Source organism: Colletes gigas, unplaced genomic scaffold, assembly GCF_013123115.1.
Source record: "Colletes gigas isolate AHSC1104 unplaced genomic scaffold, ASM1312311v1 Colletes_gigas_Sc00002, whole genome shotgun sequence".
Taxonomy (NCBI): domain Eukaryota; kingdom Metazoa; phylum Arthropoda; class Insecta; order Hymenoptera; family Colletidae; genus Colletes; species Colletes gigas.
The window spans coordinates 4567116-4706704 of record NW_025106631.1 but is presented as its reverse complement, the minus strand read 5'-3'; the positions used below and the strand labels follow the sequence as shown (position 1 = coordinate 4706704).

At 40.0% G+C, this 139589-nt stretch overlaps 17 protein-coding genes and 1 non-coding gene across 33 annotated transcripts; 10 read left to right on the top strand and 8 right to left on the bottom strand.

Moving 5' to 3' along the window:
* Nucleotides 1–18560: 18560 nt before the first annotated feature.
* On the bottom strand, nt 18561–46469 carry LOC122403989 (transcriptional coactivator YAP1-like). 2 transcript variants are annotated; one of them, XM_043407848.1, is made up of 7 exons: nt 46381–46469; nt 43669–45036; nt 22733–22956; nt 22118–22302; nt 21814–22017; nt 21599–21684; nt 18561–21512 (listed from the first exon to the last, which is right to left on the bottom strand). In XM_043407848.1, the coding sequence occupies exons 2-6, from the start codon at nt 44301–44303 to the stop codon at nt 21643–21645; spliced, it is 1290 nt and encodes a 429-aa protein (XP_043263783.1). In that variant the 5' UTR covers nt 44304–45036; nt 46381–46469; the 3' UTR covers nt 18561–21512; nt 21599–21642. The 2 variants fall into 2 exon arrangements, with proteins under 2 accessions (XP_043263783.1, XP_043263778.1); XM_043407843.1 differs by having other exon boundaries at nt 21831–22017; nt 46381–46466.
* Nucleotides 46470–47021: 552 nt separating this feature from the next.
* LOC122403953 (serine/threonine-protein kinase 3) lies at nt 47022–52383 on the top strand. 2 transcript variants are annotated; one of them, XM_043407783.1, is made up of 10 exons: nt 47022–47228; nt 47735–47815; nt 47940–48120; nt 48204–48431; nt 48510–48828; nt 48925–49058; nt 49150–49312; nt 49385–49476; nt 49553–49747; nt 49921–52383. In XM_043407783.1, exons 1-10 carry the CDS (start codon nt 47215–47217, stop codon nt 50077–50079), a joined length of 1566 nt encoding a protein of 521 aa, XP_043263718.1. In that variant the 5' UTR covers nt 47022–47214; the 3' UTR covers nt 50080–52383. The 2 variants fall into 2 exon arrangements, with proteins under 2 accessions (XP_043263718.1, XP_043263715.1); XM_043407780.1 differs by having other exon boundaries at nt 49900–52383.
* On the bottom strand, nt 49167–56153 carry LOC122403962 (sorting nexin-17). Of its 6 annotated transcripts, none has more exons than XR_006259669.1 (10): nt 55459–56153; nt 54948–55214; nt 54504–54869; nt 54337–54427; nt 54008–54258; nt 53578–53784; nt 53322–53504; nt 53158–53243; nt 49335–49462; nt 49167–49259 (listed from the first exon to the last, which is right to left on the bottom strand). XR_006259669.1 is itself a non-coding variant. In XM_043407822.1 (10 exons), exons 4-10 carry the CDS (start codon nt 54645–54647, stop codon nt 52891–52893), a joined length of 1170 nt encoding a protein of 389 aa, XP_043263757.1. In that variant the 5' UTR covers nt 54648–54869; nt 54962–54988; nt 55193–55214; nt 55459–56152; the 3' UTR covers nt 52704–52890. The 6 variants fall into 6 exon arrangements, 5 of the variants coding, with proteins under 5 accessions (XP_043263757.1, XP_043263728.1, XP_043263737.1 ...); XM_043407822.1 differs by lacking the exons at nt 49167–49259; nt 49335–49462 and adding an exon at nt 52704–53085 and having other exon boundaries at nt 53158–53256; nt 54962–54988; nt 55193–55214; nt 55459–56152; XM_043407793.1 differs by lacking the exons at nt 49167–49259; nt 49335–49462 and adding an exon at nt 52704–53085 and having other exon boundaries at nt 53158–53256; nt 55459–56152.
* Nucleotides 56154–56346: 193 nt separating this feature from the next.
* Nucleotides 56347–57552, top strand: LOC122404039 (40S ribosomal protein S10-like). The gene is made up of 3 exons (XM_043407902.1): nt 56347–56447; nt 56941–57085; nt 57171–57552. The coding sequence occupies exons 2-3, from the start codon at nt 56942–56944 to the stop codon at nt 57513–57515; spliced, it is 489 nt and encodes a 162-aa protein (XP_043263837.1). The 5' UTR covers nt 56347–56447; nt 56941; the 3' UTR covers nt 57516–57552.
* Nucleotides 57553–57792: 240 nt separating this feature from the next.
* Nucleotides 57793–59766, bottom strand: LOC122404034 (bladder cancer-associated protein). The gene is made up of 2 exons (XM_043407889.1): nt 59434–59766; nt 57793–59354 (listed from the first exon to the last, which is right to left on the bottom strand). The coding sequence occupies exon 2, from the start codon at nt 59336–59338 to the stop codon at nt 59036–59038; it is 303 nt and encodes a 100-aa protein (XP_043263824.1). The 5' UTR covers nt 59339–59354; nt 59434–59766; the 3' UTR covers nt 57793–59035.
* A 156-nt stretch (nt 59767–59922) lies between these two features.
* LOC122404026 (DNA repair and recombination protein RAD54B-like) lies at nt 59923–63112 on the top strand (the record flags this gene model as incomplete). Its single annotated transcript, XM_043407879.1, has 9 exons — nt 59923–60392; nt 60453–60545; nt 60613–60745; nt 60835–61403; nt 61483–62239; nt 62324–62483; nt 62555–62681; nt 62758–62985; nt 63053–63112. Coding segments are annotated over exons 1-9 (2508 nt in total), but the record flags the coding sequence as incomplete, so codon positions are not given.
* A 143-nt stretch (nt 63113–63255) lies between these two features.
* LOC122404230 (enoyl-CoA delta isomerase 2) lies at nt 63256–64593 on the bottom strand. Its single transcript, XM_043408162.1, has 6 exons — nt 64439–64593; nt 64096–64259; nt 63891–64011; nt 63711–63800; nt 63504–63644; nt 63256–63427 (listed from the first exon to the last, which is right to left on the bottom strand). The coding sequence occupies exons 1-6, from the start codon at nt 64538–64540 to the stop codon at nt 63272–63274; spliced, it is 774 nt and encodes a 257-aa protein (XP_043264097.1). The 5' UTR covers nt 64541–64593; the 3' UTR covers nt 63256–63271.
* A 933-nt stretch (nt 64594–65526) lies between these two features.
* On the bottom strand, nt 65527–68262 carry LOC122404241 (acyl-protein thioesterase 2). Its single transcript, XM_043408173.1, has 8 exons — nt 68149–68262; nt 67883–67959; nt 67480–67511; nt 67345–67410; nt 67223–67270; nt 66867–67113; nt 66634–66798; nt 65527–66344 (listed from the first exon to the last, which is right to left on the bottom strand). The coding sequence occupies exons 1-8, from the start codon at nt 68162–68164 to the stop codon at nt 66297–66299; spliced, it is 699 nt and encodes a 232-aa protein (XP_043264108.1). The 5' UTR covers nt 68165–68262; the 3' UTR covers nt 65527–66296.
* A 510-nt stretch (nt 68263–68772) lies between these two features.
* On the top strand, nt 68773–72753 carry LOC122399542 (akirin-2). Its single transcript, XM_043400295.1, has 5 exons — nt 68773–69292; nt 70098–70297; nt 70381–70543; nt 70614–70670; nt 70784–72753. Exons 1-4 carry the CDS (start codon nt 69115–69117, stop codon nt 70622–70624), a joined length of 552 nt encoding a protein of 183 aa, XP_043256230.1. The 5' UTR covers nt 68773–69114; the 3' UTR covers nt 70625–70670; nt 70784–72753.
* A 677-nt stretch (nt 72754–73430) lies between these two features.
* LOC122399528 (arrestin homolog) lies at nt 73431–75880 on the top strand. 2 transcript variants are annotated; one of them, XM_043400281.1, is made up of 8 exons: nt 73431–73581; nt 73682–73803; nt 73885–74184; nt 74264–74491; nt 74562–74750; nt 74836–75004; nt 75127–75287; nt 75425–75880. In XM_043400281.1, the coding sequence occupies exons 1-7, from the start codon at nt 73515–73517 to the stop codon at nt 75270–75272; spliced, it is 1221 nt and encodes a 406-aa protein (XP_043256216.1). In that variant the 5' UTR covers nt 73431–73514; the 3' UTR covers nt 75273–75287; nt 75425–75880. The 2 variants fall into 2 exon arrangements, with proteins under 2 accessions (XP_043256216.1, XP_043256210.1); XM_043400275.1 differs by having other exon boundaries at nt 75127–75880.
* A 346-nt stretch (nt 75881–76226) lies between these two features.
* LOC122403787 (general transcription factor IIE subunit 1) lies at nt 76227–85726 on the bottom strand. 4 transcript variants are annotated; one of them, XM_043407541.1, is made up of 8 exons: nt 85676–85726; nt 77861–78024; nt 77596–77762; nt 77385–77513; nt 77084–77310; nt 76810–77014; nt 76511–76739; nt 76227–76438 (listed from the first exon to the last, which is right to left on the bottom strand). In XM_043407541.1, exons 2-8 carry the CDS (start codon nt 77985–77987, stop codon nt 76263–76265), a joined length of 1260 nt encoding a protein of 419 aa, XP_043263476.1. In that variant the 5' UTR covers nt 77988–78024; nt 85676–85726; the 3' UTR covers nt 76227–76262. The 4 variants fall into 4 exon arrangements, with proteins under 4 accessions (XP_043263476.1, XP_043263470.1, XP_043263453.1 ...); XM_043407535.1 differs by lacking the exon at nt 85676–85726 and adding an exon at nt 83738–84001; XM_043407518.1 differs by lacking the exon at nt 85676–85726 and adding an exon at nt 83627–83753.
* On the top strand, nt 78459–79753 carry LOC122401036 (rab-like protein 3). The gene is made up of 5 exons (XM_043402909.1): nt 78459–78599; nt 78872–79081; nt 79166–79314; nt 79392–79505; nt 79577–79753. Exons 1-5 carry the CDS (start codon nt 78554–78556, stop codon nt 79751–79753), a joined length of 696 nt encoding a protein of 231 aa, XP_043258844.1. The 5' UTR covers nt 78459–78553.
* Nucleotides 80689–83119, top strand: LOC122403779 (putative ATPase N2B). Its single transcript, XM_043407511.1, has 8 exons — nt 80689–80822; nt 80934–81324; nt 81602–81787; nt 81864–82105; nt 82186–82357; nt 82447–82587; nt 82668–82787; nt 82856–83119. Coding segments are annotated over exons 1-8 (1377 nt in total). The 5' UTR covers nt 80689–80820; the 3' UTR covers nt 82979–83119.
* On the top strand, nt 83720–85220 carry LOC122401031 (deoxyribose-phosphate aldolase). Its single transcript, XM_043402895.1, has 5 exons — nt 83720–83879; nt 84027–84205; nt 84298–84439; nt 84520–84899; nt 84982–85220. The coding sequence occupies exons 1-5, from the start codon at nt 83855–83857 to the stop codon at nt 85144–85146; spliced, it is 891 nt and encodes a 296-aa protein (XP_043258830.1). The 5' UTR covers nt 83720–83854; the 3' UTR covers nt 85147–85220.
* A 340-nt stretch (nt 85727–86066) lies between the features above and the next one.
* Nucleotides 86067–88173, top strand: LOC122404287 (40S ribosomal protein S4). Its single transcript, XM_043408224.1, has 6 exons — nt 86067–86169; nt 86644–86902; nt 87152–87249; nt 87326–87497; nt 87582–87711; nt 87993–88173. The coding sequence occupies exons 1-6, from the start codon at nt 86167–86169 to the stop codon at nt 88117–88119; spliced, it is 789 nt and encodes a 262-aa protein (XP_043264159.1). The 5' UTR covers nt 86067–86166; the 3' UTR covers nt 88120–88173.
* Nucleotides 87795–87928, top strand: LOC122404446. The gene has a single exon (XR_006259711.1). It is a non-coding gene; the product is annotated as a small nucleolar RNA SNORA16B/SNORA16A family (small nucleolar RNA).
* Nucleotides 88174–88295: 122 nt separating the features above from the next.
* Nucleotides 88296–94481, bottom strand: LOC122404278 (probable tubulin polyglutamylase TTLL2). Its single transcript, XM_043408219.1, has 10 exons — nt 94046–94481; nt 93690–93885; nt 90599–90721; nt 90325–90428; nt 90131–90260; nt 89784–90060; nt 89502–89704; nt 89163–89426; nt 88747–89048; nt 88296–88662 (listed from the first exon to the last, which is right to left on the bottom strand). The coding sequence occupies exons 2-10, from the start codon at nt 93765–93767 to the stop codon at nt 88542–88544; spliced, it is 1602 nt and encodes a 533-aa protein (XP_043264154.1). The 5' UTR covers nt 93768–93885; nt 94046–94481; the 3' UTR covers nt 88296–88541.
* Nucleotides 94482–95434: 953 nt separating this feature from the next.
* On the bottom strand, nt 95435–137440 carry LOC122403110. 5 transcript variants are annotated; one of them, XM_043406447.1, is made up of 16 exons: nt 136959–137440; nt 116491–116642; nt 115694–115865; nt 115483–115619; nt 115310–115410; nt 113450–113672; nt 110993–111178; nt 110782–110881; nt 109114–109260; nt 107572–107625; nt 106244–106379; nt 99573–103287; nt 98803–98989; nt 98623–98743; nt 98424–98539; nt 95435–98164 (listed from the first exon to the last, which is right to left on the bottom strand). In XM_043406447.1, exons 1-16 carry the CDS (start codon nt 137061–137063, stop codon nt 98087–98089), a joined length of 5730 nt encoding a protein of 1909 aa, XP_043262382.1. In that variant the 5' UTR covers nt 137064–137440; the 3' UTR covers nt 95435–98086. The 5 variants fall into 5 exon arrangements, with proteins under 5 accessions (XP_043262382.1, XP_043262388.1, XP_043262403.1 ...); XM_043406453.1 differs by lacking the exon at nt 113450–113672 and adding an exon at nt 114128–114290 and having other exon boundaries at nt 136959–137439; XM_043406468.1 differs by lacking the exon at nt 136959–137440 and adding an exon at nt 125615–125666.
* Nucleotides 137441–139589: the final 2149 nt, after the last annotated feature.

The window sequence follows — 139589 nt, the reverse complement described above, 5'->3', positions numbered from 1 at the left end:
AAAGCCCCGGAAAATATGCATCCCCTTACCTGAGCGTGGGTGTGTCGAGGATCGTTTAAACAGCTGCTCTCTCCAACCCCTTTCGCAGCCCTCCCCCTCCCCCCGGGGCCACTCGAAATTTTGCCAGAAAAACATTTTTCCGTTCCGCACCGAACCGATAAACACGCATACAACTGCCTTCCGTAAAACTCTTTCCACCCGTTGCTCGCTCAAAATATCTGTTTGAGCATTTCGGAAACACTGTGTCGTCGGCGACATCGATTCTCGATTGACAATTTATTAAAATTGTTCGTACGTCAACGAATTTCGTTCGAAATCAACCCCTTGGCGTATTATTTAATATAATCTTTCAAACGTATAGTATTTAATTTCGTTCAAATTTGCTTCTACAATGGCCACGAGGAAGAATATATACTCCAAAAAGTCTATTTAATAATAAAGAAAACTCAATTTTTAAGTGGATATTATAAATTGATTATAGCAATATCTAGAAATGATATACAATGTAATTCTTATGAAATAGCCTGATAGATTTGTTTTACGAATATCTCGTGAATGGAAAAGTCTGTTGATTTTAATATATGACTTGACGAATTTCGTTCAAAATTAACCCCTTGGCGTATTATTTAATGTAATCTTTCAAACGTATACTATTTAATTTCGTTTAAATTTGCTTCTACAATGGCCACGAGAGAGAATAATAGATTTGTTTTACGAATATCTCGTGAATGGAAAAATCTGTTGATTTTAATATAATTGATGTCAAAAACTGTGACTAGTCAAGTGGTAACTTTAAATTTGAACAAGGAACGCGAGGAATGTTAACGCACAGAGGTTTTAACGAGCCCAAAAATGCATAACGAGCGCGTTTCGCGTTATCGCGATTCACAGAGTTTTCCAGGGTTTGAGTCACCGATCCCGACTAATGAGATTTGCTTTTTTTATCGCTGACGCTCGATTTGTCATCGTTAGGCCTGCTATTTATTTATCATCGATAGAAAACAGTTTCCCCATCGGGAATAATCTCTACGGATAAGAAAAGAAAGATAATACTTTTTAGTCGAGAATCAACTCGTAGAAAAATTCGTATTTGGCTTCCGGACTTCGATAAACACAGCTTTTTCGAGAATATCGCGTGCAGGATATCGTGGATGACTAATATAAAGACGCGAGGATGTGTCATACAGAAGAAGTTTAAACAAGCTAACTCTGAGTTTCCAATTAAAAATGGACGAAACGAGACATTGAGAAAATAAAAATTCAGAAGGGACGAGAGATATTTCTCAAGTTTTGCTCGAACAAACTGATAAATAAATCGAGCGACAAGAAGATGGCCAATTTGAATAAGATTTTTTTTAGTATACACGCATATTTTTCTCGAACTTAATGGAGCAGATCGATGCTTATCCCTTTGAGTTCCACGAATACGGACGATTTGTTTCGTTGAATCGAAACCTCGGAATCTCTTTCGAGTCGCCAAATACGAGAGTATCCCTCGGCTCCTTGTTGTTCGGGGAAGAAAACAGGCCGACTCACCGGGTCCCGATATTTTTAAGGATGCAAGGTGTTTTTTCCCCGACCTGGCAGACTGGCCCACGACGACCGACCGAGCTGCGGTATTATTTTTCCGCTACGGGATTAGCCGCAACCATAAAACGATAATCTATCGAGACAATGGCCGGTTGTTATCGCGTTTAGACACGGTTGTTTGCTCCGCCGACGCAGTGAAAACAACACGCGGAGTCACCAAACATCGTTTTTTTCACCAAAATCCCCATGAAAAATTGCTAATCGCGATTACGCGACTCCTGAACAAAACGATCTCCAGAACGGGGGGACTCCTAATCTTTCTCGAACTTAGTCACAGATTAGAAGACTCTCCGAGACTATTAAATTGTTTTTGTTATGTATTTTAAGTGAAATTTTCCTCACTTTCGAATCCAAAAATTATAAAAGATAGTTTTAGCTTCTATTTTATCAAGGGACTCCTGAGACTAATCTGTTATTTGTATTTTTAGTGTCACTTGTTTAAAGATTCCAAACGGTTGAATTTCAAAATAGATACAGATTTTTTAATTCTTTTTATTATAATTTTATTGTTAACGTTTCGCAAAAATGTTCGTCGTAAAGTTTCACGTAGACTCTATAAAAAGAATGGAAAGTTGCAACGATTTAGGGTAAAAGGGTGGGACACGTGGACGCTCCGAGTCGAGACGGAAGACTTTCCCGATTTTTTTAACGTTTTCCGAGATTTTCGAGGGAAACGAAGACTCGTGCCCCGAATCCTTGTCCTAGGCAACGGTCCAGGGGTCCGAGAACACGAATGAATAGAAAAGAGCAGAACGGAGGACGTCTAGGAGCCATCGGTGGCCGTTCGCGGCTGCGTTGCAGCCTGCGACGCACAAATGGCGCCCTTCCACGAGGACAAACAACTGACAGCTGACCCACGCTCGTGCTGGCTTGACCCATACTTATGGTTCATCTGCTGATACCACCCCTGCCACGGCCCTTCCCCATCATCGCGATTCTCCATCGCGATATCCTCGTTTTTTAAAACTTACAAAACGTATAGCAAAATTGACATTCGAACGTTGCACGATTCGTTCTTCGTAATCTTTTCGAGATATCTACATCGTATATTTTACGGTATACAGATTCAATTGTACCCCTAAAACATAATTTATTGAAGCCACTATACGCTAGAGACGATGCAAAAGAATTTCAATTTGAATTGACACAGTTTCAATGATACAACATCAACTAGTAAAATTAATATTCAGCGTTATACGATTTCTATTTCGTCGCGGTGTAATTGTTCTTCGTAATCCTCTCGAGATATTTGCATCGTATATTTACGTTACGTTAAATTCAATTGTACAACCCCTAAAATATAATTTGTAGAAGCCACTATACGCTAGAGACGATGCAAAAGATTTTCAACTTGAATTGACACAGTTTCAACGATACAACATCAATAACTAAAATTAATATTTAGCGTTGTACAATATTTCTATTTCGTCGCGGTGTAATTATTCTTCGTAATCCTCTCGAGATATTTGCATCATATATTTACGTTACACAGATTCAATTGTACAACCCCTAAAAAATAATTCGTAGAAGCCACTATACGCTAGAGACGATGCAAGAATTTCAACTTGAATTGACACAGATTCAACGATACAATTATTGTTCAATTAATAATTGTTCTTCGTAATCCTCTCGAGATATTTGCATCATATATTCACGTTATACAGACACAATTATACAGCTATAAAATAACCTACAGTTATAAAATAACTAAATAAGCTATAAAATAACTAAATAAGCTATAAAATAACTTTACCTAAAAAATAATTTATAGAAGCCACTATACTCGAGAGACAATTCCAACTTGAATCGATACAGTTTCAACCAACTATAGTCACCATACTTATAACTAGCAAAATTAATATCACGAACGTTGCTCAATTTGTAATATACTTTGCATCATATATTCGTGTTATACAGATACAATTATACAACCCCTAAAAAATAATTTATAAAATTTACTATACGCGAGAGACAATTCCAACTAGAATCAATACAGTTTCAACCAACTATAGTCACCATGCTTATAAGTAGCAAAATTAATATCACGAACGTTGCACAATTTGTACTTTGCATCATATGTATATTCATGTTATAGAGATTCAATTATACAACCCCTAAAAAATAATTTATAGAAGCTACTACACGCGAGAGACAATTCCAACTTGAATCGATACAGTTTCAACCAACTATAGTCCTCATACTTGTAACTAGCAAAATTAATATCACGAACGTTGCTCAATTTGTAATATACTTTGCATCATATATTCGTGTTATACAGATTTAATTATACAACCCCTAAAAAATAACAATTTATAGAAGCCATCATAGAGAATATCGAGTACGAGAGACAATACAAGAATTTCAAATTGAATCGATACAGTTTCGAACTGATTTTAGCTTATGAACGAAACGCGACCCGGAAGTTGATTTCTGCACGTATCTGAAATAATATATTCGTTGAAGAACCGCGTTGCGTTGACTCTTTCCTGGAACGGAGATTCGGCTGCAAAAACGGTTCGCCTCGGAGGACATTAATCTCACTTTGCCGGACATCCAGGCGTTTTGTTAAGGAACAGAAAGAATGAGGAGGAAAAAAAAAAAGGAAATGGCGCCGTTTGAAAGAGACTCCTAAGCGACGACTTGGCGGTCAGCGGCCCGGTGGCAGTCGCTTTTCGAAATGGATTTTTTTCTCTCTCCCCCCTGACGTTCTCCCCTCCGATCCCCACCCCGTGAAAACGGTCCCTGCGAACCCTCTGCGGATTGAAGGGCTCTCGATATTCAGTGGCCGAATCCACTCCGTGCGCCAGTTCTACCCACAACTCCGCGTGTTTCGTTTCTTTCTCGACCCCCTCGTCTTTCCCAGCCCTCGTTCCTTTCTTCCTTTCTCTCCCCTGGCTTTTTATGCTTCCCGTAAATCGGGGAAGAACGAAACTATCCCCCTCTCTCTCACCGTCGATCCCTCTTCCTCCTTGTTCCCCAATTTTTTTTCACTCCGCCCTTCGAGGTTCTTCCGTGCGCGTGGCGCGACTCGCGTCGCTGGTAATAAACACACGCTCGTATTCGTATTCGTATTTGGGGGATCGTTAGTCGGCTGTCAGCCCTACGGTGGATCGAGAGCGCGTGCACGGTGAGCAAAAAAAAAAAAAAAAATTGAAAAAGAGGCGAAACGGATCGCGAAAGAAACAGGTTTACAAAAAACTCCCCCTTCGAAGGTGACGAGACCAGGGGGTTCGATCGATTGGGAAACAATTTTTTTTTTCTGGCAAAAAACCGGGTGCAAGGTGGCGCTGAAAAGGGAATACCTTGCATGAGAATTCTATAGAGACACCAGACTAGATACAATTCTAAAATAATTAGCGTTGAAAAAATTCGAACGTTATTATCGTTATTAAATCGATAAAACACTGTTTCACGCGTGGGTTTAACCACCGATCTCCTCGAAGCATCTGGCTCGTGCTCGTCGTCAAGATCAGCGATCCCAGATCCCGATCATGGTCACCCATTCATGGTTTCTCCGATTTCCTTTTGGACAACGGTCAAGTCGTTTCCTCGCAACGGCCACCTTTTAAAATTCCTACTTGAAATTGCTCTTCAAATTTCTAATGGCTTTCAAAAATATAGCCTCTTACGGAGGACCTTGAAATTAGAAAAAATCGACCGACTCGCCTGGAAAATTTTCATTACATCTGGATTAATTGTTTAGAGTCGCTCGAGCGAATTATCAACGACTCACAATTTTCTTGGAAGCTCCAATACTTCACGATGCTTCAAATTATCTTTCACAAAGATAGAATCAACGTCAAAGCACACAGAATGTTATTAAATTATGAAATTAATTCCACAATCGTTACAAAATAATAAATTAATCCAAACTCTGGACGTTGGAACCAACTATGAGTCTACAGTGATTTTGGCGTTGCAAGTTCTCAAATCCAAGCAAAACTCCAAAGAATAAATAAACGATTTTCATAATTTAAAAATACCTGAACTCCGAGAAATAGAATCGTTTAAAAATTCGTTGACCATCGCGATGGATAATTGAAATGGAGGTTCTCTGCGTGGAAATTCGCGTGGTTCTCGGCTGGAAAGTCGCGGAAACGCACGGATCGAAATGGCTTCGCAAGGGATGTACTCGCGAAGGGGCGCGACTGGTCGCGAGAGAAGGGACGGGAACTGGACCAGAGGACCAGGACCGAGGAGGAGAGAGTCCTGTGGATCGGTTACGAGCGACGCGACTCGTAACCTGATAAATAAGAACACCCGAGGGTCACGGTACCAATGAGAGGGGTCAACTATTGAACAATGCTGGGTGCGCGGCCTTTTCACCCCTGGGTTAATATGCGGGCGACTAAACATCGACGCCGGACAATGCAAGATTTATAGATCGAAGCATACGTGACCATTGTCCGGCCAGATTCTGGCCCCAATGACCCCCGAGACGAACGGGAGATTTTTGGAAAACGGCCGCTGCAGCCGTCGTTCTCGAATCCGCGCGACGATTGTCGGGTGAGAAAGCCTCGGGGAATCGCATTTTCACCACCCCTCCCCCCCTCCGGAAAACCGGACACTACCCCCCTCGTACGGGGTGCGTGCGTCGAGCTTAATGACTGACCGGCCCTAATAACGAAACGGTCCAACGTATTTATGGGAACTGGAAAACGTCCTCAAACTGGAAAATGTCCTCAAACACCACGTTTTTTGGGCATCGATAGTTTCGATGACCTCCAAAGTGGGGTACATATGACAGAATCTACGAGAGAACAACGCATGAATGTTTTAAAAATTATTTGACGAGTATCTTTTTATTTGGGTCTCGTTTTCGAAGTTTGTAATAAGTAGAAGAGTACTATACAATAAAATATAATAAATATAATAAAAATTTCAAATCCTTCTGGAAAAATTATATTTAGTTACAGGGGTCAATTACAAGCATTTTTGATCATTAGACATGCCCTCGAAATCCTACCCCCTTTCTAGACAAAAATTCGAGAAGGTGTGAAATTTTTCGATGGAAAAAAAAATTGCAAATTGTTCTGGAAAAATTATTTTCGGTTGTGGGGGTCAATTACAATCATTTTTGGTGAATAGACATACCCTCGAAATCCTAGCCACTTTCTAGAACAAAATTCGAGAAGGTGTGAAATTTTCGACAAAATTAAAAAATTTCAAATCCTTCTGGAAAAATTATTTTCGGTTGCGGGGGTCAATTACAATCATTTTTTGTGAATAGACATACCCTCGAAATCCTACACCCTTTCTAAAAAAAAAATTGGGAAAGTGTGAAATTTCTCGACAAAAAAAAAATTTCAAAACGTTTTGGAAAAATTATTTTCGGTTGCGGGGGTCAATTACAATAATTTTTGGTGAATAGACATACCCCTGAATTCTTGCGCATTTTCGAGAAAAAAATTCAGTACGGGAGAAACTTTAAACGTTAATAACTTTTTAACAAAGCCTCCATGAATTAATTGGTATTCTTGATTTTCGTCTTATTTTGGCATCTAGAATCGCTCATGTAAATTTTTCCCAGGGGTTATCGAACACCCTGTATGTATAGAATTATTCAAATTGAGTGTCACATCTTCCAACAAATTCACACACGTCATTACTAAATATAAAGAAATCGTCATGGAACTACACTGTGCAACAACGTGTAAAAATTGTCGAAAATTATTAGAAACATTCAAGTTCCGTTCGAACTTGTTTTCGACGTCTGAATTCTCGAGAAGGAGACATCAACTATTTACACTTTTCCTATTGGGTTTTTTAAAAAGTAAAGTTTATGTCAATAAACGATCGACGAGCTAAAAAGTAATATTATAGCCGCCATTAATGAAATAGAACCCCAATTATGTAACAATGTAATAGAAAATTGACCAAGACGAGTCGAACTCGTGAAAAAAAAAGTCGAGGCGGTCATTTAAAGACATTGTGATCCACGATCAATGTTATGAACTTTGTATTAGAATAAAGAAACCTGAAATATCTGAAATATTTCATATAACCCTATACAATATCGCGTGGCTCGAAGACTATTCTAAAATTGTGTGGAATTCGTTTCTTTACAATTACTTGCACGGATAATGTTGTTGCCAGTCGTCGTTTCAAGACACGTGAACTACCCCTAATTATATGAAAGAGGTTGAAAACGCACAAAAGAATTCGCAGAATTCTCGAGAAACGTATCAATTAGCCATAAATTATTTTATGGTGACAAATTACTGGCTTTTGTGACCTTCCATCACTACTGTGGGGTGAACCCAACCCTCAAAGTTAATAAGACGAGGAACAATGGATCCTATTGTCGTCCGTACGAATATTATAGCATTATGTTGTATAAATTTTGATTTAACTTTTAACTCGCGTTATGACTACCTGCACGGATGATGTTTGCCGTCGTTCGCCCTTTCTCCGAACGTAAACTACCCCTAATCGCATCAGTACGCATGGCGAAGGCGCTAGAAACGCGGAAACGAAGTCAGTAAATTCTCACGGGGCCCAACGATCGCGAATTATTACGAATTACTGGTTCTACTACGAATCTCGAATTTAATTAGACTTAAAAAGTGTTATAAGATTTGAATTGCATCGAATCACCCCTAAACAGAGACGCTAGAAACGCGTGAAACTAAATAAATTCACAAAGTTTCCAAGAAACCCAAAAATTCGAACTATTTTACAACAAATTACACGTTTTACGACCTCCCATAAATTTAATAATTGCTATATTCGCTTCTTGGAAAAGAAGACTATTCGAAAGAACAAATTTTGCGTGGTTACAGATCGTTCAATTAAAAATCAAGCGACAATTAGAGCAAGTGACTCAAACATTCGAACGGAGAATTATCTTAAAATGAATTTCGTTTCGCCCTATGGCGCGTAAAAGTTAAAAGACAATATTTACAGGGCCGAGTTTCCATCGTTCCGGTTTCAAACGCAGCTAACAAGCGCGTGGACAGATAATCGCGTAATCCGTGGCTCGTTACAAGGGATTAACGGTCCTCGTTCGATCGTCCATCGTTCGTCGAGCATCATTTTCGCCCCGGTAATCGGATTTCGTTCTCGCAGAAACGAGAAAAACCGTCGTTCGTCGGCGGGGCTCCGATCATTTTCATTTATAGGCTATTTTTTTTTTTTTGTGCGTCGGTCGCCGAGGGGCGAGTCGGTCCTCCAAAGGGCGGAGCATGGGGCTGCTGCACCCTCGTGCACGAGGGGTGGACGACCAGGAGAACCAGGAGGTCGCAGGGTGGCCAAGGCGCACGCGTTAATTCCGACCACTTTTCAAACGTCTTGGCCCTTCTGCGTTCGTTTTTTTTTTTGCCTTTTTTCTCTCCCTCCCGCCCCTGTGCACCTCGACACCCCGAGGGTCGTCCAGAAACATGTGATTGCGCGTGCGAGTCTCGTGCGTCGTCGTGTCTCGAATTACGCGAAATCGGAACCTCTTGATCCCCGCAGAACTTTAAATAATAATGTTTAAAAAACACCATCTCGTTCGACGCTTTGACTGCAACGTCATCCATATAGGGGTGGAAAAGACTATTTGGAACTAAAACGATTCTCAAACTGATATGTTAAAGAAAATAAATTTGAATAGGATTATGGAATTTTAATGTGGTTACGAAAATAATTGCTAAAAGAAATTTTCAAATGCAATATTAAAGCAGGGGGTGAAACCAAAAATGGAAAATAAAATAATTAGCTCCTCCATCTGTTACATTATTTAATACGTCCTTCGAGGGAATTATTAATTTTGTTTCACCCTCTACAGCTCCTCCTGGATCACTCTAATCGATAAATAAATACATTTTGTAAAATTAAAATCGTTAGCTCGATTTTACTGAATTTACTGATATTACTATTAATTTTGTTCCACCATTTTGCCTAACTCTGATTCAAACTAGGTCCCTGGAGGGATTCGAATCGTCGTAGGACCGAGTTCCCCGAAAGCTTCCAAGAGGAATCGAATATGCCCCTACCCCCCCGGAACGTCCTCCGCGTTTCTTTCGTCTTTCTCCCTTCGTAATTTTTTTCTCCTTTTTGTTACCGCCGCGTCGACACACGATACGGACCCCAAAAGCTCGTGCTTTCCCCATGATTTCCGTTTTCCGCCTCAGCTGCGCCTCTCTTACCCTATTTATAGAGCCATTTTACGTATATATCCGAGGATCTTGAAAGGAATACGGAACTTGGCGCGCCGCTCGAAGGTGGCTGCCAGTAAATTTCCACGAGATTCCTGGATACGGAAGGCACACGCGTTCCACGGAGAAAGCACGCCATCCGCGGGCCTTCTTTTCGACCCTTTTACGAGTTATTACGGTTAATGACTCGTTCCAAGCTCCCCCCCCGATGTCAGCGAGGATTAGCGGTTCCTCTTACTCTACCCTCCATTTTCTCTCCTCCGTTTCTCCCAGAGTCTGACAGAGTCGCGGAAAATTCTATTAAAACGACGAGTTACGAGTAACGAGTTACAAACGAAAGGAAAATTCCTACTCCAAAAGATTCAATTTTTAAATTTAATTTTTGCTTGCACATAAAGTACTGGGTTTATTTAACTTCTCAGAATATTTTGAAATTTGTAAAATAATTTCAATTTCGAAAGGAGCCTGTCGACGTCTTTGGTGTACACGAATAGTGTTGAATAATGATGAGTTGAATATCTTTATCGTATTGAGTTTATTTAACTTCTCAGAATATTTTGAAATTTGAAAGATAATTTCAATTTCGAAAGGAGCCTGTCGACGTCTTTGGTGTACACGAATAGTGTTGAATAATGATGAGTTGAATATCTTTATCGTATTGAGTTTATTTAACTTCTCAGAATATTTTGAAATTTGAAAAATAATTTCAATTTTAAAAGGAGCTTGTCGACGTCTTTGGTGTACAGGAATAGTGTTGAATAATGATGTTCGAATACCGAGAACACGTTCGAAAGGTCCCAACCCCGGTCGAGGATTCGAAGGTCTGCGAAAAACGAGAATGTCTCCTCTATTTTTTCTCCTCCGTTCCCGACGGAGGTTTTTCGCCGATCATCGCGACTACGGGAATGGAGTTTAAATGGAAAGTATTCGACAAAGGGAACCGGGGACCGTGGCCGTCGGGAACGCGTTTTAATGCACTGCATCCGGGTCGGTTTTGAAAAGTGACGGAAATATGCCCCCCTAAAAAAAAGAGAGACGCGAGTCCCCACACCGGTGCAAATCAAATCCGCATCGGTCAGGACGATCGATCGATCTGCGACGTCATCCTACCACCGACCATATGGCCGCTAACGAGCCGCACGTTTTTCCAAAAAATCGTATCGCGTTCCGCTCGAACAGCGTCACGCAAGCTGCTCCTGAAAACTGTTATTAATGACTTGGTCGTTCGAACCGTGTAACGTCATCGAATCATCTTATTTTACCAACAAATATTGTCTTAAACGTTTCGAATTAAATCATAAATTAAAGCTTTGGATTGCTTTCGTCTTGCATGGCTCATATAATAGAGTCTGTTGCTCTAATACGTTCCCAATTTATTGTATTTATTGAAACAAATTTCAAGGTCGATACGAGCTCATACATTCAGGTACATAGAGTGTGTTATAATTAAGATATATAAGGTGTAAGATTCTTAAACTATACACGGCAATACGGTTTTTAAGTTTGCATGTTAACTAGGATTACACAATCTGTAAAAAGCGGTATAAATATACAGTGTGTTCGGCCATCCTGGGGAAAAATTATAATAGGAGATTCTAGGGGCTAAAGTAAGAGGAAAATCAAGAATACCAATTTGTTGATGGAGGCTTTGTTAAAAAGTTATTAACGTTTAAAGTTCCATCAGTACTGAATTTTTTTCTCGAAAATGCGCAAGATTTCGGGGGTATGTCTAATCACCAAAAATGATTGTAATTAACCCCCACAACGGAAAATAATTTTTCCAGAACGATTTGAAATTATTTTTTTCCGTCGAAAAATTTCACACCTTCATGAATTTTTTTCTCGAACGAGGGAAGGATTTTGAGGGTATGTCTAATGATCAAAAATGCTTATAATTGACCCTTCTAGTGAAATATAATTTTTTTAGTATGATTTGAAATTTTTTAATTTCGTCTAAAACTGTCACACCTTCATGAATTTTTTTCTCAAAAGTGGGTAGGATTTCGGGAATATGTCTAATGATCAAAAATGTTTGTAATTGACCTCTCTAACTAAATTTAATTTTTTTAATATGATCTAAAATTTTTTAAATTTGTCGAAAAATTTCACACCTTCATGAATTTTTTTCTCGAAGATGGGTAGGATTTCGAGGATATGTCTAATGATCAAAAATGCTTGTAATTGACTCCTGCAACTAAAAATAATTTTTCCAAAATAATTTGAAAATTTCAATTTCGCCGAAAAATTTGTCCACCTTCTTGAATTTTTTTCTAGAAAGTGGATAGGAATTCGGGGGTATGTCTATTGACCAAAAATGATTGTAATTGACCCCTGTGACCGAAAATAAGTTTTTTAGAACGATTTGAAATTTTCGAATTTAATTGTTAATAACTTTTTAAGGAAGCCTCCATCAACAAATTGGTATTCTTGATTTTCGTCTTATTTTGGCCTCCAGAATCTCCCATTAAAATTTTTCCCAAGCCTATATATGCATGCGTCGTGATGATCTTATAGTAAAATACCATTTTTTAAATTTCTGACTGTTAATGTAAGTGTCCAATATTATACATATCAAGGTAAGTGCATCAGCTTTGTATTAGCTCGATTATTTCTTCAAATATAAGTATAAATATAATATTCCATATTACGAGCACTATGAGCCCAATATGGAAAATAAGAACCTCAGTATTAAAAAGTAAACATTTCCTAAAATGTTACCAGTCAAACGCATGAAATTTCCAATAAATTCAGAATATTTAAGTTAAAAGTTTAATATCTTCCAACGGGGCAAAAATGCTCGAGTTGATTGAGATCGTCGTTTTGATAGAGGGGGGAAGCTAAAAGGGTGAAAGTGACTCGAACAGGGGCGATTATAAAGCCCCTCTACGCTGAAAGGATCACCTGTTGCCGGTGGGTAGGTTTTAATTTTTTTTTTCTTTTTTAGGTACGCTCGATCGATCTCGCGTTACGACCGGCTTGCACAATGGGCATCAACCTGTTGAGAGAAGGGGAGTTTTTTCGAGAGGCTCTATTAGACGCGGCGCACCGTAGGGGAAGGGTGCGTGGAGTTACTTTTTTTTTTACCCATCGACAAAAAACCACCCTGCATCGGATCGCTGCAACGCAAGTGCAGGGCTACCTGCATCGCGCCAGAGACGGGGAGATCCTTGATAAATGATTTTTTTTGCTCCAAGTGCTCTACAAACGATCCTATCATTCGCCCTTAGTTTCCTGGTTAACTCGTTGTATCGTTCGATCTTAATATTTTCTCTATCGCAATCTTGGTGCTTTTACATCTTCCAATCGTTCGTCGAAAAAGAAGACACCCATCGATTAAAAAAAATTCTTTAATCCCCCGTACTTTCGTTCAAATACTGTACAAAAGGGTTTAACCCCCGGAAGCAATAAGAAATTTCTCTACGACCAACCGTCCATTTTTTCCCCCCCAAAAACGCAAGAAAAGGATCCTATCTGGGAATTACAGTTTGCATTACGTTGCTTTCCCCGTCCGTTTTTGTGGGCTCCGATCGTCCGCCACGAGACGCTTAACGTTCCTTCGTGGGCTTAAAAAACATTCCTGAGGGAAGGAAACGTAATTTCTTTTCCTCCAAATGTTCTTTTACGCGCAAAAAAGTACGCGCGTTTTTACTAGGATTATCCGTGGTTGTTGCGCGCGCGCCTCTAAAGGGTACTTAAAAAACTGCGGGTACAGACAATCCAGGACCCTGAACGCTTTCTTTTGGTGAAAAGATGCGCGAAGAAAGGGTTGAAAAAGCTCAGGTACCCAGACACTAATCTCTGTCCTGCCCACGCGGCCGGTTTTTTACCAGTCCGGCTTAACCGGGGGACCGTTTCCTGTTTACGAGCCGATGGACACGGATTTAACGCAAACTGCATCGAAAAAGCATTCGCAGGAATTCTCGACGGGCACTAAACACCGACACCGTTTAAAAAAAATCGAAATTACAAGCAATACGACTCGTATCTTTTAGGAAGATTCGGAAGATGTTTATCGATGGAAATGCATGGTTTTAAAACAATTGCGTTTTATCCTAGGTTACTGGTGGACTCCAGTAACTTTTAAGGGGACTTAGAAGATGATTTTTAATAGGTAGAAATGCTTTCCCTAATAGTGTGTTTCGTCCAGGGTTACTGGTGGACTCGTCAGTAAGGCTTCTCCAGTAACCCTTGCCTTAGACGCAATTATCATTCTTTCTATTATTCTGAAAATCTATTGGATATTGTTACTTTGGATAGGAATTTAATCGTATCGACGACCACGAGGTTTTGGTGAACCGTTCGATTGGACGAGGGTGGAATACATAAATAGAAGGTGACGTTTAGAACGATCGACCGCGGTTCGGAAGAAACCATAAAAATACTCGTGGAGCGTGGCGGACCTGATGGGGGTCCAGACGGATCGTCGCCACCCTCGCAAACTGCTGCCTTTTTCCTTCCCCATCGCGGCGAAACCCACCCCTTGCCAAATCAGAAATCTGCCGCTTCCATCTCGTTCCAGCAGCGATGGCTGATGAACGGAGCCATCGTGGAAAAGGAACATACTACAGCATTAAGCTCTGCTATCGTCTCGCCGATCGATCATTCCGGCCGCGAAACGCGACGGAAACGATGACGAACAATAACGACGACAGAGCACAGGAAAACCATAAACCGGAGAGTTTAACGCTTCTCGACTCGCGTAGGAGCAAAGTAAAAAGGAAACGATCACCAAGAAGGAACGTCGAGTACCGTAGAATGGGATAACTTGCAAAAATGGGATTGAAATATCCAATGTACAGAGTTATGCAAAATAATGGATTATTACAGTGTGATAGCAACGCCCTCTACAATAAAACGACCAAGTTTGTAACGAAATAGTTCCCACTCGTGGTGCTAAATGGCGCCACCATAGTATGTATCGGTATTGCAAATGCCTGCATCAGTGAGAATCTGTATGCAGTTTCGTTATAACTTCTACTATTTCTGTTTAATTCGGATGAAATTGTTGAATAGTTGTTCAGTACGTTCCGAAAGAAGTTTCCCTAACTTATTTTGTATCCTGTAGAACATAGGTTCGAAGTGGAACAGTGTCGTAGGTGTAGAAATTTTTCGACGAAGTTAAAAAATTCTGACAAAATTATTTTTGCGAAGATAAACATTCTTTAAGTGGTCATCAACACGAAGTGTGTTTATCTTAGGAACGATAAATAACGTAAAAACGTACGTGACTTATTACATAAATATTTACACATTATAACGAGGTAAAAGTATGAAACAAAAGTTATCTTCAAGAATGATAAATTAAAAAACGTACGTGTTGTTCGTATCACAGACGAGGTGTACGAGTAGACTTTTCGCCTCATGGACTTTCGTGGCCTAATCTAACTGCCATGCCGACCTGAAAATTCGGAGGTGATTTTAGCGTCCTCTTCCCATGGATGACGGTCAATTGAGAAACTATTCACTGAATTAGTATTGATAGACAAACAGCTGTAGTGTGCACGTAAATACATGTGAGTTGACTATGGAAGGGATTAAAATTCATCTTTGAATCTATTGGTAACGTTGCGAATTACACGAAAATGGTAATGGGGGTTCGAGACTCCGTAAAAAAGGGCCGAAAATATACATTGGGTGAAAGATCTACTCGTATACCTCGTCTATGACAATACTCTAAAATCTTTGATGAATCAAGGAGAATCAAAACTAATCTAACAAAGAAGCTCTATATTTATGATGACCTATGCAATGCGGATCGCAGCCAATTTGCTAATACTATTTAGTTTTTAATTAATAATTGCATTACCCAGCTAAGAGTGATACGATTATTAAGAAAACGCTAAATAATATTACCCAGGTCTCACCACGTGGAGGTTGCTGCGAATGGAGACCCGCCCTAACCGATTCCCAACCACCCTCCATTAATAAAAATCTTCTGTGACCAACGATGCTAACAACATTATTATATTCATCAGTGTCATCGAAACAAATATCGTATATGCATCGACACAATGTTATATATATTAAAATAAACATTCGTAATAATGAAAGAAACTTGGATCGAGACACCAAGTTGAATAAACACCAAACAATCAAACGAAATGGAAGAATCAAACAAAGTACCTCCGTAGAATATTACTAAAATTCGAGAAAGAATGTAAAAATAAAAATTCATATAATTGTATAGAAACGAATATAGTATATGATTGAAAACAATATTAAATTATTATATCCCTGCAATATTATACATATCAAAGCAATAACACTGTAAAAGTAGAAGCAGAGAAAAGGAACATACATAGTAACCAAATAAAATCAGATAGATAAATAAAATTGAATTCATATCAAATAAACAAATAAATATAATAAAATATAAATAAGTGGAGTGGACTTACTACTTGTTGTCAGTATACAGGATAGTTACCACTGGGCCAGCTGTAAAGAAAGAAAATATCCATATTATAGTAACATCAGTTAGACAAGCAAGGCAAAATCAGTTCATTGAAGCGAAATTGGTATCAAATGATAGAATAGAAGAGGGGAGAGAATTTTAAAACAGCTCTTACCTTGGTCATCACCGTCCGGCACTGGTCAGCAGTGGTCAGTAGTGGTCAGTAGTGGTCAGTACTGGTCACCCATGGTCACCTCAGGCCAGTAGTGGTCATCAGTGGCCAGCAGAGGTCAGCAGCTGTCACCGTTTCACTTCTGGCCATTTGTACACTCCCGAATTCGCGACGAGACTGAAGAATTCTTAGTAGTGGCCCTGCTTATATGTCTAAGGTGATGAAAGGGTGGGGAGACTAATCAGAGCCAAAGTTAAAGTTAACAATTAGACTGTCTTGTCTACAGAGAAACTATTTCGATTGGTCCCACCTCTTGACCATTTCTGGATCTTCTCTGGACCACTGACCTTATTGTTAACCTCACTGTTGACCACCAGTGACCATAAGTTAGTCACTGTTGATCATCGACCCATTGAAACCATTACGAAGATCAAAGCCTTCTTACGAGGATCCCCTTACAATTTAATGCATGATCGTTTTAACATTTTGTTCCACTTTGGAAGAGTGTATCTCATGTTATAAGACACTCGTGGTACAGCGATAGCGTTCATCCCACTAACGATAGGTCTATTCTTTACCTCGTTTATGTGTAATAGGTATACATGGAAAATAAAAATGCCTGGGCAGTCGAGACTCAAAATCGTATACAGGTTAACACAAATCGGATTTCAGCTGTTTCGAAAGCAAGAAAGAGAGACACATTCGCCTTCTTTCTTGAATTCCTGAAGCTGTCCAATTCGGAGGTTATTTTAGCGTCCTCGTCAGTTGAAAAACTATTCACTGACCACAAGATGGTCAGACAATTGTAACGTGTGCGTAAATACATGCGAATTGACTATGGGGAAGGGATTGAAATTCATGTCTAAATCTGTTGGTAACGTTGCGAGTGACACGAAAATGGTAATGGGGCTCTAGAGTCCCAGAAAAATGGGCCGAAAAAATACATTGGGTGAAAGGTCTACTCGTATGCCTCGTCTATGATATAACCATTGAACAATCTATTCGAATCATCTGTTAGTAGTAATTTCTGACGTAAGGATATTTAACAATGTCCTGTTAAATAATTTCTTTCGGGAGTGAAACATAATTTAGGTTATAGGGGGTCAACATCGTTCGACGCCAGAATATGTGGATCGACGTAGGTGGGTGTCGACGAGGAAATAAAAGACTCAATGACATCGCTTGTCAGTACGTAAGTAAACAATATATTTATCATTATCGTTATTACTAAGGCACTTGTTACCGATATAAAAATGTACGTCACAAATTACTGCCAATGAGCATATTTAAATACTGATATTAAACAACTAATTGCTTCTCGTAGTTATAATCTCAGATATTATGGATGCGCCACCTAAAGGGAGTCTGAAGACGGTTTTTTTCCTTTTATTATCATTATTATTATTAATATTATTATTATTATTATTATTTCTGTATTCGACTCGTTATTAACAAACGCTTCACCCCCCCCCCCTTCCCCCCACTTCGTAAAACAGTTGTTCTTCGCGTTATATGAAGGCACTTTACAAGAGGTTTATCTCTCCCTCGCGATGCCCCCCTTTCTTCCCCTCCCGCCCCCTTCCCTCCCTGAACGTAACAACTAAATTGAGTTTAGACTAAAAGCAAGATACGGTGTATGGTAATATTAATATTATCGATAACTAGCAATTAAAATAATACATTAAATGTATCTGACCTGACATGCCTGGAAGCTATCGCATCGAGTGTAAAACCACGTAATTTCGTGACGTAGACGTGAACAATTAATTATTCGCAAGCGCATCGATCTCGCCTGATCCTCGTTGATCGATGGTAACATTCGTGGATCGCGTTCGAAGATTCTTTACGGTTCGCGTTGCACAGTCGGTATTTGCGAACGAACACGACGAAACAGAAAACACAGTAGACGGTGTCCGAACGACGAAATAAAATGTATTGTGCCTCTCGACATGATCAACGACATAAAATTCTGATCCGAGTGTTTGTACGCGTTTAAAACCCTTAACGCGAGGATAGGTTTCTCGAAGGCAACGAGCGGCTTCGTTCGTTTGTTTGTTTGTTCATTGTTCCGGTAACTCCTCGCCATTTTTATACAGTTACAATACTAATCTAATACTATAGAGACGTTCGATGCACGATGATCGTCAGTGGAGGAAACAGACACTCGTTGTTCGAGAAACGATAACGTCGCGTTAACATCATTTCCCTTCCATTCTTTATTTCTCCATTTCGTTGCGAAACGTCGCGATTATTTATAAAATGTTTTTTGTGTGTTACGTTCACGATGATTAATGTTTTGTAAAACGAACGTGAGGTCTACTGTGTTTTATGCTGGCACATGTGACTGTACAGCGATCGCTTTCCAAGTTTCAGTCGTATAATACAGATAGTAACACAAAATATCGAGTGAATATTACATGATCGTTTTATAACTTCATTAAAAAATAAAAAGTAAGAGGTCGAATACTCGTTACCCGCACGTGAAACGTTGTGAACAGAAAAATTATCAAACCGAGCGTGCGAGTAACTGTAAACCAAAGTCTGGCTCGCGTCTCCGGAACTTTTCCTTGTCGCAAGAAAAGGCAGGAGAGCATCAATGGCTTGTCAATTTTTTTTTTTTTTTGTTGTTTTTTCCATATTCTTTTTGAAGGACCGAAATTACATCATCCTCGACGAACAACCGCGGCGGGCAGACGTAACTGCAACGATTCGAATAACAATCAAAAATTTGACAATTAACAAATAAACTTCAACAAGATAATGGTTTGTATCATTGAAAAAATAAAATCGTTTTCTCTTTTCCTTTCGACAGAAGAAAGAAACGTAAAACGTGGAATAAAGATCAGTCGGATAAAATACATGATTGCGCGATTGTTATCACTGGGTGCCCACTTTATCAATCGTTATCGCCGCCTTTTTTTTTTTCGAACCAACGAAAGAAGTTACGTCAACCTCCGTTCTTTTTTTATTCTCTCTCCTCTTCTTCTTCTTCCTCTTTTTTTTTTTTTACGACGTATGTGTACACTTAAGCTGCCATGTAACTAAAAATATATGTGTACGCACGCTGTCTGCGCTTCTACCGAGTCGCTTTGATTTGTTCGATAATAACCATTACTACGCGTTGTTTCACGAGAAACAGACAAGTACAAGATTAACGGCCTCTTTTTTTTCACTTTTCGATCGTTCCCGTCCCCCCAAAAGGCGGGCAAACGAAGAACGCGAAAAAACACCTTAAGGCTAAAGATATTTAAAGATAATCTATAAATATCATATACTCTTCTTTTGTAATCTCCATTATATAACTGTATGTAGTATAAAACATAAGAGAATTTTACAATCTAACAGTGTTTTCAAAATACCAATATAACTGCAATTCGTAACAAGTATAGACTTTATATATAAAAAAAATATATATATTCATTTTGTGTTCCCCTCTTCGAAGTATTTAAAAGGGTCTAAAAAAACGTGCTTGCCTATTTTAACAATTATCTCATGTTCACATAAACATCTCGTATGGACGGTTATTGCTTTGAAAGATGACGATCAACATATATAATATCGTCGTTAAAATCGATTGCAATGAAAAGGCACTTCGTTTAAGCATATATCGCTTGTAAAATAGTCTGAGCATTATCGACACTCGATTGCAGTGTATATGTATGTATGTATATATACTTTGGACACGCGATTCGAAGAAATCTGTTTCGAATCTGAATTATACACGTAACACGATTTGCTCCGTATGCCAACTTCAAGGTATAGACAAGTGTCCGTGCATTAAAAATGCTTTGATACTTTTAGACGTTGCTCGCCGTTGCTTCCGTAAACATCGTATAAAGATCACCGCTTGTATCAATCGACGAATATCGAATAAAATATCGTTTATCGAACATCATACCCTTTCTATTTTCATCTCTATGCGGACAGTTTTTCCGTTAATAATTGCACTTATTTTGCGTTTCGTTCCACGATCAAAATTCCGTGAACACATCAGGTATGGTGTTTCTCCTATTTTCATTATTTTTTTCTCTTTTCTTTTCCCCCTCTTTAAATTTAAATCACACGCGAGATCTATGATCGTTTCAATCTGATATGTCATGATATCAGATTACCATTTGTAAATCAACGTGATATAAATATAATTAAACAACAATTTACTTGTCTACTCCGTACTATCGGGAAGTATATCGAGCTTTCTTCGTTCACTGCGCTCCCCTATTAATCAACGAGCGTTCACGCACATTTAAATATTATTATCAAAATATTCAGTCCTCTCTCTCCCTCTCCCTCTCGTACTAGTGCTTTAGTATAGAAATACAAACTTATATACAAAATGTTGCGGAGGAGAAATGCACTCATACACGCATACAAACATACAAACATCCAAACACACCCTAATAGTAAGAGAGAAAGAGAAAGATCCGAATACGTTTCATTTACATGTACACGATGCCCCCCAGAACGTCGAACCCCAAACATCGAAGATCGTGTTCTTTATTCAATTCCAAAGTTAATGTCGATTGTTTCAGGCGACCAGCCGCAGAAATGGCAACGAAACGTTCGTTTCTCGAGAAGCCTTAGAGATAATTACGGCCTGCTTAATATTCTCAAAGATCTCTTCAGGAAGACTCGACAAGCTTGCCATGAACACTAGACTTTAAGGCCTCGAATTCTATAATTCTTTACCACTTCCGTAGCCTATCGCTCGACGTGCGCGACAGATAAGACGAAATCTGTGTTTGGAACTCAATAAGAAGCACGATCCTTGGATCCGACGTCAATGTTTCCTGGAACACCCTGTGAATGTTCCTGTACACACGTTTCCGTATATACGTTGAGCATAACGCGTCGCAATTAAGGCTCCATTTACCACTTAAACGTTTAAAAAAATTTTCTCGTTCACGTGCGTTTTTCTTATCGTTTTCTTCTTTTCTTTTCTTTTTTTTTTTTTACTTTTTTTTTTGTTTGTTTTTGTTTTTTGTCGTTATGGAATAGTCGTTACTTTACTGGTAAAATCCCATGGGACCGTCCCATTCAGTTTAGACGTATTAAAAATTGCAATTTTTGTTTATCGTGTCGATTTCTTAAATTGCTTGCCTGTCATAGACAATTCCCAACCGCCATACTACAGCCACGTCAGCACGTTTTCAGGTTTCGTCGGATTAGGATTTATGAGCGATTGCACGTCGTCCAAAATATCGCTACTGAAGTCCTCGCTCAACTGTAAGGAAAATTACGAGAACTACGTTAAATTCGACGCAACCGTGGCCATACCGGTATGCACGGTTACTGAATTCCGACAAGTACCTGTAACGACGGGACGAGATCGTCGGTCGAGTCGATATTATCGCTCAGAGTAGAAAGATCTGGGGTCTCCATGGGTGCGCCTCCATCTGCAAAAATGGAAGAAAAACACGGGATGCTTTAGTACCCCAGTACCGTTGCGAGACGTGTCTGAAACTGATGGAAAAACAACCCCGTTGTCTTTCGATCAGCGCTTTCTTTACGATATATTTCTACACCTGCGAGGATATCTCACCGCTTGTACCGTCCATGTTGTCGTCAATGTTCGCGAGGAAATCTTCCGGGGTGTGTGGCAAAGAGTATGCAGAACCAAGACCGAGACCGCTGTCCGCGCTCTCCTGGCGCGCGTGTTGCTCGTTGATTCCAGATAGGAACGGGTCCATGGCGGCGTCGGTGGTGCTCTGTCGGAGCATCAGCTCTTGCTACGGAAAGAAACATTCGTCGCGTCACCATCGACGTGGGGAGGGTGGAGGGGTGTGGACGGGTAAAGAATAAACGATCCGGGAACACAAATACACCAACCTGACGCATGATTTCCTGTTGCCGTTGTTTGAGACGTTCGCGTTCCATCTGTAGCGACTGGAGACGAAGCTTCTGTTGACACGCTTGCAACGTTTGATTACTCTGAATACCACCACCTGTGGGTTGCTGAAGCCAATTCTGCGGTAACATGGCGCCCGATGTTGGAGCCCTCTGAAGATGCGTCGCTGAAATAATCGTTTCCTTCCATAAATTAAATCCCTACGATTATCGATGCACGATAACGGACGTCGACAAAAATCGGTAAGCTCAAGGTTGCACGGCGCGACGAGCGTTTTGTAATTTTTATTTTATTCGAGAAACAGTAAAAGATGCCCTTTGTCAATTTTGGAATCTGGAATTTCGTTTTCGAGATTCGAGCGATTTACCGATGTCACTTCCGGGGTGCGATATTTATATCCCCGAGTCAGCTGATCGCCCGGAAACACGTGCGCGCCATCTATGTCACCCTCGCGCGTAAAAACTTCAAACGCGTGTATCTCGAAAACGAGACCGTACATTGGAAAACGACAAAGGACTTTTCGATCTCAAAAAACTTTCTTTTTTAGGTAAATACCTTTTGAGAGGTCTGAAACGTATCTAACTTGTGAAACTTACGGATTCTCGGATCGAACCAGGAGGTGGTGCGTGTCTGATGATTGATGAAGTAGATCTCTCCTTCGGGGGTGCGCGCTTGCTCCCATCCGTCCGGTAACGGGCCCAGTGAATTTGTGGCCCCTGTGGTGGACTTTCCGTTGTCGACGGCGGCAGCCACGGCCGCCACGTTCGCCGCGGCCGCTGTTTTCCGCGGATCCTCCCATGTCGTGGTTCGCGTCAGGTGGCTGGAAAATAAAATTATAACGCGGTTCAGAACACGTCCGCGCTATTTTGCGCTTACAGCGCGCGCGGCCCCGTGCAGAAACTGAATACGCCACGGGCGCGTACAGTTATCCACATATAGTAGGCGCACTCTAAAAATAGTTCCATTCAAAAGACGACACGAAGGAGTAACAGCGGGCGCCTAGCGGTGTGGTCGGGTACGTTAAGTTTTCGGAACAGACATGGGCAAAATCCGCGTCCGGACCGACAGTTTCGAGCAACGAACGAAACGAATACGAAATACAACTCGTCGAATAACATTAATCGTAGATCCACATATTTCGGAATGATTTATTCGCATCTCTATCTCGTTTTATGGTCGTAAAAGGATCTTCGAAGAAATTCAACTTAAAGATTTGAAAGTAGAGTTATATGTCTGTTTTCATGGTCGGGGGTTACAAGTATCTTTATTAATTCGCACTGTAAACAAAGCTCCTTTCATTCGTGCTCGTTCTATCATCGATAATGATTGATTTGGAGCCGATCATTTTAAACGAATGTAATAATGACACTCTTCTTTAGCACTGAATTGAGTATGAGTAAGATCGTAGATTTTGATTCGATGTTGGAGGCTTCTTCCGTAATATAGAATGAAATGCGTCGCTCTACGATCGCTATACGTCGTTCTTATTCGTCATCGTTTCGAGTAAAATTTTGGCCATCGACGTTTTCGTCTCTGAAATAAAACGTGGTTTCGCGAATTTCCTGCTGCGCGGGGACGACGACAACGCGTACGACGCCGAAATGCGTTCCGTGATCGGGAATCCACCGGCGATGAGAAACTTCGCACGAATAATTCCATCGACGCCTACTCGTTGTTCGGCGAAACGATATTTCTTCCCTTTATTTATTTGTTCGTAGGATTTGTTTCGAAACGTCCCGAGAGAAATAAGCGGCCACGAGATACACACGCGCCCGTTCGAGGACGTCGCATTGTATTTTAAAGCTGCTCGCGGCTGAACGAATTGCAGAACGCTATATCATATTTCCGCGAGCACCTGAACTCCGTTTCGAGGAATAACGATTGCCTATTAGAGCTACTGCTAATAGGTAACGAGAATTACGTTTCACTCTCTTAGTCACTATGCTTCGTTTAAACGCGCGGTTAAAACTGTCGATGCCACCATCGATAACGTTATCGATAAATTTATGCGCCGATAAAATCGTTAAGATATCGACCACGTTATCGATAGATGTCGATAATATCGAAACTATCGTTCAGATCACGGACGAGGTATACGAGCAGACCTTACATCCAATGTATTTTTTCGCCCCCATTTTTCTGGGACTCTAGAACCCCATTAATACACATTGCTTGCATTTTGAAACATTAAAATCCTTCAATCCGTTCAGAAATTATGATTTTCTAAACGTAAGCACGAAATTTCGGGGAAACATTTCTGACCACATAGTATATTTTCGGAAAAGAATTTTTTTCTCGAAAGTGCGTAGGATTTCGAGGGTATGTTTATTCACCAAAAATGATTGTAATTGGCCCTCGCAACAGAAAAAAATTTTTCCAGAACGATTTGAAACTTTTCAATTTTGCCGAAAAATTTGTCCAACTTCTTGAATTTTTTTCTCGAATTTGTGTAGGATTTCGGGTATAAGTGTATTCACAAAAAATGATTGTAATTGACCCCTACAACCAAAAATAATTTTTTTAGAACGATTTGAAATTTTTTAATTTCACCGAAAAACTCAGGCACCTACTCGAATTTTTTTCTCGAAAGTGGGTAGGATTTCGGGAGTATGTCTATTGACCAAAAATGATTGTAATTGACCCCCGCAACCGAAAATAATTTTTCCAGAACAATTTGAAACTTTTCAATTTCGCCGAAAAATTTGCCCACCTTCTTGAATTTTTTTCTCGAATTTGCGTAGGATTTCGGGTATATGTGTATTCACATAAAATGATTGTATTTGATCCCTCCAAATGAAAATAATTTTTTTAGAACGATTGGAAATTTTTTAATTTTGCCGAAAATTTTCCAATATGTATGGCAGCCAGATTAGGCCACAAAAGTCCATATAAGGTGTAAGGTCTACTCGTGTACCTCGTCTGTGGTTAATATATCGATAAGTGAAACTGAACTTGAATAAACAAAAATATTATTAGGTTATAATTGACAATTTGCGCGTTTATCTATATTTGAAACGATACGTCGATCTTCGCTGAACTTTGAGAAAGCTAAAAGACGAATAGAAAATATCAAGATATCTATTTAAACCAGCCAGATACGATAAACAGACATATACTTTACAAGGAAGCGCAATTTCAAATCGATAGGTTCGATAATTCCCAAGATAGGGCGTTGACAGTTCCCGGAAACACGGTGTTGAAAAGAACGCGTTTAAAGTTTTGAAAGCACTTTCAAGATAGGGTAGCGTACCTGCTCCTCGGTCTACACTTTACCTTCAAAGTTACAAAATTCACGAGACTCGTTTTCACAGAAAACTTACAAAAACTCAAACAAAGAAAACTCTAGTTATAACTCTCGTAGTCTTGAAAAATCGTATCGAAGCTGAAGTTCGAATATCGTTAGTTACGGGTTCGAGGCGAGCATCGATACAATTTCTCGTCGACTTTCGTCGATAGATCGATAGCTCGATAACTCGAAACAACCACCGGGGGTACGTTTAGCCGAATTTTTCAGCGTGTCTGGCGCGGATCCGACCGGATCGCCGGCTGGGATAGATCGCGGTTAATTAAATCCGAAAGACGCGCGTCGTTCCGGGCCAGCGGCGCGAAGATGAAGTCGTTTCGGGTCCGAAACGGCTTTAGTTGCACGAAAACACTACGTTTCTCGGCTCTCGACAAAAATAGCGGCTAATGGCTGTGATTGCCGATCCCCGTCGTCATCGTGGTCGTCGTGGTCGTGGTCGTCGTCGTCGTTGAGTCGCCAGTCGTCTCTTCCCGGCCGCCCTAACGTATTTACCTTACTCGCGTGTCATTTTTCAGCCGGGAGGAAGTGGAAAACACTACACCCGTCCACGGAGCCGTGTACGTGCGACTCCCGTCTACTCTTATTTACCTTCGTGAAACGAATACCTTTGCGAACCGGCTACCTTGCACGACTCCAACGAAATTTTAGACACACGACGAACATAAGCTCAACGCGACACCCCGTGGCATGTTACCACTTAACGAAAAAATTTTCCGAACGCACGGTACACACCGTCCTGGATGCATCGCGGCCGATTTACGATGCTAATTTTTTTCCTTCCTCCACCTCCCCCCGCGCGCTGGGTGATCCCAGAAACCGTATCCGGTCGTTAACCCATTTGTTCGCGATTCTTCATTTTTTCCCCCAGATAAAAACTCGACAAATTATTTCAATTTTAGCACGCCGTATGGGTCAGCTCGATATTGCATTTTTTAAACAGGCTGATTTTTTTATAGAAGCTAGCGTGAACAATTGGGCGGGAAAAACGGAGTAAATTCGATAGGCGTTCGAGCTAGTTTCGTACGACCGAATTAAACGGTTTACAACGTCGATAATTAATATATTCTGTTACGTGTCTTCCTTGGTTTAACGGTGTAAGCAATTAGAAACGGTCATGCCAAGGGACGACCACGTGTTATTGGAGCTAAGTATATGAACGGAATAGTGTTTCAATTGTGGACATTAGAGTCCTTCGTATACAGGGTGTTTCACGCAACTGGAACAGGCTATACCTCCTAAATGGTCAAAGTTAAATGGTATTAGACGATGCGTAATATGCAACTAATTTTATGCACTTTTGTGCATTGATGCATCGGGAAAATGCAACTGCGCTCTTTTTTAAAATGGAAACCTACATTTTTTACTGCACCAGTCGATGTAATTTCTTATGCTCTATATAAAAGTGGGATGTTCAATCGACATAATGAACATACATGGTCCGTTGAAAATCCACGCCTCGGAAGAAACACTAACAATCATATACGGTACAGTGTAAATGTTTGGGGTGGAATTTTTGACAAATGGATTATCGATCCATATTTCTTTAACTGGTCAGAGGTACCTAAACTTTCTGGAATCCGATCTACCAGTTCTCTTCCACGATACAGAGATTCCTCCAAGTGTACAGTGAAATATAGGGTACTTTCAACAAGACAATGCTCCAGCACACAATTCACAGATAGTTGCCAGACATTAAATAAAGCTTATGAAGTGAAATGGATCGGTACACAAGGGTCGATCTTATGGCCAGCGCAATCACTAGATTTCACACCCCTCGACGTTTTTTTATGGGAATCTCTAAAAGATAGGGTGTACTTGCACCCCATTATTAATCTTGAGGAGCTCCAGCAACGCATTCAGCAAGAAATATCCAAAATTACGGAAAGAGACATCAGGAACGCATTGTACAATGTCAAAAAACGGATGGAAAAATGCTTGGACTGCAATGGAGGACCATTTGAACACTTGTTGTAACGTAAGTACTCCGAAACGCTTGCAGAGAGACCGAAATAATTCAGAGAACTTTTTATCTTCGATAATTTTCTAACGAATAAGTTTAAGGCATAAGTATGTTAGTACTTTTATATAGAGCATAAGAAACTACATCGACTGGTGCAGTCAAACATGTAGGTTTCCATTTAAAACAAAAGTGCAGTTGCATTTTTCCGATGCACCAATATACATAAGTGCATAAAATTAGTTTCATATTACGCATCGTATGATACCATTTAACTTTGATTTATAACATCTTTTTCTATTCCCAACCGTTTAAGAGATATAGCCTGTTCCAGTTGCATAGGACACCCTGTATAAATATTGTATGCTCGTTTAACTTCCTTATTGTTCAACTTTGTAAAAATCTTTTTAAGTAACAAATTACTAATTTCTTTTGATTGTTTCTGTTTCTAAAAAGTTTCAAAATACAACCGTAGTCGATGGAATGGAAAGTTCGATGAAATAAATTATTTGCAGTAGTTCAAACCGGAGTGAATTAATTTGTTGAACATCGAGGATTGCCTATCCGTTTGTTTACGAATCTAGCGGACAGTTCTTAGGTCTACCATCCTGTACCAATTTTATAGAAATTAGCGTCGACCAGGGCTGTCCCGCCCCTCGGGCTCGAGGACGGAACAAATTTGACGCGGGACAAGTCGCACGATTCAACGAGATTTATCATCCGTCCACTCGCGCTTAAACGCTTTTACGCCGCGAGTCTTCTAATTGCCACGGTTAAGCGTGCAACCCGAAACCGAACCACCGGATTCTCGAAAACATCGTTAATCGTTCGAAGCCTCCAAAGAAAAATGTGAGATCGCACCGGGAGCGTTCGTTTGTTGGTCCAAAATAGGGACGATCGATCACGAATCGATTCCTCGGATCTTTAAATTCGAAATAAAAATTTTAACTAATTAAATTTACCTATTTAATCAGCAACCGCAAGGTGGTGCGTCGTCGTAAGCCATCGTCGAGGTCGCAAACAAGTTCTCTAAATCGGCGTATCGCGCGGCGCGTTCGCGTTATTCACGGCCGCGAAACAAATCTTCTTACTCGGTTAATAATACCCGCCGGAACAGAACGTTTGACGTAGTTGTAACGCTAAGAGCATTATCCGATCGGAATATATATCCGATCGAGCGTGTTAAACCCGCCGCGTTCACCGACGATCCACGAGAGGCGGAGGAACGGGACGAGAAGTTTTTCGTACGATCGCCAGATAACGGGCGTGTGTTTATGCTCGCTTATCGATCACCGGAAGTCTCAAACTTCGTCTCAACAGGTTTCATTCAAGATCCGAAGGCCACGACGCCTGGACTACCTCGCAGACCTCCTACGCTCGGAATTATCAAATTTTCCTGTATTCGAATATTTACAGATATTTATTCGCGACGCTTTTACGACGCTGTTATTTTTCTATAAATTTTTGTTTCCATTCAACGAGACGCAGATTCATTTTTGGAACTGAAGCATTTTCTATTAAATATTATTCTACTACTGCGTTTTTCCTAGCTTAACAAAGTCTACTAGTTTAACCCTTTGTGCTCCAAGAATTCATTAAATGCAATTTTGTGATACCATTTTCAAGAATATTAAAAATGTCCTTTTTCCCCAGAGATACTTATAAATATTTTTAGTTACTATTATAAAATATATATTATACTAAATATTATTTATGTTATCGTAGAGGTGCCATTGGAGTGTAAAGGGTTAAATAACACAAACGTTAGTGTTATAAAGGTACGAAGATTCAACCCTTTACGAACACTGTTACTCTACTACTGTGCTTCGTCCAGTTCCGAAAAATCAATAAAAAACAATTGTGTTAAATGAAACAGACATTAATAGTATGAAGGTTGAGATCAATCATAGACAGTTCTACCGGGGTACGAAGATTCAACCACATCGAACATCCCCGTTCGAGCGTCAAGTTTGGGTACGGATAAAAAAAATGGCGGTCGGGGACCACACGGTGCGGGGCGGTCCCGGGCGTAAAGAGATCGAAAATCCATCGTTCGGGGATGCGTGATCGGTGGCACGGAGGAATACAGAACGGCGGTGTGTTCCAAAAGCTACATGTCGCGGGTCTCTCCGGGAGCGGTTGGACGCGTTCCAAGAGAATCGAGTAGAGCCGGAGGTGGAGAGGACTACGAGAAACACGGTGGGCAAAGAGGCAAGGGTGAGAAGGGAGAGAAACGAGGAAAAGAGGGAGAGGTAAGGAAGCCAGGCAGTCAGGCAGGCCAGGCAAGCAGGCCAGCAGGCGAACAGAACAGGCGACCAGGCAGCCAGGCAGGCAGCTCGAGAGCATTGGAGAATTACAAGAGGGTTTCTGTGTGGCGCACGGCATACGGACTACGATGTATTTTTACTCCGGACATCACGGCGCCGGACAACTCGTAAATAGACACTCTCGCACCGACGCTCTCTTTCGCCTGCCTGCTCTTCTCTCCCGTCGTCGTGGTCGTCTTCGTCGTCGTCGTCGTCTTCGTCGTCGTCTTCGTCGTCGTCGTCGTGGTGCCGTTCGCGTTGGCCTCCCTCTGGCACCCTCCCTCGAGAAACCCATCGTCTTCGAGAGAGGACCGAGACGACAAGCGGGCTCGTCGCCCCACAGCTTTATCGCCGAAACGCGCGAGTACCGTTAACACGATCTTTTAATGGCCCGCGATCAACGCCGCTAAACGCTACGAGATGAGTCTCCCCGGCCGATGGACGATCCTAGATCCCAAGCGTCTCCGTCTCTCTGCTCCACAAGGATCCATGGCGCATCGTACGCGGTACGAACCCCGATCGATACAGGGGATTCGTTTCAAATTCTGCCATAAAGTCGAAATCGTCGTGAAACCTAGGGACAGTTTTTCGGAAATATCTCGTCAATGATTCTATGCAAAAGAGAACTATTATCGAAATTAAAGGGGATACGATTCTCTACGAGAAAGGTTCTACTCACATTTTCGATAACTCTGTTACTGAAATATTCCAATAGTGTTTCTTAGTATGATCGATGGTGTCCTGGGGGATGCTAGACTCTTTCAGGGAGGTTCACTAGCTTTAGGGGTGCATTAATATCATATAAAGACTGTTGTTAAAATACATTTTACAAGGGATCTTTCAACCTCTTTGAATCTAGATAAATGTACGTAAACAAATATTTTTGATATTTTTGATTTCGTTACCTGCCCTCCTCCGGAGCATTAGAATCGACGTGTTTGGGGGCGTTAAACGCCGTTCCACGGCGTCTGTCGTGTTTTCCGAGCTTTCATCTTTTCCGCGTTGCTATTAATAATGACGAGGAGTCGCAGAACTGGCTCGAGGAATTGTTTCGTTTTCAAAGGATGCGACTTTTTACCGGGGAATCGAGAAGTGCCGGAACATGCTGAAAGGATGCGGTTAATAATGGAGGGGAATGCACGATTGATTGATTGTAATTGAATACTGTTACGTGCAAATAAAAAAATTGTAAGCTCAAAACGGTAATAGGACTCGATACATCGACTGGAAGAGAGTTAACCTTTAGACACGAGGCGATTTTCAAGTTTTCAGATACTTCGAAGATTCCAATCGACGGAACGTCCAAGTCACAATGATTATTGCCTACAGTATTGTTCATAAATAGTATAATCGAACATTTCGATAAACGTATCTTCGGTTTCGCTGTTAACGAACTCATGCTCGAGCATATATTCTTGCGTAGTAATATCTTTACTCCGTGACGCCATGGCTAATGACTGTTAGAACCGAGCTATATTTAGAGGGAATATTTCGAAACACTCGATGTGCGTATAAACTAACTTCTTTTAGAGACCATTGTGGAGCAATAAATGCGTTTACGTTGTTAATACGAGGATCGTTTCAGAGGGAATATAAAAAATAGAGACTTCAACGATCGAGGAGCTGAACCCCTGGAATCGGAGACCGTTTGTTCCCCAAAATCGAAGGATCCACCGCGATCGTCCGATTTATTTTGCTTTCGTCGATCGTTGGTCGCATCGTGGGTCGCCTGGCAATGAATGAAACCGCCCCGCCGAAACCTGGCACACACGATTCGCGAATATTTACCTCAAAAAGTAACCGCGAGTCGGAAAGTCGCGACCACGTACACCGGCCAAGGCGAAACGTCTATAACGGGACGCTGTGTGCTACCAGCTGCGAAAATGCACGTACGCGCGGGAATATGAATGAATAGTCACGGGGCGATTAAGATGTCATAGACGATATTTATGGAACTGCCCGGTAACGCTAACGGTATACGAAATTTAAAGTTAAACGCGACTTGGCGCCACCGAGGCCGATTCATACCCGGAAAACCGCTTCTTTATCCGAGCCAGATCTACGAGTCACTTACAGCGAAGGTTACCCGTGAAACGACAGGACACTTTTTCGTGTCACCGTGCGGAGAACCACTCGGCTTGAACCCCGATCGTTATCCACTACGATATCCCAAAACGATACTGCACTCTTCCGAGAAAGAATCACAAACGCGAGAGAAACGTAACTCAAAGCGCGACAACGACATTTCGAATTTCGCGCGCGTTTCGTATCGAATATCGAAAGCAAATTTCGTTCGCGCTTCGAATAAAATATTCCGCGTCTATGGAAACAGTGACGAATAAATTGTCCATTGGTCTATGAAAACATATAATATTTTGCATCGCTTTCGTTTATTTTTGTACCGCCGAACGATCGAAAGATTTGGAGCTTCTGCGTCATTGTTTAAAAGAAAACTACGATTCTATAATTAAAACGATAGTAATTATGTTCCGTGTCGACGACCCCACGAATTTAAACGGCCTCGAAGCATGTCGGAGGGAAAAATATTTCCGGGCGATCTATAGAAACAGATATTTATCGCTCGCTTTTGGTTTTCAAGAAAATATTGGAATACAACTTATTTTGAGCTTGGATTTGTTTGGTCGACGTTCTTTGTCTGAAAAATAACGCTGACACAGATAATGTTAGTAATATCGAGCAGATCGATTGTCAAGTATCGAGTAATTATTTGTTGATCTTTATCGAACCAGGTCGACGAATCAGGACCATGTTAGAAATAAAAAATAACACGTTCTTACGCGATATTTAATAGCAGTGGTATTTCTTCGATTGCAAAAGAAGAATAGGATGTTTGGGCCATGTAACGATAGTCATTTTCAAACTATATTTTTAGTTACGGCTAGGACGTCATTAGTTCTAAAAGAAACCACTTTAAAAAATATATACTCTGCAAACAAGGCTTTAGCACATGATTTCGAACATACGAACCGCCCACTTACACTATCTGCGACACGGCCACGTTGATGATAGAGATCGATATTTATAGTATATTTTTCAATACTTTGACTACTCGTGCAATGCAACAAAAATGTGAATAATTCAAGAAGAGTATATGAAAGAGAATGAAATATAAGCACAATTAAGACAACGCAGATACGCTCTTCTAAATTACAAGGATGAGACACGAGTAGCCCTAGAAAGATTGATCGTTAGCCTCGAGCAATCACGATAAAGGCTAAGGGAAAGAGGGGGCTCATTGAGGCCAACCGCATTATTCTTAATTATCTTTGGAAAACGGCCTTTGAAAACAAGTAACGCGTTAGAAAAACGTATAACACAAACGGAAAACAGATTTTTAGTAAGCTTTATCGCATCGTAAACATCGTCGTGAACTCCGTACAATGGATAATTCTATAAAATTCGAACACTATTGTTCCGATCGTTTATTTTAATCTAATCAGAAATTGATATTTCCGATAGCACGTATCGTGGCTGTTGCACTATTCGAATGCTCTTTAGCATAGGATTGTTACCCGTTTATTTCAAACCTACAACGCGTTGCAAAATCGTTTACAATGGAAGACGCTTACGGGCGCCATCGTCGTGTATTTCTGTTTTTCGCATTACGATTCCAATGAAGATCGGGGACGTGTTATCGAGGCGGCAACGATTTAAATATAAATCGATTCTAAATTAATCGAGAGAACCGTGACAGAAATTCGTCTGTAAATTTCGTTTATTCGAACGAGGCGCTGTTTCTTTTGCGGCGACGCCTTCGAAAAAGTTTGGATACCGGGTGTCGCGTAGTTTGCAAACGACGAGATCGTCGCCGATCGCAAAGTCGAACGAAGCGAGGCGAGGCGAGGACGCTCGAGCTGCCTTGAACTTTCGATACATTCGAGGTATTCCCGGAGATTTGTCCTCCTATCTGGCATTCTGGCGCGCTCGTAGCCCCAACACTCTCGTCTCTACAGGTGTGTCGGGGTCTTTAGCCTCCGCGGCGGCGAGGTAAAAACGCCGATACTCGCAGGCGGGACGCATTGTAATACTTTACGGGAAAGAGCACGACCCACTGCCTCTCCTGGACGATCGCTGTGACGCGCGTTGTCGATGCAACGATGCCAACGGTGCATCGCGATACAAATGCAGGCCATTAGAAAAGTCTCTGCTGCATCCGTATCTACGCTGCTTGGGAAATGCTTCGCTGCACCGACGGACTCGGACATATTTTAAATGTAAAATAACCCTTCTGTTTACGTTTCTATGGAAATTTACTCGAACGCTACGAAAATATTGTACCTTAACAGAAATACAGAGCATCGATTACATATATTTTAAAACGCAGATTTTTCGTTAGATGAATAATATTTATGAGATCTGTAAGTTTAAGTACGTAACTCTGTTGATCGTTTGAGGAGTAGAGACGGATTGAATCGCGCCTAGTATAATAGAAATAGGAATGCTGTCTGCTATGAATAAAATTTCTTCCGTTCGCCACCTGAATCGTGAATAACAAGACAATTTCCACCGATCGCACGTCGGCAGATAACTTCGCCGGAGAGACTTTTCTAACGCGTTGTGGATCGAACGTGACGTAGAAGTAAAATAAAGTCTGCCGTATATCGTTTATCTCTTCGGCGTTTTTAGTTCTCCACGCGTCACAGATGTTATTTATCGCCGTCCACCTTTCGTTTATCGAGAAGAACGTCCCTCGTCGGCCAGTGGCGGATTAATCGTCGACGGGACCCCAAATAACAACATTATTCCAGCTATCTCGTTAATTGGAACGTTGGAAATAATCACGGAACGTTAAATTCGTATATCTGGAACGAACAAATTATTATTCTTTACGATTGATCTACCCAGAGTATAAAATTATAAATTTTTTGGAAAATAAATACTGAAATTAAGCAATAGCTGAGCTATTAAAGGTTTCCGCGAACAAGCATTATACGCAAATCCCATAAAATTGCCTCGGTGAACTTTATTGGGGTTGTCTCTATTGCGTTCCCGATCGAGCACATTATGCAGAAGAGGATTACAACTTTAACCCTAATCCTACCAGGATATGACGTTGAGTCACGTACCCAGTTTGTATAACGGTAGGATCTTTACGCTAATTACATTTTATTACCGAGTTATAAAATAAATTTACTTATAGAGGTCATTAAAAATTGGCACGCGTTGAAACAAGTATCCAAGGATCTTATTTAATCCTTAGTAGACAATCTACGCAATAGGGAGTTATCGATAAAATAATGGGGTTTCTGACGGACTTCCAGCAGTCGCCTAACCACGAGGATCAATTCTAGACTCGTGCCCGTCGATGGTCGCATTTTTCAACTTTTCAAATTCTAAAAGCACGCGCTGAGAGCTAAACACAGGAAAAAAGCTATCCATACCGTCGATCTGACCCTGAGCATAACAGGATGCCGATGTCGCACGCGCTCGCGACTTTCACTGCATTCGAAAATGCATACTAAACGTCCTCGAGATGAATTTACGAGCAAAAACGGCCGATACGTCTACCCGCGATTTTATTAAGCCTGCACGGCCACGAAACGTCGTTTTCTTTCGCGGAAAATGATCGATTTCCGTACAACGACGAGAAAAGCTTCAACGTGCTTTGCAAAAACTGCAATTACACCTTTTTATTTGTCTCCCGTTTCGACTGGTTCGAGGATTCGTTCGAAAGATGGACTTTGTTTCTCCGAAACATCGAGACGGGCGCAAGTATCCTGGCGTCGCTCAACTCATACGGAACTCGCTCATCCGTCTTCTTCGCTTCGTCAATCTTTGCCAAGTAACGATCGTAGAACGACCGACGTTCGTAAACTTGACCGATTTCGGTGCGAACTACAGCGCGGAACGGCAGTTGTACAGTTTGTTAGTTTTCTTATTCGTGGAAAAGTGAGTAAACGTTGTTCGTTCCCTTATAAAACAGCAATACGCGGAGAGAAAGATGGCCGCGTTTATTTCGGAACTGGGTCAGAAATAGGGCTGCCACGTGGCCTAGTTTCCGGTAGGACAGTCCTAAAATCACACGTTCAGTATCCTACACCCTGCTCTTTTTATAAAGTGTCCTACTTGCGTCTGAAAATCTCAGATTGCAAAATGATTAAGGACGTAACCCTTCTTAAGATTCGGTGCATCGATTGCAGTCTGCCATTTTGATTTTGGGACCCACTGGGACCCGGAGTAATGTAAATGGACGACAAAGTGACCGTTGTACTCCATATTTATGGACGAAAAGACACATTTCTCGCATCATGGACATCATTCAAGGGTAATCTTTACAGCTTCGTGCGGTGGATCGTAAATCAATGACCATTATAACGTCGTAGCCGTGAAATGCCGCACAACGTTCGATTCTTCGACGGATTCGACGTTTCAAGGAACGATTCTAACTCGCGACGTTCAAACATACAACAACACGCGAAAATCTGAAGGCGTTCGAAGGAAAATCGAGAACAAAACTTTGTATATACTATCTCGACAGAGTTTCCCTAAAAATCGACTAACCATCGAAGCATTCGATGTATCTAATTTTAAAAAACCTTCGTCGATTCATCGATTCCTGACTTCCTGTTTCAACGACGCGAAACCCTAAACTATAAGAAGACGCAGAACAGGAAAAAATCTGTCGAGCGAACCGGTCCGTGCGATATTCTCGAACTATTTCGACGAACGAGCTATTCCGAGCTCGTTATCTATAATACCCGTGACTATCGTCGTACTTGTCACGGTTTCCAGGAATTTCGAGTCGGCCAACGAATCCCGAACGAACCGCGGCCGCCAAAAATGTCGATCGTTCGGTGAACGACGGCTTCGATAAAGGAGATCCGAGAGGCGCGCGCGAATTCCACGGATAAAATGTGACTCTGCTCGTGACTAATGTTTCGTCAAACGATACAGTTGACGGAAAACCTTGGATGCCTGTTGGCTCGTCGTGTCTCGTGTGTTCACCTGGCGGCGAAACGTGTTTCTCTGGCTGCCAAGACCTTTCGTTGGAAGCGCGCGCGCCTCTTTAGCTAGCGATGGGATCAAGCGTGTCGCAAATAACACCGGAGACCCGATGGAACGTGACAATTTCGCCCATCTCTGGTCCACGAATCGCCCAATCGCTTTGGATCGTCTAAAAACGAATCGAAGATGAATCGAGGGACAATTTTCACCAGCTACTTGGCACGTGAATCGAAGAGAGCAGGATGGGACTGCTGGTTCACGAGCCCCGTGGCCAATGAAACGCAAAGAACGAAATCTATCCGCTGGTTCGCGAAGTTTGTTTCCTCGGAGCCGCGGTCGCTCCTCCTCGAGGTGTGTAATACTCGAACATAGGTAACGGGACTAACGTATAACATTATACAGCGTGGTAACGCGCGAGCACAGTAAACGAAAGATCCAAGAAAAAGTCTAGCAACGTGCTTGAAAAATCTTCCTCGATGCTCGATTTAATTTGGTTTCCACTATAGTGGAATTTTTGTAAAAATATCCAAGGTGGTTTAAGAAAATCCACCTACGATCGTCCCTGTTATCGATCATCCGCGATCAATTGCCGCGATATCCATTTGTCCAATGTTCCACCTTTCCTATTATGGCTGGGAGTCGAGAAACGTTCGTAATGGTAACTTCTAAGTCGAGCCTGAAAGCCTCGAGTCCGTTGGTGGGTTAGCTTCCAACGTGGCTCTTAATTGATCTTCGTTTAAAACAGATTTGGATCTCCCTCGAGACTCGTTTTTCAGATTCAATCCTCTAGCTGTACTATTCTTCGAATCACTTCTCATGATTTTGTTTATATTAAAATAGAAATAGTTCACCTATAACAGAATATTGCTCGATTACAATGGAGTAGTTTGTTTAATTGGAATTTAACGAAGATGATACCTTGTAGAAATTCAATTTATAGAATACGAAAAATTCACTCAGACCACTTTAGCGATGGCCGTGGTCGAGTATCGGGAGTTTTGGCCTGGGCCTAATAGGCAAACATTGTCCCGGAACGAAGAGTAACGACCGTGGTCCGCTCAACGAAAGTTTTCCCCGCTAATAAATATCGCGGGTCACCGATGTCTCGGGCGACATTCAAGGCGTTAATAGTTTATGCATCCAGCTGCTCGTTTTTCGCTTACCCGCGGCAGAATATAGAATCGACGGTAACGTTCCACGGGGCGAGGCGACGCTTCCTAGAAGGATTTCAAAGAGTCAGTTTGTCCGCGGCTCGAATCACGTTTCAATTACGCAAATTAGATTCTAATAAGTCCCGGTTCTGGATAAGATCCAAAAGCTCCGAGAGACGGCCAGAGGTAATTGGACGAACGGCCCGGGAAGAGGAATATATGGCGGAGGGAGAGAGAGAGAATACGCGGCAGTCATTACCGCATAATACAACACAACCGAGCGCGCGCTCGCTCGCGGTTGGCTGCACTTCTTTTAACAACGAGCATCGCGAGCGAGAAACTCTCGCGCCCGTTCGTCCCAAGACTGCGTATTACTCATTAGCAGGGATGGGCAAAATGCATTTCAGAAAGTATCCCGAACCACGAGCGCTTCGCTAATCTCTATTTTCACTCTTTCGCCGTTCGCGTACGACTCCATCTAATAAAGAAAACAGAAAATAAATTAGTACTTTATACGCTCGAACGAAGTTATCGATATCGATATCTGAGAGGAGCAAATATTCATCTTTTTCTGCAAAATATTTACTCGTACCGTGTTATTGCTTTCGGTATAAACGTAATAAAAATAATGGGAAAATGTTCTTAAACGTAAGATTATTTTTATAAATCGATCGTGTTAAAGTATTTGTTTTAAAATAATTTCGAAACGAAGGGGTTAACGCGGACTCTATCTGTGGATCGCCTCTGTTGTCTGTTGAGTCTACCATTTTTCTATCCGTTCGATAACTAGACGTGGTAGCCAGCAAAACGATCGAACAATATTTACGTTGGATCATACCGCGAGCGGATAGCCATAAACTAATCGCGACCGCGAGAACATGTAACTCGATAAACTCGTCGGTGTATACGCTGCACAGGCAGACAATCATTAGACGGGGCGCTCCTTTCTTTTCGTTTACCTTTTCGCGCAACTTCCTGCATTGCATACGGCGGGTGGAAGGGAGCCATCGATGCAAAAAGCGCATTTCATGGGGAAAACACCGACCACGTAACAGACCGCGTATCGACGATTTCGTGGAACGAAATCCAACGCGAAAAGACCTCTCCTACTTCTCAGATTCGTTCGTGAACTTCCGTTCTGATTTATCAGAATTAAACGTGTACGTTGTAAATGAACAGCGTTATAGATTTGTTTGATACAGTCACTTTCACTTTGACGATCGTTGTGATACGAAACATTGTGCAAATATGCTACGATAATAATTTCTTTGGTGCGGCAAAATTTCCGTATTCGTTGTTCGTGAATGAAATTTGTTCGAAGTCGGAGCGTTTAGGAAGTATAGTTTGAAATTCTAGACTCCTCGAACTACGTCGAAAGATGGACAGATATCCCGTTACCTTTTTACGTAACTTTTGCCCAAGGACTCCGTAAAACGGAGAGCATCGCGAACGATCCACCGCGGCGAGCGATTAAATTCCAATTATTGAACGCCACGTTCGTGGAAGTAAGGTCGTGGATACATTATCGTCGAATTGCTCGTAAACGACACGGTAACGTATCGACGAGCTTTACGACTTTCACGATAACATCTCGACGCGGCTAATGTCCATTCGAGTTTCACGTTGGAATCGCGAACGTCGCGCGGGAAAACGCGGACGAGCGTAAACGGAAGTGCAAACCGATTTCCCTGGGAAGAAAACGCTCTCGAACGAGCGATCAACACTAAAACTAAAACTAAAACTTTTGAAGGCCTTACCGAAACTCTTCCCGTTCACATTGTCGGGATCTAAGCTGCCTGGTCAAATAAAAATGCTCAACGCCTAAATTAAAATTAATTTTACAACGTTTATCAGTTTCTCGAGAAATCCAATTTGAATTGTCGCTCTTCGGGGAATGAAAAATGTCGAGGAAACACTAATCGCGCAGTGATAGTCCGAGGGTTAGCCGAAACATTAATCTCAGAAAAGCCTATTATCGGAATAGACAAGATAAAAAATGGAATTTCAGAGAAAAAAACAATTATTTAATTTTGTCATTGAATAGAGTTTGCCTGACTCTGGCCCACCGTGTGATTCCCATTCTGCTTTAAAAACACTGCGTACAGGTACGCGTCGAGAAAGTACGATTTTCTCACGAAGGATGAAACGCAGTTCTCGGTAGTGCCGAAAAGAACGACCCGCCCCGTACGCGTTCTCACGATTTTTAGCGGCAGGTAGGTCCGACCGCGAAGGATTCGCAGGTGAAACAGAAAATGGACGGCTCCCGAGCGGTCCTGCTAAGCTCAGGTAAGCCCGTCTGAAAAGAAGGACGCGTGCACGGAGGGACGCGGGAGGTGCTTCTCGAGTTTTTTCCGTCTTCTCTGTGAACCGTTCTTCCGTTCGCAAATAAACAGCGGTGGAAGGGAAAAAAAAAAAGGAACGAAACGAAGAGGAAGACAGAAATACTTGGAAACGCGGAGAACAATAGAGCGCGCGGTACGAACGGAAGCCCTCCTTCAATCGGCTTTTATAAACGAACGCTGAAAGCGAAACGAGACGATGAATATTCTCGCGGGACAAGGTGACTGAATGAACGCCCCCAGGCCCCTCTCACGCGGCCCCCGGGGGAATATATGTGCCTGTTATCGGATGGAACCATAGATTATCGCCGGTATATCTCGACGTGACATCGATCAGACAAAATCGTAATCGAAGAAGGCAAACAGACTGAGAAAAGTGTAACGCCCAGATAGATTAACCCGTTTAGTAACAAATTTTGGGGAATTTTTTTTTCTCGAGAGGTTAGAAAATTAATAATCGTAAGCTCGGGGTTAATGGAATTCCTTCGAATGTTGTTTCTCGCGTTTTCTCAGAGCTTCAAAAATACGCCGTTGAAACAGCAAGTCGAGATTCGAGGAATCGACTAACGTTCCCTAAGCTTCTAAACAAGATATCTGAACTAATCAATTTCATCTGAACGTATCTTAATACGCTGCAAACTTTGTTCCTGCGGACGGAAAAAGATTCGAAGGTCGGGAATCGCACGATGCTCGAACGAATTTTAATATCGGTAAAAACACGGTTTCCCGAATGGCCTCTAAGTAGGACGGTGGTGTTCTTAATGGGCTAAATATAAATTTAGCAACGGGAATAGAAACTTAAATGTAATAAAAAGAGACCGATGGCTACGATACATTCTTGTTTTCAGCTATGAATAAAATAAAGATCTACCACTGGTTTTTTACGATACGGTCTTGCGTAAGATGGTTCCGGGGAGTCGAAATTTATTTTTTTTTAATACACGCAAGTGCACGAGTTAAGCAAGTTGGGGTGTATGGTTGTTACCATGAATCGTGTATTTCAATGAAATTTGTAAATACCCGTCTCTGATGGAAAGTAATCAACCCCGAAGAGAGGTTCCGACCGGGTCAAAAGACAGGTGGGTGGAAGGAGGTGAACGAGGCGACAAAGCACACGGGGAGCGTTTCCCACGACAGGTGACACGTGGGAATCCTAGTCACGGCGCAGGTGGATCAGGTTAGACGGGCAGAGAGATGGAAGAGGAACGGGGAAGGGAGAGACGGTGTCGGGTAGGCGTCTGAGGATCGACAAGGAGGGACTACGGTCGAGAAAGACGAGAAGAAGGAACGGCGGGGGACAAACGGATACTCTGGCGAGCGACTGACTGATGATAGGAGGAGGGGGGGTGAGGAGAGTGGGAGGTACGGCCGAGAAATGGAAAAGGAACGGAGAAACGACGACGAGTGAGCCGTGGCGGGCGATAAAGACGGTGACGGCCTTGAGGTATGTGGGACCCCAACACACGCACACTGAGAGGACACAGACGACGAAAACGTTCGGCGTTGTAAGAGCATCGTGGATTCCCCCGTTTGAACGGTTGAATCCGAATCGCTTTTAAAGTCATTAGATGGAAGCGAGAAGAAAGGAGTTAACCATGAACCGAATGTAGGAAACCGCGCACCTGTTACGAAGCGACTCTCGAAACGTCACTTGGTCGCTGAAACCCTTCCTATCTGCGTTTAGATAATTCGATGAACCTATAGGTTTGACCCTCCCTATAATCCACATAATATACTTACGAACAAAATACATTTTAACGTACATTTAACGTAATTTAAAGTACATTTTAACGTACATTTAACGTAATTTAAAGTACATTTTAATCGGCGCAAATAGAACCGCAGAATTTCTAGAAACGGTACGAAGGATTAATATTTTTATCTGTACGGTGAAAAGTTATGCAATCCACATGTGGGTGACGTGGCAGTCAATGCCTTGAGATTGTGTGCATCGACATTGCTATTTGGTTTTAATTAACTCTATTTCTGTGAGGCTGTCATCGAGTGAGATCACTGCTGGCTCGTATTAAATTTTTTGATAAAGTTATAGAAAGACTTTGTCGATCGTCGATAGAGGGAAATTGTCATAAGCTAAGGTTATCGGTGTACTGTAATAATAGATGACGAATAAGACGTGTTTCGTTCCATAATTTGATCTGTGATTTCTATTCTAAGAGTATCGAAGTTGGTTCACTTTTCTTATCGAAATAAGAATTTCAGTAATCTCTGGGTACAAATGCCTGTTGACTATTGTCACAACTGGCAGATACAGCCTAAGAGTTACGATTCTATAGGAAATTCCAAGTAATCTATAAAATAGAGCTCTAGATTTGAACCCTAAAACCTGAATTCGATATTTGGAACTTATGTCAACAACACTGGCCAGAACATTTTTCAATTTCGTTATGTTACTCTGGCAATAATATTATGACAATACGTCGAAATTGAAAAATTTTGAAAAAGTGAAGTTGAGCTCCAATTATCAGCGATGATAATGATCTGTTATAGCAGGCATGTCAAACACGCGGTCTGGGGGACGCATGGGGTCCGACCCATTAAATTTTGCGGCCTGCTTGACCTTTCAATTATTTTTTATTCCATCCATGGTTGGGAATATATATTTACGTGAACAGCCTTTATAAAAAATGAAAAACAACGAAACAACTAAAATATAACACGCCTTGTTGTAGATTCAAGATATTGAATTTGAACCATTTAATGTTTGCAAAACGGTAGCAAGTATCTTTGAGAGAATGAAACAATGTTATTTCAGAAACTAATTGCTGGTTTTAATGTACCTGCGCCCCGCGACATGGCAGCAAAGTATAAATCGACCCTCGAGCCAAAATGGGTATGATATGCCTGATGTATAGGATTGTAAAGAAAACAATAATTCTTACAGAAATAAGCCAAAGAATACATTTATTTAACAAAAGGCGTAGGTACATTAGTAGCAAACATATTTTTGTCTGAAATAACATTATTTCGTTTCCTTAAAAATACTTGTTTCATCATTTCGTATTCCTTAAAGATACTTAGTTTCAAACTTGAATAAAGGTGTTAAACAGTTAATTAATCTTATCTTCCGGTCGTTTTATTGTCTCTCGTTATTGAACGAAGCTGTTCGCGTAAACATATACTCCTAACCATAGATACATAGCGTGCGAGTGACAAAATCTTCGGAAAACAAACGGAAATAAAAACTAATAGAGAAGGTTAAACGGGGCCCGTGCGACTCCACGGGGCCGCGCGTGTTCGACAATGGCTGATATACATAATTTGCTTGCGACATAGGACGATGTAACAATTGGTGTCCGTACGACTGCAAAATAGGCTTTAAAATATTCTCGAGTGTCGTTAAAATAATTATAGATCAGCGGGCCGCGACATGGTAGCAAAAGCGTGTATTGGCCCTCGTGCCAAAATCAGTTTGACACGGGTGTCGTATAGGGTCGAAACGTAAGGGATCGGAGGAAAGCAAAAGCTACCGGTCAAGAGAAGAAACTCACTTGAGGAAGTAGATCTGTCCCTCGGGGGTGCGCGCCTGTTCCCATCCATGCGGCAGGGGACCCAGGTCGTCGACCGTACTGATGACGTCGTAGCTGCGTTGCTTCTGGTGATGGTGGTGACGCGCGTGCGGCTGGGGCGCGTGCTGAGGCGCCTGCTGAGCCGACGCGTACGTCTGTTGAAGCGAGGCCGGGCTGCTGTGGGCGCGAGGATGAGCGACGGTGAGGCCAGCCGCGGCCGCGGCCGCGACTGCAGCCGCAGCCGCACCTGCGGCGTTTGTTCCGCTACCACCGCTGTTACCACTTCCACCGGTGGCCGATGTGGCCCCGGCGGCCTGTGTACCGGTCGCGTTTCCACCGGGTGCAGCGGCACCGGCGGCGACTGCCGCTGTCCCGAACGCCGAATCCGCCGAATTCTCCCGGGAATGCGAGATCGAGGGACTCTTGCTACCCGTCGACGGTGGATTGAAGAAGGAATCTGGTAGATTGCGCATGCGCAGTGGCACTTGCAGCGGACGCTTCGAGTCTGGCTTCAGGACGCTGTCGAAGAGCGCCTGTAGATCCGATTCCGAGTTCTGATCGATCCTCACCACGAGATTGCTCTTCGACAACTGGTCCACGTCCTGGTTCAGCGCCATTTTGGATCACGCAGTTCTGATCTAACGCGCTTTCGGTCTGCCCGTCTTTCCCTCCTCGTGTCCTGTTGTACCACTGGCCTTACCTTTCGTTCTTTCTTTATTTCCGTCTTTCCCTTTCGCTCCCACCTTTTCCGTCTTCCGTCTGTCTATCTATCTATCTCGTACCGTTCCTGTCGTTCTCTTTCGCTGCGAGCCCGTTCTCGCCCGAGACCGTTCCCTCTTTCTTTCTACCTTTTACGTTCTCCTCGCGTTTCCTCGAGTTGTCTTCTTTTACGGTACACCTATGCGCACGTCGTGTACACGGCGAACGACCAGTCATGAGCAGTCGTACACACACCGTCTCGCTCTCCTCCGTCACTCTTCGGTCCCTCGACAACGCGATAGCTTCGTCTCTGTTCCACCTGTGCGTTTCGCGCGAGACAACAAAACAAGCAGGACAATGCCGCCGCCGCCGCCGCTGCCGCCGTCGTCGTCGTTGCGATCTACCACGGGCTCCCCTTTGTACCGGTGCCCACGACAATACCCTCGAGTCCCTCGACGTGCAACGTCTCCACCGCCGTTTACCGCGATATCGCGCACCAGGAGAAATCGACTCGTTTTGCTAGCCGGCCGTCTAGCAAACGAGTGCTAGCGTTCACCGTGCGTGGACACGCGATTACGTACAGGGCCTAGAAACTCCCGTCTGTTCAACCGATGCTCCGACCCTCCCGCCATCTGCTGGCCGTCGTTCCTACTAAACCACAATGGCGGTATATACGAAAATTTCTTTAAAAGGGTATTCTGCTCTAGGTCACTTTTTAAGCCTATTTCGGAAATTTTTTACGAGAAAACCATGACTTATGTTGTAAGCAACCTTTAGGTTTGTAATGAATGAATGCGGTTATATTATGTGAGAGTTTCGATTGAAGGCATTGCCGACTATGTGTGTGTGTTTCGCGTGAAGTATGTATTAGAAGTTGTTCATTTTATTAGTTAATCGTTTGTTAATAATAATTTAGTTAGTTACGGTCGAGCCAGCTTTCTGTACAAAACATTGAATTTAGATATTAAAGGGAAAATATCTTACAATGTATATATATTATTTTTTTCAACTGAAAATAAAGAGCACCATGATTAGTATAAATATGGTTATCGAGTGAACCACGATAAATAGAAAATCTGAATAATTAATCAAAATTTTCAATTTACGTGTTTTTATCTTTCCAATATCCGAATTTGTTATCACACAAGTTTCAGAGCTTCGAACTAAACAGTCCTCTTAAAGAAGCACTGTAAATCTGTTTGACATTCACCTGCTTCTTTAGAATGTTCCATGGATGATGAAGTGGATACAAATAAAACCACGTGACTGTAACAGGGCTGTATTGACAAAACGCTATTCCCCAAATACATCCAAATACACCAAAATTTGTACAAGTCTCCATATCTTTACATAAACAATAGTGACTCATTTTACAATTCTATATGCACCATTTTAACAGAAGAAAAATATGAGTATAATAATATAATAAAAATGCAAATATTTCGATCCATAATACGTTGGATCTAAAATACATCCCTGACTGAAGCCTCATGTCAACATAGTGAACCAATGAAATTTTAGTCATGTGACAAGCTTTGTTTACATCCAATTTTATCCAATGAAACATACTACAAACGCATTAACAGTTACAATTTTATATCGAAAACAAAATTATTCTGAAAAAAGATAACTATAATGATTGTTAGTTTACTGTTTATCGATAAATGTAAACAATGTCTCGCTAATAAAATCAATGTACAATTTATACATATCTGTTATGATTCTTACAACGTATAAGAAATTTTGGAATATTCCGAGTGCGAACTGTTCCGAATACAAAAGTATTAATTGCCATTTGTTTCTCTTACGTAATCGCGTCATCTATCCGGGAATTTTGAAAGCTATTTAATACAGATACATTCCGAAAAATAAACTGCAACCGGTAAGAAAAATATAATAGCAATAGGGTAAATCAAAATTACAGTCACAATTAATTAATTCTGTTTCGAACTCATTAACAAACAATATTGTTCGTGTAACAGTTTAAATACATACATCTCTGCTACCAGTAGCTTTTTGAAATGGCCATACTCTCGGAATCCCTACGGTCCACTCTTGTTATTCTTCATTTGCAATCCACCGACTTTCGATGCAGGAAAAAACGTCTGGTTCCATAAACACAATCGTCATTTCTTGATGCTGCGATGTAAAATTTCTTAATATTTGATTCCAAATAGTATCACGATCGTCACTTATTGCATCGAATGTAACAAGAGTACAAAACAACGTATATTCGAGATACCGCTTCGAAATCGGCAATTTATAAACAATGTATTTTCAGCTATGCAGTATTTGAATGATTCTGTAATTTTGCACTTAAAGTACAGTTTACAAAATCGAGGAGGCTGCGGTGTACACGCATACAATTGTATCTTGGTTGGTCGGCAATCATCTGGAACTTCTTTGGGAATATAATTTCTTTCGTATTGAACGCGTGCGCCAGACGACTTTTCACGGTTCTGTTTACTCGAAATTGCGCGATCGCACGAATCGAAATAGAAATTCGCTTCTATTTTCTATGTCTATTTCTGCGTTGACTCGTTTATCACACACGATAATTCGAGCAACGATGCGATGCACGCACACATCAATTCGGCGAGATTTTCTGGAGCCCGTGTAAACTCCGCCATCTACAATGCTGGATGGTCGATGGTTTTCGATATTTCGGTTGTGTGGTTACTTTAATTTATTGACAAAAATGTAACACTTCTATTTTAAATTGACTATGTTTTTACAACCGGAATGATACCTGTTTTATCCAAGTTAAGTTATTTGTGTAAATATTGAAGGTGTTTTTATTCAAGTAAGAACTCGACGCGAATAGCGAAAATGTCTTCGAAGAGGTATTTAATTGTTTTTACTTGGTGTTTTTTAAACTGCCAGAACTTGGCCAACTCACGGATGGAAGTTATTTGTAGATAGAAAGAATCGGCCCCTTGATTCGCAGCGCGTTTCTCTTGTTATATGAAACAATTGCACTGTATTGATTCTTTCTTTCTTTGTTAACCTGCATTATCAATTTCGCCACATTATTTATGGAGCTGATAGTTGCCTTCGATTTTTCGAATAAATTTATGAAACATCGAATCTTGAAAACCTTGTTAATATCTTTTAGAACAGTCACGGTTATTTCTTTCTTGTATTCGAATCTAAATATTAATTTACAGTAAAACATTACTGTGTAGCATGGTACTTGTCATAAAAGTATATCTCGTTCAATAAATTTATTATCGAGCGAGAAAAAACGCGTTTTATATAAATATTGCTTTCTCGTATTGCCAAATACATTACACAACTATGAATATTAGACTTTACCCAATTTTAAATTTGACATGGTCTATTTTTTTAGTGAATTAAAAAAGTTGTCAGAGGAAAGTTTAACAAGACAACCTGAAGAAGTGTTTGACATAATATGCAAATTAGGAGAGGGGTAAGTTGACAGATTTAAGAAAATATAAGAAAAATATTATATGATTCTTTAAAGGAATCTTTTTATCAATGAAAATATATATTGATATACTTTGAATTCTAATTATTTGTTTTCTCTTGCACAGATCCTATGGATCAGTTTACAAAGCATTGCACAAAGAAAGTGGACAGGTACTTGCTATTAAACAAGTACCTGTCGATACAGACTTACAGGAAATTATAAAAGAAATTTCTATCATGCAACAGTGTGATTCTCCATATGTTGTTAAATATTATGGGAGCTACTTTAAAAACACTGATTTATGGGTAACCTTAAGCACCATCATGATAAGCAGTTATGCTTCCATACTTAATTTTTCATTTCTATTTATAAGGGTATAATGTTGCAGATTGTAATGGAATATTGTGGGGCTGGATCTGTTAGCGATATTATGAGGTTAAGGAAGAAAACTCTTCAAGAAGATGAAATAGCAACAATCCTCAGTGATACCTTAAAGGGTTTAGAATATCTTCACTTGAGAAGAAAAATACATAGAGATATTAAAGCAGGAAATATCTTGCTCAATAATGAGGGGCATGCAAAGCTAGCAGATTTTGGGGTAGCAGGACAATTAACTGTAAGCTTTGCAGCATGATTTTTATTTGTAGAAAAATTTTGTTGGACGGTAGACAATTTTGAAAATTTTTTTTTTCAGGATACAATGGCAAAACGTAACACAGTAATAGGAACTCCATTCTGGATGGCTCCAGAAGTAATACAAGAAATTGGATACGATTGTGTCGCGGATATATGGTCCCTTGGTATAACTGCTTTAGAAATGGCAGAAGGCAAGCCACCATATGGTGATATACACCCAATGAGAGCAATATTTATGATACCAACTAAACCACCACCTAGCTTTAGAGAACCTGATCAGTGGAGTTCTGAATTTATCGATTTTGTCAGTGGGTGCCTTGTTAAAAATCCAGAAGAAAGAGCTACTGCAACCGAGCTTTTGAATCATGAATTTATAGGTAAAATCTAATAAGACACTTTAGTATAGTGAATTGATACATCCTTCTGAAATTTCAAAATGTCCTATGCATTGCTTTCGATGATGCTTATTTTAGGTAATGCCAAACAACCGAGTATTCTGAGTCAAATGATCGCAGACGCTCATGAAATACGAGAAAAACAGAGCGCACATCGAGCTCATGTTATTAACAACGTGGCAATAAAAAATCAAAACCAGACGGAAGACTCGGTATTTAGCTAAAACTAAATTGATTATAAATGACATTGTATATATATGTGTATACTAATACCCACAATAAATATTTAACGCCTACCATTAGGACGAAGAAGACTGTAGCGGAACGATGAAACCTTTGCCAGAGGATACAGGAACTTTAGTACCAAGTCACGATCTTCCAGATACAGGAACACTTGTTTCTGCAATGTTGGACTTAGGAACAATGGTTATTAATAGTGACACAGACACCGAAGCAACTATGAAACGTTAGTAAAAATAATTTTATACCATAATATAAAAAGTTAAGAGATAGAGTAGTCGATATAATTTGTTTGCAGGTCATAATACAGGGTCAGTTGAATCCGGAAAGAAATACCGGCCATTATTTTTAGATCATTTTGACAAAAAGGAAGCACCTGAAATAGGAAAGGTAAGATTAACACATTGTTATATGCGTGCATATTATACTGTAAAATGTGAAAGAAATTAATTTGTTGATCGTTTAGGGTAATGGACAAATACTTGGGGCGCATAATCCAGATAATGAAAGTAAATTAGAATTACGAAGCCCGACAGAATCTCAAAGGTTTCAAAGTCATCTACAATTACAGCTTAACCAGATTTCTCATCCTGTACAAGAGCAACCTCATAATAACATATCTAAGTTCCAAAATGTCTTCGCGGAACGCGATTTCGATTTCGTAAGTAACGAATACTTATCAATTTTCAATTAGAGAAAGTTAAAAATAATTTACCGATGATTCCCAGTGTTCTGCATTTTTTTTTTTCTTTAACTGAAAATCAATCGACCTAATGCCACTTTAGGCATCATATATAAAAAACTTGAATATAGATAAACAACCATATCCTGCAGCTGAAGTTTCTCTCATACGAGGAACTACAGCAACGAATGGCTAATCTGGACGCAGAAATGGAGCGGGAAATCGACGAACTAAGAAGAAGGTACCAAACGAAGAGGCAACCAATTCTTGACGCCATGGATACTAAGCGGAAACGTCAGCAGAACTTCTAACAGTTTGGTTAATTTTTTTTTATGCAAATAGGTGTGATGACGATAGATAAAGGGTGTACAGTTGTATAAATGAATAGATTTTATTCGTCTCGACCTTAGTTTCATCAAAGAGAAGAACGTTGACATTTCAATTACATATTTAGCTAACGAAAAGAGTGACAGCAATTAAAGTATTTTCTTCTCTTTATAAGCCAATGTTCTTCCTCTTTATGAATTAAGAACGAGTAACTAATACTAGCTAATAGCCTCACGTCACCAATGTAAATTATTTTACATGATTTAGGTGAACAATCATTATACTTAATTTTTTATCATTATGTTTACCTATCTATTGTTAAATATGCTATTCTTATAGAAATATTATGGAATCTCCTCAGCATTCTTTAGAAACTAAAGCAAAAAGAAAAAAAAAGGAAAGCAATCGAATGCAATGGGAGTGGAATAATTAGAATGCCATATTTGTAATTTTTTTTTTTGTTGAGAATGAAATCCAGTGAGGTGTCCACGTGAAATTGATATTCGGTTTTCGTCTTACGCTAGTCACCTATTATGCCATTTATTTTATCCATAATATTACATTATCAAATATCATCACTCATACGAAATACATGCATGGAGATCATCCCGAAAATATATTTATATAATCTTGTGCGCTAATGTATCGTTTACTTGCGAAAGCAATTTCTGATAAGTGAGCAAACTTTAGAAGGTATTAAAGAATTTACTCCTTTTTTTTACTGCCATAGATATTATTACGCGTTTACCTACAGATATTAATATTAGGTTATGGAACATTCGTTCTTACGTCAATGACTTAGTTTTAAAGTTTTGTAAAATGGAAATCGCGAATTGTTTGGTAGTGTTTTATACCACGCAAGATTAGAAATTAGAGTGATAACATCTCAATGTCGAATATAATATGACGAATGAATTTACTGAAATTAGTCTTCCGTATTAGAACGTATTTCAATATTTCACTAATTCGTTAAAATCAGTATTCAAATTGCTGAGAATGATCATCACAAAGCAATGGCAAGATTTATAATATTTTTAGATTTATATAAATTTATATTTTATTGAAATGCATTTTTTTTTATTTTTTTTAAATAATTTTCGTACGTAAGATTTTCAAATATGTTATCATTGTGTTTTTTTATACAAATTTCAATGAATGCTGGTGGTATCAGAGTTGGGCATTAATCGACACGTTCTTCTCAACTAGATAATCAATCGATTACACGATGCAACTCAAAATTTAGTCGTCGGAATTAATCATTAATCGCGAGCGATTAATGGCCGACAATTAAATTAATCGTTAATCGCTTACGACGATAGGCCATCAAATTAATCACTTATTCTTACTGAATAATGTTTCATCTGGTTAATTAGTCGTCGGTCGCTTATGGCAATCTTCAATTAAATTAATGGTTACTCTTCGGTAGTCATACGCGACCGAAGCGATTTACGATTAATTTAATCATCGATCGTTACGATCGATCGCCGGTTAATTTAATCGCAAGCGATTAAAGATTACCCGTTTCGATCGTAATCGTTAATTGTCACTTTGACTAAATTTTGCCCAACACTGGTTGGTGTAGGTCATGCCCGAGAAATAGTAACGCATGTATGTACTACTAAGAATGCTACAACATAGTGGAGTAATTCTTTGCTGACGTTGGGCTATTTTAAAAAGTAGCGGAAATAGATTTATAATACTTAAACGCTATAGCCAGAACTGACTTTTCTGTTTATTTAGAAAGTAACAATACAGAATAACAACATATTTTTGATATAGAAAATATGCACATTACAATCTAAGGAAATTCGAATATTAATTATTAAATCCAGTCTTTATATGGCCCTACCATGACACACAATATTATCATAATAATAGCGTTGGGTCCCATTGTTAACACGATGAGCAGATAAATAAGTTATAATCTAAAAAAAGTAATATTTCTACTGTTTGATGAAAAATAGAACGCACCATTCACTGCGACATGCGAACTCCATCAACATATATGCGTTAATAATGTAATAGAAACGAATAAATTTTATTCCTGCAGAATTACGTTTGACCACTTCAAGGCTAATATGTGTCCCCCAAACTTTGTAGGATCGACGCGAGGGGGCAGACTTCGAAATTAGCCTTGTTTCCAGCCATTCGTATGAGACACTGCCTGCCTTTTACGTATTTGATTTTACCAATAATAAAATATTGTGCATATTTCGGTTTATTTAAATTTTCTTCTTTTTTTAACTTCTATCTGATATTTTAATTATTTTGTCGAATAAGATGTAAGTACATTTATGTAAAAATTTATACTTTCCTTTTTTTTACAACTCATTCACTTTCTATAAATGCACATTTCATATTTACACTTATGTTATCGTAAAGAATTAAATTATTATCGAACTTAATTATAATAAATAAAAATTATACAGTCATTGCCTATGTCATTATAACTTGTTTACACCGAATTAAAAACTTTACCATTATATTTTTATTAATAATAACATTTATACAAAGAAATTATTACAAATTTTCGAGCATTTAAATTCTGTAGTTTCTATGTTACTTTTTTAAAATTGAAAGTAACACAGCTTTTTAAAAATTAATGCCAACAAAATTGTTATGATATTAGTACATAAGTATAAAATTATCCTTCTACACTTAATGCGAGAATCTTATAAATTTATATCACTTGGTTACATGTCAGCAAAAATATATTAATATCATTTGAGAAGTTTTAGAAAACTATTTAGATATTTATAAGGCATATCCTGTCTCATCACATTATTTTCATATATTCATAAATCATCATCGCCAATCATGTTAAATGCATTATTTTCCATAATATCACATTCTGATATATGTTTTCTTTGAATTTTATCGTTTGTGCTAACTTTTACGTTAGTGGATTTTTTTATTCTAACTACCGAGAATCTATCCGCAAGTTTTTTCATAATTGGTTCTGATTTAGAAGGTTGTTTGATACAATGACTCTAAAACGACATATAACGATAATTAAATTCGATATAAAAAAAATAGTCATAAGTATAATTCAAATCACATACCTTTTTACTTCCGTCTGATTGTTCATCCGAAGACGATCCCATTGTGACACTCTGCCCATCTCGCATAATATATGTCCACGATTTTCCTGGTGACACATCCTATAAATAAATTCTCAAATATTTGACTTTATTTAGCAAATTAATAATAATAAGTATTTATTAACCTGAATCTTATTGCCGCCGACATTCTTTAACAGTAATTCATCGATCATAGCTTGCAAACATACGGACATTAAAATAGCTTGTTCTGAAGTAATTGTCACCCATTGCAATTGATTCTTAGCTACTAAGTATTCAAAAGATAACTCCAAACTGATGTCATCATTTTCTTCGCATCTGTCAACCCCCTAATGCGTCAGACAGTGAACATTAATTTACATAACAGAGTTAAAATACGGTTTTATATTATAAATTACTTACATTTTGTACAGTAGTTATTCGCCAACAACGCATTCGAGAAACTTTAAACATTTCTTCGTGTTGTTCCCCGTCGGATAATGTACGCAAATTCAATTCATTTCTACCTATAGCAACTAATACTTTTGAATCTGCTTGAGGGTAATCGCAAAAGCATGGAGCAAACTGAATATAACCATAATACTTTAAAGTACGCGCTATATCCAGATACTACAATGATAATATTTAAAATAAATGAATATGTGAAAATAATATAATTATAGAAACCATAAATCTCGATCAAAAGTAGATTGACGTAATAGGCAGCAAACAATATTCTTATTAGTCCATAGGTAATTTAACAAGTAATCAACAAGCAATCGGTTTTAAAATTTGTCCAAAACCTAAACCAATCTACTTCTGTCTTCCTATTACATCACATATTAAAACATACTTCTTTTTTCTTTGCATGACTCTGTGAAGTGGTCAGACGATCTTGTAGTTCGTCTGCAACTAAAATCCACCCTCGTTGAATTTCAGCAACTGTTTGAATATACAATAAATTCATTGCTACTGCATTAGTCATTAGTTCAAGATCATATCCCACATCCCAGTAATTCTTTCCAAGTACAACCCTACTACCTATAGTGTGTATATATTTGTTTGTTATAAATGGAGATTCAAAATCCTGTAATTTTCGTAGTACTGAAAACAATATGTATAAAGGATTACAAATTAAATGGAATAGCAATGTACAAATTGTTACTAGAAAGTTACACTTACAATAGACACTATTACCTTCATCCTGAGCCACAATAAATAATGCAAAATATATATGATATTGTTCTGGCAGTTTAAAATGGTTGTAGACTTTCTGTTGAGCAGAAAAATTCGAATTAAATTTTAATTAATTTTGCGTACTGTAAACTTCTTTTTAAGTAAGAATATACCTTTAAAACAATTCCAGAATGATCTCCTGAGGAAACATTTATTGTTACCTTAGAACCATTCATAAGAAAAACGTCCACAACTTCATTATTGGATAATCCACCTATAGTTTCTTGTTGAGCATTTAGTAAGAATGCATTCAGCATTCCTGATTTATTGACTGTTGCATTTTGTCCGATCGATTGAATATACTTTTCCAAAGACAAACGACGTTCTTCTTGCTGATTTAACGTTAAAGGGAAGAACTTTTTTGGTGGAAACAACAGGATAGGTATATCCAAATCCTTTGTTAATTGTTCATGAAGATTGTGCAACTGTTTGTACCTTACGGTACAATGAAATAATCCATTTATATGAATGTTATAACCCTACAAATTTAAATTAAACAAAATAAATGTATATTAACACGCTGTATTGTATGCGTACTTTGCAATAGAAATAGTTACCACATATGTATTACCAGCTGTATCAATAAATTCTTGTGTATCTGGTATAGAAAAATGCATTTTTGTAAAATTACGTACTAGTGGTTTATATATATTGGCGATTAGAAAGATACATCATAGAAAAGTTATTTAACAAAATGAACGTATGTAAAAATATAATCCAAAATGTACAAAAATATCTATATAAAAAACACCACATTGTACACAATTAAAATGCAATTGTGTCTAAAAATGGATATGCATACATTTCTGAGAAAATTCCACCATCTGAAAAATACAATTATAATAAACAGCGAATAAAATAGAATGAACAAGAACTTAAATTTTTGTTTAAATAAATCAGGTATATAAAAAATATATACATACATATGTAACAAATGAAACTCAACAGACATTAGAACGAATCAAACGTAAATTTACGTATTTAACAGTTAACATATGTAACATTATTTCATTTGTATGTCATAATCAAATATAATTACGTTTGTAATTAACTGCACGAAATACTTACGTATTGTCGGATTACCTTGTTGGCATTATCCGTTAACAATAGGCGTATTCGTTTTACACCCGCTCAACAACTATATTTCATGCGATTAAAGCTGACGCATTTTTTACTACTTACATAAATACAAACATACACTGACGTGTAAATGAATATAACTTTTTAAAACTGAAATTCCATTACGCAAACGGTAAATTCCGAGATTATTTTCCAAAGTTACCAAGTTTTTAATACAATGACGCGATACTAAATTTTGTACATTTACTATATAATTTTATTCCTTCCATGTTTTAAAACATATTTAATTTCTCTACATTCCCAACACTTTTGTTTTGTAATCTTGTAGGCGCCACGGCGCCCGTTGCAATTTCTATTTTTAAACGTTGAGTAGTAGTACTTAGATCAGATACTCGTTTGAATATTTCAATTTGTTTCAAACTTTTGATACAGTAAATAAAAATTAGAATTTGTATTAAATCTAATATTTCATTTCACAGTTACATGCATATAATTCGTTTCTTTCTTCATGGCAAATTTTCTTTATGCGAAGTTACTAAATTATTACCAGTGACAGGTTATATTTTCATGGGGCCTAAGACAACATTGAATTTGGAAGCCCCGTTTGAAAAAACCTAAATAAAGATCATTTTATATTGAATCTCGTCGAGATAATAAAACAAAAAATCATATAACGTAAAATATTTAACACAAAACGATAATACACAAACCACGGAATGAAATAATAACGAATCACTGACCAGTACAGAAATTTATTATGTTTATACAACATGAATGCGCAATATAAAAAGTTTCAGCACTTGATATCGTATGTTACATCTATAATTTATAAAAATACTGCAATGCATTTATGGATAATTTCATTTTGGAATAAATCGCTACTTCCGGTTAATCTCGAACGATATATCGATGTGTATACGATGTATCGCGCGTGAGAAGAGTTTCTTTCCGATAAAAGGTTCGCGCTGAAACGTCAAGTACGTTTGGTTTCATATAATATCTGTTTTAATCGTAATCATAAATAAATATAATGAGAAAGTAGAATGTTTTTAAAATTCTTCTATTTTTACTGAATTAGAGAACTGTTATATTATCGATATTTCTTCGGTATTACTATATTGAACAATATTGACATTATGCGGCTAACCTAAGAGAATTTTCTTATTTACCTTGTATTGTTAATGTAAATTTATATCACAGTATTTTAAATTTGTTTACTCCAATTGAAAAAAATATGTTATTTCTGTTGTCCGAATTTGAAATATTAGAATTTCTTTTACGCGAGATGATATAAACAGTTCGTATAACCTATAAATACGGTTATGCTCGTCACTAAATAACAAAAATTTGTTCCCTATAAACAGAATGTAATAAGTAAACATCTTACTTTCTCCATTATATAATTTATTGTAAAAAATTGTATTCACAATGATGGTTATTAATTTTTAAATTACTGTTTGTTACTTTCAGGATGTTGATGCCAAAAAAGAACCGCGTAGCGATTTACGAATATCTTTTTAAAGAGGGTGTTATGGTTGCAAAAAAAGACTACCATGCACCAAAACATCCAGAACTGGAAACTATTCCAAACCTTCAAGTTATTAAGGCTATGCAGGTAATAATTATATGTAATTCAACATTATTGTTTGGTTTGTTAATAGATTGTTTTACTCTGTAGTTGCATTAATTTTCTGTTGCAGTCTTTAAAATCTAGGGGGTATGTCAAAGAACAGTTCGCTTGGAGACATTTTTATTGGTATTTGACAAACGAAGGTATTGAATTTTTACGTGGTTACCTGCATCTACCTCCTGAAATTGTACCTTCCACTCTGAAGAGACAGTCCAAGTCAGAAACCACAAGGCCACGACCGGCAGCAGCTACAAGAAGCGAAACGTCTAGGCCCACCGAAGATCGTGCTGGATACAGACGAGGCCCTGGCGGTCCTGCGGGTCCTGCAGGCTCTGGTGACAAAAAGGCAGATGTTGGCGCAGGCACAGGAGATGTCGAATTCCGCGGTGGTTTCGGTCGTGGTAAACCACAATAATATTTTAATGTAAAATAAATAAATCTTTCATAATGTAGGAAGTTCTATTATTTCCATCATCCATCCTATATCAAAACATCGATTACATATTTATTTCAAATAAAAAGAATGAAGAGTTGAAAGTAACTTTTTGCTTTATTTTCTATTACATTATGAAAATGTACATTTACTTACAACTTATACAGTTAGTAGTTACTAATATGTAAAACTATGGAAGCAAATAATAGACGATCTATATTTACAATTATAAACTATGGAAATCAGAATTTTTCTGCAGGTAAATGTACCGATCAATATCATTTTTTACAAGGCACGCATGAAACTGGAAACATCACAGATATATATATTTGTGCTAAAGCAAAAGCTTTAAATAAAAAGTTTTCGATTACTTTATTGTATAAACAAAGTAAAACCAAACTATTTTCTTACTAATGTGTTCTCTTGCCTAAACTAAAACAGAAATTTAAATACTATTAGCGATATGGTATAGGCTTTCTGTTTGCAATTATTAAAAGCTAAAATTTTTTCCAATTAAATTGTTAATACTTACACTGAATGGAAAGATGCATTAATCGCACAGCATACATCATGTTTTATTTTCATATAAATATTAATCGCTTATATATGCATAATTTCCAAGTAATGCCAAGTTACATTTCAATTTCCACTACTTTATATGCTCGGTAAAATAAATATATATTTATTTTATGAACAAGTCAAAAGTAATCATTTTCAAATCCTACTTACAATCAGAAGTTTTAATACAATACATATAATGAATTACTTAGATTTTATGCTTTATCGCAATATTTATTTCTACCGCTCGTCGTATTCGATCAACGAATACTATTGTTTATTATATTCTTTATGTAAGCAGACTTCAATTTGACAATTTTTATAATTTTTAATGTTTCCTCGATAATATCAGTGTTTGTATTGCTGAGTTTCATTTAATGGCAATTTAATTTCGTACATGATAAATACTACTCGGTTATTAAATTCTTCACGCAAATGTGTATTCAAATAAAGCAATCAGCAAAGGAAGTCTTACTTTGTAAAGTATACAGTTGACAAGAGAGTCAATGAGTCTAATTGGAAAATAATTTTATATACATTGTAAGAAGATTAAACGATAACGTTAAACTAATTGGAATTAAATTTAATAATATATATACAAAGATGATATATTTTAATCATTTTGTATGACCTTGAAGTTTCTTGGTGTCATGCAAAATTTTTTTATGGCCTATCAATTTGATATACTTGCATGTACCATATATATAAATATGTATACGTACCAATTGCAAGGACTATAAAAACTATGTTTAAAACCATAAAAAAATCACATTTATATACATTAATTAATACATATATATATACACAGAAATACCAAAATATGTATATACATATATACTAATTCAGTAATGGATTTACTTATCGAAGAATTAATTTTGACATCTTCTAAAAGAGAAATGAAAGTAATGACAATTGTAGAACCTAAGAGCAGTGTCTTAATAATTTTAACTATTGTCGCATCTCATTGTATCACAATTTGTACTCCAAAGGAGACAATTACCAATGCCACTGTAACAAATTAGGAAAACAGCAACAAGAAACACTAAACTGCAGATGGTGCATGGCTTTCGTTCTAGGAAGAATCCGATTAGGTACAATGCCATGAACATGACATGCGTTTGTAGCAATGCTGGATTAACTGGCTTTGGTATCAGCAGTACTGGAATCAACCACTGTAGGCAATACATCTTTTCCCTTTTTATAGTTGTCAAAGATGTATTTACAACTCTTCGGTCTAGCTCTCTCATTTATCACAGAACCTCTCTAAAACGGAAGAATACATAATATTTTCCCTTTAATTGATCTACGAACTCTATGGTCGATACACAGACTATTATATTACCTTCGATATCTTATTTGGAAGCACTACGATTCTCTCGAAACATTTTGTTCCTTCAAATCGTAACGATTTAACGGTAGATATCCATGCTAACGCAAATATCACCCACCTAAATTTTTACAAATACGATTACACACAATCATGAATTAAACAGAATACAGTCATGGTATTCTCGTCAATGAATACCAATGTTCGCTTCATAAGGATAACCTTAAGATTGTCCTTGAAATGAACAAAACCAATCACAGAATTGTTCTTTAATTATTTTTTAGTATATTTAATCACCCTTTTTTCTTCTTTGTTTATGTATCACTCGTTTCATTTTATTTGTAACTTTTATATATTAATAATTTAATATGTCGATAAGATTCTATACTTTGTACAATGATAAACTTCGAACAAATGAAATCAGCTCCCTCTGGTGGCATTGTTTTGGCGCAAAAAGTGATACGTAATTATATTTTGCACGAAGCGAATTCAAATGTCGTACTGGTGTAATGAATTCTTTTTTAATAAACGTAACAACATGTAATTATATTATATATTAGTTCAATACTTTTAGTTTTGCGTACACATTTATCATGTATCGAAATAACCAAACAAAGGGTTTCAAACCTGTTTTAAAATGCCAACAATCAATGGACGATAAGACCAAGGAGAATTTAGAAAATGATAAATCGTTGGAAAATCTAAATGAAATTACTTGTAGAAGTACTACGAAAATTCTTAATTTATTCAAAAGACCAATCGAGAATTGTAACAAAGAAGTACTCGAAAAAGATGATTCGACCAAGACGAACGAAAACAATTCGGGCGACGGAGAAAATTCACCTTCTGTTATTGATAACAATTCTTTGTCTAGTATTTTCAACGTAGTAATTGGTAAAAAATCCACAAGAAAACATAAAAAATGGGATGATGATGGAACTTTGGAAGTTACAGGAAAACACGCAATTTTGAAGGTAACACACATAATAATACACTTAATTCTCTGTTACTACATTAATTTTTATATTAAATAGGATTCAGAAGGCAAGATTATTCATAGGAAAGTGGTTAATCCAGAAACACTTGTGGAAGGTGGTAGATTATATTTTGATAATAAAGAGATTGAGGTAACAACAAATAATTTATATAAATTGTTTTAATTTGCATGCAAGATCAATTTATAATTATTTATAGATTATTGATAGAGCAACATCAAGGCAATTATTGTCAAATGAGTCGGTCAAAGAGTTAATTCCAGAGCCACCCAGAAAAAAGTTAAAAACTTCAAGTTCCAGTGTATGCCTTCCCTTTGGATCTTTAAAAAAAGGTTTGACACAAATAAAAATACCAAAAGATCTATTTGAAAATCATAATTCATAATACATTGAAAATATTGATATTTATATTGTATTAAAGGGCTCAAATTAACATGCAATTCTTTGGTAATGCCTTCTTTGAATACTTCAAGAAATTGGATGGAAAATGATATTCCAGAAAAGGAGGAAGAAGTGTCTGTTGATGCATGTTTAGTAAATGTACTTAGACCACATCAACGTTATGGTATTGTATTTTTATATGAATGCATCATGGGTTTGAAGGTACCTAATTGCTCTGGTGCAATTTTGGCTGATGAAATGGGCCTTGGTAAAACATTACAATGCATTACAATTATTTGGACACTGTTGAAAAAGGGACCGTATGGAAAACCAGTATTGAAATATGTATTAATAGTAACTCCTAGTAGCCTATGCAATAACTGGAACAAAGAATTTGGACACTGGCTGGGTTTTCATAGAATCTGCCCATATGTTGTAAATGCCAAAAACAAACTGAAAGATTTCAAAAAGCAAATGAAAAATTCAATAATGATTGTTAGTTATGATATGCTTATTAGATGTCAAGAAGAACTTGAACAAATGACCTTTGATTTAATTGTGTGCGATGAAGGTCATAGATTGAAAAATAATGATATTAAAGCAGCAAAGGTAATGCTATTAGTCTTGACGAAAAAAACATTTTTTTTTAAATAAAAAAAAAAATGTTTAACTCTTATTTTCTTGCCAGATATTAAACAACATGAACTGCAAAAGGAGAATTCTCTTGAGTGGAACCCCTGTACAAAATGATTTACGAGAATTTTTTGCCCTACTTGATTTCGTAAACCCGGGTATATTGGGTAGCAATCACGAGTTTAAAAATTATTATGAAAATCCTATTGTAGCTTCACAATGCCCTCACGCGCCTGACAGCGTTGTATCTCTGGGAATAGAAAGGGCCAATGAATTAAATGAAAAAACCAAGTATTTCGTTTTAAGACGAACACAAGACACAATTAATAAATATTTACCACCTAAGCACGAGCTAGTTGTATTTTGCCGTTTATCGAACGAACAGGAACGTCTATATTCTCTCGTTACAGACGCTTGGTTTAATACAACTGCACTACCAAATAACAGCATTCCACATCTGACAGTAATAACAGTTCTCAAAAAGATCTGTAACCATCCTGACTTATTTTACAACGAGAAGAATGATTTTTTGCATAACGTAAATGTAAATAAAATTTCCCAAATAAAAAATTCTGTAAGCACTTCGAAAAATGCATATTGTGGAAAAATTTCGGTTGTACAAACATTAATGAGAAATTTAAAGGAGACAGATGAAAAATTAGTCTTGATTTCGTACTATACGCAAACGCTTGATGTATTGGAAACTGTTTGTAACGCAGAAAGTATGAAGTTTCTCAGATTAGATGGTAGTACACCAAACAGCTCAAGACCTAAGATCATTGAACAGTTCAATTCTAAAATTGATAACAGCAGTTAGTATGCATTACAGAATATTTGATCGAATCAAACATTTAATTATGTTTGTTGACTGACTAATTTCGATATAATTATTGCAGAAATATTTTTATTAAGTGCAAAAGCTGGTGGGGTTGGATTAAATTTGCCTGGTGCATCTAGATTGATATTGTTCGACTCAGATTGGAATCCAGCATCCGATTCTCAAGCCATGGCGCGAATTTGGCGAGATGGGCAAAAAAAAGATGTTTATATATTACGGTTAGGACATTCTAAATTTGTTAGTAAATATCAATATAAATCAATATCAAAATGATACGAAAAATTTATAGATTACTAACAACAGGTACCATTGAAGAAAAAATCTTTCAAAGACAAATTAGTAAAGCAGGCTTAAGCGAAACTGTGATGGATCTGAATTACTTTACTTCCCTAAAATTGTCTATGAGCGAATTAAAGGTTTGCTTCTTATGCAAATTTGAAACATTCACTGAATGAAAACGGTGCTGGTTTATAATAGTTGCAATACTTTCAGGACCTGTTTACATTAACGACAGACACAAAATGTTCAACTCACGATTTAATGAAATGTGATTGCAATGGTTATAAAAAAATGGAGAAGAAAGTAGAAAAATCGGATCACGAAGACATACGAGAACATCAATTAATATTAGAAAATAAAACGCCTCAACAAAATTTAACGATAAATCAACTTTTAGAATGGGAGCATTATCAACAACCAGTTCCAGATGAACTGATGCAGGTAAAAACAATTTAATACTATAAATATTAAACCTCAATTCTGTTAATTAATTTTAACATTCTTTTAGGAAATCATGTTATCAGAAATGTCTGATCATGTAACGTTCTTATTTAAAAATTCCATTTTAAATAAAAAACTTTAATTATCATTTATTCTATGAAAATAATATATTTTATAAAAATTTATAAAATAATGTTTATTATAATATTTTTGATATAAATGCATCTTCATTATTTCTCATTCCTTGACCACCGTTAAATTAATGCGCTGGGAAGTGGAAATAATTTTAAATTTTGCTTTTACGCGACATAATAGTTACAAGTCTCTCTATGAAATCAGAAGACTGCATACATTTTCTCAATTCGACTGATTCTTGTGCATTAGTTTCCAATAAAATTTCCTTGTTCCATCTTTTAACTAAACTTTTAATTGCTAGTATTGACTGGAAAAAAATTTGTTACTTGTTTTAAAATAACTCCATTACTATTTTCTATGGAATAGATGTCTTAGAAACATACACTAGGTGAAAGCATAGTCACTGTTTTTAAATATGTCCAAACATCATCTAAATGTTCATGTTTATATACTTCGCTAACTAAACCATATTGTTTAGCTTCAAGAGCATTCATTTTGTAGCCTAAATATAATATATCACCAGCCTAAAGGGAAATAACTATAAAAATTACAAACTATTTAACAAGCAACAGTAATAAATCATTAAACACCTTAGATTGTCCAAATAGTTTAGGAAATGTATATGTAGAACATCCTTCTGCAACAAGACCTAATCTAGTAAATGGTGTTTGAAAATAAGCCTGTGGTATTAGACAAATAATGAATTACACATTAATTCTACATAAAAAATGATGTAGTTTTATAGTTATATAGCAGTATATAAGAATTACCGTATCTGATGCATATACCATGTCAAACAATGGTAGCATTGTTACTGCAATTCCAATTGCAAGACCATTTACAATGGCTACTAAAAGCTTGGGAAATGTAATTAAATTATCCACAAAATTTCTAAAAAATTCTTCGAAATTAAATTGAAATAAAAGTATAAAGATTGAAATTGAAATATACTAAACAATAGATACGGATACTTGCTTGAAAGTAGTAATTGAACTTTCAGCATCAACATCTTCGTTCATTCCTAGAGAAGAAAAATCATTTCCGCTGCTAAAAATATTACCAACGCCAGTTAAGACTACCATGCGTATATCATCGTTCTGAATAGATTCATGTAAGATCTGTGATAATTGTTTATACATCTGTTGAATAAAACATTACTGTTTTTCCATATGTTTTAAATTGTCAATGCTTTTATATTAACATTTCCTGCTTGTACAGCAAATATATTCACAAATTTGCATTCGAATGATGTTAATATGTCATATTGTTGTGCACCCCAACCTTAAAATTAATAATTACACAATTTATAATTACGTACCGATTCGTTGATAGCATTTTTTTTTTCTAGTCGATTTAATACGATTTTCTGAATACCATTTTCTATGGAACACAAAATATTAGATGAACTTTTAGTTTTCATCGTATAAAATAGTTGTTTATTTAAAGACTTTAATGTACACTGGATGAAAAACAAATCACGTCTCACGTATAAATTTTCTTCGAGAAAAAAAATAAGATAATTTGCTTGTCATTCAAAATTGGTATTACTATTATCAATAATATATTATGCATAGTTATAATATTTAAAGTTCAACAACTCTAATAATGTTCAGAAATTTTTTTAAAATTTTTAATTACTTACATATAATTATTGTTGTATTATGAAGAATATATGGAATATGAATGTTTGGAACTAATAACAAAATTTATTCATATAATAACATGATCTTTTACAATAAATTAAAAATAGGGATAAATAATGGAGGTACAAAATATCCATAATCTTAAATATATTCAATACTACCTTGTGTTTTCCTTTGTTCTCCACAAACCAGTAAACTACTTGATTGAACTTTAATTTTTCAAGTGCATTTTATGCACATCACTTACAATAATACTAGGAATTTACTGTTCTGCGGTAGTAACTTTAGCAAATCACAGCCACTATAACTTTTAGTTGGAAAGATTAAACGAAATATAGAAAGTAATGATTGTACTATGAAAACAGCTGCCAATATAGGAAAGTATATCATATGATTCTAATGTTCGTATAATAACATACTTTTGTACAAAATATCAAAACAAAGAGACATATTCACATAGTAAGCATGACTTGTTTTGTTTTAGCGATACACGTTTGTAAACGCTACAAACGATTATCCGTATGTTGCATTATGTATCTAATATTGCTTTTCAAATGGATACTTGAATTATAAATAACGATAATCGCAATTTAACTTATTTGTAGTAGTACCATTTGAATAAACCTAAAATAAGTACTGTAAGGATAGTGTATTTTTGTACTTATACATGTGTCGATATTATCATATCCGATGTACATATTTCTTTGTGACCAGCATTTGCAAATATGTAATCTACTAAAAATGATTGATTTCAAATTTCTTATTGATTTCAAAACTATATTTTGTAACCACAGATTACATGGCCATATTACTGTCTCCTAGACAACATTTCTACAAAAGTCAGTATTTCATAAATAGTAATGTTTGTACATTGTATAGAACTTATTTAAAATGGAAATATCATAAAGAATGTCTAAATGCTTATAATTATCCTGATGTATAAATTAAGACTTTCAATTATATGTAAACATTTTTCACAAAACAAAAGTAAATTAAGAAAAATTATTATATCTATTTGGAAATGAAAATTTTATTTAGAAATGAATTCAAATAATAATCTTTTTTCTATGTTCACCAAAATATGAAATTAGTCAAATTTTGTTTGCACAAACAATTCGAATGTAATCGAAATTTTATAAAAGATACGCATAAGATAAATTGTTGCCTTCAAATGTTATCTTTTCAGGTATAGTAAAACATTTAGAATTGAAGCGAGAGATACGATTATTAACGTGCATTGTAAAATCAGAAGTTGGAAATATAATAACAACTTTGGTATTTTAAAACAACAAAAATTCGATTAAATAAACGTAAACGACAATAGAATCAAAATAAATATTTACCGCAAATAATAATTCATTACCGGTAGTGTGTCTTTTCCTTTAGGATTTAAACATTTTCATCTACTGCTGTCTTTACTTCTTCGCCAAGCACTAGACTTAAGTAGCAGTAAAGTTGGAAGTAATTAATTTAATAAAGAACAATAAGGTAATAAGGTTAACGCTTAAAATATTAATATATTTTATAGAATTATTACGGCTTCAAAACTTTTTCGATGAATTTCTTCATGTCGTGCATTTCCTGTGAAAGTAATGATCATTGTTAAACATTTATAAAAAACATTGTTGTTTGTTTTTTATATTTTAGTTCGATTATCAATTTCTAGAAACACTGCAATAATTATAAAGCAGGCAAATTCATTGATTATGTTCATAAATCAAACTTAGCAATTTCAATTTTAACTATCATTCTTCCTGCCCAAATACATTATGCATTATTTTAATTGAGAAAATACATAATGCAGATAAGGGCGCCATCTGGTTGTTTGTGAGTAGCAAACCTATTAAAAGTAGACATATACTATTCTTACCTCATCGCAAGATGCATGCATCATTTCTGGATATGTTTTAAATTCTACTTGTGTCATGAATTGCTTGAGATGGGATGCAGTCATTTGGCCCCACTTGTATGGTACAACTGGATCATAGTCGCCATGACATTGTAGCAACGGAGTATTTCTATTTCCTATTGCTTCCTAAGAAACATGTAATATTGTAAACATTATAATAGTATAATGTAATATGTTTCTCACTGAGTACGTACAGCAGGAAATTTTTGGTACAAAGGAAGCCAACACGATAAAGCTATAACACCAGCTAAAGGTTCTGGGAATGTAAGAGCACTATATATAGCAAGGGCACCACCCTGACTAAAACCACCAAGGACAATGCGTTTTGTAGGTATTCCTGCTGCTACTTCTTCTGCAATTAAAGTGTGCACCATTTGTGCAGCTTTGCGTATACCCTCCTCATCTTCAACTCCACTTGGATTCAATGTTCGTAAGTCAAACCTACATTTTATTAATGCGTAAATCTGTATTCAATGTTTCTATTTGTACTTCAGTATTAGTGAACAAAATATCTCAATGTATTGTATACAGTTATTTGTGGCTCACTCACCAAGAAGGCATTCTAAATCCTGCATTTATAGACACTGGCATTGTTGGTCTGAAATAATAAACCATTATGTATTTACTCTTCTTATTCTGTTCATTTTTTTTTTTTATTAAAGGTATACGTACGCTGTAGGACAAATAACTTTAATATGAGGTAATCGTACTGCATTCATTGAACTAGCCCATCCATGTCTACAAAAATAAAGGGTCCATATTATAAAAGCATACGACTATTGTATTATATAATACATTACATCTTACCCTGTATCTCCCAATCCATGAAGAAATATAAGCTATAACATAAAGTATGATAAAATTATATTATACAATATTAATAAAATTATCTAAATACATGATATTATTTACCTTTATCTCTTCAAATCTTTTCACGCGTATGCTCAATAAAAGCGTTAAATAAGTGAAGTATTCGTTGCTTTAAAAAGTCACTTCTAGTATCAAGACCTTTGAACTTTAGAAGACAATAGACAAGTTAACTACAGAATAGAAAATAGAAATCAAAAAAAAAATGTGGCACGTGACGTACAACGTTTACATGATAATGTTGTATCAGGAATAATCAACTTATGGTTAATTAAGAATGACTTTCAGTTATGTATAACCAAAAAGAAAGTATAACGAGAAAAAAATCTTATTTTCCGCTTACTGTGGCTGTATGTCTGGCTGTTGCTGCTATCACCACAGGGCTCACCGATGTCATTATTTGTCGCGATTTTGGACGGGCTACGAGATAAAGAATAAACTGTATAACAATTCGGTAAAAATTGTGAATATAGAATGGCGGAGAAATCTCCTTGTCGTCACTTAAAATCCCCCAAAGTGAACAGATGGGGGATAGATCAAGATAGACGGAAGTTATGCGCATGCTTTACGAGATCATTTTCAAACGAAAATCAAAGATTTTACACAAACCTATGGAACAGCCCATCGTCAATATGTGTTAATTGCAAAATGTTTCGTCACCATGAAAAATTCATGACAGTATTCAGAATAGCAAAACTTATTACGACGAACTAATCAACCGTCTGACTAAGAATGTGATAAATAAATTTCAGATTTGATATTTATGTAATGACGTCCATCAGGGAATAGATATTTCTAGAAAATGATGTTATTTTGAATTCAAACGTCTTTCCATTATGTAAATATTTACCCTAACGAAGCTTTTAGAACTTTGAGAAGGTTCGGGTCGTGTATAAACGACAATATACCAATAATTTCGAAATCTTGTACATTTCTCAAATCAACTAAACGGTCCTGTGAATTTTGTGTTTAAACGACCAAGCATTTTCATGCGGGAAGATCGATCGTTTTCGAAACGTTAATCAATTTTGTTTAATCCATGAGTGTTTGAAGTGTTCAACGGTACAGACAAAAAAAAAAATAACTCTGAAACGTACATTTTCAAAGATACGCGAACATCCAAATTTTCATATTTCAATTAAAGAAAGTCGCAGGAAGGATATGCACGGAGCGCCATCATGGAACATATTGACCAATCAGAGGCGAGAAGACTCGTTCAGTCGAGTCTGCGACGTATACATTTCGGAATGCAAGCAGTAGCCCAGTGAAAAGATGGTGCTCTGAATGGTCGAGACATTCGTTCCGTGGTCGTTCCTAGCTGATGAACCGTGGTTGCCAGCCATATTGTTTTACCGCAGTGTTTGTTTTGGTGCAGCCTGGTCGAGGTACGAAGAAATCCGCGGAGATCGGCACGTAGGAAGTCAGAACAGCTAGAGTGCGTTTAAAGGAACTATTCAGACGGTGCGCGTATACGGTGGTTTTGCTGTATTTTTCGGCATAATCATCGTTACTCGCGGGTTAAGCCCATAATTATCTGTGGGTGTCAGTCGTGAACCAGGACGGCGAACGGTAGAAATGGCCTGCGCCACTCTAAAGAGATCTTTGGAGTTCGACCCGGTGCATAGTCATGGACGTCCTAGTAAACGACGAAGATGCGTACCAATGTGTGTTTCTCCCGGTACATCGACGCAAGCCAATTCCAGGCCACAGAATCCCTCGCCTTTCGGCGAAGTAACCCACAAACTGACGCCTGGTAATTAAGTATAAGCTACGGCCATTTTTCTTTTTATTGTTTCTTTATTTTTCCCCTCCGTTTCTTTCTATTTCCTCGCCACAATGTGACAGAGAGAAGGGGTGGTTAGGAGGCCGTTCCAGCGATTTAAAACTTGATTTCGCGACGTTTAAAAAGGGGGCGGGGAAGGGGTAGGGCGTTTTGGAGGGGGAGACGCGTAAATCATATGGTAATGTAGTAACGGACATCGAGAAATCAACCACCCTTTTCATATTTATACCCGGTTTTATACATTATTTTTAACTTTATTTCAGTTTTTAGAAATCCTTTGTGAGATATTATTTATTTTCTATTGTGTCCGTTATAAATTTCAAATGAATTGCAATTTGTTTACAAGAATATTTAAGTTCTATGGAATATAAATTAAAAAGATAGACTGCTGCACAAATCTCCATTATTTTTATTACTGTTCTCAATATTTCCTCAAACTTACATTATCGAAAATGAATATATTTAATTGTTCTACAATGTATTTAATCTTTGATTTTTTTTATGATATGTTATAAGTAGTACAATTCGTTTGTTGTAAGTGTTTTAAATGAGCATTGCAAGTTCAATATCATTAATTGCCATACCACTGATCTAAGTGGGTCAAACATACTTCAATAAGTACGACAGGTATTAATATTAACCTTAAATGTTATATCAATAAAATAATAAATTCATTGGATTTATTAAACAAGATTCTTTGAAAGGTCAATATAAAAAATATAATCTTCTAAAGAGGCACAATGTTTTAAGTGCAAATAATGTTTCTTATGTATAGAAAAAATGGTTGCCAATATAAGAGAAGAAATTCGGAGACTGCATCGACGCAAACAATTGCATTTTAGTCCTCAAAACAATAGTGGTGATTCTTCAGACATGGAAAGTCCTGCTAGTCCTTCGAGCCCCTCAGCATGTGGTTCAAATTCATGTAGTTATAATCCTAGTGGAAAGGAAAAACCATTATTCACATTCAAACAGGTACAAAGATATATTTATTATTCAGAACATGATTTACATTAATAGTAACATTAGATTTGATCGAATAATTCATTATTTCAAAGGTCGGTTTAATTTGCGAGCGGATGCTCAAAGAACAGGAATCACAAATTCGAGAAGAGTACGATCAGATTTTGAACATGAAGTTGTCAGAGCAGTATGATGCTTTTGTGAAGTTTACGTACGATCAAATACAGAAACGATTCGAGACAGCTGCAGCACCGAGTTGTAAGTAATTTTTGCAGGTCATACACAACAAAGTGTCACTTACTGTTTCTAAATGTATTTCTACTTCTAGATCTATCCTAAAACAAGATTCTTATTTATAAGGACATGTTTCTGTGAAGAATATTAGGTGAGATATAGATACTAACTTTCCTAATTTCAACCGTTCGGACCAAGTGTTTAATTCCTTTCATGAATATAGTAAGATTTTCTATCGGTGTTTTCGTTTTTCTATCGTTATAGATTTCTACTGTGTGAGACAAATTTTGCTTGAAGTTTAAGTCGAGGTATGCAGCACCGCCTCGCTCAAGAAAACGTCTTTAAGAAAATTCATACTATGATTTACTTTAAAAAAAAAGAAAGCAAAAAAAAAACATAAAAAGTAAACGTGTCTGGTAAAAAATGAAAAAAAATTAGTAATGTAAGTTTAGTAGAGATCTCGTTGTTTATACTTTCGGGTGTAAACAGTGTTCTCATGGAAGGAGTATACCAATATTTCGCGAGTATGCAGTTAACTTCGTCAGAAGGTCGAGTAATACACTGATATTTAATACCGATACTGTATCAGTGTATCACTTGACCTCTTAATAAAACTAGTTCCAATACTACGCAAAGCGACGGGATACTTTTCTCGCAAAGAACGTAGCTTTACACCTAAAAGCCTCAACAGTGAGATCTGTACAACACCGGGCCGTGAAAGCCACAAATCTCTAGTAAGTTTAGTAGGTTTGCAGCGACAACAATGATACTACGAAAATCTACAGTGTATACTATTGAATTTACATGAACTAACAATATTTGTACTGGCTGATGTTAGAAATGCGCTGGTATCAGGGAACTGTACTAAGATTCTAGTTATGTACAGATATTAATACATGTAGAAGTTAAAATACAGTGCATAACTATGCTTAAAGTCAGGAGCCACAAAACTTGTTTGGCTCGCACAGGGCTTTGTAAACGTCACGTAATCGATTTAAATTAGTTAAATGTTCAGTTCTTGCACGTTATAACGGAGAACGTTACGAACTATAAAGTAAGAATGCGAATAACTTTTTTGTCGATTTGATGGTACATATTGTATTAGATATTGCTCAATTATATGCAATAACAAATACTCTTGTAATTTACACATGCAAAAATGTGCAAGTGAAATCTTTGGTGAGAAATACTGTGCATACAAAGAGAGATTATAAAACCCATATACCAGGGAAAGTTGTTTCCATGGAGTTTTAATTATATCTTAATTCTAGAAAGTTGAAAATGTATGTATTTAGACAAATTTATTTTTACTGTCGTGATATGAAATGTTTGTTTTATTTTATGTATGATTTATTGCATGTATAAATTACCATTGTGAGCAACATTCCCCAAAATGGATGTGTTCGAACTTAGGTAACACGCATTAACTCACAGAATTAAAATACATAAAATTCTTTAAATAGATGCAAAAATTTGGTCGTTTTATAGAGATTAAACAATTGGTTCTGATTATTTTAAAGTGCATCATTTATGTGTTATGAAAACTTACATTCATTTGGACTTGCCTATTTGTTAGAAAATTTTTTGTTAGTAAAACATCTAATTTAAAATACAAACACGAGGATTTGTAAAGAGGTCAAAGTAACATAGTCTATAGCATTGTACGAACGTATTGTCAGAAACGAGTATTTGAAATAAAGATTTCATAAAATTTGGCAAATATTTCTGTTCCCTGGTAGCAACGACTTTCTGTAGCATAATAAAACAGTGAATAATGAATATATTATACCTATACTTTAACTGTGCCTATTATTAGACATATTTATCGCGATAATTCTAGTATATATTACTTACTGATATCGATCGTAAAATTTTTAGTTTATAATCATTCGTTTTTATATCGTATCTCGTTTTCTTGCGCTGATTTTGGCTTTTTCATCCTTCTTTTTTTTATACGCAAAAAAAAAAAAAAAGAGTTCAAATAATAAACTATGATTAATGTGAATGTGGTTTTCTTGGTTGCTGCATGCGATTTTTGTTGTTGTTGTGGCATGAAATTTATTCATATCAAAAAAGCATCGAGCACCAAGAAACATTTATCTGAAGGAGTCAGTACATTACAAATTTGTGTTATTACTATTTAAGAAGTATATATCGAAAGAACAATTGTTTCTCCATCTGTGAAATTACATTCTGAAGAGGGGCATTAACAATTGCCTTATTCATTCACAAAAGGTGTCTTTCAGTTACCAGAACGATTTGGGAACACAATACTAAATAGTGTTCGCACAATAGTGTGTACATAATATACCAAGTGTTTATGGACTGCTAAATGTGAAAAGAGAAAGGAATACAAGTCGTTTTATTTACTAATAATAAGTAATACCTACTTGAGAAACAATAGATATTGATTACCGTTAAGAAAAATTTGCGAAAAGATACACCGAAGTGATTCCTCGATCATTCAGGGGATTTAATTTCAATTAAAATACCTCCATATTATATTATGTAAGCACTTATTATCGAAATAAATACAAGTCCAAGACTGATCACGTATATTTCTTTATTTTAGCCTCTGAACGTGTAATTGCACATGCGTGTAAACAAAATACTTCTATTTAGAAATTTAAGCAATTCGAATATTCTGTAATCTTAATACTTGTTTTATGTATATTTACAATGTATTATTCCATGCACTAAACGAAACGATAAACAAACTATTGCACTACTTTTTAAATTTCATCACCTTCCTGGTTGGATATGCATGAGCTACTGAGTTAGTTCTCTGCAGTGCACGCAACAAAATTCATTACATGTGTGTTCTAATCTTATTAACCAACTTGTGTAATAAAATAATGCAATTAGTAATATGGCTTCGAGTAAAGAAGCCCCTCCGAGACTATATGAGGTTCCCTGTTCATGCTGGGAGACTGTCACTTCTGGGCGGGAAACAAACTTCGGCTAATTCATTTGATTCGATAAAAAAAAGTGCCAAATGTTTCCTCTCTTGCTTTTGGCTTACGTTGTAGCCATCAAAGTATTCAAAAAAACTACTCCAAATGGTAAGTGATAGAAAGCTGATGCTTAAGGTATCACAATACTCTATAGTATACAACTATTTTAAAATCAATCGTAATAAAAATGTTTCTATATTAATTACAGGAAAGCTTACAGTTTACCTTGGAAAACGGGACTTCATAGACCACTTAGATAGCGTAGATCCCATTGATGGCATCGTTGTTGTTGAAAATGATTATCTTCAGGGGCGAAAAGTTTACGGACAGGTAAAAAGAAACATCTGTCTTATTTATAGCCAGTATTTAAAAACGTTGATGCAGTAGATAATTAATTGATACATTGTGAAGGTGACGACAGTATTCCGCTATGGCCGCGAGGAGGACGAGGTCATGGGTGTCAAATTCAGCAAAGAACTTGTCTTATGTCGCGAGCAAATAGTGCCGATAAAGAAGGAGAAGCAAGATATGACACCCGTTCAAGAACGACTTTTGAAACGACTTGGAGCTACCGCCTATCCTTTCTTGTTCCAATTTCCACAGAACTCTCCCAGCTCAGTCACACTACAACCTGGCGATGACGATCAAGGGAAACCACTGGGTGTTGAGTACACTGTTAGAATATATGTGGGGGAACACGAAGAAGACAGGGTAATATGTTAATTTAAATTATACGTTTATTTAGTAGAATAAAAAAAACATATGGAAATGAACTTCAATTTCTATGCAGGGACATAAAAGATCATCTGTTGCATTAGCGATCAAAAAGCTACAATACGCTCCGCCCACGAGAGGACGTAAACTACCTAGCTCACTGGTTTCCAAGGGATTCACTTTCTCTCAGGGTAAATTGAACCTTGAAGTTACACTTGACAGGGAGATCTACTACCATGGCGAAAAAGTAGCTGCAAACGTTATAGTTACCAACAATTCTCGAAAAGCAGTGAAAAATATCAAGGTACTTAAACTGTGTTTAGCAACCTTAGAACGATATGTTAGATCAAATACTAATATTTTACATTTTACAGCTGTTTGTGGTGCAGCATTGCGAGGTAACGATGGTTAATACTCAATTCTCTCGAAACGTGGCCAGCTTAGAAACGCGCGAAGGATGCCCGATTACACCTGGCGCATCTTTTACAAAGCAGTTCTATCTTGTTCCACTGGCTAGTAGCAATAAAGATCGACGTGGTATTGCTCTCGATGGACATCTAAAAGTATAGAAAAAGTAACTTCGTTAAAAACAAATTCATTTTAATTGATTCTGTTTTTATGAAATCTTTTTGTGTATTTGATACACAGGACGATGACGTGAATCTCGCATCTTCGACTATGGTTGCCGACGGTAAAGCACCTAACGAGGCTATGGGTATTGTTATCTCGTATTCTCTGCGAGTGAAATTGAATTGTGGTACCTTGGGCGGTGAACTAGTTACAGATGTTCCGCTTAAATTAATGCATCCAGCTCCAGGTAGGCAAACTTAAATAATGGAAATAGTATAAGAATTCGCTTCTATATTTATATTATAACGCCAGCTCAGACCTCTCAGAGTCTTACACCAGCAAGTGTGTACATTTTACTTTTTATTGTAGGAGTTGCAGAAAAAGAAAAAGCTACTTTGAAGAAGAACAAAAGCGTCGACAGGACACGCTATGAGAATTCTTGTTATTCTAATGACGATGACGATAATATCGTGTTCGAAGACTTCGCTCGTCTGCGTTTGAACGAGCCAGAATAAATCTTTTTCAATAAGGCAAATATTTACTTCAAAATAATCTTAGATTAATCATACTTTATAATACATTTAACTCAGAACTTGGTAGAATAATATTAAATTAGTAGAATATAATAAAAAAAACAATGTATATATGTAGAATGCGTCGTTTCTAGGATTCTTTTGATGTAAATTATGCTGAAAAATTAAAGGGAGAATAAAAAGGTATAGAAGGTAATGGGTTACAATATCACTATATGTACGCAGTGACCTATGGAAGTAAATAAATATTAATATAAGAAGAGAAATGTAACAAAAAAAAATACAAAAAAAAGCGAAAAGTATCATACAAAAATGTATATCGCTTTAGAATTTCTATCCGATAGTGGTGGTCGGTTAGAAATTCACATGAAGGCGAACAAAAAAAAAAATGATTCCAAGTAAGCTTTATAAATAATTTATATTCGGCTATGTTTAAAACTTTCCCGCCTTACCAGAAGTGACATGTATGCTATTAATTTTGATTTATTATGATTATAACGTGTCTGTAAATGTTAATTTATTACAAACCGATGGCATTGTTGAGTTATAATCTGTATGTTAGAAGAAAAATAAAAACATTGCAAAATACGGACGTCTGTGTTGCAAAGCATTCCTTGGAAACATTGAAATATAGGACCATCACAAAAGTATTTGAATGATGAAAAATATTCGATATAAACATTTATTTAAAATGGCGAAGTATAAACACTAAATGTTACTGCTTAATAAAAATATTTATTTTAAAGTTAATATATTTTCAATATTTTTAAACGCTTAAACGTATCGTTCGGGAGCATTTAAATACTTTCGCGAGCCTCTGTATTCGATTAATCGAATCAAATGAAACTCGATCTTTTACCAAACCCAGAAAATTATTTATTTTATGACTATACAAAATAGTATAAGGATTTCAATAACCGTTCAGTCTTGTGACACATTGTTAAGTATTTAACAATGTTGACTGTATTTTGTTTAATCATACATATGAGAATAGTATTCTTGATATGCCTGAATGTATGCTTCTTTCTCTATAGGTGTCATTTCCGCGATTAATGTGTCGTTCACATCTGCAATGGCAACAGTTTTTCCCGCGACAGTTACAGTTGGTACAAGGTCATCATCTTCGGAATCCATTGTTTCTACATCTCCTAAACGATTTCAACAAATTTATATGCTTTTTCAATGTATACTAACTTGAAACTGGTTTATAAGGGCCATACCTGTATCAATGGCTTGCATTTCAGCAACTTCTTCGTTATCGCTACTATCACTAGATTCTTGAGGTAATACAGATTTTATAGCGGCTGCAGCATTTGTTCCTCCCTTCTTCTCATGAGCCAGCAATACGGACATAATATCTTCACCCTGTTTATTATTCGTCATAGTAGTATTAGTGGCAGTGGCTGCAGCTTTATCCAAAATGTTCTCTTGTGTGTTGACTCCATCAGGCTGAATACAACAACTATTAGTGATCAATCTTGATAAACAATTAAAATGGTGAAAGTAGTCATGAATATACCTGTGAGTCAGAGTTGATAACTGTACTTTCCATCATCCAGATTGGTCTTTCCTTCCTTCTGTTTGCTGCATTATCGTCAGCGGATTCATCGCCGATCGTAACATCTACTCTGGTGTCTTCTACCATAAAACCTGCCGACCTTGTAGCTTCTCCAGACCATTGTTCACCAGGTGCTCTTAGACTACTTGGTTTCCTTGTGTCGATACTAGAGACAAACAAATCATATGCATGACAATTTGTTTACAAGGTTAGTAATTTAATTAAAAATACATACCCCTTAATGGTGTTTATATCAACTGGTTCTGGCTCTAATATTTCAGGTGCCAATTTGATACCTTCCACTTCCCTTAATAAAATGTAAAGAGGTTCCAACTGTTCATTAAACTTGGCTAGTAACAGCCTTGAGTCTTTCTTTGGAAGGGCAGACTGATCTTCTTCTACTACTTCGCGACAAAATGTACATCTAAATTCACCAGTGGCCATATCAAACAATTGATCTGCCTATATTATTTTACATTAATAAATATCTTGCGGTCAATTATTTTGCAACAGTGTTTGTAAAATCATTCACTTACCTCAAGATCGGTAAAAGTTTTCAAACAATTTGTACATTTAAAACTTGCCCTACTGGTAGCATCTCGTTCTTCGGTTTCCATTCTTTTCCTCATTAAGTCTAACTTATATTTTACTACATTTACAAAAGTCTAAAACACATATATATACATATATATATATATTTCTTTAATAGGTAAGCAATAGAAGTCATATTCTTTGTTAATACTTTACCTTATAGTTAATAAAATAATAGTTGACTTTTTGTGCTTTTCCATCAGACCCAGTTTCCATTTTCAATCTTACTTGTATGAATTTATCATTACGCAATGTAGATATCCTAGCTCTTAACATTTTACGTTCAAATTTCAAAAGTTCACAGATGTCATCTTCTTTCATACCTGGACGCGCAAAACATATAATCTCATTAAATGAAAAATAATTTGATATATGTTATTTAAAATGTAATAATATTGTATTTCATTTATGACACACTTACATGGATTTCTAACCAACATATCAACAATCAATGCATCTTCTATTGTATAAAATCCACGTACTACTAAACGTGCTAATTGCTTTAAACTACTGGGAACTTCTGTAACAAGTCGTTCTTCACCACTCATTTTTCTTGTGGTTACATATAATAAAATATCAGGATTACTGAAAATTGTTGAAAAGAAAATGTAATTAATTCACATTGCATGTAAGTACATTATAAGTTATTATAGCAGTTTGTATAATTTAAAATTATTTATTTTTACAATTCATTTTATAAACTGTTGGCGTTATATTAACTTAAAAAAAAAAAATATTAGCATAAGATTTATTACAATCCATTTTATTAGATTTCATTCTATCCCTAATATGAAATACTAACCTTTAAAGTCGCATAAACAGTACTTTTATCACAAAATATCTTGAATCAGTGTTAATAGTAGTAAATTAAAATATACATCATAATATTATGCGTGTGTCCTTGTAAAATAAATAAAAAACAAAAGGACAAGATTCATTATTCCGTCGATCGTTTAAGAACGATAAGATACCGTTCCGACGGACGCTTGTTTATAACTTCAATAGTTTTTAGGTTATGTATTCGTGTTACAAAATTCCCAACAGATTATCTGTCAAATGACAGGGCCATAAAAACAACAGAATACAGTTTCCTATAGTTTGGCAAACATTATCAATGGCTACGATAGATAAAGTTAAAATTATTGTTGTCGGTGATTCTGGTAAGAATGCATTTCAAACAATTATACAATACAATATATATTTATTAGTATTGTTATTTGTACTTTGACAGTTACTACACGAATAGAATCAGAATTGCTATAATGTATATTGTTTCAAATCAATTTACTGTTTAATTTATTATTGGATTCAGATATTATATTTTGCTTGTTTCATATTCATTTTTATAATAATATTTTTAGGTTATGTGATCAGTATATCTTTGGTGATCTTTTATATACTTGTTAAATATTTTGTCGTTTTTCATTTATAGGTGTTGGAAAAACATCATTGACAAATATAATATGTCAACAACAGCCTATTAGTAATCCTTCATGGACCATAGGTTGTTCTGTAGAAGTTAAATTACATGAATATAAAGAAGGAACACCTAATCAGAAAAGATATTTTATCGAATTATGGGACATTGGTGGAAGTCAAAGTCATAAAAATACAAGATCTGTTTTCTATAATCCCACTAATGGTATAAACCTAATATGTTTAAAATAGTGTAATAATTAATGAAATTCAGGAACTTAATAATAGCAAATCATTCCTAATGATTTAGGTATAATATTGGTCCATGACTTAACAAACAGAAAGTCACAGCAGAATCTTCAAAAGTGGCTTGAAGAAGTTTTGTGTAAAGATAGTAATTACACAAAATCAAAACCTTTTGATGATTTTGATCCTGAAAAATTTGTAGGATCTACTCAGGTAGCAATAATCACTAGCAGTTTAAGTGTAGAATTTTGTGGAAGAATATGTTGTATAAAGAAAATTCTTGTTCACAGATACCAATTCTAGTTGTTGGTACAAAATTAGACCTAATTGCAGAAGTAAGATCAAATATCCATAGACGTTCCTCGACTATTGCAGAAGAATGTGGCGCTGATGAGATTTTTTTGGTATGTCTGCTATTTAGTTATTTAAGATTGTATGGAACGATATTTGGTTTCAATTGACTCTGTTTTTGTAGGACTGTCGTCAAATGAGATCATTAGCTGCTGGTTCTAGCTCATCTGTCAAATTAAGCAGATTTTTTGATAAAGTTATTGAAAGGCGTTATTATTCGTCAAGAGAAGGCATTAGTCCTGATAAACGAAGGCTACCAATGTACACTCCATACAGTGCAAAAGTTTATCACAATGACTGAAAATTTTTAAATTCTTTGGATCTACTGTAAGGTGCTATAATGAATGTCATTCAACGATATTCATAATGAGAGAAATCCATTTTGCCAATATTTAAAAAAAATAATGTAGCATTTTTAATTAAAAAAAGAAAAAGAACTGTCAAAATTTACAAAGCTATGTTTATTAGATTGAACAAAATTTTCATACAATATATTTTTGATAAAACTTATATTTACAAAAGCAAAACCGGACAGTTATAAAAGAATCAGATATTCATTAATATATTTGTTTTTTGTTTATTACAAAGTTGAGACCCTTCGAATTCGGGTGTTTTTACGCCTGTATACTCTCGATTATGCTACTATTTCAGTGATAAAATGGTCTTAAAAATTATTATTTTAAACAATTAATATTAAAGAAACTGTTAAATACATAGTACGCTCTAGTTTATTATTATCTGTTTATGTAAATACCCATGTCACGTGTATAAAGTATTAATTTGATTAAAATTGTAAAAAAATAAGATGCATTTCGTCTGTTCCAATTTTCATGGAACTACGCGATTTCTTCTTTGTGTGTTAGGTTTTATGAGTCTATCGTCACTCTTATGAACGATCACTAATAATAATGGCGGGATTAAATATTCCCATAATTTTTTTTTTTTTGATTACGTCACACTGTAGCGCGGGATAGAGAAAAATTTCAAACATTCAATCTGGTTTCGTTATCGATTTTTACTCATCGATATCAAGATAGTGCAAACGTATGGATAATAATGTGATTATGAAAAAATGAAGAGAAAATTCTACACGTTTCAGATGTATGTACATATTTGATTAATTAGTTCGTTTATTCGAACATTATGCTTTATACTTACCTTTCTAAATTTCCTAGTGTGAGTGTTCTATTCTGAGGTAGATACATATACATATTGCATTTTCGTACGTAATATAAAGGTTAATGCGCGTACCTGATCGTCTGTCAAACGTAACTTACATCGAACATGTTAATATCTCTAATCGTATTTATTTGAAAGTTTGACCGCATCTAGTCAATCTAGTCAATTTAATTCGGTTATTTCAATTAAATGTAAATTTCCCCAAATATTACGCTACAAGAGTGAAATTGCACTTTTTATTGACTAATCATTAGCACGTGCATAAGTGATATGTATAACAAATAATGACCTTTTTTTTTTAGGACATTTCCTTCTATAATGACTTGTTTGCTCCCAAAGAAATTTCCAAAGCACAGCTGTCTTTCAAATTTGCTGGCACAGTTTCAACCTCTAGGTTTTGTACAGAAGTATGGATATGCCACTGATGTTACTTTGGACAAGGAGGGACCCATTGCTCTTTTAAAGGCTAAAGTGGCTAGAGGAGAATTAATGAACGATGATCATCAGATGAAAGTTGCTGAAACTTTGCAAGCTATTTATGAAGAAACAAATGGATACAAGCCAGAAGAATCTGGTCTATTAGACAAATGGCTTGGTAGAAAAAGGCCACAACCACCAAAAGGATTATATCTTTATGGAGCTGTAGGTGGAGGTAAAACAATGTTGATGGATCTTTTCTATGAATGCTGTCAGGTAGATCGTTTTGCAGTTTCTGTAAGTAGTGCACATGGGGAGCCAAACCTTCTGTTGGTTATGGATATGACAATTCGTAATATTTTTCAGAATAATTCGCACATATAATAGAATAATTGCTGCAACAAAGGGTTTACTTTATATAACAAAGGAAATAAAGAAAACTCTTATCTATGATAAAGGTACTACATAATGGCTTTCCATATGCAGTACAATATAAAATATATCTTCTAAATTAGGAACAAACAAATAATTGTTGCGAAACATATTACTCCAGATTGAAAACAAGCGAAGGGTTCATTTTCATTCTTTTATGGCGGATGTACATAATAGAGTTCATGAAGTAAAGAAAACCATTGTTCGAGATGTTAGCAGTACAAAGCTTCAACCATTCGATCCGATACCACCAGTTGCCAGAAGCATCACCGAAGAGGCTTGGTTAATTTGTTTTGATGAGTTTCAGGTTTAAAAATGGAACATATAATTGAATATAGAGGATTCAAACTAACATACATTAATAGAAAATATGTATATCACAGGTAACTGATATTGCAGATGCAATGATATTAAAACGATTATTTACGGAATTGTTTAGCAATGGTGTAATAGTAATTGCAACCAGTAATAGAGCACCGGATGATTTATACAAGAATGGATTGCAAAGGGGAAATTTTGTTCCGTTTATACAGATATTAAAAAATTATTGCATTGTAAATTCCTTAGATTCGGGTATAGATTATAGATTGAAAACTGGACTTAGCGATGAAAAAATTTATTTCATGTATGTAAAACTATTCATAGATAGAATATACAATGAAACATTTGCTTATATAGATAAAATAAATTAGATAATTATTATAGTAAAGGAAAAGATGCGGCAAGTAAGAATGTAGACAAGGTGTTTAAGTATCTATGCTCGAAGGAGAATGATATTGTGAGACCACGTACCATTTGTATAAGAGGTCGCAATGTTAATTTTCAAAGAACTTGTGGGCAGGTGTTGGATTCCACGTTTGAAGAGTTGTGTGATAGAGTAGGTTCTTTAATATCTTCTTCTACTTTCGATATCATGTGTATTTTTATATGTATATCTCTCTTGTATATTCTTACATTTATTTGTAGCCCCTTGGTGCTAGTGATTATCTAGAACTAAGTCAAGTATTTCACACTGTGTTTATAAGAGATGTTCCACAATTAGATTTTCGATTTAAATCTCAAACTAGAAGATTTATTACATTAATTGATACATTGTATGATAATAGGGTAAGATCATGTCTTTAACGCTTGATTTTGAGTAATTAAATAACTTCAGGAATCTACCATGTAAATGAACAATTTCTTAGGTACGAGTTGTTATATCTGCAGCTGTACCGCATACAAAACTGTTTGTGGCAGAAGGTAATACTGATTATACAGATGAAAAGAGAATGTTAATGGATGATTTAAAAATATCGCATGGTTCTGTAAGTTAAATGGTATTAGTTGTTTTTAAATGTTGATGCATCGTATTATAATTTTATAATATTTATAGGATGATCATAAATCTAATCTGTTTACCGGGGAAGAAGAGCTCTTTGCCTTTGATCGTACTGTGTCACGACTTTCAGAAATGCAAACTGCACAATATTGGGAACAATGGCAACATCATAGATGATATTAATTCAGATTAGCAGAAATTTCAGTAGTTCCTTTTTCTAGTACATTTATCTAAGTCAATAAATTATAAATTCTTAGTTAAATCTATTGTAACTAAGTATTATGTTAATATGAAAATGTTCATTTTCTTAGGCACGGTACTTGAAATTTATGCAAAATGTTTTAAATAATTTAAAGTATTTATAATATTATTTACTTCTGTTTTAATATTTATTTACTCTAATATTTATTTGTGTATAATGTACAGCAATAAAAAAAACTATTGAATTTCATTCGCTACTTTCACAATTCGTTATTGCAAAATAAGTGAAACGTATTAAACAATTTCTGACGATAAACACACAACGCGTGTCAAAGATATGCATGAAATTAATAAATTACGTTGATGATTTAAGAAAATAAAAAAATTGTTATCTATCGAAATACATCAACATGATAATATACCGCGAAACTACATGGTTACAGTTTCATTATTAAATCGATTAATCGATTCAATTAAGTAGGGACAAATAACGACTGATATATTCTATTGTGCAAAATTCATTTGCAAATAGATTAATTTCTAACCAAAATGTACCATATTCGCAGCATCCTGCTTTTATCGTTTAATATTAATCGTTTTATTACAAATACACACAAAACTTACATCTTGCATCATATCACGTGCAAATAATCACAAAATTATAAACGACTGTATTGTTATCAAATCGTACTTTTCAACGGTATCTTCCATAAAATTCGTGGCACAGGCACTTACGTTTCTTTCCCATTCTGTCTCACTATTGCGCACCAGTTTCGCTTTCTTCGGTAATAATTGAGTTAGACGAAGGACACTTTTCAATTATTCATAATAGATACTATTTATTCCACTACAATGGATATTCAAAAACTGGCTAATGGTACGTGATTTAATGTTCCACATTAAACGTTACAAATTGCTTTTTATACCAAACATTAAATTTGATTAAAATTGTATTTACAAGTACATTTTTAACTTTTATGCGCATTAATTAAATTTAAAAAATGTTTTAATTCCTTCATTTCAGTTACAATGAATTTTGATCAATCAATGATAGATGAGAAAGTTAATTCTGTACGTTCCAAAGTTAATGCACTGGAAAAAGATACTAAAACTAGTTGGTTAATGAAAGCAATAAGCTATATAGACTTAACTAGTTTAGGAGGGGATGATACACCTATGAAAGTCAAAGCTGTTTGTGCAAAGGTAACCCTAACTATATACAGTTATGCTTGAATGTATTTGTAACAATGTGTTGATATGTATGTGAAATTCTATACATTAATATATCATTTTAGGCTGTTAATCCCCTTCAGTTATCACCTATACCAACAGAATCTTTACATACTGCAGCCCTATGTGTTTATCCTTTGAGACTTGCAGATGCAATGGCTTCGTTAGAAGAACTTGATAAAGAACATAAAGTTGCTATAGCTACTGGTAAGTAACGCACTTCTTTGTTAATTTAACACAAATTGTAGCATAATACAATACACAAAATATTATTAATCTGCGAGCAGTAGGTGGAGGATTTCCATCTGGACAATTTCCATTAGAAACTCGTCTCAGAGAAGTAGAAATAGGTATTGAAAATGGTGCAGATGAGATTGATATTGTCATCAATCGACCATTGGCTATAATGCACCAATGGCAAAAATTATACGAAGAGTTGAAATTATTTCGTACAGTTTGCGGCAATAAAGTGTGTTTGAAAGTTATACTTGCCACTGGAGAGTTAGTTAACTTGGAAAATGTATATAAAGCATCTATGGTGGCAATGATGGCTGGAGCTGATTTTATTAAAACATCTACTGGAAAGGAAACAATAAATGCAACTTTACCTGTTGGAATAGTTATGTGCAGAGCAGTTAAAGATTATCATGCGGCAACACAGAAAAAGGTACATGGTTTTGTCTTGAACAAAATACAACGAATCATGTTTAATTTGTCGGATATTTACTATTAAGTTGCATTATCTTCAGGTTGGTTTCAAGCCTGCTGGAGGTATTAAAACTGCACAAGAGGCATTGGAATGGATAATGTTGGTGCAAATGGAATTAGGAGACGAATGGTTAACCAAAGATTTATTTAGAATTGGTGCATCCAGTTTATTGGATGATATTGTTGGAACAGTATGTTCAAAGTAATTTTGTCTCATTTATGCAATGCAATGCTTTTTATATTTTTATATGAATGCATGTATATAACCTTTATAAATGCACACTGGAATTTTATATTATTTTTATATGCATTTCAATAAAAAGAAAGCTGTACGTTATCAAATATTTCCCATATTTCCTACCAAATTAAGATCAATTTTTAAAATTGTACACATCACAATATGAATTGAACAAATCGACAAATTGACGAAAGTGAATACGACGAACGAACAGTCGAAAAATTATCACTAGTAAATAGTATTGTGATGTAATTAGGTATTAATCTCAAGTATTATAATGTATCTGGCGAAGAAGCAATTTGTAGTATATTTTAAAATGTTCCACACGAAAATTTAAACGCATCTATCCGAGTTCCATATTGTTCAAACTGATACACAAGATGTTTTAAGAACGATTTAACCAAATAACTTCAAATTATGATGTTATTTAATAAAATTATTTTTTCTTATTTGTTACTGAACCGAAATAAAATTTAAAAAACGATGCTTTCTTATACCTTCAAGAATGTCGAGAAATGTGAAATTGAAACTCTCTCTATCAAGCGGCGCCATTTTGTTAATTTTTGTTCTTTTTCCATAACAATGGGTTCAGTATCCTACAAATTTCATATAGATTAGAATTTAACTTTGATCGATGACTTTATAGTACTTTATGAGGTGTGAAAATACATCCAGTGAAAGTATGTTTTCTCATTATGCTACAAGACAAAGCGCACAGACATTACTGTACATCGATTTCCTAGCTATACAAATTCCAAAACTACAACGTACGTAATCGATAAAATCATGTATAGAATTTGATTCAGATCTACATTATACTTTTCTTAAATTTCCAAGTATGTACAATATTTCGAAGATTTAAAATGAGACGATTTCTTAACCGACTGGCAATATTTTGGCGCCATTTTGACTACAGTGGCGTCGCGAGGATTTCCTGATGTGTTTTGAGACACCGCGAGTTCGTGCCTTTTCCGTTTAGAAAACCAAGATGGTAAGTTTGTCACGCACTGTCAATATAAAATCCATTCGCATCGAATGTACGATGCGTCGTAGACGGTCAAATTAAATTAAAATGTAAACTATAAAAACCGGAGTGAATATTGATGGATATATAATTCCTTAAACCCATCGTATTTTTAATCGGACAGAAAATTGGTTAGGTTGTGCGAATACGGTTCATTTTGTTGTCTCGTACGTTTATCAATGCGTCGTATGAACACTTGTTGACATAATTTTTTTTATAAAGATAAACGTCCGATGTGATAGATGCGGTTAATGCATCTCGTTTAAAAATTCCAGTGTAATTAGCGAAATAAAACAAGAAACATAAATGGTAATCTAACCTAAAAATACAGTGCGGCAATGTAGAGTGAATTAGTCGATGTCTTCGACATTGAATACATTTCGTTGAGTGCGTATGCTGCTGGTTTAGTGTTAATAATGAAAATGTTTTAAACATTTTCAGGCTCGAGGTCCAAAGAAGCATCTGAAGCGTCTTAATGCGCCGAAAGCATGGATGTTAGACAAATTAGGGGGTGTGTATGCTCCGCGTCCATCTACAGGACCTCATAAACTCAGGGAATCACTCCCTCTTGTTATTTTCCTTCGTAACAGACTGAAGTATGCTTTGACTAACTGTGAAGTAACAAAAATTGTGATGCAACGTTTGATCAGAGTTGATGGCAAGGTCCGTACTGACCCCAATTATCCTGCTGGTTTCATGGGTAAGTGTACATGTCATATTTTTTCCGACTGTATGAATGGTGCCATATCGAAGCTGCAATATCTTTTAAATGGATACTTCCAGTCAAACAATGGCAAACATTAAACAAAAGCTCTTTACTTTGGTCACAGATCGAGTAGTATATTCTTTCTGTATCACCCAGAAAGTGCACATTCTTTTCCTATGTATTCAAATATTTTTAAAACGTAATACTAGAAATAAAGGCTAAATAAGCTTTCGCTCGTTTCAGATGTAATCACCATTAAAAAAACTGGTGAATTCTTCAGATTGATTTACGACGTTAAGGGACGTTTCACCACCCACAGAATTACTGCAGAAGAAGCTAAGGTATTTATCGGTGACACGAAAATATAGTTTGGATTGTTTTCTGGTTTGATTAAAAAGTTAATTTTTTTTTTTGCAGTACAAATTGTGCAAGGTGAAGCGTGTTCAGACTGGACCTAAAGGTATTCCATTTTTGGTAACGCACGACGGTAGGACCATTCGTTATCCAGATCCTCTAATCAAGGTTAACGATACCATTCATTTGGACATAGCAACTAGCAAAATTTTGGACTCTATTCGATTCGATTCAGGTATAATATTTTTATTTCTATACATGGTTTACCTGTAAATATGTTTGTGGGAAAGGCCGCGAAATATTAATTCTTATGTTACAGGTAATCTTTGCATGATTACCGGTGGTAGAAATTTAGGGCGTGTTGGCACGGTCGTTAGTCGCGAGCGTCACCCCGGATCTTTTGATATTTGCCACATAAAAGACTCGCAAGGACACACTTTTGCTACAAGGTATTTTTCATCGATAATTATTTATTCATATAGTAATATACAGTCCATTTAAAATTTTGCAAAAAGTTTGAATTAATTTCTATAGTGGCCATAATCGAAGCTACGGTAATGCGTAATAAATATTGTAGTCAAAAGTTGGCCAAAATGAAGTTCCTTTATATTGGTCACTGTATGCTTTTACGTAAGCTTCTCAGTATTACCCATTTAGGAAACAAAAACGCTTTAAAATTCATTTTATATTACTCGAATGCATCAGAGATTATAACGAATCGTTTTTATAGGTTGAACAATGTATTTATCATTGGCAAGGGTACGAAACCGTACATTAGCTTACCAAGGGACAAAGGTGTTAAGCTTTCGATTGCCGAAGAGCGCGACAAGAGGTTAGCAGCGAAGGGCGTGAATTAATGTACATTTTCAAGAAAACTTTCAATAAACCGAGAATTTCTTGGTGAATAAAAAGACGTGCTTTCACCATCATCCTACACAACAATTATCTTCGCACAGGACCCACATATCCAGAACACATTAAAGAGACAGAACACGAATGCGGTCTCTTTCATCGTAGTATTTAGCGTAATTACATTAAAATCTATCTTGCTATTTAAAAAAATATCATTAACGGTTTGGCTGTTGAAACTGCGTTAGATGAACAGAGCGGCGGTAGAAAATCAAAGTTCAATATAATTCGTGTAAATATCACGATCCTTTTAAATCGCGTTCGTAAAAATGATTAAATCGTCGAAGCGTATCGTGCCGAATATTGCGTTAAAGACGAAGAAAAAACAGAACGCTCGAAAGACAAGGATTTTTGTTTTTATAATCGATCGTCACTTTCCTGGCAGCCAAATTTCGGTAGTCAGTTCTAGCGCTTTTCGCAGCATAGCGTTACATTGTTCGTCCCTATATTTCTCATTTTTCTTATACACTTCTTTGGCAGCTTTCAGATACCTGAAAAAAAAAAAACAAAGTCGACGAGTTGAACAATTGTCGTATCCCGACGTTGTTTAAACGCATATAATCAGGGACCGCTACTTCTGTATACAAAGAACCGTGTTCTTAATGTCCTTCTCCACGACGCGCGAAGACTCCGACACCGACGACGGCGCATACTCCGTCGCATTGTCATCGTTCGTTCGAGTCAACGGGTAGATGCGTACCCATCCACCTTCCTTCACGCATGGTGTACTCCAGTCCTTGCCATTGTCCCACACCGACGTTTTATCGTGATTTTCTGGATTGGTGCCCCGGAAACCGCGAGGAATATACTTGTCCACCAACAAAGGATTGTAACGGGACCACGCGTTCGAACAATCGTGCAGAGATGATCGTCTGAGCTGACGATCAAAATTATTTTATTAAATACAAATGCAAAGCATTCAAGGGTAGACAAAATCACGTGTCCGCGACAGGACCAAAATGGCGTAGAGACAAACGACATTCATACATACAGTAGGTTGAAGTTCCGTGCATAAGTTTAGAAAACCGTCGGTCTCCCTGCCAGTTTTGGATTTCCTCTTCGCGGTTCGACCTCCACAAAACTTGGAAGACACTTCCACCTCGTCGTCGACCGGGCTCGCCGACCATATCTTGAATAGAGAGAGTCCAGTGTTGCATACCGGAAGACCTAGTAAATCGAACAAATCGTGCAGCAGCGGTTTCTTCACCTCCGAGTCGATCTCGCAGTCGTTGCTCAGAGCCGGGCTGACGTTGACCTGTCGCAGCACCGATTATCCACGCGTTAGGGACGATCGCTTTGGTCTCGTAACGAGATCGGTGTATTTGTTCACCTCGAGTAGCCACGGTTTCAAATTCTTGTCGATCAACACGTCGAACCCGAAGAATTCGAAGCAATTGGAAGATTTAGGTATACCCGCCGCTTGGCTCAGTATCGTTAGACTCACTAAACAGGAGATCCTCTGCCAGAGGAACCAGTCGAAGTAACCCGTCTGCTCGAAATACCTTCTCAACTGTTTGAACGTCCATTTGCAACCTATGAAAATGAAATTTAGCTTTCGAAATAAATAGCTTTCGAGAGCCTTCGAAAACAGTTTCAGAATGGTTTATCGTACCAGAACCGACGCGTTCCTTCTTCTCCGCGTACCCTGGACCCAGCTTGTTCAGAGAGAAATTGGTCAAATGCCGGAAGGGATCGTTCAGGTGTTCCAACGAGAATTTCTCCGTGGCGAAACGCGTCAGGCCTTCCTTGTACAAGTATATCGTCAAAGGACGATACGAGGGTACGCAGACGTACAATCGTAGATCGAACTTGTAGCCGCCGATCAGCAGAGGATTCTCGATGTACCTTTGCACGATCGTCGTGTTGTCGTACGTAAGGTCGCTCAGTTTCTGAAAAATATTCTTTTATTCTGTCCCTGTCCGTGGCGAGATCGTTCGATACGATGAACGATATGCTCACGCGAAAGAGGAAGATCCCTTTTCCTTGGCTCTGACCGACCGGCTTGCAGATCCAGATCCTGTCCTCATCGCAACGGCTGCATTCCTCCGCCACTTTCGTGTATTCCGACGGTAAGTTATACCCTGCTGGACTATCATAACGCGTTTCAATTTTTCTAACGATCGAACACTCGTTACAGAGATCAAGATCGTTACCTGAAGTCGTAGATCGAGCCGTGCATTTTCTTCATGCATCTCAGGTGACGGATGAGATTGTCTTTTCTGCAGATCGAGCTCCCTTTCGGAATTCTATTGACGAACTACGAGATCGATAGCTTAGACGTCTTAACTAGGGAATGATTATTGCAAGAACAAAGCAGGTGCAACAATTAAGGTAACATTATGCAATTGTTTTACCAATTAATTTCTTATCTGATAAGACTTTACGAGTAAACTTTTAGGCGAACGAAAGGACCCGATGTATCGTTACCTGCCAGGGCAACGGCCTGTAATGAGGCGAAGGGAAACCGCCGGACCGCCACCATAAATTCCATCGATCTTTGAATACATTATTGTCACCGGTGTATTCCCTCCAGCCGCGTTCCGTGCAAACCTGTGGAAAAGTATACTAGTCTCGTTCCCTTATTCGAGCTCACTTAGGCTAATTGTAAGCAGGAACATCCCTTTTTTTCGGGGTAAATGAATTCGATAGATCGTGTCGAGTTTGAGAGATAAAATATTAATAATACTTGGTTAAACCTGTGGAAAAGTATACGAGTCTCGTTACGTTTTCGAGCTCACTTAGGCTAATTGTAAGCAGGAACATCCCTTTTTTCGGGGTAAATGAATTCGATAGATCGCATCGAGGTTGAGACATAAAATATTAATAATATCTGGTTAAACCTGTGGAAAAGTATACGAGTCTCGTTCCGTTTTCGAGCTCACTTAGGCTAATTGTAAGCAGGAACATCCCTTTTTTTCGGGGTAAATGAGATCGATAGATCGTATCGAGTTTGAGACATAAAATATTAATAATACTTTAAGTGGTTAAGCGGTGAACAGCGGACGTACAAAAATTGTAAATAATTGTCAAAGTATACTTTTGTAAACTAGATTCTTGTTACTGCAACATGGAAATATGCGTAGGGTATAAGTTAGTTTAAAGAATTTTGAAACCTTTATCAATTTTTCGAACTTTGACCCTGTCGTAAGCCTTTAAACGCGCGACTTTCGGGTCAGGCGTAAAGCACCGGGTAGGCGGCGATTAAATCCCGAATATTACGCATTCCAGGGTTCGCAAAGTTTCGAGCATGCACGCGAAAATAGCGGAGAATGCCCTTGATTTATTTGTCGTGTTATTAGAGCATTAAGAATGGCTACCGCTATACATCAAAACCGAGCCAAGGCCTTTAATTAGAATTAAATTCGACCGTATACTCCCTGTCCGTTGTTACCGGTAGCCTACTTTTATTGTTCGACTGTACAATGAAACATTTTCTTACAACTTCGTAATCGATCCGGCCCGAAAGAACGTCGACTCCATTTACACCACCGTTGCCACTGTTACGTACGGATACTTTTCGACGTTACTTCGTAGCCTGTTATCGGTCTCGGGACGCCCATATTTAGACTAACAAGGGAAGTTATCCGGTCGATCAATTAGTTAACAAAACCAAGGGTTGCAGTTATGGTACTCTAAAATGGGTATAAACGATGCGGGCTTTTCAATACCAAAAGGTTCTTCATCCCTAATTTAGATCGTTTCATCCCCCTATTCACAAAAGAGGAAAACGAACTGCAGCCGCGTATCGATTCGTGTTATACTTCTGAATTCTTTCGCGACAAACGATCAGACTGTTCGTTCGGTTGTGCAAATTTAACAATGACGACAGAAAATGCCTGTCCTGCTCTAATTATAAACGATCGACTTTGGCGTCGTTGTAGCCTGGTTTCCTTACCCAGAATCGTTAGCGAAACAATTTTTACGCAACGTTTCGCGTTCCGTCTAGAGCAGCATTTCCCAACCTTTTTCGGTCTAACGCCCCTTTACGAAATCTTTTTCAGGCCAATCACAACGATTCTATCGAGCACTCGAAACGAGTTAAATATTGCTATAAAAGTCACATTGGTATCGTTCAATTTTTAATTTTAATTTATTTTTCAGATCTGAGGGGGCAGAGATCATCTATACCACGAGGGAACGTAGCTTTTTTATACAAAAAAATCAGTATATGGTACCACCGCGAGAAATTTTCCTTAACACTAGTCAAAATGATCCATTCGTAATTTCTAATAAAACTTGTAAAAAATTTATCGTAATTTTCTATAAGGGAATATATAAACACTTATTTCCATTGCATTGTATATCTCTTCGCGTATCTGTCGTTTCAATTTCTTTGGTAGAAATAAACACGCTACAATTGTCGGTAGTTCTAGCGTTAATGGAGACAGAAAGAATTATTAATAACGTCACGATTCGTCGACAGCTACCAACGAGGCCCTCTTTACGAGGGAAGCCGTGTTTCGTGCAAGCCGGGAAGAGACAAAACAATCTTTTCCGTGATCCACGACGTCTCTATTCTTTGCCCTTTTATTATTGCATGTGGCACTTACTTAATAGCCCCCCAACGGTGGTTCTAAAAGTGGTGCACGCAAAAGCGCGTCGCGTCCCGCTCGGCTCGACAGGTATGCACGTGCATACGTACACCGTACGTACCTTGAAAAGTATTCAGTTCAAGGTCACGACTAAGTTTGTAATCGTGTCGAGCAAATACCAAGCGACATAAACGCGTGACAGTGTCCCGATATTTATATGTACACAGGTAGCGATTAAAAATTACGAGAATCCGGCCCAAAGTTAACTTCAAAGTCCCATATTCGAAATGCAATCGTTGCTCGAGTACCTCGATGAATCTCTGTCGCCGAATACCGAGATCTTACATATTTCTTTTAATTTGTTTACGTCGAGAAATACTCGTGCACCGTGTCTGACTATTATCACTGGGCGGAGACTATACCACTGTAATATGTATTTCTATCTACGGGTTTATTCGCACCTGTTGCCGTAAAATCTGTTACATCGATTTGTCGACCGACCGTGGTTAAAAATACTTATCCTACTTATTATTATCCGTAGCCAAGTAAAATTGACACGGGGAAAAAGTTGTGTTCTCAAATTGTGTTCCGTATGCTAATTTTGTTTAGTTATAGCTTGCGTTGTTTTGTAAATAGAAATTGGTTACGAAATGCCACCAAATCGGGGGAACCTTCGGAGGTAAAGGCCAGAAGCAAAGGTATTAAAAAATTCAGACTATAGTGCTCGAGGTCAGTCATAAATCACTCGACTTATTATTATGCACGGACTATTTACAAGTTTGAATATATTAACATCTTCGTTATATATTGATTATATAATTCTCTTTTTTCAATTAGGATTTTTCGAGGAATACTTCTCTACATCGCAGGAACACAATATGGAGAACACTAAAGGGTGTTTTAACGCAAGATGGATCAACGTCTTCGAACGCCAGACTGATTTCTAGAAACGCTATATTTTTTACTTTCGGTTCAGCGATTTATACCTGTACAAGGAGATGGGGTCCTGCACCATTGTCGTTAAGTCTGAAGACGAAGGGCCCGTCCAAGTACTTCACTGCCATACCGGAACATTGTACTCAGACGGGACGCGGGAAGACGATTAGGTCAGTAGATCATGCCTCGACCGACAAACGTTGACGGAGTCTTCGGTTCGAGAAACGGAGGAAATCGTGTGCTTGTCTGAAAACATAAATCAAATTGTTCGAGCATATACAGAGCCACGGTTTCAGAAATTCGGAGTAAATATTCAACACTCGTGTCAATGGTTTTAAATAGAATATCTACGAGTCTAGGACATTCCAAGTCCATGGTTCTTATATACATATTTGATCCAACTCACCTTTCTCGAGTGTGATGTGATCCTCTATCTCGCCATAGCTCGAACTTTTCATTCATAAAAACGTTACGGTCCTTCGAGGCTTGAACAATTCAGGCATCCGTGTTCGTATTAGTGCGTTCCGGTCCGAAGGATACCATCCTGTCTCGTTTCGTTTGTTTGTCACAGAGATATCCCTCAGCGAGCGCGGCTGGTAGCTCCCCGAGCCGACATTCTTCGCGACTAGCAGCCTTTGACATTCAAATATTTCGATGGAACCGCATGCAGGCGAGCCGGAATCCCGATTCCCACTGGTGCACCGCCACGTTTCGGTCTACGCAATCGCTTTGACCTGGTCGCAGGTGCGCAGGTTGCCCGTATGCCGGATCTCCTCGACGCTCTACAGCTTTTATGGGCCTCCGGTGGACACCGCGACACCGCAAGGACACCGGAAGTCTCCCAAGTCGCGAGTCCGCGAAAGAATTTCGCCGATACTCCTTTACAGATCGTTATCGCGTACACGCGAGTTTACCCTAGGTGCGAGAACTACTCGATATCGAATATTCGAACGCTCGAAAACTATTTTAACATCTCAGCCCACGTACAAAATATTCGATAGAAAGTCCTGATTCGCATCATAGTTACCAGGATAACCGAAAGAATAACCGACGGTTCAAGTTCGAGCTTCCAGGGTCGTTGTTCTCTTTCGCTAACCCCTCTCGAAACAGATTACGATTTTGCTAAAACAAAAATTCTCTCCTCCTTGCTCTGACCTTCCGGGGGAGTCTCTGTTCACCGAGTAGTCGAAACGCTTCCGGTGGAGCTCCTTGGAATCTATTTTCGCGATACGTATTAATAGGCGCACGTTCATTGAAGTCCGCGGCGATGACGTATTTGTTGCAAAAAGACTCGCCAGAAAAATGTCTCGCGTGTCTGGGGGCTTCGGAGGTAGGAGGTACCGCAAGGTTACTTTAACGACAAATCGATGAGACGTTCCATCAGCTACTTCCTCGTTAGGGACGAAACGGTTTCCGACTTAGCACTCGACGCGTCTTCGAGCTCCTCTTGCGCTGTGAACACTTTCCCTTCGAGAACTTGACCACGATCTCGAGACACGGGCGATTCGCGTGACGTCGAAACGTTTCTTTGTTTCTATTCGTGTCCCGTGACATTTTGCTGTTTTCGATGCGATAATTATCGTTATTATTAGCTTCGTGTACGAGTTTACAGTGGCGGATCCAGAGGAGGGGTTTTAAATTATTATTCAATAAATGTCAAACCTTCTGGATTCGCTCCTGCGTTAGCCATAGAATACAAGGCGAATTAAAACTCTGAGAAACTTGATTTATAAATAATTTAAGGATATTACTGTGTCAGGAAAGGCAATTGAGAAACACTCGCGATCAACGAAACTTACATGAACATTTTATTTTATTGTAAGCAACACGTAACACGGATACAGGAGGCTCGTGCGGTACTCAGCCAGCAGTCGACCTAAATTAACAATAATCACAAATTGCGCCGTTTCGTGCTCGGTTAACGGAGACCGATGGTGATTTTCAACACGGTTTCTTATTTGCTAAAATTCTGTAACGTCTATATCGATAATGTCCTTCGATTCGCCGGCATGTTCGGCCGCAGCTACTGTCTGACACGAGCCCGCGAAGATGGCACAGAAATCGGTAACCTTGTCTAAAAAAAATTATACGACAACCGCTATCAAGTGCAAGTTCCTCGATCCTCGAAGCCGATTTTTCTCCCTCCGTCGTATCTTCTCGCGTGTCCTGAGAACCTTGGGTGGAAAACGGTCGGACGATTAAACGACAGATGGAAGTTGATCCCTGCTGTCTCGGAAACGAACGGTTCCCTCGGTTGATTTACGACGAGATTCGCATGCACGAGGATTCGAACTCCGCTCCAAGAATCGATCAAGTTAACAAGTGTCCCCGACGAACGTTCGTTGATCGATGATCCGACGTCGATCGACGACCGCGGATCGATTATACGTATGCACGCATCGATGACCAGTCGGATTCGAATTCACCAAAGTCTCTCGTATCTTTTTGAACATCGTTTTACCGGGAATCGAGCACCAAGACGTCTCCTCGTCCGATCTTCGCGAATCCCCCGGGCGAAGGGGGTCGACATTATCGTGACGACGCGCCGGATGCACCTTGGGGAGCACGAAATATGTGATAATGTTGGTAATACTAATTGCTTGGATGACCTTTGCGTGATCCGACCCGGGGAGACGCTCGTTCGTCGTATCGTTGCAGAATTTTACGAGGCATTCGAGGCGCATCGTCACATGGAAACGCCATTTGACAGGGTCCTCTGGCCCCCCCCCCCCGGACGATATTTTATGGTCGCTCGATCCGCCAATTAACCGTGGAATGTCGACACCACGGTAAACATCGACATCGTAACGACCTTTGCGAGGAGTTCTTGAAATTTCAACTCTTCGTTGCGCTCGAGCAACTCACGGCCGTCGATTCGATGCAATTCGAGAAACCGAGCTCGAGACTCGAGCGTGAAAACGTACTTTTGTATTTTAAAAGACGGAACGTTCGAGCCTCGAGCTGATTCCTGGATCAGGGAAAGTCAATCAATTCCTTTACCATTAATGAATCAATCGATGCACAACAGAGCGAAGAAGATTATAAAAATATATCAAATGACGATCGAGAGTTGCTTTTCAAGTGCAGAGAGTCGATTCGATACCTTCGAAGATGATTAGGTAGTTCAGAAATAAATGGCGGTTTCCCGAATAGTACGCGTTTGCCAATATTTATGCCATAAAGATTGGCAAAGGTTTCTCAGTAATAAATTGTACTTTACGTTGCAAACTCGGAATGAATAATTTCGACGAACGTTTTCTGTTAGAATTCTTTCCCCTATTGATCTATCGATTCGACGGAACAGAGGTTTCCGATGGATTAACATTCGGTAATAAATATATAAATTCATTAGTAAATTTTAATTTCTTTTATAATTGCTATATATGGTATATCATCATGTTCGGTTGATCTTCTTAGATGTATGCGCGAAGATTCGATGAAACAATGACATTTGACTACTTAAATTGTTTCTACTTACGACGAATCATTGGTCACGTTATTATAACAGTTGCAAAACAATGTGTCAGTGAAATAATTTGCATCGGTGTATATACATATCGAGAACTTAAAAGTATATATTGCATTTTATTTTACAAATAAGATTAAAATTAATTTATTAAGAAAGTATCTACAATTTTCATCCAAGTTCTGAATCTCTTGATTTCTTATAACATTCTCTCAATGATGCCATATAATATTACATAATGTTTGTATTTTCCAATCAGTTTCCAATACATTCGTTTTCATAAATATGTTTCGTGGTCCTACTGCACTAATATTTTCAGTTAAAGTATCATTTTTTTTTTTTCGTTCAACTAAAACATAACGTAAGTAATTCAACACAGAAGGGGTTAAACACTTGGAAAATTGAATTCCTAATGCTATCGAGAATACCTTTAAGGAATTTATCGACTCCAGGATCTTAGAGTAACGCCAAGTCTCGATCGAGTTACAATTATTTAAAATCCTCCATTCGTTTCTGAACTACCTATTAATTTCTCGAAATTATAATTAAATTTAATTGTGCTCGTCCTGAAACCGCGATCCTCGAGCTACGAAGGACACCGTCGCGGCGTCGACTTGGAGGATGGCATTTGGATAATCGGATAAAGTACGATTAAATCGATAAAGTCTGTTCGTATTCCGTTGGCGTATTCGTTCGTAATAAATACGTTCGTCGATCGTCCTATCGATAAGAATTTAGCGGCTCTCGCGGCTGCTGTGTTAGTTCTGTAACGTCGTCGTCGACCGTAACGATACAAGAAGAACAAGAAATAATCACGGTAAAGTACAATTCGTGCAGAAAGAATTCGTGCTCGTAAAGCTAATATACGCGTCTTATCCGCAATTTTTTGTCCGTTTTTTTTCCTATTTTTCTGTAATTCCCCCCTCCCAATACCCAGTTTTCCCTTTCCTTTCGTGCGTTAGGGCAACAAGCGTCGGGGCGTTAACGCGCATGATTTTTGCAGAACGGACGTCCTCCTTTCGCGTAGAAACTCTGACCCTCGAGGTTCTTCTTGCACATCTGGAAAAGCAAGAACAAGAACGTATAGAATCTCCATGAAATCGACGATTTCGATGAACGAAAGTCACGAAATTTGGCACGTTTAAATGGTCAATGAGATTTAGAAGTTGTTAAGCGATTGTATATTATTCCGGAAACTGCTGCAGTCGAGGGAAATCGATACAAGGAGAGGGCAATTGACAATCCGTTTCTTTGGACTTTGTTCGCCAAGAAATCGATCGGTTTATTTCGAGAAGCGTTTCTCGCACTAATTGCGTACCGTGCAGTTGAAACATTGACTGTGGTAATTATTGTTCAGGGCCTCTACCCAACGATCTCCAGCTTCGACTGGGAATCCGCACGCGAAACACTTGGTCGTGAACAGCTCGTTCCAATCTGCGGAAAAAGAACGATAAAGCAATGTACGCTTATTCTGGTTTTTCTTTTCAGGATAAACAGAATGGATCGAGGGAACCAACCAGCTTCACAGTAGGGCAATCCCTCTTCGAGGAAGAAAGGACTGTTTCCAAAGAGCTTGCCGCAATATGTACATTTGAAGCATTCAGGGTGGAAATGCTTTCCAATTGCGTTCAAACAATCCTGAAACACCGAGCATCGACTCGGTTAATAATTCAAGATTAAGTTTATGGATTACTCACTCCTTTGATCTTGTTGTTGCATTTGTTGCAGCATGGCGCGATGAAACGTTCGAAACAGTACTCGCAATACAGCTGTCCTTTCTCTTCCACGAATCCAATGTCCTGTAGCGGTCGACGACATTGGGTGTTGACGCAAACGAAGTGGTCAGGGCACCAAATTTGCCCCAGGGCGGTGATAAACGGCCCCCTGAACGGATTCGAGCGGAATTCGATTATTCGTCGCGACGATTCAACGCGAACAAGCAGAACGAAGCGACAAGAAACGACAATTAAGCCAGACATTCACAATTAACTATTATCTTTCTAGCACTGATATCGAAAATCGTTTCGCCCATATAGTCTACTATATTACGAACCTTGTGCACTGTTTGTCGTTTTTACAGCAGACTGGTTTTATGAGGAGACCGTTCGACTTGCGATTAGTATTTTCTCCGTTAGCTGTTAACATCGTGCAAAGTAAACACTGTTAATCACGACAGTACAAAAAAAAACAAACCATTATAGTTGCTATTAGCTTGGATAAAATGAGAAAAAAAAACAAATTAATATTGAATTTCGTGCAGGTGCTCCAAAGCGGCCGAATGCGTCCCGATTTTCCGGGAACGGGGATGCCAACGAAACGTAAAAACGCGTAAAAAAGAACAGGCTGGAGGATGAAGCGCGGGGAATCGAAATGGCGGTAACAGCGACGACGGAACGTAAAAAACACTGAAATGAAACAAACAAAGAAAGAAACATCACACCGATGAACGATCAACGGGGGAGTGTACCTGACGTAAGAGTTGCAATGAGCGCAGAGGGGCAATCGCGATCCCGGTCCACCAGCTTGATTGAGGACGCCCCGTCCGCGTTTCGGCGCGCTGCTGCCAGCGAATGTTCCGCTCTTGGAACCGGCACCACCGAGGCCACCGACTCCGGTACCTAGATCCGGGTGGGATGACAAATTTGGTGGGTCTACTAAACTCTGGGTATTTCTAGAGGGGGAACAGTGGATACCGTCCTGGCAGTTATTCTGGGTCTCACATCGATTCCCGGATTGACAGCGGGTGTTGATCGAACATTGACCGCCCGACTGGCAGCGGGTTTTGGAGGAACAGTAACTTTGGGTCTTGCAGCAGTAGCTACTGGACTCGCAGCAGCTCTGCGTCTGACTTTGAGCCTGGGGTTTGTACAATTGAACGGTGGGGGTGTTGCTGTGGCCTGTTTTGGCGGTCAGTCGCGCGAGCTGCCCACTCAGGTTAGTGCGAGGCTTGTGGATGGGCTCGAAGGAGCTTCTGTTCTGAGGGGCGGGCGCAGGAGCAGGGGGAGACGGATCGTTGAAGGGGAAAGGGATTTGAGGGAAGGGAAGTCCCTTTTGGCCCGGTTTGTTGCACGGTGCCACGCAGACGGAACCATCGTCGCACGGCGACACGCAGATCCCGGACATCGGGCAGTTGGGTACGTCTAGGTCGCAGGCGGACTCGCGACCACAGCGTCCCGACGGTTGACCGCAGACGCCCGTCGTCTTGGCGCCGAAACATGGTGAGACGCAGACACCGGACCGATCGGGGGTGGGCATCACGCAAACGCCTGATTTCTGGCAGCAGGTGTTCGGTCCCTCGCAGGGCACCACGACCACGCCAGCTTTGGTGCCCTGGTCGGAGACTGCCTTGCAGGGCATCACCGTCACGCCGGTGTCTGGGCAGGTCTTGGCGGGGGTGGACGTTCCGTAGCTGACGTGACGCACCTCCGTGGAGCTGCTGTAGACCGGTTGTGGGGCTGAGTCAGTCATGGGACAGGAGAGCGTCGGTTTCGAGGGGCTGGTCTTGGTGATCGCGCACACGCTCTTGTGTTCCTGGGTCCTGGGTCTCTCGCGCGGTTCCGGCAGTGGTCTCGTCGGCACCCTTCTCTCGCACCTCTCGAAGTCCTCGACCACCTCGAGCGACTTCTTGCACACGGTCTGCTTCCTCTGTTGCGTCTCCTCGCTGGTCATCAACCGTTTCTCCTGATACTGGGCGTGAACGGCGTCCGTGGGCCCGCGGCCCGGATCGTCGGTCTGCTTCTCGTCGAAGTCCACAGTCTTGGTGGCGGCGTACTCGGCGTGTCGGTGTCCGTCGTCGGTGTCCTCGTCCACCTTGTACGAGACGCTCTTCTTGGTGGGGAAGTGGACGCCGCTGCGTCTGGGTGGTGGATCGTCGCGGATCCTGGGCGCGTGGGCCTTCACGTAACAGCAGGGAGGCTCTGGCGGTCCTTGGGCGGGCGATTTGGATCTTCCTGGTGTGGGTGTTGGGGTCCTGCTACCAGGTTGGTACGTGTGACTCTCGACGGCGCCTCTTCTCATGGCCACCAGGTTCTTCTGGTACGACGGGATGGTGTCGGGCTTCTTTAGGCTGGCCGTGATGCATTTGCTGCTTGGCGTTTGGGGTCTGGATCGCGAGGGCGAGGCGGAGCGGTCTCTGAGTCGATAATCGGGCGGCGGGGTCGGCAGAGGCCGAGGCCCGCACGGTTTAGGCGAGGGTGGCGGCCGTTTCACTTCTCCGAAGAGTATGTCGGCCGGTGGACATATCCTCTCCCCTTGGATCGCCGGGGTACCGGAACGACTGGCGATCTTCTGGTCCTCGGGGCCGATCTCGCGGCTGAGCGGCGTGTAGGGACGCTCAGGGGCGATCATCAGGGCCTGCTGGAACGGCGAGATCGGACGAATGTCCTGCGGGGGCGGTTTCGGTCGACATCTGTGGTCCAAGTATATAGTCTCCTCCGTGTAGACCTCCTTGACGCTGGTCGACGTGGTGGTGCCGCCTGGGGTGAATGGTCGGTCCGGCGCGGTCGTCAGAGCATTCACCATCTCCGACTTCCACTCCTTGGGGGTGGAGTTCTGAATCGCCGAGTGGGGTATCGGTTTCGGTCCGCTGTCCGTCTGCTTGACGAACTGCACGTGTTTCTTGTTGGTCTCCATGATCTCTTGGGCCGGTGGATACTTGGAGCAGACGCGTCGCTCCTTGGGCGCCTGCTGTTCCCTGAGGCTCTGATGGACCTCCACCTGCTCACGCAGGCTCTTTCTACGCTCGTCCTCGATGTCCAGCTTCCTCACGCGTTCCTGGACCAACACTTCCTCCGTGATCTCCTCGTAGGTCTCTTTGATGAGCTTCTTGCTGCCGGGCGTGTCGCCCTCCTCTTCCGTCATCCTTTCCTCGCGGACCACCGTTCTTCCCAGCGGTTGCTCCCGAACCTCCTCGACCACCTCCTCCTCGAAGGTCTCGCGTCTGCTGTTCTCTTCCTCCTCTTCCCGTCGTCTTTGCTCCTCCTCCGCTCGTCTTCTCCTCTGCTCCTCTTCCTCGCGTCTCTTCCTCTCTTCCTCCTCTTGCTTCCTCTTCTCTTCCGCTTCTTGCTCGCGTTTCTGTTCCTCCTCGTCCCGCTTGGCCTGCTCCAGCATCTGCTGAACGTCCACCGCCGACGTAACCACCTCCGCGGACTCCACCACGGTCTTCTCCTCCGTTTCCTGAACCTCTCTGTCGATGTGTTTCGACGACGTCCTGGTGTAACACTCCTCGGTGGTCTCCTCCGTGACCATGGGCGTGCTAGGTCGCGCCGGTGACGGAAGCTTCTCCACGGTCTTCTCGAACGTCATCTTCTTCTTCACGTGCATCCCGTCCACGTCCTCCTCCGTGGTCTCCGTGACGAAATCGTGCTCCCCTCCGATCCCTTTACCATCTTCGTCGTCGATCTCGTCCGCCGGTCTCAAGTCGGTCACCTCTTTGTCGATCTCCGTCACCTCTTCCCTCGTCTCTTCCTGTTTGACCGTGTGCTGAACAGGCAGAGGAGGCTTGTCGCAAATCGTTTGCTCCCGTCGACAGACCGTCGACTGGTACGAGCGATGCTCCTCCCGGAACGGTTGGTTCCTCTCGCATATCCGTTCCCGCTGACAGATCTCCTTCGAGTGGAACTTCTTGCAGACCTTAGGCGGCTCCGTGCCCCCGTAGCTCTGCTCGTAGAGGCTGTTGCCCGTCGAGACGGTGGCCGTCCATGGTTTCGGTACAGGCTGGGCGATCCTGGTGGGCGTCAGCGACCTCTTCACGCTGTCGGTGGAGCTGGGCCTCGAGGTGATCTCGCTCCTCGACTGTCTGCCGCACTCCACCAGCTCGACCTTTCTGTACACGGGACCCGGACAACTGACGCGGTCCATCGGGTCCTCGTCGAACCGATAATACTGCCCGGTGACTCTTTCTACCTCGAGATCGGCGCTCTCGCACCTCTTTCTCGTCAACGCCCTCTCGCAGGCCTCGATGCAGGCCTTCTTCTCTTTGACCGCCTGCTTGTTGCACCTGTCGAGGGCGGGATTCGGGTCGATGTACAAGGGACTAGCGGTCGGGTACGTGACGTCCTCGATCGGTTTTTGCGGTGGCCAATTCAGGCTCTTCGATTTCACGGAACTCGGTCGGGACTCTGTCTTGGTCTCCTCGACCAGCTCGTAATAATAGGACTTTTCGTGGGTTTCCGTCGTGTTTTCTGGGATTGCGGTGTTTCGAGGAGTATCGTGTCAGGATTCGAGGGATCGGAGTTCGCGGGGAGAGGCGCGTGGGCGCGATCGACGCCGGGCGAACACATAACAAATAGTACAAGACACACACGAAACAGTTTGTGAGGCATGCGTTTGACGACGTAGGCGAAAGGTAGGGTCGTGTTAGAAAGAACGAAAAAAAAAAAACAAAGAAATCAGCGGTGAGTAAGAAGCACATTGAACGGCGCGTGGCCGCGATCCAACGATTCTATCGTTTCTAAATCTTTGCTTCGGTCGGATCGCGGACACGTCCAGGACGCTAAATAAAAAAGAAGCGCAACTTAAGAACGAAAGAAAGCTGTTAACGGCAGCTATCGTCTCGCGGAAAGGTGTGCACAGTTTCCGTGATTAATCGAGAACGACGCCCTAAATTCAGAACAAGCCAAAAGCGCGTGGTTGATGTCGGTGATATCAACGGGTCGACCAAGCATGGCGGAGTGAGCAGTCGCGTTTACTCGAGAATCGTTTCGCCATTCTCGAGCACACCGGCTGGACAAAAGTGTCTACGAGTATCGAAGATCAACCGCAGCTCTGGACGATCGTAAAAAAATACAGGTGGGCCACGAATATCCGGGGGCGTTTGCGAGTCGGCGTGTCTCTTGCCTCTGAGACGCGACCCCGACGAGCCTCGATGCGAGAAAAGCCAGGTAACAACAATAGTTAAACAACGGTTTTTTACTTCGGAGGATCCATGACGACGTGTGTGACATGAAGTTTGGAAAAAGGAACAACATGTATCGAGCGAAGAGCTTGCTCGGCTTAACTGTCGCTTTATTTTCGTAATAGCATTTCAATTCTCAACACTGGTTTTTTTTTCTCCAGGAAACAATCGTCGACTCACGGACGCTTTATCGATCTCGAAATTCGCGATTCGTGGATAGATCATGGAGTCGCGAACGGGCAACGAAGCGGCTGAAATTTGTTTTCCTTTTTTTCTATTCTCGAATGAAAATTTGTTCGAATCACGATGTTCGAGATTGCAAAGATCGAATCGTGAACGTCGAGTTATATGATAAATGTTTGTCGTATAGAATCGGACTGTTCGATTCGGCTGTCAGCACAAGGACGACGATGGCGCAGCTGAGAGCTACCGATTCATGCGAATGTGAGGGAGAAAGGTCTGGGTTTCGGGTTGAAAGATGGACCGGCTGAAAAAAGATAAGAAAAGAAAAAATTATGTCCAGGAAAGAGGAGCATGAACACGAATGGCTTTTTAATCGAGGCACGAACGTGATTCCTAGTTTCGAAAAAGAAAAAGAAAAAAAAGAAAAAAATAAATTAAAAATAAACCGAAAAACAAACGCGCAGATATTTATATCGAAGTGTCTTCGTTGTTACGTAAGCTCTTTCTGTCGATGGAAACTCGACTTATTTATTCGCTATTCGGGTCTCGATTCGATCGTCCCAGTTTCGTTTCGATCGGCCCGCATCATCGTCGCTCAATACATCCACGATCTTAATTAACGGTCATAGTGTATCGTTCGTTCCCTGATGAAGATCTCCCAAGTATTTTAAAAAAGATGACGCGTCGTTTAAAGCAGTATTTCGGAGAAGTATTGTTCCAGAAGTGCCCAGAGGTCTGGATGAAACGAGTCGCAGCTCTCAGAACTCGCCGTCGTCGTCCCGCGAACGACGGCCAGATGAAAAGTCGCAGATAAAGTTCGTAAGAGCTTGCAATCACGACCGGAACGCGCGCGAAGTCGTAGTCGTATGATTCGATCGTGGTGGATGCGAGAAAGAGAGAGAAAGTGAGAGATAAATGGGGTGGTTGGATGATGCGAATAGAAGTAAAGAAGAAGAAGAAAAAAAAAAAAAAGAAAAAAAATATGCGAGGACGTAAGCCAAATGGGGCGCGTTATTAGCCAAAGCTCGAAACTCGGTCAGCAGGCTCGATTCTATTCGGCATACCTCCGAAGGGCGTACTTTTTGGCTTTGGCAGGGCTGAGAAGAGACCTATTTGCAACAATCGAAGACCAGAGTGAGGCCAAGGATAAATAGGCGGGTCTCGCCCGTTAGGATTACACGATCGACCAGAGATCGTTCCTCCAGATACGAACGAGAAAGTCGTGCTTGTCGTCGGTAATTTATACGACGACACGATTTCCGGTTTTGTTTCCTGATAACGTTACCCCCAGTCTTGACATACCTCTGGCGTGCCTGTCGTAATTACCGTCGGTATGCCCGCGTCGCGACGCGGAATTTCGTGCACGTAACGGACGGGATAAACACGAGGTGCTTCAGAATCGCACGAGTGTTAACGCACGACGTGCTTGTACTACCAGGAAATTTAATTTCCTTCCGATATATTGTACGTAGGCGAAACTTACCAGCAGAGCCAAAACTTTGGGGATTACGCTCTTTACAGCTGGAGGATCGAATAACGCGCTATATTGCCTCGCTTGTTGCGTCGACGGGCGTTACGGATACTTGAAATCGAATCACTTCCCTTTAAATCATCATTGCATGAGAATTCTTCAAGCGCGTTCTTCCAAAGTTTGGCTATACTTATTAGTTACACCCTGTATGCAAAGGTAACTATTTTTTATACACTCTCAACCATCAAAGATAGACTTAAATATTTCATCCTAGTTGAGACTAGGTGGACTATCGAGAGAAAAGGTCTCTTTCAATAAGAGATAGTTACCTTTGCCGATATTTAATTCGTTCAATTTAAGACGAGCAATCACACGTTACGTTGGTTATTAATTTTCTCCGGTCGCAGAGGGATTCTAGCGACTCTTTTCAACGGACTTCCGGCTGGCACGAAAAAAGTTTACCGTTACGTAAGACGACCGCGATTATGTAACGTGTCGACGTTGGAAGAATAGTTTCGTTCGTAACCCCGACAATCGGAACGATAAATTGTCCGCGTTATCGCGATTAACAATGGAGAAGAGAACTTACCAGTCACAGTTTGACTCTGGGGTCGCGGTAGAGCGTTGTTCCCTGAGTTCACCAGTGGAGGCGACGACAGGTTCGATGACAGATTGCTCGATCCTCCAAAAGGCTTGGGACCAATTAGATTGTTGGACGTTGGCGCCTGTTCGATAGAAATTATTGCGTTATTCGAGCGTCCCTTAAAGCAACCACACAGTCTCCATTTAGGCCAGGCCTCAGAGGTTCGCGAAATGCAATAATTATAGTTATTGCATCCTTTGCTTTGTCTGGGGACTGGCCTGAATGGCTGAACAAACAACGAAAACAATGCACTTGGTGGTGGTTTCGCATTCCGACAAATAAAATAAACGCAAACGCGACTTAGGCGTGAGATTAGTACGCGACGAACAACACGACAAACGCGGTATGCACAGTGCACTAGTGAAACTAGCCGATTAGTTTGAAAATCAACGACACTGATGATTCTTCTCTCCGCTGCCTTGACACCACCGTTCACGGAATATGGCACGTTGCATCGAGAATAACGATAACTTCGATCGATCGAATATAACGAAATTCGTTTTGCTGGTAATTTTCGGAATGAAAGAAAACGTTGATCTTGGGGACAACGACCGACTATTCGTTGGCATAAACGCTGACCTAAGGCTGATTAAGACTCATAATACATACGAGTATATTTATCGAATCGCTTAGCCTCCATCTTTCGTTATTTTAAAGGCATTTACATGCTGTACAGATACTTCGCTACTTAGGAAACTTGTAAATTATAACAAATAACATTTACTATAAATTTCTCTTCGCATCTGTCGTAGGTAAAGTGTGATTTAACACGTTGCGTAATAAGAAAATCGACAGGGTGTTGGAACGAATAAATTTCAAGCGTTCTCTGACCTATAACTCGTCAAATTTACAGTGTTACGAGTATCGAAGAAAATCAATATCATTCTGCAGATATTTAAAAAATTAATTTTGAATACACTTTTTACCTGCGATGAGAAACTTTCTCCCATACCAACGAGTGTACCTTAAATATATCGGTGGTTCTAGACCAACGTTTTCTGTTATTCCTTTTTATTTCGCCACGTTTTCGCGCACCAAATCACGAGAAATCGACGAATTCGAAAGGACTCCGTTGTCACCGTGCACCGAGTAACTGCCAGGGGGTCGAGTAATCGTTTCAGTTCTCTCGACGTACTTCTCTGGAGAGCATTATCTGGCGATCAAAGCAGCGGCACCGCGGATGATCGGTTTCATCGGATCGCTAAGGACGCACCTCACGAAGTGTAGGGTTTCGTGTCGCGAGACGTTTAAGACGAGCCGCGTTGGGACATTACCTGGACTGATCGGAAACTGGGTGGATCGACGGGCGATGTGCCAAGGCGGGTGGGCTGCAATGCATAAAACGACAGAACGATGTCACGTGGCCGATGGTAATTAAAAAAGGTGGGGGGTTAGGAAGGATTCGGGGATAACACGTGGTAGTACGCACACTCGCGATCGCGCCAGGCTAATTAGTCACATGGGTTCGAAATAGTAACCGCGAGCAATCATGATTGGCAGGTGAATAGACGTCGCGGATACGAGGAAGAGGTTTTCGCGGATCGGAAGGACGATCGGGTCGAATATCATAACGATGATTCCGATCATAGTCGACGCAACTGATCATCTCAAGGTTCTACATTGAGCTTTACAGTCACCGTTTCCTGATCGGTCTGATTCAGCAATTATTTCTGGCGATTGTTTACGGGTAAACAAACGCTATATTTAGCCGAATATCGTGTAAAAAAGTAGTCATCGAATACAATTAAGAATTGCAACGATCGATCGTACCCATCGCCAAGATTCCTCGTCGAACTTGGATCGCGTTTCCTATACATTGTGTTCTTTTATCTCGATACGTGGCCCCGATCGGTTTGATTCACCGGTTATTTTAGCCGATTATTCTCTCCTAAATAAATTCTACCTCGAAAAAGTTTGATGCGTAGGATATAATTGGATGGCAGTCCTATTTTGTACGACAGAACTTTCTATGTTTGGACTTCCGGGACGAATTCTCTGACACAGCGAATTAGAATTCATTCGTAACGTGACAATCGATTGATTTCAGAGTTTTAACTGGTATTGCAAACCAGATTATCGCCAAGGATATCAGTCTCTAAAATTGTGGAAATACGACGGTTAATCTGATAGCAATCTGCAGCATTATTGTACATCGTTTAACGAAAAGAGTCGTGAAAGAAATTTAAAAAACGCTAGATTGCAGCATACTATTTAACAAGCTATACTTCTTTGGTTTCTGGGATAATCTTGTTCCGTATACGGAGCTGTGCAAGTAATAAGATACAAGTCGTTAGGTTTCGTAATTATTATTCTGATAATTCCAGTGTATCCTCGAGCTTTTCGCGTGGCTTTTTAGGGCCATTACTTCTCCTGTTCATTACCGATCTTGTTAGCAATTTTTCGATATGCAAATGCTCCGCTATACGCCGATGATTTAAAATTATTTCTTAAAAGTTGGCCCTGAAACGGATGCTCAAATGCTCCAATCCAATTTACATATACTTGAAGCCTGGTCAATTACCTTGAACCGAATATATCCGAGTACCATGTAATGAGATTCTTTCGTACCTATTTAAACGCTGCAGGAAACCGTTTAAATTCGTACTCTGGAAATTAACTTTAAGTAAATCGAACGACGGATTATCAAAATCGCGTGGGTAATTTATTTAATATAATTTTCCTAGTTGTACGTGTCACTGAAATCGGTCCATTATTTTTGAACGAATGAATTCTGGCCAATCGTGGGGGAGAGGGGTTGAAATTGGGGGTGTCACAGACGATTTTACGATCGAACAAAATTCGCGATTATTGCCAACCTCTGTGCAACCCGTCTGTATGGTGATCGAGCTCGTGAAGGTTTTCGATTCCCAGTGGCACTCGCCGTTCGTGATGCATCCGTTCCTATTCAACGTCGACAGCTGAAGATTCGGGGATCCGTAATCGGGACTCGTACGATTGCAAGCCTGGAAAAGCGATTAGTGCCAAGCAAATACCACACACACACGCGTTCAGTCTTAACACTAAACCTACCACGACGTTTTTCAAATTTTCTTTAGACTTTCTAACATAGAATGACATTTCAGCGCTATTTAACTTCACCACATTTCTATTCTTATTGTTTGTTATCTAAGAAAAATATGTAAATTCCACTCCCCGTCTTAGAGAAGCCTATTAACTCGTATTAAAAATACTAAAAACTTTAGACACGTGCAGTTCCGAAACTACTAGTGCTTTATCCAAAATTGAGCCACCGTTAGAGGCGGTAAGGCCTCCCCTTCAAAATGGTTTTTGGTTTTTGTCGATCCGACTTTCCGTTCCGGAGATATCGTAATTTATGTAAAGAGGTATTTTTTAAATTCCACTGTCCACGCTCTCGCCGCCTTAGAAACGTCTATTAACGCGTATTAAAAATATTAAAACTTTGGACGCGCGCAGTTCCGAAACTACTAGTGTTTTATTAATTATTAAGGTATTGTTAGAAGCGGCAAGGCCTCCCCTTTAAAATGGCTTTTGGTTTTTGTCGATCGGACTTTCCGTTTCGGAGATATCGTAATTTATGTAAATGGTAATTTTTCTTAATTCGACTATCGCTGTCTCCGTCTAACGCGTCGCGTGGGACCTCCTTGTCGCACGTTGACCCACTGACCGAGTGATGAATGACGTCACGTTTACTATTTACTACGGTCACGTGAGTTCATTCATCTCGCGACGTAAACAAACGCCTCGGTCCCTTCTAACTCCGAAACTAGCCACCGCATCGACTCGAAACTAAAATCGCTATATCTCCGGAACTAATAAAGCTATCGACTCGTACAAACGCTCATTTTAAAGGGCATTTCATCCTCTATCCAATGACTATACCAGCTACTATAATTTTTGCTATCTTCCATGTTTATTTTCACATTTACTTTGACGCTACATACCCAAAGTAGTTTTAGCAATTCCTATTGATTATACGACTGTTGCGCGATAAAACTGAATTATTTATGAAACAAAATTCTTATTCAAGGGTTTCTTATACCCTATCTGATGCAAATTACGCAAAATTGAAGTGGTAGGTTTAGTGTTAAATGTAGCCAGTTCTATCGGAACTCTGTTAAATGCGACACTCGAAAACGAAAGAAATTCTATCTCGAATACTCGTTAAGGTAATTGCACCAGCGGTCGATCCTCATTGACTCCTCATTAATAATTATTAATATACAGTTCCTGACGAGGAACGAAGAAACGAGCCAAAGGTGCTTTTGCTGGTCCAACTGCTGGTGCTTTTGCCTCGATTGCGAATAAATTGGAAAAGTAAAAGACCTTGTATGATCTCAGAAGCACGGAATACGTTGCGGAACACGTGTTTCAGGCAAGGATGCGCATCTCAGTCTTTAATCGAAGCGATCGCATGACCGACGCGTGCAAAGCAACAACTCTGTGCAGCAATGCCGACACTGTAAGCGATTGCAGCGTGAAGAAATTGCATTCAGGATACTCACAGAGAACGGTAGAGGCGACGATGCGTGATTGCTCAGGGGTGGAGACAACGGTGCATTCGCGAGTGCAGCGGAAATGGTATTAGCCGGTGCCTTTCCGCCTCTGCGAAGTTTAATTGCCATTTTATCTTTACTTTTACGCTTCTATCCTTCCGACCATACGTATTGCTTGCGATGATAAAATAAAAAAGCACAGAAACGTGTAAATGCTTACGGTGGCACGGTGATTGGAACAAGGCCAGCTGGTGCGTTTTGCCTGGCGACCAATTTCGCGTGAATGTCGCAGTATAGTTTGTTGTTGATATTGTAATAGCCGACGTTCTTGAGGGAGGTGCCGCATGTAGAGCATTTGAAGCACTCCACGTGAAGATTCTTGTCCTTGATCCTGGCGAAGACACCCCTGCGAAAGACGACGATCGGTTGAGGGCTCGTTTCTCTCGCGGTGTCCGTTCTTGGTTTAATAAGTGCAGAGTGCTCTTTCATGTCGGATGTGCCACGAGTTTCTTGGCTCGAAGGTGTTCGGAATAAGAAAGAACGGGGGTGGGTTCGATACCTCGACGACGGAGGCCGAAAACACAAGACTCGTCACGTTGTATTGTGGTGTTTGTGGTCGATTTAATAGTGTGAAAAGATATGACGCGTTCTGCAAAATGAGCTTAGAGATCCTATTATAGATTTTATACTCGTGGCTTGAAAAAAATGTCTCCCTTTTAAATGTAAAAAATCGAGAGATTTTTAATTGCGCTTTTATGTATAGTGTAACGACTGTATATCGAAGGTCTTAAGTCTATAGAAATTATTTGTATTCAATAATGGTTTTAATGGTCGTTTATTATATTTAAACTGCACCAACCCTTTTGAACAAATATAAATACTGGATAAATAAATATATATATATACAATTTGACCAAAAGTACTCGGGTAAAAATAGTGTTTAAAGTTCAGGCTGGAAAGGGTTTACGCCGTTTCAGTTTGCAAAAATGTACGCGATCGCGAGAGAAAAAGGAAAACCGCGGAGGGAAAAATGTGCAAAAAGTATCTACAAAAAGTGTCCACAAAAATAGAGGTAGAAAAACACAACATTGACACGAAAAAAATAAAAAAAAACCAAAAATAGTGTGTAGAAAAAAATTAAGAAAAAACATGGAAAAAATCACAACATCGAAAGCGTGTTCTACGTTGCTCGACAAGAACATATCTTGTTCGGTGAGTACGCAGAATGCCGAGGGTGCGTTGGAAAGATATGCGATATAAAGGCTGAAGAATGAAGACACTTCCGATGAACATGAATAGCAGGAAGTTACGATTGCTAGAATGATCGACACGCCTCCCGAAAGAAATAATGAGAATCGGGAAATGGTCCTTTCAGAAGAAGCGATACTGACGACAGAGGCGACAGAGAGGGTCTGTGCTACCATTCAAACATAGCGGCAAAACGTGCACAGAGTTGGGCAAAATTTTATCAGTATAGCAATTTAATTTAACAGTTAAACGTCGTTCCACGATAGAAATTTTTATTTTGATTCAAGTACAGCATTAAAGAGTTCGAAATTTGTATCCAGACAAGTGGTTTGCCCATCTCTGAACGTGCATGTGTACAAAAAAAAAAAGAAACATCAACATCTTCCGTCGTCGATCGATTCGCTTCGATCGTTATCGACTGGTAAAGCTCGACACAGATGATCGATTCATGTTCGATGGACGAGTTGCGAGGTGCACGTTTTCTCGTCCAACTCAAAGCACGTGACGATACCAGCATACGACAATCGAGCAATCCAGGCGGCCATAGTTTCAAATTCACTGGCGACCATATTGCATTTACGCGCAAGCTTTTCGCTTTCCAATATTTCCAACAGTTTTCCAGGACCATTGGGAAGTTCACGAGATTATCTTTCCAATCTTGATCTCACGAATGTGTAAATGGTGGAATTTAGTGATTTTCTTCTTTTATTAACCATTTTGCGTTGACATAGAAGAGCTCGAGGGGTCGAAAGGCTAAAGAAAAATTCTAGAAATAGAATTCGCGATACACCATAACGTTGGAGCGTTCAGGATGTTATAATTTCAAAACTGATTGCAATATTACCGAAAGGAACATGCTTCGAGGCTCTAGAAATAGTTTCACACATGCTAAATGCAAATTGAATAGACCAGAATAAACACTAACGACTAACTACGCGTACTAATAGTCTCATTATTATAATAGAGGAAACCTGTACAGTTTGCGCGTAAAAATATGGCCGCCAATGCGAGAACGAGGATCGCGATTCACGAGCAAACGCGAGGACAACGAACGATCGAGAAACGATCCTGTAAAGTTTAAGAGACAAAAATATACTAAACGAAGTCTTTGAACGGAATAAATTCCGTTTCAGCTTGCTTCACACATCCGGACGATGCTTGTTTTTATTAGAAGCGTGTGTCTTGGGGGAAAAAATGTTCCATAACTGTTTCGAGGGCCGCTACAAAGTTATATTATACGTTTCCACGATCGAATCGTCGCTCGAGACGTTTCCTCGTCGTCGCGAGCTCGTTCCCCCGCCCACGCGCGACACTTTTCCACGCCGTGAGACAGTTTATAGAAGCGTACTCGTCGAAAAGCTACAGATCCCGATCCATCTCGACCGGGGGTGCAAGGGAGAAGAGAGGATTTGTCACGTGAAATAGTTACACGATCGCTCGGTCGCAGTTGCTACAAACGACGGTAGACGGGCCCCAAGAGGGAGACGAGGACTCCTGTCGTTGCGGCAGACGTTTCGACGAGCATTCATTGGAATTGAAGGCCGGACCAACGCCGTGGAGAGCATGAAATAGAGGCGTGGGTGATCTCGGCGAGGTGGCCCTCCCGCCAACGGCGTGGCTCACCGACGAGTAAAACTCTGTTCTCGAAGGAACTGCATGGAAGTAGAAAGACCGCTATGTGACACGGATGGACACGAAAAACTGTCTAATAACCGCCAGAAACTACCCCTCGATCGCTGGGAATATTCTCTGTCATCTATCGCCCTACGCTGCTGCACCACGGACCCCCACATCCGCCGAATCGAATCCACGTTTAAAGAAACGAACAGAGAATGCTTTCAAAATAGCAAAACAGACGCATTGAAAAATTATTCTTCTCTGTCTCGTGGATCGAGCAGCGAAGAGTTTGGTATCGTATCGACTAGTCTACTATGATTTTGTTTCGATTGGCGATTGGAGGTCCGGGTCGCTAGCGTGTCGCTCTTCCTGGCCGAAAGGATAATCGTCAACGGTCCTATTTCCGTTCTCGTTCGACGACCGTGTCCGCTTACGGCTGAAAGAAGGTGTGTAACGGGTCGAGAGTTCGATACTCGACGCGTGAACTTACACGATGAGCCTCTCGCATTCGGCACAAATGTTCTGTCCAGGTGGAAGGCTCGATTGGGGCGTCGACGGTTGCTGCTGCTTGGTCTCCGGCGCCGAGACTGGCCTCAGTCCTGCCAGGGCCGGCGAGGTCGGCGATATCACACCGCTCTGCGCAGTTGGCTCCGCTATTTCGCAAATAAGTTATCGTACCGGCATGCACCAGACTGACTGGAGCCAGCCGATCCACTCGAAAAAATCGCTGGAGGATTCTTCTCATTTTCAAGGGGCTACACCAAGCGTAAGCTAAACCAAACTATAAAGTAAAAGATAAATGCATCGATCGTCCTCCCAGAGGGACCCCATTTTTAGAAGCATCGAGCTCCCAGCGAGACAAAATAATCGTTGCTCTCTGCAAATAATATTCACGGCGCTGTAGACACGTTTCGAGCATATGTTTTCGCTGCCATATAGTCTTTAGAGACCATAATCGCAGTCTTCAGCCTGGTGTAACCCCTTTGCGAAGCGTTTGCTTCACGCTTCGCGCCTCGTGACTGCCGTTACGCCAGTCGTTAGACCGATGCATACGAAAACGTCGTTTCTCCGAAGCTTGAATGTTGCGGAAACTGTTATAATTACTACTCATTACCTTTGGAAATAGACTATTACTCATCGTTTCCATATTTTCCCTCGGGAACGTACCAACATTTCGTTTAATCGTTTGGACGCTTCGAGCTATTTTATTTGCTTTCCTAAGCAGATCCAGATCGGTCGTTAACAAACAATCTTCTCGTTCCTTTTCTCTGTCATTAACCCCTTGCCGTACAATGACGAGTCTGACTCGTTACAAGTTCTCGACGACATGTTTCACAATCTTACTTACTCGACATCAAGTCTTATCTATTAAAATCAACATATTTTTACCTTCCATGAGGTATTCGTAAATCTATTCTTTGTCGTGACCAATTTAAACAAAATTAAATAGTACACGTTTGAAAAATTATTCGGAATTAAATCGTACGTCAAGGGGTTAACCTGTATCTTTTGCAACTTCCGACAAACGATGTTTCTCGCGCATCGACCCGATTAACAGCTCTCCAGGGATTTTTTTCCTTCGCAGGAAACGTTCGACTACCATTAACGAGACAATTTTTTTAGAAACGTCGATGCATTCGGTACGTGGCAAGCCGGCCATCGCGTTACTAACCAGGCTCCGGTGTCTTTGGTTCTTTGTCCGCTTCCTGGACCATCTTGAACACCTCGCTGTTCTCGGCGTTGTAGTTCTTCTCGTTCTTTTTGAAGTTCACCCTGGAAAAAGTACGATGTTTAACACTGTTTCGTATCGTTTTAAAGATTTCTCTCTGCTTTCAGATTTCTTACCCGAGTACACCTCCGGCCAGGACTTCCGCCTGCGCGGAAAGGGTCTCCGCGATGGTCTCCTCGCTGTAGATGCCCACAGGGCTGTTGTACTGTTTGTTCACGATGGACTTGATCGAACCGTCGCTGGTCCCGTTCGGCTGTTAAATAAAATTTTTCTTTAGAATTCGGATCGAGGACGTCGCTCGACTCCCTTTGGCTAATTGACACTAACGAATGGCTTTGGACTGAAGTTGTGGCCGCTTCCGATGTGCGATCCGTCTTGTTTCTTGGCTGCCAAGGATGTCTTCGTAACTGGAGCAATGTTACCGATCGTGGCGGTGGGCGACGGCGACGGGAGGGTCGAATTCAACGGAGACACGTGTGGCTTCCAGGTACCGCCGCCTCTGTCGAAACAAACGGCAAGATAAATCGAAATTTAGAGAACGATCCGTTTTGATCGAGTGCTTCCTTTGGACCAACGATGCAATTAGATTGCAAAAACACTAATAATCCATGCTTGGGAAACAATATAGTCCTTCCGGACGACCCAACGCTCTCACTGGTTACACGGTCCCTTTTAGGAGTAGCAGTTTAAAATTATACTTCAATAATAATACACAATGTAGTAACGATAATACACGATCTCCCATAAGATTACAGACTCTGGTTCGCGCCACGCGATCTTAAAACAGGTTGTGCCTTGTTGAAACAACAGTGTTCGTGCATAATATATTAAAGTCGTTTCCGTGTCTTCGAAACGATTCGTAAACGCCTCGATGATCATATTATTCTAATAATTAAAATTTTGATTTTTCGCCATGGTGCTCGTTCGAGAATCTAATTAGAAAAGTAATCTGCCCTGGCGTTTAAATATAAGGATCGTTTAGGGTGGGTGCCAAAGAGAGAACCGGAGCGTCGGGTGCCAAATATTTTAGGTGCGCCCCTGATTAAAGGTGGGATTCGAAATTAAGTTGGGGGCCTCGATAGGGAAAGCAGAAGAATGTTAGGATCGCGGTGGCTCTCTGCTACCTCTGTATGGTCAGCTCGAAATTGTTTCCAGCCCTGACGATGACATCCTGCGCGTCTTTGTGCCTCAGGTTGTACATGTCGGTGTTGTTCACCCTGATAACTGCATCGCCGGCCTTCAGGCCAGCTGCTTCCGCCGGTGAGCCGCTATTAACCTGCAAATATGCAACATTCGCTTAGGAATCGCGGCAAATTAGTACCAACGTCTACACTACTAGCGGGGATTATCCCAATCGTTTAATAATCAAATATTTTATAGGTATTCCGAGTTTCGCAAACGAACGATTTAATACTCGAACGTCGTTATACGTTTTACGTGATGCGTGTTTATTCGCATCATTTACTCCATAGTGTAAAGCATGAATCGTACTTGGTAGTTTATTTATCGTCAACGAACATTCTTCCTTTTTAGTCTCCACTTATACCGAAGTGGACGATAAAATATTATTAGCTATATTGTATTTTCATGTTAGACACAAATGCAATTTTTTCTATAACTCGCTGATTATCGAGTCTAGCGAAAATTTGTGTATGAAGAAAACGTTTCCAAATGTAATTTTCCGTAACATTTGTTTCGTATGTTTTTGTTGCGAAAGCAACGATAAGGGTGATAATCGATCGCAGCTGTACAGAGCAACACAGCTGTTTTCCTCCTCCCTCTCTCTTGACAGGAGTATTGCGATGTTATGTAGCTTATATTTTATGTTGGGCCACCTAATGGATACGTTCCAAATTTCATCGCGATCCCTGTAGTCGTTTTCTCGTGACGCGTAACAAACGGACGAACACAACCGAGTTTTATTTATATATCAGGTCGTTTCATAAGTTGTTTCATATTTTGTTGCGCGAAACATTAACGCAATTTGATGCATATAATAAAGAAAATTAAACCGAAAAGTACCCGTACAAGTTGGAAGCCATATTCAAGATCACGTAAGTCACGCCTGTTGAAAAATGTATTGAATTCCATCGGTAGGGGATAATAAAAATTCTGCGGAGAATACTCGACGCGTTCGAGAACGTTTCCAGCGGAAGTCGGAGGACTCGAATAATGGACGTTTCACTATAGTTCGGGTCCCGTCATCGATACGCGTCTATTTTTACGAGACACGCGGTTCGAACAGAAGACTCTTCTCCGCTCCAGAGTCCAGGCTTCGAGCCGCTATATTTACTGTCCACGACATATTTACAAATTGATTTTTATCTTCACCCCAATTTTTGTGCGTTAACGTTTCAAAGAGTATAAAAAATCCTTCGAAATAATTGTTTCTGTCTTGAATATTTCGCGGACTGTGAGCATCCCGTTTCACCTCGAACGTCGGACACTGTGCATTCATTCGCGCGAAGTCGAGGAAAAAAAGGGCGTAAAAAATCGGACTAATTCGACGGGAACTCATGGACGCCAGGGAAGAACCAAGGGAAGCATTATCGAAGTCCGAGGAAATGGTTTTTGCTCGGTCGAAAATCCCCTCGTCCATCAGGCTTCTGTTCTTTGGAACGCTGCTCGTACTTGCGCAGTGTTTTCGTTAGCATTCTTCGAATTAACCCTTTGAATCTAACACTGCGCTTATTATAGTCCACAACGTAGATCGTCGAGTCTTGGAAAGTCGTAGAAAATACTTGTGAGATATCGAAAGTGGTATTCTATAGATCGCGATATTTACTGAAAAATTAATGGGTCAAAGAGCAAAACGTTGCAACGATACGCATCGATCGTTTATAAATTTCTGGATCGATCTTCTAGGCCGAGTCAAACCGCTCCAGATGCGACACTTGCCGATCGCGGTTTTATTTATGCGTCGCGACGCTTTATCTCTCTTCGCCTTATTCAACGAGCAACAGACGCCTGGGCAATTAAGGAAACGGATTACCTCGCGTGATCAATGAGTCGCTTTAAATCATCATAATTTATCGCGTCACACCTCGCGCACTCTTACAACCCTGATTTTCCTCGAGGTTAATCACGCTATTAATACATTCGGTAACCGGTATACGCGAATCGACGCGCGGTTTCGTTCGTCTTCGTTGGTCTCCCAGGACTCTTTTCGACCGATGATCGAGAGTAATCGATACATCCAGGACGAGGGGGGGAAAAAGAACACGCGGAACGAACGCTCATTAACTACCACCTACAGCTAGAACCGCCAACCGTTCTTTTTTCCTTTATTTTTTACGCGTTACGGAGTAATCGGAAATAATTAATAGGTTCTTTCTAGAAATACGCACAGGACGATTTATTACAGCCACTTTTATCGAAACCATCGTGCTTGTTCCACTCGATGGACTTTCGTACGATCCAATGATCATTTAAAGATGTTGAATTTATGCTCGAAGAATTTTAACAGATTTATCTAAATATTTACACGCGTTTTTAAAGGAGCGTAACATATTTTCGAAACGGAAGTGCCGCTTGGAGCAGGCTTGGCGAACGCGTTAAAAATGTTCGCGTTTGTCGTCAGCTGACGGCCATTCAGCCCATTCGAAAATGTAGGCTGAAATGGTGGACAGAGAATTTCGACTCGCGAGGCGTTTCTAATTATTAGCGGTCCGGGTTTCCCCCTGGACCCAGGCTCGCGTCACAGAGGCGAAATCAGGCCAGAGGGTGAGTCGTTCGTTCGATTCGCGCGTCTGCCTCCAGAAATAGGAACCGCGAAATTGCGTCATCGTTGTTGCCGTAATAGTTGGATACGTTTGCCCGTCCCGTTATTATCAACAACGTTACAACCCCGGCCCGGGTGAATCGTCTTTCGCGAATTCTTGGCCGATAACGACCGTTGGATCGTCTCTTGAACACCTCCGCGTCTCGATGGGTATCACGACCTCTCACAGAGAGCAAAGTTTCTTGGAACTTGGAAATTCATCCTAGAACTCGAAACCGAAGAATTCTGTGGTTCCTTGTCTCGCCGAACGATCTACGAGAGTTGAATTTCAGGAATCCAATTATCGGTACATCTCGTGCCAGGTATTTTCGAAGAATTATTTTTCAAGGAGAGGGATATTAATTCCGTAGATTTTTATTTCTGTTAAAGACGGTCGAAGAAGGCGGGTTGCACGCTCGAGCGACGTTTCACGCCTAGGCTGAAATTCAAACCTGACCTCGGTCGATCCTCTACCAATGGCCAAGGAACCTCTGACCAGCCCGTCCCCTGGCTGTCCCTAGGCCCGCGAACACGTAGGACGTGGACGTAAGTCAGGGTTAAGCTCGGTGGGCACCGTGAAAGCCTGGCTCTAAAAATAGTCCCGGACCGGTCTAAAAATAGGGCCCCGAACACGTACGCCGGTTATTCGTACGTACACCTCGTAGCAAGCCAAACCGAGAGATAGAATGCAACCAAGGTGCAGCATAGTCTTGCACAGTATGACATATCGGGCCGAGCGTTTTCATTCTAAGAGACGGACGCTCTCTGCCACCGCGTGAACCGCGATGAATGAATCGAGTACGCGCGTACTCGCGCACCGCGTACCCGTGCTTACGACGGCGTACTTGCACGGCCTTATGCCTCGCGTAATAATAGTACCACGATTTTCGACGGTTCAAGCCCTGAACGGGACCCATCCAGTCCCAAATCGACGCGATAAACACGATCGTTCGATAGCCTCCATTACATTTTATAATATTCAGTCATTTTAAGCACACCTGGAGGTACCGTTGATTTTTATTTATTTATTCAATAAACGAGCAGGTACAATGCAGTAGAAGGCGATTTTAATTCGAGTTTGGTAAACAACGTGGGGAACGAAATGCTAAAAATGTTTAAATGCACAGTTCATGAAACATGAAAACTGTGAGAAATGATTGCAAATCTTACAGAAGCTTAAGTTCTGTGCTGAATTTTGTCCCACGGATTTTTTATTAGAACGGTTGACGTTTTTGGTATATGGACTCTTTAAAATTTCTGTACTCAATTTTTGTCTTGTTTCGAAAGCTGTATTTGCAGTAAATTGGACCTTCTTATGATATCATTTTGACGTCGTGTGTTAGAATTTAGGGAAAGCTGTCTCTAGTATAATAAATAAGAAGCGTGGACCAAAGAAACTAAGGGCCCCCCATCGATGAAGAATGATCGAAGCCCGACCAAATGATTTTTAAAAATAAAATCCAACCAGTCTTTCCTTAAATTTTGACCGAGAAAATCGTGGATGGGAGTGGAGGAAGGGGGGCAAAGCGCGTTGATTCGCGGTTTTAAAAGTCGAACGTAGGAATTTCGCGAGGACACGCGTGCCTTTGGTAGCCGGAGGGCTCAAGGTATTATTAATAACGACGGTTCTAAAAATACACCCGAAATATGTGTGACGCGGTGCAAGTAGATGCACTTGAATGCAGTCGAACCGAGAGGGAGAATACGCCAAGGTGTACGAGGTACGCATTCCAATGGGCGGGTTATCAGAGACGGATCCATCCCACCTTCCATGCTGGAATGCATCTCTGGTCTTTTTTCTTTCTCTCACTTTGAGGGCTTAAGGCTCGTTCATACTCGCGCGTCGTACGCTCACGAAAAACGTGGTCCCGAGGAGGGAACGGCCCTCCCGGTCAGTGACACCGGTTTTAATCGGACCGAACGAGAGGGAACGCGTTCGAAAGAAATATGTCAACGATACTTTCGCGTACTTATACGACTCCGTTCCTGGGCCCCGCCATTGATTCCCACATTACCACGGAGGAATCGAGGGATCGCCTTAACCACCGTGATACTACGTTAAAAGATTCACGAATTTGTTTCTGTTATTATTTAAAAATATCAGACCAAGCGCGATTTGAAATTGAAGCCTAGAATGATCTTTGTTTGGTTTTTGTTCGAATACAGGCACCCAGATCTATTTCGTCTTGGACTCTACGAAGACATAACGCACCCACTGTCTTCGGCGTCATCGTTCGTTAAAATTAATTCTAGCTTAGTGACACTCGGGCCTATTCTCGACTTCCCCGGCCTGCTAACGAAGAATTCGTCGGAGCTTCGATTATCCGTGCCACTGGGAATGAAACTATCACGGATAAATGAGCTCGTCGGGCACGAAAATAATACGATCAAAAATTATACTTTTGTAAGTATAATAAGCTTTTGTTACAAATATCATCGTAGTCCAGGTACGAATACACGATTATCGTCGATTTTCTTCAACTATCGAAACGTTTCTATCCATTGTCGGCTCGCGTCCTTGACCTTCTCGATCTTCGGAGGCTTCTATCTCCTCAATGAAATTTCTCGAACCACCGACGTGCGCAGCCACGTTCTATTCGCGGTTATTCATGTTCGAACAACATTGACTATATTTAAACTTCTTCGTGCAATTTGCTAAAATCGCGGAGATATTCCGTTCCGCCGGAAACCAGAATTTATTTCCACAGAAATACCTGTTCCTCTGTCTCTTCGGGCAAGCTTAACAAACATAGTTTATCGTGCTCTGTAAGCTTCAATTGTCTATAAAATTCCAAATATTTACACTTTGAAATTGAAAGAAGAATTTCTGGGTATTTTAAAATATGGCGATAAAAAGTGACCGTGGTAGAATCGAAGGTGTACGCGTGGGCCTTTGGAGAGTTAGGCGAATCCGCGAGTTTGGAACGACGATGGCGTTTCCGTAGCATTCGCGGATACTCGCGATGCGCCACTCTAATTATATTCCCGCGGATTCGTCGAAATGTTCGGTGGCCGCGAACGGTGCGTAGACGACGTCAACGGTGGCCTTTGTTGTCCTAAGCCAGAGCGGAAGAAATAGACAATGACGTCAGGCCGAAATTATTGGTCTACGGTTCGACCTGGCCTTATCTTTCCGAACAAACTGCGCGTTCGCGCCCAGAATGAGTAACAATACGCACACGCGCGACCGCGGAACACAGAAACGCGTGTAATCGTGTCGTAAACCTCCTTCTACGGAAGGCTGACTATCGACGACATCGATGTGCCTCCGGGCGTCCGGAGGATCGACGATTTTTGGCCTCGTGAAACGCATCGATATCCTCTGTCGAGTTTACACCCAGCGTTTCCAACCTCCGCTATCTTAAACGGAGAACCTCGTGTAAAATGGTAAAACGAGAAGTGATATTTGACAATTTTTAGACAGCATAAGAGTTTGACTAAATTAATCGAAATAACTTCACGTCTGATAGCTCGAAGGAGAAGAACAACCGGCTCTCTTTCAATGGATTAAAAACGAAGTCTTCCGTTATAAGAACGGAAAGAAAATGGTTCTACAAAACCAAGTGTGCATTGTCGCGGCTGGTGCATTTCCTTGGCTGCGTTGGACGCGTTGAGGCAAGGTTCCGGTTCGTTGGGTGATAAAATGAGTCATTTTCAGAAACCTGTATCCCGGAAAGAAATTATCGCACGAAATTCGAACGATCGACCGCCCACGCTCACGGTGGTACACGGGTAAACCGCACACCTACGGAGTTTCATTAAAATTCGTTAAGGAGCCCCTACGCGACGAGGAACGCGACAAGCGACGGGTTCGAGACCGTTTAGAATCATTTTATGGACGATCGAACCGATCTCTGACCCTCGCGAGCCTAAACAAAATGGTGCAACATTGGAAATAGATATCGAAGAAGATTGTCGAGGAAGTTTTTATGGAGATTGAACGTCTCTGTTAGAGAAATTAGGGAATCGTCGTGCTGGTCCCGACTCGAAGCGATTTCGAAGCCATCGCTCGTCGCGAGACATGCCTCGAGGCCACGTTTGCGCTTCGTTGGGACGTTTTTCTCGGAACGGCGGACACGTGACCGCGAGTTTCGACTCCGGGATCAGGAAACGGGGGTCAACGGATGCCCCGTAGGTGTATACGGTTCTCGGAGGTGAGCGCGATTAGGCCACCAATGACACATTCCGCCCGGAAGAACGTCGAACGTCACAAAGAGTCCTTGTTGCGGAGACGCGGCTCCGAGGAATCGAACTCGAGACGCTCTCCAGTCGGTCTTCTCGTCGATGACGCGGTATGGAACGCTGGAAATGAGTTCACCTCGCTTCTTCGTCAGCTGATAAAGAAACGACGGGGTAGCGCGACCGTATAACGACCGTAGATTAGCGTTATCGCCGCAACGTCGGCGTTTTTATTCGTCGTTCGATCGAACATTTTTCAAGTTACCAGGACAGAATTCGTAGAAATTTAGGAAAAGACGAATCACCGAAACTGATCTCGATTCTTTGGGAACGACCAGTTCTCAGATTGATCTTGAAATTCGTTTAGGGCGCGCGAGAAAATTATAACGCGTTCGAGATAATATTATTAGAGTACGTCCGTCGGTCGTGGAATATTGCACGTTTTTGGTGGATGTAGATAAAAAGTCGCGCGACGAATTTCAAGTTCGTTAATGTCGTAATCGTGACGCGATTACGAGTACGACGAGGGGTGTCGTGTTACCCACGTATTCACGAGGCGCTACTCCACCAACGACCAAACATACGGGAGAAGACTGATTTCTGCTCCGACTTTTGGCAAATTTCCCACAACTGCCTCCCACTGTGTCTCTCTTCATTCCCGAAATCGAATCGGCATTTACGATGGCGCTCCTAAATCTTCGACTCCGTCATCGAGATACAATTTCACCCCGCCTTGTCTGGCTTTTCTCGGTTCGCCACACTGACATCGCGATGGAACCGCCGATAACGACGTCCGGATAATGTTCGGTTCCTGTAAATAACGTTATGAAGACGAAACATTCCTTCGATCGACGCGATTCCGCGCAGCGGTTCTCAATCCCCTTCTCGATGGACCTCGAGGAACTGCTCTAATCTTCGTACGACTCTTTTTTATCGAAACACTTGCGCATAAACAACAGTGGAGAAATGACGTTTCGAAAGCGTAAACTCAAGCTAAACAACGGCTCAGCTATGATGTTAATTAACATAAGCGATGGGTCTTCACGGTGACATGTTCGAGTGTGTGAGATTATACTGGCTTTCGATTTTCGAGCAAATTTTTAACTGACAAAGTGATAGATCTGATAAGCTATCGTTCCCTTTGTGTAGGAATCAATGATTACATCGTGTCGCATCCGAGGCAAAATTGGATAAAATTCTTGGCTAGATAAAACTGTTCAGCCAACAAAAAGATAAGATATTTGCTCGTTACTCTTTGACCGAAACTAAAAATTCCAATTGTGGAGTGAAATATTTCGCAACGAACGGATAAGAATGTACCGTTACTTGAAAATTAAAAAACTATGCAACGATGAAGACGCGCTAGTTTTATATAAATTAAAATCACCCTCGATAGTCGCCATTTTGCTTCGACTCAACCTTTCACCATACGTTTCTAGTTATGGAAGTATTTAATCATATTTCTCAATATAACGTAAGCTTGCAATCAAAATTGCAATGGAAATTAAGTGAAATCTGACCGGAAACCGCGTCTAAATTCCAGGCTCGAAAGGGTTGAGTCCAAGCGATGTTGAAAAGTTTATCTTAAAAATTGAGGACTCGATGGCCTCGTGGTCGCGAAGAGTGATTTTTCTCGCTGGTTGAATATCGCTAAGAGGCATTTTTTATAGCTGCTCGCAGGGAACCGAGGATGAAAAAGAAACGAGGCGGGATGGAAGAGGGACGCGCGACGCGTTGGAGTAATCGTGTAAAATAAAAGAGGTGCGTGGCGTCGGGAAAACGGTAAAAAAGACGGGTAGTCGGTGGGACGCGGTGAGAAATAAAAGCGATATTTTTATATCCACGGGTGTAAGCTCGTCGGTGGCGGACGCCACCGGGCCTCGGCCTCTATTAATATCCACGGGCCGGGCTTCCTTTCGGCCTCCGCAGCAATTCTCTTCGCACAGGCGGACCAACGATCGGCCACCGGAAAGAGAGACTGTCCGATTGGGGAAGAAAAAAAAATATAATTCCGCCTCCGCGTCGAACTTCCGCGAACATCCAAGTTACGCGACAGTTGCAAGGAAAGCACCTGTCCGCCGATTTTAACCTAATTCTCCACGACCACGGATCCACGGGTCACCTACGCGTAACAATTTAATTATTCTTTCGTATAAAACGCGAGAATCACTTACAAACGTAACGTTTCCTCCAGGAACTCCCAGATATTATCGATTTTAGGGATTACGTTTCCCTAAACTTTTTAAGTTCGAGCTCGATATATAAAAATTTATTTTTATATCTCGAAACGTGAAATATTGACTGTTTACCTGAGAGAGATTTCTTCGGGGAGTGGCTGTGTTTAATTATCTCTCGACTCACCTGAAACAAACAGGAAATATCGAGTCTGTAACGACGAACGGTAATCTTGGCTTTCGATCGAAAATAAATGTAACTTCACGATCGCCTCCGCGAATAGTGGAAGTTGGAAAAACCGCGGTCAGGGTCTGAAAATATCAGAATAAATATTATTTGCGAACAGGCGGCCAGCGGCCTTGGAAAATTCGCGTAGAACTTAATAATAGGAGACGGACTCCAGAGTCCCTGACCACGGTGAAATGGCGATTAAGAGACGCTGGTTTCGACGAAAAATCGTGAAATGCGGTTGTAGCGACACCCGCGAGCCGGCACAGAGCGATTCTTTCATTTGTTAACCTAACGATTCTTTCTACAGCGCCAAAAGGAATATATAAGCGATAATATAAATATAAAACAAGGAAGGAAAGAAACGAATTCCGAAAACGTCTTGATGAATCGTGCCAAAGCATCGCGTAAATACATCAATTTTCAACATTAACGTTTGTTGCTCCGAAATGCCAACGAGGAAGAAACGGCTATATATATATATCGAGTGTACAAAACTGGCAAACGAACAATGTCGAGCACTTTTATCGGAAAGTTGTCGACGTCCGCGCCCACGATTGCGCGCCAGCGTGTCCCTGACTGCATTTGCATTTGCGCGCAAAAGGAAAAAAAAAGCATATATATATATATCGCGAACGAGTTTCGTTGCCTTCCAGGCGGGACACGGTTCGAACAATTGAAAAATCGTGTTTGCCGCTACGAAAAACTGGTACCAGCCGTTTACGTATGCACACGCCCCGACAGTCCAAGAATTCGCGCGAGAACGATTCGCTCGAAGCGCACCGACGCGCGAAAACAAATCCTCGAACGATTAGGCCAATCTCCGGTCGTTTAAAAAAGTCCAACGCGTCCAAGCAGACGTTTAATTGCATCGATCCTTCGTTGCACAAGCTTTTCTCTTTGATATACAAACGATGGAACTTGCTATTTAAAGACTTCTGATTCAATGTTCTTTAAAAATGTCTGTAAATTTAGATATTTAAGTTTTAATTAGTCACGTCCAAAAGAGATACTTTCACACTGATTGTTAAGGGTTATATTCCTCATATCGTGTCCGCCATATTGGATTTGGTAGTTTCAGTTTTGCATACTCGATCAGCGACTCTAAAACCACGCGAATATTTCTAAAAAAATAACTTAAAATTCTTAGCTACGGAATAACCGTAAAACATACCAGTTTTCAAATATTTAACTCGTCGCTTTTGACCCTCGATCTACCCCCACCCCGTTCGTGGGTCACTCATCCGCGAACGCTTGACGTCTCGCTAGAAACGCGACCTTTGTGCTACTTCGATTAGCGGTGTCAAGTTTAAAACAATTTATTGTTCGCGGATAATTCGATTTTTTTTTTTTTTTTTTTTTTTTTGTTCCGCGTAAAGCCCCAGAGACACGGAACTTTGGCCACGCTCGCGAGCTATGCAATTACGCCGATAGCGCGGTTATGCGCGTCGAGGAACGCGATAACCGACCGCGGGAACCGAAAGATAATCGAACGTTTTATGTATTTCGATCGATAACGATGAAACCGGTAAACAGAGTCGGGCACGACTCCCTGCCAGGGAACTCGACGACTGCCAAGCCGCGGAAGGAGTTGCCAGAGCATTCTTCGACGGCCACCCTCCGTCATCGAGCCACCAGACGTTGATATTAATTTATTAGCCGAGCGAAAGAATCTTCGCGTACTTCGGTTACGCAAGCAAATGGAATTTCGTCGCTATTGTAATCGATACCTTCGATAGGATATTTTCTAGATTTTTAAAAAACGGTGCATCAGTATGCAATTGACGCGTGACTGTCAGATATAACGATTAGATAAAAACGATTACGGAGGAACTGATTTTACACGATCTTTATCTATTTAATGATATAATTGTACTTGAAATGATACAGTTAAATGAAATTCGTTATGTAATCGGCAGATACGTTATACAGGGCGATTCTGGAGGCCAAAATAAGACGAAAATCAAGAATATTAATTTGTTGATAGAGACTTAATTCAAAAGTTATTAACGTTCAAAGTTTCGTCCATACTGAATTTTTTTCTCGAAAATGCGCAGGAATTCGGTTGTATGTCTATCCACCAAAAATGATTGTAATCGATCCCCGCAACTAAAACTATTTTTTCTCGGACGATTTGAAAATTTTTTTTCGCCAAAAAATTTAGGCATCTTCTCGAATTTTTTTCTCGAAAATGCGTAGGATTTCTGGGGTATGTCTATTCACCAAAAATGCTTATAATTGATCCCCGCAACCAAAAATAATTTTTCCAGGACGATTTGAAAATTTTTTTTTTGCCAACAATTTTAGGCACATTCTCGAATTTTTTTCTCGAAAGTGCGTAGGATTTTTGGGGTATGTCTATTCACCAAAAATGCTTATAATTGACCCCCGCAACTAAAAATAATTTTTTCAGAATGATTTGAAATTTTTTAATAACTTTTTAACGAAGCCTCAATCAAGAAATTGATATTCTTGATTTTCGTCTTATTTTGGCCTCTAAAATCCCTAATTAAAATTCTTTCCAGGGGTGGTCGAACACCCTGTATATATTTTGTTCGTAATTTTGTATGAAACTGTTATCGGATAATATTTATTTTCGAACGATGTTCCCGGATATAATCGTGGATAACGTAAATGGCCGCGAGCCTTTACGTAACGATTTTAAGCCTGCCATTCATCACGGGTGCGGAATGTTTCTTTTTCTTAGTGGGGCGTCTTCCATATTATCTGGAAACCACTGGCTAATACTAGCAAGCGGGTGTCATTTGATACTGTTTAAAAAAAGCGAGACTATGGGGGGATGACAAAGATCGACGTCGAATCGAGTCGAGGTATTCTCGGAACATCTTTTTCTATTTAAAAACCATTAGACGGTCGTTTTCGTTTTTTATGCCGCGATGTATTTTATCTATCCTCCATCCACACTTAGTTCTCAGATAGTTTTTGGGTAGAATGCAAAATTAAAATTAAAATTAAAATTAAAGCTGTTACTGTCGACAGCTTGCATGTAACACGATAACTGTGATTCGATAAATTTCGAATCAACCCCGAATAATTCGACGGATAAGAATTCCAAAAATGGACGGATCGGTTTAGATAGAAATTTTGGGACGAGATTAGAATTTTATTTATGGGGATTGAATTGGACAGGCGTGTGTGGGTTCGCGTTCAATTTTCTGCGGTTCGATCCAGAGTTCGATGAACAACACCCCGACAAATGCGGCCTTCGTGGAAAGCCGTGGACCCTCGCCGGGGTCTTTTTGTATCTTCGGCAGAATTACGACGTTGCACTCGGTGCGGTGCAGCCGGCGACATCCTGCACCGGATTCGAATTCGCGGCCTGCGCCCGCTCTCGTACAGCCCGCGACAAAATACGCGACGCCATTCGGCTCGAAGCGCCGATTCCCTCGACCCATTTGCATCCGTACGAGAGAACGAAAAACGTGTCCTCGTCGCTCGAATAAAAGGGTACGGATGTTTGAAAAAAAAAAAAGAAATAGAATTCGTAAAGATCGGATCGGGAGCCAAGAGATATTGGGTAACATCGTTCCGGACGATCGGACGCTCTAAATATTGTTTCCTAACAACGATGTCGTTGATAATGCACCCGCGTGCTCGGCCAGAAGTGACCACTGTTGCATTCAAGAGCACCGGAGATAAATGACAACATCTCCCTTGGCGAGCACAATCACCCGATTTAAATATCACCCACCGTGGCCAGTCCCGAAGAACAAAGCGCGAAGCAGATTCTAAACGTCCCTAAAGCAATAGCGAGACGCTTCGACGGAAGAACGGGAATAACGTTGTTCTGGAACCCATTCAAAAGCAGAATGAACGTATTGTGAGAAGAATAGGAGCCGCGGTTAAAGGCAAATGGCGGCTCCAACTCGTACGATTATCGAATGTGGCGATTTAAAATACGCAACCAGCGAGCTCGACATTTCCATGAAAGCTCTTTAAGGTCTACGTTTACCAATATTTTTACGCGCAAGCCAGTGTTTACAGCTATAAATATCCGGGGAATTTAGCGTGGCGAAAGCCAAGTCTCGTTAAAGTTTATTAAACGACGCCGTCAGCCCCGCCGGGACGACGCGCGAGCCATGATGCAATTCTAGAGAATCACGTATCGGTAAAATGGCCGCGAAACGTGCCGATAATTGGGACATTTACCTTATATCGTTTAATTTGGGACATTGTGTACGGGCAGTCGTAAACAGATCGGACGTGCAACTCGTGTGGGGCAACGATTACGTTCTCGTGTGCAACGGAGCGGAGCGAAATCGGGCCTGGGTAGACATAAACAGAATTCGCGAACGGTGACTCGACGGCGACGGCTTATTTTCGATAATGACGAAAATATCGCCCGTTCCCGATACCCGAGAACGCGGTTTTATCCTCGTTCCCCTCGCCCCATCGGTCCCTTTTCGCGTTTCTTTTCGAAAAACATGCGGTCCTCGGCTGTGTCCCCCATCCGGACCGTACGACGGGATTCTTTTAATAGAGACTGTCCTCCAAAAGATATTTACGAAAGTTTGTTTCTATGTTTAGCGGGAACGGTGTACATAATTTACTCCGGATCCGTTTCACGCACCGCGATACTTCATTTTTCACCGGACGATCCGGCATAATCGCTTTTCTTCCCACGCGGCTGGCAGAATCCCAGCTATTGCCACATTCGTGTGTTAACCTTTATCGGAAGGAAGTCCCTCCTTCAGATAGGAGAGGTATTTTCGACCGAGGTTGGGCTACCTGTTACCATCGTTACGCAACATTGTTGTCCATCTTCGTTTCTGACGGAAAATCGCAGACATTAACGCTTATGCCACGTAATTCATACATGGGCGACGGAAAAGTGGAACAGTGGAACTAATACGATTCATTCTCACGTTGATACGTTAAAGAAAAGAAATTTTAATAAGTTTCGTAAATTTTAGGGAAATTACGAAAGCTAGTATTATAAGTTTTTATATTAAAGCTCCAACGTTTGGTGAAAATATCGAGTCCTTTCTTTCAGACACCAATTATTTTCTGCTTCAAAAATTTGTCTAAAATAAAATCTGAAACGACGGGCCTCATAACGACAACGATAATTAAGTTATCGTCTCTGGAACGTAAGTATCAGCGCACAGCTGGTGAATTATCAGCGACTCGTTTCCCAAGAACGAGACGCGTAATTGGCCTTGTTAAAAGTGCATTCTCGAGTGACATTTTCAGTCCGGTCACGAGGGAATCCTCGAAAGCTCCGTAATTTCATTATCATAGCGCAACTAGAATCGTTCCTACTTAAGAATCGAGTCTTCCATAATTCTCGAAAAAGAATTACAGGCTCGTAAAGAGAGAAATATGAATTTCAACGACTATGGATCGGATCGCTGGAGAAGCTCGAACCGTTTTTGCGCCGCTGGCGGTCATTTATTTATCTTTTGGATCGTTGGCGCGCGCGTCCTTGGTACTCGTTAGCCGCTACGAATAATTAGACACCGGGGATAGCTCTTCGAACGACGCGAAACAGAAAAGAATGCTAATGACGGGGAACGCGTTATCGGCGTGACGCTATAATCGGCTAACGACACGCGGAATTTATGCCGAGTCCTTACAACGTGGCGATAGCGCGTCGAAATGCACGTATCGGCGCAACAAACGCGCCCACGTTGCAACGAGGCGTCGTCGGAAATCGTGGAAACCCTCGTGCAGATACGGGCAGCTGTTCGCTAGAGATTACGAGAACCGAGAACGAAAATTTCTATTATTCGCTGGACCAGAATAGATGCCGCGACTCGACAAATTTCTCCCTTCGATCACGATCGAAAGATTCGATAAACTTTCGATGCAACAGCTTTGTTTACGCCCATTGTGCACGCACATTATTATATTAAGAGAAATGGAGAACGTTGAATTTTAAAATTATTATTTAGGCTCGATGGTTTCTTCAGGTTTCATGCTTACATACGTCTGTGAAATCTGTTTCGTATCGGTGTTTGCGATGTACGGATACTGAAACTGGACGTTTCGACTCGCAAGACTACGGAGGAAGAGCACGCTTCTGCTTTTCTTCTGTAATTTTACGATTTAACATTTAGAATTGGGTTCACCACATTTATTTTTAGGCCAGAGGAATTTAGAGAATAGTAATGTATTCAGGCACGTCGGTGCGTCCAGAATTTTTCAACCGCTACGTTATTCTCTATTCTCGAAAAAGGGATACGTTTTCGACGCGTAATCTACTGTTCGCACCATCAAAAACGTGCACGTTGCATTTGCCGCGAAAAATGGCGCGCGAACGTCTTACGCGTTTCGAATTACGCGTGGCTGTGGCTCGCGGAAAGAAAAATATGCGTCTTTCGCGCGGCAGAAATCTTAATTTATCCACGATACGCAACGGAGCAACGAATAAGAATTATCTCCCATAAAAATTGTTGCTCCGATTCAAAATGTCATCCACGGTAATTCGCGTGTTTATAATTTTTAAAAATGCTACCAGATACAAAATTTCAAAAGAGAATCTCCCAGTAACGAGTAAAAGTTTTCCTTTCTCTTTAGAAATTTGTATCTGGTGGTATTTTAAAAAATTATAAAAACGCGAATTACGATGAAAATGCGAGCGTTTATTGTTTAATTTGCAGCCCGAAACGGTGGGTACGGATAAGAATTTTGCCCATCGGCGTGCGTGGTCGCGTCGAAATTCCTTTTTCTACGCAGCTCCGTGGAGCGGGCCGAGAGACAAGACGCACGTGGCGCGCGTCGTAGATCGGTATTTTTATCGATCGACACGAGATCGCTCCCTCCGACGAAAAATTTATTTTCGCGGTGACCAACGCGGCCCAGGAAGCCCCGTAGCCGTCGACGACACCACCGTAGTCGTCGTCGTCGTCGTCGTGGTCGTCGTCGTAGTTTGCCTTCGTCTTCGTCGTTGTCTTCGCGAGCGGGGCTCGACCCGGCTCGCGCGTTTCGCAAAGGCACCTTCTAGAAATAGAACGCCCAAATAATTTGCCTCGGATTACCAGCGACGCGTCGCTGACTCTCTCTATCTCTTTCTCCCTCCTTTATCTTGCTTTTTACACCGTATCCGATACATCGGTTCTTTTCGAAACGTCCCCCCGATCGCCTCCATTTTCCTTCCCCCGAAAATCCCGCCTCCGCGATTCCCCGCGTTATCGAACAAATATCCAAGCATGCGATACAAATTTCAACGCGTATTTAATTTATTTAGAATCCCTTTTAACCGTAAATTTTGATCGATCCATTTTGGTTATCGTAAATTCCTCGATTAGCTTTCATTTGCATTAATTTGGTAAATTTGATAGAGAAGCGATAGACGTTGCTTTGAACGCTCGTTGAACAATTCGACCAGCAATCTTGACCAAATACCCTACTATCAATTAATAATAAGTTGAATTTTAAGCCATTGGAAGTGATTTGCTGGCGTATTCTTTGAAGACGTTCGTTTACTCGGCCCCACAGCTGACAGTAAACATCGAAATCGATGGTTTCGTCGAATCGAAGGTTCCTCGCAGATTATTTTTTTTTAAAATGCCACGAACTACGATCCCAGCGTCGTGCTCGAGCGTCTTTCGTTCGGTCTCCTTGAAACGTTCGCGAGCAGCCACGCAATGTAAATTTTTCTTTTTTTAATGATGCTGGTATTACGACCACGACTCCTGCAACCGTTCGTCAGCGACTATCCAGAGGCCGTAAATCTCGGAACATTGTAGGAACTCTACTAATATGTTAACAACATTCCGAGTACGTAAAGTTTCGAGCGGTAAATACGGATAATTGTTGATGTCATAAAATGGCGAACGATGCTCGCGTCTCCAGAATTTACGACTCCTCCGATCCGCTGACAGGGGAACACTGCGAACTGTCAGACGTCGGTTTCGATGAAACTCTCCGAAGAACGTTCAAAGGCTAAGAACCGTTTCAGAATTTGTTGCTTCCACTTTACGACTCCAAAGGAGGATGATTCTTGAGTCACAGAAGATACCAATGTTTCGGATAAAAAATTCCTCCTGGAGGTCTGCAAACCAGTAGCTAAACATCAGAAAACTTTTAGCATGTAGATGAATGTTTTTGAATCAATGAAACAAGGTATAGTTGATAGTTTTGATAATTACAGGGGGTAAATGAAATGAGTGGTTCGCCCCCAACACTTGAAAAGTAACAGTCTGTGCAAAATTCCAGAAAAGTGGTGTCTGACCAACACTCGACAACGTCCCTATTCTACTTACTCGTGGCGTCCACGTTCTCTTTGATCCCCGTCGTGTTTAGGGTTGTTTAAAAAGTTTCTCGATATCTTTTGTAATTTACGAGTTGCAAATGTTGAAAGGTTCGATGCAAGGGATGGTTTCGTGAAGTTTCGTTAGAATCAGCGTGTCTGACAGTTCGCAGTGCTTCCCTCGCGAGACGTCGGGGCTTTTGCAACGCGGAGGGGAAAGGATCAGCGCGCGGGGGATCTATAAATCGTCGTTAATAGTTGCCACGGCGAAACAGCGAGGTTCGTTCTAGCGATTACACGCGATTAATTCGTAATTCCGGCTCGGGTGGGAGATTCTGACATCCGGGGACTCGTATTTCTCTCCTTTCCGAGAAGCTCGGAGGAGGCGGCCGGACGTCGTATTTGCGGCCTCGTAAAATAAACGGAGCACGTGCTGCTAAGAAGGCCAAGTTCGAAATGTCGATTGCAAGATAAAACTGTTGGACGCCATTCGGTACGGGATCCACCCGCGCTCGCGATCGATTCATCGAACCGCGAACCATCGAAACTCGAACAGTCAAAATTCGACCATCCAGCGCGCCCTATTTTCTCGTTCAATATTTTTCCATGCTTTCGCTTAACATTTCGGTTGCAATTTGTTGCAATTTATACATAGTTCTAAGTTTATAACATATACGTGGACCACCAGGAGGCAAGTCGTGTCACATTCTGTTTTCATCCGTTATAATAACGCAGCTAATGACTCGCTGTAAGCAGAAACAACACAGGTTGCCAAATGTCAGTATTTATCATATCTCCTAACGTTAATGGTGTCAAATGGAATCATTAGACAGTTTAAATGTGGACTAATGAGCCTCCAGTGATGTCACACGCAATACAGAGACATAAGGACTTTGAGACTATATTTTTCAAACGTTTACGCATTTTACTCTCGCTCCATGACCACGTATCGTTTCAAAGTTACACTAATTTCTTCACCAACGCGCGTAATTACGGCTCATCATACTTTCAAGGATACCGACGCGTACACGTCCACTTAATTTCCAAGTTATTTTGTAACGTACAGATAAGCGCTACAATTTTCGAATAATTATTAGCGATTAAATTTCTCAATGACACAACGCTGCCACGCTGTCGCGGAGTTTATAAAGCAACGCGTTAAAGCGAATATCTGTTTATGGTAGCTATTAGTATAATCGAGAGATTCAATTTTGAAAGAACACAGGTACACGATGTGCGAATGGCTCTGTAAATATGGTTATGAATGGAACCTAACTGAGCTACGATCTCCCTCAGGCTGGAAGGCATTTCTTTAAACATTTACTTTCCGAATCGCGTTAATCAAGCTCTGGCTAATATCGTAAATTTTATTTTAATTCCGTTTGTGCTTGAAATGGCTCGAATCGAACCGCAGAAAACACAGAATTCCCCCCATCCATTGAATCGAGATTTCACCGTGTTATTCTCGCGGAATCGTTTCGCTTTTGGAGTAACAATCCGTAACGCTAAATCCGTTTATACGAGTGGAAGCTTCCGTGTAGCAACGTGCTTCTGGAACTGGTTATAAACCATAATCCCCCGTGCGAGGAGCGGGGCAATTCGGCCGGTATGCTATAATATTCGTTAATAATAGACATGACAGTGAAAACTAGCACGGTCAGACCGGCGAGAAGACGCTGGGGCGAAGGGAATCCGTCGCGACGCCTCCGGCGGGATCGACGCCGGGAGTGCCGTGAGCGGATAAACGAAGAAAGTTTTGAAAATTCGCTCGAAAGTTCGCGGGTACGCGAGGCTAGCCAAAAGCTTCTCGTGTTACAGCGAGCCTCGTCGCCAAAACACGGCGGCGACGACGAGCCGCGCGTTTCGCACGTAGTTGGCAGCGATTTCTACCGATGCGCGTGAAATAATTTGGCGTTTGCTGGCGGATTACGTAACCGCCGTTTCGCATACAGCAACGACGGAAAAGGACGTGTCTCTTTCGCACATAAAACAGTATTTTTTTTTCTTCGAAGCGATCGTCGCCAGCGCCCGGGGACGTCTTAGACGACCGTGAACGTCTCGCGAGCACTAAAACGATGAAATTATTAAAGAAATTTGTGATCCTGAGAGCTAGAAACGCGGTACTCGAGATATCGGTGAATTGTTTTCGAGATCTGGTAAATCGCGTGGTCCTCCGTGTCAGCGGTGACACGCGCGCGTTAAAACCGATCGTAACATCAGCGAATACGGTCGATACGACGATGATAAATCATCGATCCGATAAATATCCGACGTTTTCGCGCAATCAGCGCGCCACGACGATTTTATCGATCCCCGTGACACGCAGGATCGTGGAGTTGTCGACTCGGGGACGGGCGAAATTCTTATCTGGATAAAAATTATGACAGACGAACAAGGGGTCAACCGGTGATCTTCGAATAGCAAATCGAAGTTTGCATTATGGGCAATATTGATATTTAAAGTCGATACGATGTTGATGACTGTCACGGTGGTCACCGGTGACCGGCGCTCATTGACACACTCCTATCGAACCATTGTCACGCGTATAATTTAAAGAAATGTGGATAGGGGAGACTGGTGTCAACGCGATTTAATTTTTTTATTTCATCAACCTTGGTACACTTCCCCCGCGGACACTTCTCTGTTTTTACGCGAGGAACAAAGTCGTTGAACGAAGATGGCGAAGCTGGGATGGCCCACCTAACCCACAATCGCAGAGTGTACAAACAAAAATAGAATCGTCGATCGATCGGGATCCATCGGTCCCCGATGGGAATAAAATTTCGTCCGCACGTCGTTAGACAGCCGGCCACGCAATCTAAATTCATCGGCAATTGTTTCCAATCGGCGTTACGGGCGGGAAATTAATGGAGCGCCATCGAGTCCAATGAAAATCACATTTCGCGGAATAGACGCGGCGATCCACGGATGGAAGCTGTCAGACGCGACCCTGAACGGGTCCACCGGGGGAATCACGGCGAAGAAAGACAACCGGGCGTCAAGGTGATCGCCCAAGAAAGAAGAAAGCAACTGACCTTCTGCACGACGAGGGGTGTGCCAAAGTCCTTGCCACCCTGAAGACGGAAGCCCCACGGGGATCCGTCGAACCTGGAGAGCTTGACGCTGATCAGCTGGGCCATTGTCACTGTACGTGTTATCGTTCACCTGACTGATTATTATATTTTTTTTTTTTTTTGTTCAAAAAGAAAAACTGAATTCCTCTGTCGCGCGACGAACGACGCTCGGTGCGAGTACGAGAATTTCCTGGCGAACCAGCGCGCGCTGAGATTCAAGAGCAAAGAGAATGCACGTTGCACCGGGTCGGTCACGGTTGACGTCTGCCTTTTGGCGAGGAGGCGAAATCGCGCGGTTAGGGAGAACGGCACGTACGTTCCTGAAGAACGCGCAGACCGGAGTAAAGGTATAACAGACGTCGAGGACGGTCAGTCGGCCAGCGGGGCCTGCCTGGCTGCCTTCCTTCCATCCGATTCGACTCTGCCGCCGCTCGTGCTGGGGGCGGGGATAGGGATAGAGACCCAACGCACGCGGGAAGGAACGAGAACGCGATCCGGAATCGCCGTGGGAGGGGGATGGAAGCAAAGACGACGAACGGAGGGCGAGTTTCGAGCGGAAAAAGGAAGGAAACACCGATCGGGATTTATCTATTTCGGCTGTGCAACGAGCTTTTCACTACGCTTTTCCTACCGATACGCTCGCAAAACCCATTCCTTCTAATTACAAATTAAAAGCTTCCAAGATCCTCCAGACCAGAACAGTCAAAGTGGTAGCAAAATTAAGGAAGATATTTCCATCTGCGTGGGAGATTAAGAAACCGAAAGTAATACGAGAATGCAGAGTTAATCTATAGTTCGAAGATGGTTCAGATCAGAATACTTCCTTAAAATGGCATCAAAATTAACGATATTTCCATCTACATAGGAGGCTCTTAAGAAACTCAAAGTAATACGAGAATGTAGAATTAATCTATAGCAATAGATTGGTACAGTTGTAGGAAGTACCACTTCCTTAAAATGGTACCAAAATTAACGAGAACATTTCCATCAGCATGGAAGGCTTTTAAGAAACTCGAAGTAATACAAACGATAATGTAATTAATAGAGTTGCTTTGCAAAAAGTATTCAAAAAAGTTTCGAAGATCGTCCAGACCAGAATGCTTCCTCAACACTTTTCACTAAGGAGCTAAAAAAATGAATTCTCAAGATTAGATGTTAAAGAAAGTAACTCTAAATAGAACTCCAGAATTTTATCGAGGCTATAAAAATAAGTTGGATAGCAACTTGTGGGTGTGCCAGTTTCCAAATGTTTACAAAACGAAGTTTCGATTTCAACGAAACGAGCAGGAAAATTACAATCAATTTCCTCCTGAAATACAAAAACTTGGGGTGCAAGTGTATCAAAAATCATTTCATCCAAAGAGTTTCCAAACGTACTACAACATCGTCAAGTTCAAGAAAACAGTATATATCGTTTCGAAGAGGATCTTTAAAAGACAGGAACGTGATAGAATGTCTTTTGCACGCGATTCGGGTAAAGGGGGGCACGTCTAGGGTATCGAAACGATTAGGGGACTAGGATCGAAACGAAAGGGAGACCGTGCGGCTTGAAACGAGAGCGAAGCAGCTAGAAGCGGAGGACGGTGAAGAGGAGGATGCGGTATCAGGATGGCATTCTCGACATCTGCGTCCCGTCCTTTTCCTTCCATCGAGGCTCACCTCGTCGAGCGGTGCTGATTCTTACCACTCCACCTTCTGTCGTTGCTCCCGGTGTCTCGACCCTGGCGAGAAGCACCTTGCTCGGTGCACCGTCCGCCCATGCAGTTCTCTTTGCCATAATTCATTCGCGAAGCCAGAGGGACGATCGATCGGCTAACGGGCACTCCGTGGTTTCTCCCTTTGCTTCGCTGTGCCAGTCGGTCGAGCGCGAATCAACGACCCGATAAAATCAATCCATCGATAACGTCTTTATTAAACGGAGAGCCAATTGATCGCGTCCGTAATGCAGGATCCAAGGGTTCGAAGCCGCGAACGTTGGTTCGCAGGAACAGTTGGACTTTAATTTTTGGGGCCACTCGAAAACATTTGTTTATTCGGCACACATCGGTGTTGAAATACCTCGGTGCACGGCTGCCAACGAATCCGACCAAATACTTGGAATGTCTCGGAGATTGAGAAACCCTACGACGGATCGTCTGCTCGGAGCACTTTCCATAAACTGAACATCGCAGGTTCTTCATACGAGATACGTGAAGCTTCCATTTGGCTTTCCAGAGGCCTCTACGATCTTTTGTTTCAATCCTGAAACCCGTCGAGGTGGATTTTTCACGGAAAATGATCGCGAGGCGATTCGGATGAGCATTTTCGTGGTGTCGAGCGGCTTGGCTGCATTTTCAGCGCCGGTGGCGGTCACGAGGGCGCGAACTAGTTCGTGAATCATGCCTAGAATGCTTTACATAAATTGCTCGGGACCGACGTCACGTTCTCGGACCCCGAGAGCACGAGGCGACCGCCGCGAGCTGGACGGAGAAGGAACAGCCGAGGCAGAAGTGACTCAGCCTATCCGCGCACGCACGCCGTCGCGCAGGACGCACCGGAGTACGACGATGAGAGTCGGAAACTACGGAAAGGTGAAAGTATGAGCGCGACTCA

Excerpts from the sequence above, each read along its gene's own strand:
- LOC122403989 (XM_043407843.1), bottom strand. The coding sequence starts at position 44,303 with ATGGCGCTGAACCAGGACGTGGACCAGTTGTCGAAGAGCAATCTCGTG. Across the intron at positions 22,303-22,732 it reads CTGGTTCGATCCGAGAATCC|CGACGCATCTTCAGAGGGCT; the intron begins GTAAGTTTCACA and ends CGATTATTTCAG. Across the intron at positions 21,513-21,598 it reads ATCTCGTCCCGTCGTTACAG|TTGAGCGAGGACTTCAGTAG; the intron begins GTACTTGTCGGA and ends TTTTCCTTACAG.
- LOC122403953 (XM_043407780.1), top strand. Across the intron at positions 48,121-48,203 it reads TTAAAAACACTGATTTATGG|ATTGTAATGGAATATTGTGG; the intron begins GTAACCTTAAGC and ends ATAATGTTGCAG. Across the intron at positions 49,477-49,552 it reads AAGCACCTGAAATAGGAAAG|GGTAATGGACAAATACTTGG; the intron begins GTAAGATTAACA and ends TTGATCGTTTAG.
- LOC122403962 (XM_043407793.1), bottom strand. The coding sequence starts at position 55,007 with ATGCATTTTTCTATACCAGATACACAAGAATTTATTGATACAGCTGGT. Across the intron at positions 54,259-54,336 it reads TGAAGGTAATAGTGTCTATT|TACTACGAAAATTACAGGAT; the intron begins GTAAGTGTAACT and ends TATTGTTTTCAG. Across the intron at positions 53,785-54,007 it reads GTCATGCAAAGAAAAAAGAA|TATCTGGATATAGCGCGTAC; the intron begins GTATGTTTTAAT and ends TTATCATTGTAG.
- LOC122404039 (XM_043407902.1), top strand. The coding sequence starts at position 56,942 with ATGTTGATGCCAAAAAAGAACCGCGTAGCGATTTACGAATATCTTTTT. Across the intron at positions 57,086-57,170 it reads AAGTTATTAAGGCTATGCAG|TCTTTAAAATCTAGGGGGTA; the intron begins GTAATAATTATA and ends TTTCTGTTGCAG.
- LOC122404034 (XM_043407889.1), bottom strand. The coding sequence starts at position 59,338 with ATGAGAGAGCTAGACCGAAGAGTTGTAAATACATCTTTGACAACTATA.
- LOC122404230 (XM_043408162.1), bottom strand. The coding sequence starts at position 64,540 with ATGAAAACTAAAAGTTCATCTAATATTTTGTGTTCCATAGAAAATGGT. Across the intron at positions 63,801-63,890 it reads TGGTATATGCATCAGATACG|GCTTATTTTCAAACACCATT; the intron begins GTAATTCTTATA and ends CTAATACCACAG. Across the intron at positions 63,428-63,503 it reads TGACTATGCTTTCACCTAGT|TCAATACTAGCAATTAAAAG; the intron begins GTATGTTTCTAA and ends ATTTTTTTCCAG.
- LOC122404241 (XM_043408173.1), bottom strand. Across the intron at positions 67,411-67,479 it reads CATGGATTGGGAGATACAGG|ACATGGATGGGCTAGTTCAA; the intron begins GTAAGATGTAAT and ends TTATTTTTGTAG. Across the intron at positions 67,114-67,222 it reads GGATTTAGAATGCCTTCTTG|GTTTGACTTACGAACATTGA; the intron begins GTGAGTGAGCCA and ends AATAAAATGTAG.
- LOC122399542 (XM_043400295.1), top strand. The coding sequence starts at position 69,115 with ATGGCCTGCGCCACTCTAAAGAGATCTTTGGAGTTCGACCCGGTGCAT. Across the intron at positions 69,293-70,097 it reads AACCCACAAACTGACGCCTG|AAAAAATGGTTGCCAATATA; the intron begins GTAATTAAGTAT and ends TCTTATGTATAG. Across the intron at positions 70,298-70,380 it reads CATTATTCACATTCAAACAG|GTCGGTTTAATTTGCGAGCG; the intron begins GTACAAAGATAT and ends ATTATTTCAAAG.
- LOC122399528 (XM_043400281.1), top strand. The coding sequence starts at position 73,515 with ATGTTTCCTCTCTTGCTTTTGGCTTACGTTGTAGCCATCAAAGTATTC. Across the intron at positions 73,582-73,681 it reads CAAAAAAACTACTCCAAATG|GAAAGCTTACAGTTTACCTT; the intron begins GTAAGTGATAGA and ends TATTAATTACAG. Across the intron at positions 74,185-74,263 it reads GGGAACACGAAGAAGACAGG|GGACATAAAAGATCATCTGT; the intron begins GTAATATGTTAA and ends ATTTCTATGCAG.
- LOC122403787 (XM_043407541.1), bottom strand. The coding sequence starts at position 77,987 with ATGAGTGGTGAAGAACGACTTGTTACAGAAGTTCCCAGTAGTTTAAAG. Across the intron at positions 77,311-77,384 it reads AAACTTTTACCGATCTTGAG|GCAGATCAATTGTTTGATAT; the intron begins GTAAGTGAATGA and ends AAAATAATATAG. Across the intron at positions 76,439-76,510 it reads AATGCAAGCCATTGATACAG|GAGATGTAGAAACAATGGAT; the intron begins GTATGGCCCTTA and ends GAAATCGTTTAG.
- LOC122401036 (XM_043402909.1), top strand. The coding sequence starts at position 78,554 with ATGGCTACGATAGATAAAGTTAAAATTATTGTTGTCGGTGATTCTG. Across the intron at positions 78,600-78,871 it reads TATTGTTGTCGGTGATTCTG|GTGTTGGAAAAACATCATTG; the intron begins GTAAGAATGCAT and ends TTTCATTTATAG. Across the intron at positions 79,082-79,165 it reads TTTCTATAATCCCACTAATG|GTATAATATTGGTCCATGAC; the intron begins GTATAAACCTAA and ends CTAATGATTTAG.
- LOC122403779 (XM_043407511.1), top strand. Across the intron at positions 82,588-82,667 it reads ATACATTGTATGATAATAGG|GTACGAGTTGTTATATCTGC; the intron begins GTAAGATCATGT and ends ACAATTTCTTAG. Across the intron at positions 82,788-82,855 it reads TAAAAATATCGCATGGTTCT|GATGATCATAAATCTAATCT; the intron begins GTAAGTTAAATG and ends TAATATTTATAG.
- LOC122401031 (XM_043402895.1), top strand. The coding sequence starts at position 83,855 with ATGGATATTCAAAAACTGGCTAATG. Across the intron at positions 83,880-84,026 it reads TATTCAAAAACTGGCTAATG|TTACAATGAATTTTGATCAA; the intron begins GTACGTGATTTA and ends CCTTCATTTCAG. Across the intron at positions 84,900-84,981 it reads ATGCGGCAACACAGAAAAAG|GTTGGTTTCAAGCCTGCTGG; the intron begins GTACATGGTTTT and ends CATTATCTTCAG.
- LOC122404287 (XM_043408224.1), top strand. Across the intron at positions 86,903-87,151 it reads TTATCCTGCTGGTTTCATGG|ATGTAATCACCATTAAAAAA; the intron begins GTAAGTGTACAT and ends CGCTCGTTTCAG. Across the intron at positions 87,712-87,992 it reads GGACACACTTTTGCTACAAG|GTTGAACAATGTATTTATCA; the intron begins GTATTTTTCATC and ends TCGTTTTTATAG.
- LOC122404278 (XM_043408219.1), bottom strand. The coding sequence starts at position 93,767 with ATGGCAGTGAAGTACTTGGACGGGCCCTTCGTCTTCAGACTTAACGAC. Across the intron at positions 90,061-90,130 it reads AAGGGATCTTCCTCTTTCGC|AAACTGAGCGACCTTACGTA; the intron begins GTGAGCATATCG and ends AATATTTTTCAG. Across the intron at positions 89,427-89,501 it reads TGAAACCGTGGCTACTCGAG|GTCAACGTCAGCCCGGCTCT; the intron begins GTGAACAAATAC and ends GTGCTGCGACAG.
- LOC122403110 (XM_043406447.1), bottom strand. The coding sequence starts at position 137,063 with ATGGCCCAGCTGATCAGCGTCAAGCTCTCCAGGTTCGACGGATCCCCG. Across the intron at positions 110,882-110,992 it reads GTTCCAATCACCGTGCCACC|AGGCGGAAAGGCACCGGCTA; the intron begins GTAAGCATTTAC and ends TAAACTTCGCAG. Across the intron at positions 103,288-106,243 it reads CCAGAGTCAAACTGTGACTG|AAAACACGACGGAAACCCAC; the intron begins GTAAGTTCTCTT and ends CCGCAATCCCAG.